Here is a 144,179-nt window from a genome sequence, read left to right on the forward strand (position 1 = left end):
GATGAAGATCGAATCGAAGTATGTTCTTCCTAAAGATGGTTTGGGTCTTGAGAAGTCGATTGGCAGTTTGACACAAACTGAACAAGAAGATTATAAGGCAGAAAAGAAGATGATGAGTATTCTTCAACAGGCGATTAAAGAGGGTATCTTGGTATTGTTGCAGCTCGCTGAAAGTAAAGTTTCAAGGGAGTGTGTCCATGATCAAAAGCAAAAAGGCTTTGATAAAGAAAGAATTTGACATCTTCACTGGTATAAAAGGTGAAACTACAAAACAATTGATTGAAAGATACTACCATCTAGTTGTGGAAATGAAGAGATTGGAAATAACCAAGACTAATGAGGAGTGGATCGATAAATTGGCATATGCATTGTCGTACGATGAATGGGGTACTTATTTGCTGGTGTTGAAGAACAATTCAGATTATGTTGGTTTGAACCTTAGTTCGTTCATTGAGAAGATCGAAGCACATGAGTTAGAGTTAACAAAGATTAAAAAGATGAATTCTGCAAATGTTCAACAGGATGTTTCACTATATTACAAAGGCAGTTCTCCGGCAACAACGAATCTAAGCCCGAAGATTCAAACAGCTTTCAGTGCAGATTCGACATCCGGTGCTTCGTCTAGTACATCAAGTAACAACAAGTCTTCACCGTTTGCAAGTTATGAGCCGAATCCCAAGACTTCAGAACAAATGTCTCCACAAAGCTCATCAAGCTCGAACAATCAGGGTTATGTTTCTGGGATACAGTGTAACATTGCTGTAAACATCAAAAATGGATAAGAGTTTACAGAAGCAGCTGCAAAGCAACACATCGCACTGTTAGCTTCCGTTGGTCATATGAGAGTTTGGTAGCTGGGAGGATCGGTAATCCAGACATGACAAAGGAGGATTACGATCAAATCGATCCAGGGGAGCTAGAGCTGATTGACATTAAATGGGGAATGGCTAGTTTGGTTAGAAGAGCCCAAAGGTGTATGGAAATTACGGGTCGAAACAGTTTGTCAGGACCAGATCAAAAGCTTGGTTTTGACAAGTCCAAAGTGACTTGTTTTAGGTGTAAAGAGAAGGGGCATTTTAAGCGGGAGTGTCCGAATAGAGAGGTCAATAACCATCAGAATCCTTTCACGAACGACTACTATAGACAGGCGATCTATCACAAGACAAATCAACAACCTGTTGTTCAAAGACCTCAGATCGAAAATAAGCCGGAAAAAGCTCTTATTGTCAACTAAGATGATTAGAAGGTAGCTGAAGGGTTCAGTTGGGACAAGTATATCCTGGGCAGTGAGGGTAGAGCAATGATGGCTGAGATTGTAGAAGTGTCGGAGAGTGTTATTGAAACAGAGGTTGTTAGTGAAGATGTGTCTGAAGAAAGTTCGGTTGATCTCGAAGAAATTGTTGCAGAAGTCTACTATTATCAATCCGAAAATGAGGTTTTAGCTAGTTATTTAAAATCTATTATGCCTCCTAATGTGTTTGATTCTTTTGCAGGTTTCTTCACTGAGCCAACAACAGGATTTTGCCCACAGTATGATGTTGTGAAGGCTCCGGTTGAAGAGATTATTGATGTCTCCAAAGAAAAAATGACTGAAGAAACAATGAAGGAGATTGCTGACAACGCCTCAATGGCAAAACTGAAAGAGGTAGAAACAGAATCTGTAAAACCAGAGTCTGTTGATACTGAGTCAGTGGAAAACGAGTCGGTCAAAACAGAGTTAGGTCAAAAGGAGTCTGACGAGAAATCCGATAGTGAGGAGATCAAATCAGAAGGAGTGTCTGAGTCAAAGTCTGAGGGTGTCGGTAAAAAGAATGTTAAAGATGATCAAGAGGAAAAGACTGTCGAAAAGATTGATTCAATTTCTGAAACTTCATGCAAAAACTGTTCAAAACCATGCATGGAATGTCTTGAAAAAGACAAAAAGTTTCAGGAGTTGAAACAATACACTGATGCGGTTAAATTTTATCTAAGTGAAGTAAAAGAAGCTTATGATACGATGGCTAGATCTATAAAAATGATTCAAAACGAGAGTCTTGAAAACGATAAAGTCACAAGATTGTTAATGTGACAACCCGAACTTTCAAGGTCAGTGTCTTTTAGTCACATGATCCTGTTTTCTTATTATTTCTCTTTTACGTCCTTTGCGATGATAAAAATTGTTAAATACTCGTGACCGTAATAAACTTGCTAATAGTAAAACGGATTGGAAATTGGTTAAGTGGGTAGTTGGGCCATCCTTGGTGTCGCACATGTTTGGGCTGCATATCTCGGCCCATTGCACTTGAAACCTTTGCACTTGAAGCTCATATATTTGGGCCGCATACATCACGTGTGTGGTTTAGCATACACTTCACAGGTTGGGTCACACATGTTCACCACGACACTCACACACACCTACAATTGGGCCAGAGACCATATGCGCCCCACTTGAAACCCCCTCATTTAACCCACTTATGCATCCTCTTAATAGTCTAAGAACTGGCCCAGTTTTCCTTATCATTAGCCCAAGGTCAGATCCGGTAGTATTAGGGGCCCTTATATTCGGTTAAAGGGGTGCATGGCCATCATTGATATCACACAATTATCACATAAATTAACCCTAGACACTGATTTCCTTCCCCTTGAGTGTGCGACGGCAGCAAGCTTGATCGAAGATCCTTTCCTTGCTCACTCGTGTCCCTATTGCAGTCGGTATGTGATCGCGACTTATGTGTGTCTAGTTTAACATTATACATGATAATATGTGTTCCATTGGATGTTGTGTTTAGACGTTAGAGTAGGGAATTTTGTAGGATTTATGGTTAGAATTGTGTATATGTTGATTGTTATATTGTTCCTGTGTGAAAATAGTTTTAATGGATAGTAGTAGTGTGATGTTTGCAAATATGAATTCATCTTAAACAACTTACTGAAAGGATTGTGTGTGCTATTGGTTAGATAAAAATTGATAGAATGATGCTTGGATTTAACAGAATAGGGATTGTGTTGATTGTGATAACTATGGAACTTGGGCCGATGATATATGTATATAATCATTTTGGGCTGTTAAAAATGAACTAATAAATTCATGAATTAATGTTGATATCAAATCTTGCTGCCAAAAGTCTCCTTCCATTGGAACCTTAAATGGCAGCTGCTTTCTTCTTTTGATGTTGATGATGTACGTTCATATCCAAATCAAAACCCCTAGACTTTATTGTCCCTCAAGTTGGCCCCACCAAGAAGTCCACATGAATTGGTATATCAATAGTTTATCGGCCCAATTATATTGAAGTGGTGGCCATGTGAGATTTAATCATGCAAAGTAGATATTTTAATAAGTTGTCAGTAGGATAGCATGAGTCATTAATGATGAGATGATGCTTTGTGTGTATGATATTGGTGATATATAGGGATGTTTGTAGTATGCTTGGACCTATGGTTTTTATATATTGTCTAATTAGGTGGGGTAGATTATAATGGCTACACGTGCATTTGGTGAAATTGAACTGATAACACATATAAATCGGATTGGTTAATGAATCGGAAATAAATGGCATGCAATATATTTGGGCCACCCACTTTTCTGTTATGCACAATGTAAAGGGGGCCGAGTAACAAATTGCACAACCACCCCAATCGGTGTAGTATAACATGCATAGTGGGGCCGGATATATTTTACAAAATTGGGCACTCGTTAATGGGCTGCAATTAAATGTGGACCGCACACTCACTATGGGCCCTCGACTGAATGGGCCGTATACTGTTAGATTATTGATTTGAAATTTGTAAATGTGTTATGAACATATGGTTTGAATGTCTAACGTGTGTTATGAAACGATGTGCATGCATGGGTTGACTGTTATGGTATATGATTGTATGCAACTTGCTAGTACATGTGTACTGCTACGAGATTTACTTGTATATGAAGCACATACACTTGCTATGTGACTCTATGATAAACTTTATGGTTCAATGGGTTGTATGATTAACTGTTATGACCTGTATAAGGATATGTGTTTTACTGGTATGCTACTTGTGTAATGTGTACTAAGGATACGTAAATACTAAACTGACTATCTTTGGTAACCATGGTAGGGTATGGTTGACCAACTGGGAACGGGTAACATGACATACCGAGCAACCTAAGGTGAGTTCACTACTTTGAGCATGCGTCCTGGTGGTTGGGACAGTCAGTGGGTATCCCGGGGAGGGATAAGTCTTTTGGGTAAAAACTGGTATATATTGGATAATATTCTCATCCTATCATTCTTAAGTCCCATCTTTTGTTACCAAGGAGGTAACGGGGTATTAGTTGGTAGCGCTACTTAGGTTTGGCACCCTCACGCCGTACCGGGGAGGACAGTTGTGAACTAATTACCAAGTCGGGCCCAGTGCTTTGATAGGAGCACTGGGGAAACGGCAAAACATACATCAGGAGCCGTCTTGTTTATCATCGAGATATTATCAATATTACCTTTGCATTTGTTAATGAACTGGAATAAACACTTGGTAACGAACGTTTTCATAAACTGTGAACTTGCCAGCTTTGTCTGATACACTTGTTGCATGCTCGAAGGTCGTTAGGTAACCTGGATTTGGAAACTTGCTGTCTGGAGGAGCAGGAGTGGTCATGGGTCGACTGATGGGACTCATGTGATTATTTGTTTACTGTTATACATTGATTTTGAACAACTTACTTATGGTTTATTAAATTGCTTCCGCTGAACATGTTGGTTTTCGTATAAACTTGTGATGGGATTTTATTAGTGATTTGAGAACTTTATTCTGAAACTTGTGGGTTCAATGTAATTAGTGGCTCAATGTCGGTACGTCACACGCCTATCACCCTAGGTGGTATTTTGGGGGTGTGACAGTTAAAATCAACAGGTTTTTGATAAACAAAAGGAAATCAACTTTCATTTGGACACGATTGCTTCATTGAAAAAAGAATTAGAGTTAACAAAAATTGAGAATGAAAGAATTGATAAGAAGTTGATGAGTTATGTTGCATCTTCTTATGTGATTGATCAGATTGTCCCGAAACAACCAGATGCAACACCTGTCTTTAACAGTGTTCCACCCCCAATGTGGAATCATTATACTCAGAAGTATCCAGAGGGGGTGGAAGCTACTTTGAACCTCAAACTGAGAACAATTGAGAATGAATTGCCTGAGAGTATTGTTGTTACATTCTCTCCGTCCGACACTGACAATGAGTCACAGGTAATCAAGACCGTTGTTGACCAAGTGTTAGACGAAGAGACTGATAACTCGGAGGTTGAGATTGTGAAAACTCAGTCTGAGAACTCTATTTCTGATTCTGAAGAAGATGGTAACTTCTTAGACAGATTTATACCAAAATCAGACAAAGTCACGAATGATGATTCGATCATTGTGGTTTACACAATGATTGGAACTGACAAACTTTACTCTGATTTTGAGTATCTGCTCCAAAATGCCAGAATTGAGAACGTTGAAAAGGTGTTTAAATTGGTCGAGATTAACATTTCAGAAGTCAACAACAACACATTCTTTTCAAAACCTAAAAAGTCTTTTGTAACTCAACAACCTAACAACTCTGGAATTAAAGGGTCGGTGGGTAATCATGGTCAGAACAAAAGACAGGGTAACAATTTGAAAAAGAATGGTGTTGGTTTTGAAAAGAAGATGGCAAAAAATGAGGGTAAACCAAAGGAAAGGTTGGGAGAAGTGTTTGTCGCTGGTAAGAGTACTGTTGAGGAAAAAGAGTACATTTTCAGTAAAAAAGCCATTGAGGATTTCAATGCAGCGAAGAAGTTGAGAGATGAGTCATACAAATCAACTTTTGTCGAATATGACAAAAGGATTTGTTATCGCTGCAGTGAAATTGGTCACATGGCCAAGCAATGCATGAAAAAGATTGAAAAACCTGTTTTGCAAAAATCCAGACCTAAAACTCCAACTGATAACAAGGGTAAAAAACCAATGATTTCACCAGTTCGTATTTTGAAGAGAGGTGAATCTCTGAAGTCTGAAGAAAAACCAAAATCAACTTTTGAGGTTAGCAAATCTTTAAAAGTCCAAAAGACTTCAAAGATTTATCCAAAGATGAAAGTTTTTGATAATCAATCTTTGGTGGTGAAACCAAAATCATCAGTTGAAGAGAAAAAGATGGAGAATGTTTTGAAAACTGAACCAAAAGATTTTAAAGATGATGTTGATTAACTTGAATTTGAACTTGATAAGCTTCTTGAGGAGTTTCCACCGATTAAAAAGGATGATTTAAAATCAAAAGTCAAACCTGTGGTCCCAAATGGCATTTTTAGTATTCCGAAAGTTGAAGTGGATTGTGATCTTGTGTTTGGAAGTATTCCGCATATAAAGAAATCATGGGCGTCATTGTTTGAATAAATTGTTTTAATGGTTGCAGGGGCTGCCGAAGTCATTTATCTCGAAATGGATCATGGACAGCGGAGCTTCAAGGCACATGACCGGAAAGCTAGCATTGCTCTATGATGTCAAATCTCTCAACGGAGGATATGTGGGGTTTGCTGGGAATCAGGGTGGCAGGATAGTTGGTCAAGGAACTATGACGAATGGACTAATATCGTTTGATAAAGTGAACTACATAATAGAACTTATAAACAATCTGCTGAGTATCTCACAGATTTGTGACAAGTCTTTTACCGTACATTTCACTAAAAATGAATGTCTTGTCTTAAAACCTGGTTTTAAAATTCCTGAGGATATGGTGCTGTTGCGAGCTCCACGAGAAAATGACTTGTATATTCTTGATATGAGTGTCGCAACAACAATAGATCATCAGAAACAATGTTTTGTGTCGAAAACCAAAGCAACTGAAAAAGAGTCGAAATGTGGCATCGAAAGATGGGCCACATTCATGTTAGGAAAATGAACTTTCTTTTTTCACAATGATTTATTCGAAGGTGTAAATCTGGAAAACTCTTATTTAAATGATGATTATGTAGCTTGCAAGAAAGGAAAACAGACAAACAAGTCACACCCGCAGAAGTTGCTGAATTCAATCAGAGTACCGCTCGATTGACTCCACATGGATCTCTTTGGGCCGGTTAATATGAAAAGTATCAGTGGAGACTTATACTGTCTAGCAGTCACTGATGACTTCACTAGATTTTCTTGGGTGGTGTGTATGGAGAGGAAAGACCAAACTTTTGAGTCGTTGATGATCTTATTCAAGAAGATGGAAACACTGTATAAGCTGCCGATCAGGAGAATACGAAGCGATAATGGAACGGAGTTCAAGAATAATAGAATGCTCGAGTTCTGTAATGAAAAAGGGATTCTTCATGAATTCAGTGCACCATACACTCCACAGCAGAACGGTGTAGCTGAAAGAAAGAACCGCACCTTGATTGAAATAGCTCGAACAATGCTTGCCGATTCCAAGTTGCCAATATTCTTCTGGAGTGAAGCAGTTGCGGCAGCATGCTATACATTGAATCGTGTGCTCACTATGAAGAAATTCAAGAAAACGTGTTTTGAACTTCTTCATCGATATAAGCCGAATTTGAAGTTTTTAGAAGCATTTGGATCTCCATGTACCTTTATAGATCCAGATGGCAAGTTTGGTGCTAAATCTAATGAGGGTTTCTTTGTAGGTTACGCGAGCCCGCAGAAGAGAGTGTTCGTACCTTGCTTGGGGAAGGTAATTCAAGTTCAGCATGTGGATTGTCAGAAGCATACTGCTCCACCACAACTTCCCGGACAAATATTTCTGTTCGATTACGATAAACTCTGGGAGTCTTTCCAACTTCCGACTGAGCCAACATCAACAATCGATGTCACAAGAATAGGTGTTAAGACCGTTGGTAGTTTCTCAGCCCAATGTGGATACAAGCAATCCTACAAGTGGCACGAACGATCATGAGGCTGGTCCAAGTGGAACAACTCACGAACCACCAGAGGAACCATCTCCAACGTTTGATAATTCTGACGACTCAGAATCGGAAGACGGTCCAATTTTTGACGAGGAACCAAATGTTGCTACGACAGAAGCAGAGGATCACACCGGTGATCAAGACATAACGAACTTACAATCGGAAGTGTGTGTGCCTGACACTGCAATGCGCAGAACTTTGTCTTATCATCCTTCAGAGCAGATTATTGGTGATCTTCAGAGCGGAGTCAAGACGAGGGATTAGATCAACAGAGCACTTACCTGTTTTTATACTTTTGTTGCTCCTTTACAGGAAGAATTTTCACTTAAATGTTTTATCTCGCAGATTAAACCCAGCACGTATAAGGAAGCTTTGACTAAAGAGAGCTGGGTGAACGCTATGCAAGAAGAGTTGCAACAGTTCGAGAAACTAGGTGTTTGGAGATTAGTAGACCTTCCTAAAAATCAGAAGCTGATAAAGACGAAGTGGGTATTCAAGTGCAAAAGAGATGATAGAGGTGTCGTCGTTCGAAACAAAGCACGATTGGTAGTATATGGATTCAGTCAGCAAGAAGGCGTTGACTATGATGAGGTTTATGCGCCTGTTGCTAGACTTAAGGCTATTAGGATCTTCCTGGCGTTCGCGTCCTGGAAAGGATTCAAATTCTACCAGCTTGATGTGAAATCTTCATTCATGTATGGAAAAATCAAAGAAGAAGTGTATGTGGGACAACCACCGGGGTTTCACTGATCCACTACACAAGAACAAAGTCTATCTTCTGGATAAATTCACCAGGCCCCGAGAGCCTGGTATGAGACGTTTTCCCAACATTTACTGGCCAACGGGTTCACCAGAGGGACAGTTAATAGCACTCTGTTCACAAAGGAAGTTGCAGGTCATCTCTTAATCGTGCAGATCTATGTCGATGATATAATTTTTGGATCAACGAATGACGACTTGTGTAAAGAGTTTGAGAGAGTTATGAAGAAGAAGTTCGAGATGAGTTTGATGGGGGAGATGAAGTTCTTCCTAGGGATGCAGGTGGAGCAAATGCCCGAAGGAATCTTCATTCATCAAACCAAATACGTGAATGATGTCCTGGAGAAGTTCAACATGGCTCAATCCAGTCCAGCATCAACCCCCTTAGCTCAGAATCATGGTATTTGTCCAGACGAGAGCGGAGAGAAGGTGGAGGAGACACTCTATCGGTCGATGATTGGATCCTTGATGTATCTTACTGCTTCCCACCCGGACATCATGTATCTGACGTGTTTATGCGCCCGATATCAGTCAAGCCCACGCCAGTCACACTTAACAATAGTGAAACGGATCCTATGGTATTTGAAAGGCTGCCCAAGCATCGGCTTGTGGTATCCTAAGTCTGGCGATTTCTCACTCAAAGGTTTTGCTGATTCGGACTTTGGTAGTTGCAAGCAAAACGCTAAGTCCACGACTACAGGATGTCAGTTCTTCGGAACTCGACTAGTCACTTGGCAGTGCAAGAAACAAACCTCAGTAGCGCTCTCTACTTGTGAGGCTGAATACGTTTCGGCCTCGAGCTGTTGCTCTCAGATCCTTTGGATCCAACAGCAGATGCGAGACTTTGATTTGCAGTTCTTGGACACGCCTATTTTTGTGGACAAGAAGCAGCAATTAATATAACGAAAAACCCGGTTCATCATTCCACAACAAAGCATATTGAAATCTGACATCATTTCATCCATGATTGTCACGAGAAGAAATTGATTCGGATAGAACATATTCACACCGATGAACAGAAGGCTGATTTTTACACCAAACTGTTTGATAAAAAGAGATTTAATTATCTTTTGAAATTAAATGGGATGAAAAATTTGTTTTCTGGGAGGGTGGTGGAATGTGAAGCCGAGGCAGATGACGATCTGATGTGATCCACGTTGCGTTGTCAAAGTTTTTGTATAGTTTATTTTCTGTATTTGATAACAACAAAAACACAAAAATATGTTTTTATTTTTAGGGAGAGAAAGTTTGCAGAAAAATATAAAAACATGATAAAATTTCAAAATCCAAAAACATTAGAAAATCTAAAAAATCCAAAAACATTGAAAAACTGAAAAAGAGTTTGTGTAAAAAGGGGAAATGATAGTACATCAGCTAGACGAATACAGTACGCTAAAGATTTGTATTGTTAAAAGTGTTAAACAGTCTTGCTGATGATGCCTCGGTAGGTTTTTACAAAACTAGTAGATTTGTTCAGGATATAAACATAAAAATCACAACTTGTTTTTATCTGGGGAACATCTCCAGGATATATAGGTAACCCCTGAAATTTCGTTTGAAAGATCCTATTTCTGACATACTAGGTCTTTGTACGTGATGATATCTGGGGTATTATACCAGGACTTCTGATTTTGCGGGAGTAATAGCCTAGTCCTCGTATAATACTTTGCAAAAGCTTTACTTGTAAAGCATCCCCTCAGCGTAAAAAATGATGAAACATTGCAAAATGCTAATCATGTGATGTTGTATAAAAGATTCCCAAAGGGGACACACCGAAAGTCGAGCCGTCATCTCTCTGCTGAACGGAAGTTCTGACCTGAGCTCTCACGGTCTCACATACACCCAATTACAGATATCATTAGTGTGCATTCACCTGTAAGACTGAATATAGTGATCTGGATATGGGAGTATATTCTGAGATGGGACACGCATAAAAGTCAAAGATCTTAAAACATTAAATCAGTATCCTGAACAGATTGAAAGTTGTGTAAAAACTTAAGAGGATCAGTATATCGACAATCATTGCAAACTGTTTAATGCTGAAAATGTAATCAAAGCTTTACGGTGCTTGTATTTTGTCCACAGCGTGATCCCCTAACACACTCGCAAAAATATTGTGTGTACAGTTTTCTGTTTATCTTAATCAAAAATCCAAAAAGATTTGCATTTCATCTTATTTTTTCGACAACGAACGTTGGAGATCAGATGATCTAAGTCTATTGTGCAGATCATGTCTGGATCATGAGGGTTGGGTAAGCAGAAGTTTGAAAAAGTGATGGGTAATTGCTTAAAAGTTCAAAAGTTCATTAACTTGAACTTAAAATTGTTTCAGAGTATCCTCAAGATCTTCATAATCTGGTTAGTAAGGTCATTAACTTGGCCTTGGCAGGCTAAACAGTTGACCAAGGTCATTAACTTGGACTTGGTTAACTGGGTGTGTCTGTAAAATTTGAAAAAGTTAAAAAATTGAAAAATTGGAATTAATTTCGTTTGAATTGATTAATTCCGTTTGAACTCATAATTCCGTTTGAAATGGAATTCAACTTGAAAGGTAATCCCGTTTGAACACTTAATATCGCTTGAACCGGGTTTTCGTTTGAGAAGTAATTCCGCTTGAAACACCTTTGTGGTTATTCCACGCGGAATTACCCCATCTATAAATAGGGTGTGATTCCGTTTGAACGCATCACTTTCCTGATTCTGTTTCAAGTATCACGTTCAAAGCGATTTCAAACGAAATCACGATTTCATCCATTTACAGCCGTTATACTGCCCGATTTCTGTCTGATTCTTGATTATAGTTGGTTTACTCAACTATTATCATGGGAATGGTAGTCGTTTTTTTATTTAGCACAGATCTAGTCTAATTTCGTTTTGAACAAAGATGAACAGGACAGAACACATAGGTTTAGGGTTTGTTTGTGAATAAAACCAACTGAATAACATACCCTTATACTCGGATTGTGACATAGTTTGTGATTAGGGCTTCAATTTGATTTGTATTACATGTTTTGAGTGTTTGTCGGCGATTCAGGTTGTTTGATCTTAGATCTAGGGCATTTCAGTGGACAAAAATAAATAAAAAACACACCATCATGCTCGGAATTCACTGATTTTCAAACCCAATGAATCAATTTCATCATCAGTTAGTTATTTTGTTTCAACATGTTAATTTCGTTTCAAAATGGTAATTCCACTTGAAATGGATGTTCCGTTTCAACTGTGATTCCATTTTTAAAATGTAATTTCATTTGAAACTGTAATCTCGCATAAATTGTAATTCCGTTTGTATAGTATTTCCGCTTGAAAATTGTTTTGATTGAAAATTTTTCTATGTTTGAAACTGAGTGTATGTTTTGAATTTTCAGGCTTCGAATGTGGTGTTTGATCCATTACACAACACATGTTGTGTCTATGATAAAAATATTCTTAAAATGGCCGGATTCACAGAAATTATGGAGTTTATGGAGAGATTGCCGATCCAAAAAGCCTTGACGAATCAACACTTGGTTTTCAGATCTCACATTAAGCAATTTTGGGAGAAGGCAACATATGATGAGGCAAACAAGACAATTAATTCAGTTGTGAGAATAAATGGCAAAAAAAGCTGATCATTATCACTGAACAGCTGGTTCGAGAAGTGATCAACTTTCCAGATGATGAGGATTCTCTTACGAAGGTAAAGGGGTGTTTGTTGAGAATGGGTTATAATGGTGATCTGAACAAGGCGAACTATTTGAAAGCTCATTTTCCAAGGGTGTACAAGTTTCTTATTCATTCCGTGGTGAGTGCTCTCAGTCACAGGAAGGGAGGTTATGATGCTATACGCGATTATCAAATGAATATGGTGGTTGCTCTTGTGTTGAACAAAAAGTACAACTTTTCACACATTGTATTTCATTACATGGTTGAAAATATCACGTCGAAAAGCAAGACTTAGGTTTATCCCAGATTCGTGCAGATGATCTTAGACCATTCATATCATGAGTTAGAAAGATACGAACAGAATGATTTGTTAGTGCAGTATCATATGGATAATGAATCGTTGAAGCAGTTGAGTAGATATCATCTGAAGCATCCTGAGCCAAAGACAAAAGTTGAATTTTTTGGTTTCGTTAAAGACAAAAACTATCAAGATCTAGATCCAGTTAATCATCAGAACTGGAGGAATGAGGAAGAGATGAAAGAAGCAGGTTATGCTGATGAATTGAAAATTCTTGAAAAGTTCAAAGATTCAAGGAATGAATGGTTTGTGAAAGAGGAGAAAAAGAAGAAAGGTAGAAAATCAACTCCAAAAGTTCAAGCTGGCGAGGGTTCTTCATCACAACCAAGGAAACGTCAAAAGAAGAATGTGGAAACTATGTTGGTCGACGAACCAGATGAAGAAGAACCAGTAACAAATGTTGAAGGAAATGAGGAATCTGATATGGATGAAGTGTTGAAAAACATTGATTATGAGTTGGAAGCAGATAAGTAGCTGATGAAGGTGTTGGTGCTGATGAAGATAAGAGTTCTTCTAGTTCTGAATCTGAAGTTGATGAAACAGAGCGTTTGAAAAGAATTCAAGATGAAATTGAAAAGGAAAGGCATCTGAAAAGAAAGAGGAGTCAGGAGAAGGATGATGATCTGTATATTCCATCTCCTGATCATGTTCCAGATTCTCAAACACCTCCATCTGGTGGTAGAAAGAAAACCAGTGCCAGAAAGAGTGTAATTTCTCCAAGAGCAGCAAGGAAGAAATTGATTGTGAGATTGCCTAAACGAACACCGAAAACAAAGTCTATCACCACCACATATATCACCACCACCTGAACCATCACCACCTAAATCTCCACATCAATCACCTCCAAAACAACCTACACCACCAAGACAACCATACCACCTCAATCACCACATCTTTCACCATTACATCTATCACCACCACATATATCACCACCACACTAAACACCTATCCAAGAACAACCTGTCCTTACTTCACAACAAATTTTTCAAACACCGCCATCTATACAAACACCTGTCCAAACAACTCCTAGATCTTCTGGATTCAGAATTTTTCCAAATGTCCCTAGGAATGTGAATATTGGTCTTGACGATATTGGTGACTTCAATTTTGCAAGTGATGATCAAGTTAAAAGTTTGGAAAAGAAAGTAGAAGAGGTTGTGGTTGAAAACAAGAGGTTGAAAGATCGTGAAAAGATTCTTGAGATGCGTGTCAAGAAGGTTGAATCTGAGAACAAGTCGTTGCTAAAGAAAATTGAAGCAGATCAGACTGATATAGATATAATGAAAGTGAAGATTGCTGAGCTAGAAGAAGAAAAAGCTCGACGTGATAAGCAAAATAAGTATTTTGAGCTGAAAAACAAAGAATTAGAAGCTGCGAAAGTTGTGAAAGAACAATAAACTTACATGATGAACAAAGTACTTGAAAATATGCTTGGTAAGTCTGTGGAGCAAAGATTTGAAGAGATAGAAGTAGAAGAAGTTAGAGCGAAACGCCAAGCTGAAATTGATGCTGAAATGAAATTTAAAGGGAAAGGTGTTGAAGGTTCTGAGACTTCAGAAAGATCAATTGTTCCATCCACTGTAATTGAATCTCCTATTCAGAATCCTCGTCCTATTTCAGCAGTGTCTGCTATTTTTGAGGAAGACGTGTTGTTAGATGATATTATAAATGATGAGGATGATAACGAAGAGGATGATGACGAAGAGGATTATAAGGAAGAAAAGATTGATGATCCAGATGATGTGATATCTGCGAGCAGTCACAGTGATGATGATGACGATGATAATGATAATCAGGGAGGTACTGGTATTAAAGTCACTGAAGCGTCAAATGAACAGAATGTTGATAATTATATGCATGATGATGCACATGAAGATCATGAAAGTGCTGAAGGTGAGGGGAGCATGTTGAAGATCAAAACGTTGATAAAGTTGAAAAGTTAATCTTGCGTTTAGAGCCTGATGTATAGGAAGGTGAGTTCAGGCATACGTATACAATGGTTGATATTAAAGAGATGACGCGTATTGTTGATCCAGATTTCAAGTTTGATTTTGAAGAGGAGTTGAACGCCTTTGATATCAATCAACATCCTGAGTATGAGTACAAGTATGTTGATGAAGCCGATAACTATGATAGGGTTGAGGTTGAAGATTGTACTGATGAAGAAAGTGTGAATGAAGACACATCAGATTTTCCAACTTTGGTTGAATTCTTCAGTCAAGAGAACAGAGATGAGCTGAGAAGAAAGGTTGCTGGATGTTTAAAAGATAAGAATTTTGATGGTTCTACGAAAGATCCGCAGCAAGAAGAACGCAAGAAATGGTTTCGTAAAGACACTGAAAGAAAGTTCAAGCGTCCATTGAAGTTCTACAAGAGAGACAGGGATGTGTCACTTGGTGACATCATTAGATGGGGTTTTCTGCCTCAAGTTAACGCGTATGCTATTCGGAGAGAATATGGTGTGCAATATTTTGAATATCTTTATGATGTTATGTCATTACCATGGTGGGATGTGGAAGAATTGTCGAAAGTGAGAACTTTGGATTATCCAGTTAGAAAGCTTGATGTTCCCATGTGGGGTTTGATTAAATTTGAAGCCTTAAAAGGATTCAAACACTGGAAGCCTCACTACCCGAAGAAAGTGAAGAAGGTAAATCCAGTGACTAGAGTTGAAGAGACAATCTTACATGTGAAGAAACCAAGAGTGATGAAGAATATTCCGGTGCCCAAGATGGAACAAGAGTTCTACAAAGGTTTTGTGTGTTGGGTATACAGTTGCATAATGACTGAAGCTGTGATTACGTACAGAGCAGATAATGAAATTAGAGAAATCTTTGTGTATGATCCGCTATGGCTGGTGAACTGCTCTGCTAAAGACATAGAATGTTTGTTTGTAAACAAAATCTGGTTCAAAGCTGAAGATAGGGATCAAGCGATGTAGTTCCAGAAAGTTGTTTCTATTTGTTTTCAGAAGGGAATTAATGCTGACAACAAATGGAATTCAAAGTGGAGAGAGATAGAGAAAGAAGAGGCTCGAAAAGCTGAAAAGAGAAGGAAAGCTCGTGAAGACAAAGATAATATGTCGAGGCATACTGTTAATCAGAGAATGGCGGCTGAAGAAAAGAAAAGAGTAGATGAGAATGAGAAGCGTAGGAAGATGTTGCTGCGAAAGCCTAAGCAAAGGGAAGAGAAATTCAAGTCGCTGTGATGAAAGTGTTGAAGACCAGACTAAAGACTCCGGCAATGTCAAGGGGGAGTTTGTTGGTGCATGATGTCTATAGCCTACGTCTTAAGTCTAGGTCATAATGTATAGGGGTCTAAAGTGTCAAATATGAAAGTTTAGGGGTTTTATTGTAATTCCGCTTGAAAAGGTATTGTGTAATTCCGCGCGGAATTACATCATGTAATTCTGTTTGAGTTGTGAAGTCTTGTTTCAAGCGGAATTAGCTAGGCCTATATATATGTGTGTTGTCTTCTCATTTGGCACGGAATTAGCTACAGTGTCACGAAGTCCTGCCGAATTCTTGCCGTGTAATCAAGTTTAATTTGAATGAGAAGATAGTTTAAAGTGAAATAACTCTGTTTCTACTCAATTCTTACTTATTCTAAGCTGTTTGTTTCTTTCCGCCACTCAAACAGTTGTGTATTGCCTCTGATTGACTCATTCGATCGTCAAAACGATCCTACACTGACACCCCGCCCAATCAGCATCTGTATAAGCCCGTAGAGAGAGATAGAAGGACATGGGGATAGAGTAAATCCATATTCTGTTGCGTCGCGAACGTAACGAATAATACGTTTCAAGGCTTGCCAGTGCTCGATGCTAGGATTATGCATATGAATACATACTTGTTGAACGGCATAACTGATATCGGGCCTAGTGAACGTGAGATACTGTAGTGCTCCCGCAAGACTGCGATATGAAGTGGGGTCCTCAAACGGGACGCTAGATTGAGCACTAATTTTTGGTTTAGTATCAATAGGGGTGGCAACAGGATTACACGTAGACATACCCGCACAGTTGACAATATCCAAGGCATAAGAGTGTTGTGATAAAAACATGTTATTGCCTGTGCGAGCAACCGTAATGCCCAAAAAATAGCTGAGAGGTCCAATATCTTTCATTGCAAACTCAGCCGTGAGGCTGCCCATGAGCTTGACACGAAGCGAGTCAGTTGAAGTTGTGAGTATAATATCATCCACATATATTAATAAATAAGCGATGTCACCCCCGTGATGATATGTGAAAAGAGAGTTATCACATCGACTCTGTAAGAAACCTATAGAGGTTACAAAGTCGGTAAACCTTTGATACCACGCCCTCGGGGCTTGCTTGAGTCCATAAAGAGACTTGTTGAGACGACAGACATGATCCGGAAAATCTTGATGCTGAAACCTCATTGGTTGATACATATAGACAGTCTCGTTGAGGTTTCCATGAAGAAAAGCGTTGGTTACATCCAACTGATGAATGGACCAAGACTGAGATAATGCTAATGTCAAAACGGTCCGAATAGCCGGTTTAACTACCGGAGTAAAAGTTTCCCAACAATCAATACCCACCTCCTGATTTCTACCATCACACACAAGCTGTGCCTTGTACCTTTCGAGTGTGACATCGGACCTGTATTTGTGGCGAAAAAGCCACATGCTGCGAATAACGTGCATATCAGGGTGTCTCGGGATGAGTTCCCAAGTCTTGTTTTTAATTAAGGCATTAAATTCGGTCTGCATAGCGTTAAACCATTCTGGGTTGGACAATGCATCTTTGAGGTTTTTGGGTGTAGGGGCGATGGTTGATGTGGAAAGGTTGAAAATATGTTTCGGTTTGGATATACCAGACATGGCACGAGTGTGCATAGTTCGAGTGGGGGGGTAAGGGTGGTGGAGGTGGTATGGATTCGGTGGGGTGCTGAAGTGGTGAGTGGGAGGTCATGTCAATAGGTGTAGGGTGGGCCGTGGGTGATTGAGGGTGGGCCGAGGGAGGAGGTGATTGGGTCGAATGGGCTGGCGGAGTGGTGGGGATCAGCTGGTCGGAGTGGGCTGGTGAGAGGGTGAGAGGTGAGGTTGGATTGAGCATGGGCCGAAGGAGGAGGGGATTGGGCCGAGGTGATAGTGGGTTGCGGTGAGGGATGTGTAGGTGAGGTGGGCTCAGGTGGCTGGTGTGGTAAGGAGGGAGGTATGTGATGTAAGTATGGGTGCATAGGATCATCCAAAAAATTGTAGATTTGAGGTGTTTGCTTGTGGGATTTGGAAAAGGGAAAATAGTTTCATCAAAAAGGACATGTCGATTGATGGTAATTTTTCGGGTTTCAAGGTCAAAGCATTTATATCCCCGGTGATTAGAGGGATAACTGAGGAATACACACGGGTAGGAACGGTAAGCAAGTTTGTGAATGGTTGTATGAGGAATAAGAGGATAGCACATGCAGCCGAATACACGGAGGTGATTGTAAGATGGGAGGCAGTGATATAAACGTCGGGTGGGGGTTTGAAAATTATGAGTTTTGGTAGGTATAATATTTAATAGGTAGGTTGCGGTTTCAAGCGCGTGTTGCCAAAAGTTGGTTGGTATAGAAAAGTGGGCCAAGAGGGTACGGATAAGGTTATTTATGGTACGTATTTTCCGTTTGGCTTTGCCATTTTGTGAGGAAGTGTGAGGGCACGAAAAACGGAAGTGCATGCCATGCATATTGCAAAACGTTAGAAATTGATGGTTCGCATACTCTCGGTCGTTGTCGCATTAGAATTGTTTGATTTTAGTGTCAAATTGGGTTTGGATAAAGTTGTTGAATTTTGTGAACATGGTAAATACCTAGATTTATGAGATATAGGGTAGGTCCATAAAAAATTCGTATAATCGTCCAAAAATAGGACATAATAACGATGAGCCCCATTAGAAAGAATGGGAGATGTCCAAACATCACTATGAATAATATCAAATGGTTTTAAGGTACTTGTATTAGATGCAACAAAAGGAAGTCTAGTATGTTTACCAAAAATACAAGCGGTGCAAACGTTTTTATTAAAAGAACCAAAAGAAACGGAACGAGAATTTTTTAAAGTTTGTAAAATAGTTGGGCCTAGGTGACCGAGCCGTTGGTGCCAAATGTATTGAGAGATAGTTGCATAAGTGGAAACGGTGTTGAGGTTCGTGATGTTGGACGGACTGAGAGTGTATAGATCCCCTGAGCTATTGCACCGTAGGATAGGTTTCTTGGTCTGGAGATCCTTCACAGTAAAACCATATGGGTCAAATTCAACAGACAAGTGATTATCAGTTGTAACACGACGCACAGAAATAAGGTTTTTGACTAAGTTGGGTGCATATAAAACATTATTGAGTTTAAATGGTGGGAATGGTGGTGGGAGGGTTATGTTGCCTTGTCCAAGAACCGGAATGGTTGTGCCATTGCCAACTATTATGTTGCAAATAATGCCAAAATTAAAATAGAGTGAAACTTATCAAATTGAAGAGACATTGTTACCTGACGCACCGGTGTCCATGGTCCATGATGAGTCATTGTTGAGAAGAGCCAAGTTGTAAAGAGCTTGGGCAATGTCGGTTAGAGAATAGCCAGTCGCATATGTTTGGGCCGTAGAAGAAGCTGCTGGTTTTGGGCCTAAAAGTCCCTGGGCCGAAGTAGAAGGTTGTGGTGATGGTGCATTAGTTGGGCTTGGGTTGGACGGGTAGGGACATGGTGGTGGGGTCCACTGGGTCCAATAGTTCATGGGCGGCTGAGATGAGTACCATGGTGGTGGTGGCGGCCAATAATTTTGCTGGTGCTGATATCGTCCGCCGCGTCCATAGGAGGAACGACCGCGGCCACGACCTCGACCACGTCCCCGTTCAGAATTGTTGTTGGTTCGGGTGTGAGTGCGGCTGTTAGGAGATGCACAAGCAGGTTCTGTGGTGGCATGAAGAGCAGTGCCGGCCGATTGAGCCGAGAGTTTTGCTTGTGCAGTCTTTCGGTCTTCAACTTGGCATAGACGCGACCGAGTGTTGTAAAAATCTGGAAGAGGTAGTGTTTGCTGTAGGATGAGAGAGATGCTCTCACACTGATCCGTTAAGCCGGTGAGAATCTGAAGAACCAGTTGGTTTTCGGAGACGGTGGACCCGAGACTGATGAGTTGATCATAAAGCAGCTTCATGTGTTGACAGTATTCAGCCATAGTGGAAAATTGTTCAAGGCGCGTGTTGAAAAATTTGTTTTGTATGGTGATGGTATGAGCCGCTTGGTTGTCAAGAAAAAGATTGCGGTGGTGTTGGTAATCATGATGGTGTGCATGAGATCCTGAGATATGGTACCATATATCCACTGAAGAACAATGGAATCTATACGTTCCCATTACTCAAGATAGGTATGTTTGGGGGCAGTTTCCTTGGCTTTGTCTTTGTCTGTTTCGGTGGAGGAGGAGGTACCGGTGTCGCGAGCTTGCAAGTGGTCGAAGACATCATAGGCTTTACAGTGAAGAACGAACAATTCAGCCCATGTGTTGTAGTGTTCGGTTTGACTATCAAGAATCAGCGGGATGAAGTTCTTGATATTATTAACCGTGACAAGAGGATGGATGGTTGAGGAAGACATGATCGGCCGATGTATGAGATTTGCCGATTACGAGAGAGAGGAGGGGGGCGAAAAAAGAAAAGAATTAGGGTTATGAAGAATGATATGGCTCAATTGAATTCTACTTTCATTGATACCTCAATATAAATATAAATACAAGATACAATCCCTTATTTTAGGGAATAATAAATTACAAAGATAATGACAAATTATATCTATATTTACATAACGATATTCTATTAAAAACGATAACATAGAATCAAAATTCATCAGCAGAATCGAATGTATTTGAAAGAAATCCAGAGAATTAAAGCCTACTAAATCGTCTTCTTTTGCTAGCGTATTCTTCTGCTCGTCTTCTTTCGCACGACAATGTAGGGTTAGGCGATGTAGGGGTTCAGCGATGTAGGTTAGTCGTGGGAAGAAGTAACTCGATCGATATGAAGATTGAAGATGGCGTCTGTGATGTAAGGGTAGGCATGGGAAGAGAAACGATCAGATTTGAAGATTTAATATTATGAGAATAAGAGAAAAGGGTAATTAAGTAATTTCTCAAAAAGGGAAATATATAATTGTTTTATTTTGTTTGGGAAAATATATAATAACTCAGCTTAGAAAGAGGAAATATATAAAAAAACGGTAATAATAAAGAAACCATGAGATGAAGTGACTCATCCAAATTATATATATATGGATCCCATTAAGTCTAACCAACTCTTAAATCAATCTCCACCATTGGATTTGGCTGAGATTAAATCTCAGCCACTTAAACTCACAAAAATAACTGCTATGGTGGGGGTTGTGAGCGGTTTCTTGCAGTTTCCATAGCTGGTGGTTATCTCCATCTTTCTCTGCCCACGTCGCCGATAACCTCCATGTACATTTCCTAACTCCTATTTTTTCTCCCCAACCGTAACATGTAACCTTCATATACCCTTCCTTTTGTAGGAGATCTGATATATACACACAGATGAGCTTTCTTCTATCACGATCTCAAACCTTCATTCTAGCATTATTCAATCGCAATCTGGTAAATATTAGATATAAATTAGGGTTTCTTATGATTATAATTTTTGTGTTTGTGTTTGAAATTGGATGAAATGGCCAATCGCTATTGTAATTTCTTCTACTGTGCCACTAGATTTCTCCTCAAATTCCTAGCCCATTTCTCCATTCATCAAATATATGTCTAAGCTCAACACAACCACCACAAATGGTGTTATCCTACAGTGGCTTAACCTTCAAGCTTCCTGTTCTAAAGTGGTCAGGTATGTTCTCTGTTTGTGACCGATTTCCGTTTTAGACGATTTTTGTTTTATTTTTTATTATATAAGTTGTTTTGATTTATGATTAGTTCACGCACATAGATTGTGTATAGAGATGGTGTGATGAGAAAGGGAACACTAACTGTGAAATCTATCTATATGTTAAAAAAATGGCAATAATTTTCCGAACTGTTTAGTCGATATGTGGGCTAACCAAACTGCGTTTTAGAGTTGGCTAATCATTACATGAAAGGCCAATTAGGTGCCGACAAGTTGAGGACCAAGATAAAGTCCAAAATGGTCTGAATAATTCAAAATTCCTATTGCTTCATGGGATTCACATAATTTTCTTGAAATTGGAGTCTCTGATAAATATTACCTTGTGACGGCCCCCTCGGTATGTTTTCTTTCAAAATGTATTGATCGTTGGTTTTATCTCATGTTCATATGATTGAATTTGCATATTTTATGTAGGGATTTTTGTGCAATGTTTAATGATCTTAGAGAGGGCCAGAGACATGACATGTGTTGCCAATTCAGAACATAAAAATGGGAAGATTGCATCTTGCAGTTAGAGTTATTGAAGCTGATGAAAAGGTACTGGAACAACCGTGTGATGGTGATGCACCAAATAGTGAATTTCAGAAAAAAGACAGTTCATGTAAATCTCTTGAAAAATCTAAAGAAATAAAGCAAATTATCTTGAACCGATTAATGTCGAAGGGCAAAGAGAGACTAGCATATGGGTTCACTTCCCGGGTGCTGATGTGGCACAAGTTTGGTTTGGGAGCCTTTTGGTTTCCTAGATTCGGTCTAACCATGTGATGTTAAATTTGTTGTGTTCTTAGATTCTTTTAGCATTTGAACTCTAGACGTATTAAACTGATCCGTAATTATTGGTAATTTTAACACTCTTTTGGTGGATAGCTAATCCCAAACTCATTTGATTTGATGAATTATAAGGATTTTTCCAATGGCTTGTGCTGATTATGATGGTATGCTTTATGTTGCTCTAGGGTGCAGGGAAGATGATGTTAACTTGAACATTACAGCGTCTCGGTGAGCCTATTTTCGTACCAATTCTAAGCCATTAGCTCGTCAACTTGTAAGTTATCTCTGCTTTCTTGACGCTTTCTGTCCTGTACCAGGCTAAGGCTAAAACTGATATATTTTTGGGTATGGGTTGGGTATTGATTATCTAAAATTTAGGATAGTCTATATAAGTAATTAGGATAAAATAATAAAATGTCACTATCTGAAAAATAGATTATTGAGAAATATTATATTTTTCGAAATATATACAGAACCTACATATTCTTACAGTTGCTAGTGCAACCTTATAAAGGGAATGCCACCTACATATTATCCAAAAAAGTTTTGCTTAGCATCAAAAGCACAAGAGCCATCTCTTATGTAGTATGATTATGAGCCTCATCAGTGAGAGTCAAAACAGAACTGGGTCAAAGCGTGTCAAATTTGGTGCAGGTCAAAACCGGTTGTATTGGGTTAGCTTGACTATCATTGCTTATTTCTCATAACAAATCAAATCCATTTTGGGGGTTTCAATCTTTTTTCTTTTTTACTTCTGTTATTACCTTTTTACCCATATCATGGAACAGTCTGATTCTAACTTTTACGATAAAACTAATTTTAGGATGGTTGAGCACAATGATGTGTTAGAAGACATCAAACTAACCAATGATGAGATTGTTAATTGGCAAGCTATGCAACATAGGAGCATATAGTACTTAGAAAGTAAGAAGAAATCTTTAAGAACTGATAAATCTTGTAGCTTGGTTTTTGTGTGACTATTGTCAAACGGTCTCCCTTCACTTCAACAGTAAGTTCAGTAAGTTGCTCAAATTTAATTCATCAACACATTCAATGATTCGCTTTGGGTTACAATTCTTTAGCTTTCTTCTCTTTCCTTTTTTTTTTTTTTTTTTTTTGAATTTCACAGTTCATAAAGCTTGTGGAGCCAAGGGCCATGGATGTTTGAAGTAGTGGGGGTTCTTTGTATGGATGTTTATAAGAAACTATAAAGACAACTTGATCTAATAATTTGAAGTTTCTTGCATGTGAACATGCTCCAGGTGGTGCATGGTGGTAATCTTCTAAAACTCATTTCCTTTAAGCGGATCTTCTAAAATTAGTTACTTAGAGGTGACTAAATGAGTGGGTAACTTGTGTTTAACCTGGTCAAATCCGTTTGCATGGTCTACTTTTCCTTTGTTGAAATATTATATTTTTTTGAATATATACACAGGACCTGTGAATTATTTTAAAAATAATCATTTACAAAAAAAGGTTTCTCAAGGCATACTGAGCTGTATAAAAAAAGTTTTTAGTTTCGCCCGTTAACTAACCCGCGTGACCAACTCAATGTTAATATTTTTATTTGAATCCTATAATTAATTTACAAAAGTTTTTGTTTTTAAGATTTTACTGTTCTTGGAAATGATTCAGTGGGCTAATTACTTTATCATGTTTAAAACATAATATTGTTTTAGCTAATGCCTTTATCATGTTTAAAATGCAATTGCGTTCGATAGGAAGCGAAATCTCAGCCGCGGCTATGACAAATGTGGGCATTTAACTTGGGAGTTGATTTTATTTTCAACTGGCAGATATGGACAATTAACATGGGAGTGGACAAAAGGGATACGTAGCTACTTGCATCCAATTTTATTTGCAATTCTCTATTTCCGTTTTACATCTCGATACTCCATCCTTCATGGTAAGTAGAGGTGGCAAAATGGGTGGATTGGGAGGGTTGGGATGTGTCAAAAGCAAAATCTTTAGTATCGGATGGGTTAGGTTGATCCTCTCAGTTAAGTGTAACTACCTTCGAAATCAAGCTCCACCATCGGATTCGGCTGAGATTTATTCTCAGCCATTTAAACTCCCTAAAATAACCGCTGAAGTGGCAGTTCAAGGCGGTTATTTGCAGTTTTCTGACCTGGTGGTTTGCTCCATATTTTGTGCCCATGATCTCCACTTCTCTGGTGGTTATATCCGGCTTTTTAGAGCCCAAGATCTCCATACCAACTCCTACAAACTTGGGTCAGTTGAGAAGACCTTTTGTTATATATTGTACCAACATTCAAAATTTTCAATCATTAATTTCGAAACCAAATTCTATCCGGCAGTCAACAAAACATGGAGCAAAGTAAAGGTTTCAATAATTTCATCCACCAAGGGTGTTCGAGCAATGAAAACCAAATTCCATCAGCAACTTTATCACACGCTTTAACAAAGGTTAGTAACAATATTTGTTTACCAGTTTGCTACTCTTGAAAAAGGTAATGAATGCTCTGTTTGTTTGGTTGCTTTGAACATATTTAACTGTAATTTTTTAGTTATAAAATGGATGATCTAATCAATAGTTCTTTTATTTGTGTACACACTTGGTTGAAGATATAGGTAGAGCAACTTAATTAGTTGAGCGAAGGACATGCAGCTGCATTTTCTCTCAATGAATTTTATGGTGCTTTTCTCTCAGCGGAATTTTAGTTACTGAAATTGACTCCATCCTTACCTTTTCGGTTTTAGGCATATTATATTTGTCAATGTGAATTCATTTGAGGAGTTAATAATATACATGTAAATTTAAATTAAATTTTTGTTATTACGACACTAAAAAACCCGTCCACCGGACGGGTATTAAACTAGTAAATCCATTAGGTGGGGTAAGTTATCCTAATAAAAAAACACCCGATTTAAATTACATAATTATTTATCATGTGGTGAGTTATCCAATCAGAAATCCACTGCTACTAGCACATCCAAGTTGACATTTTGACCGCGATCTAGCTTTTCCTTTACACGGTTAACTAAGCCCATTGTTATCGTTGTCACATTCTTTCATTCCTAGCCACCTGTCTCTCTCCCTCTGGATAGAACTCAAACATCATGTCTTCTTTTGACAAAAAGATTAATTCCATAAAAATTCCGCTCATAGACATAAAGCCGCTACCAATAATTTTGCTGATGAAAATATCATCAGACAAGGTCGACACAGAAAGATCTACAAGGGCCAACTCTTAAGGTCCGAAAAATTGATTAATATCGTTGCACTGTGTTTTGATTCTAAGTCCTGGAGAGGAAGAAAAGAGTTCATGACAGAGATTGTGATGCTTTGTAGTCTGAAGCATCAAAATCTGGCCTCTATTGTTGGGTTTTGTGAGGAGGATGATGAGAAGATCATCATAAGCAAGTTTGAGGCCAACGGAAGTCTTGATCAATACCTAAGTGACCATGTTACTCTCACATGGACTCAAATATTGCAGATCTGTCTTGGTGTTGCACGTGCACTTAGTTACGTTCACTATGACAAGAAACACAATTTTAGCCTCATACATACTAATGTAAAAAAGCTCAAAGATTTTATTAGACGACAACTGGGAACCAAAACTATCTGGTTTTGAGCTTTCCAAGATGCAACCAGTAGCTCGAAGGCAAGGTATTGTCCTTGATCGACTTGTAAGCGGCACAGGTGCGTATGTTGACCCAGCATTTGTAAATTCTGGTGGTGTTACTCACAAGTCAGATGTGTACTCCCTGGGCGTGGTTTTATTTGAAGTCCTTTGCGGGAGGAAAGCATTTGTCGAAACATCAAAACATGTTGTGCCTGAAGAAATGGTCCATCCGACACTCAGCGGTGTATATGATTACATCATAAGGGAACCTATGACACATATTCAGCAAGACAATCTTTCAATCCTTTTCACCGTTAATATGTTCAGATCTATGCAAGATCTTTGTTCATTCATGTGGAAATCGTCCAGATCTAAGTTGTTCTTGGTGGATTGAAGCCAAAACATGAAGTTCATAAGAACTCCATGATGACATCACCCTAGAACACCTCAAATCCACTGATTTCACGGTTAAAAGTTAAGATTCAAAAGAGAGAATGATGAATAAGTGTGTGCAGATTATAAAAGTACAAGATTTAGGTTGAAACTTACAAGAAACGAGAGAAATCGAGAGAAATGAGAGCTTGAGTGCGGCTGGTTCGAGTGAGGAGCTGTCACATCAAGTGATGTGACAAGTGAGGGTATTTATAGGGTTTCCTAAAAAGGAAAGTCCAAAGGGTCGAGTGGGTCACCGATCGGATCAGATGGCCCTCCGATCGGGTGGAAATCCGATTGGATGGTAATCCGATCGGATGGCCCCGGCGTTTCGTTTCGTGCGTTGGGTTTTGCGATGCGATTCGAGTGAGCCAGGCGATAGATTTACCGATCAGTTACACAAATAATCTACTACTATATCTAACATACAATCACTACAGACAACTTGCGTTTAGCCTTTGCGATTGCGTTTCGATTAATCACCACATACCATAAACATAAATAAACACGCACAAGTAACGCATAATTAGCACACACACGTAAAACAATATCCAAAAAGCATAATTCGAGTTGCGGATGCGATTGCGATGCGATAAGCGATAAAACGATAAAACATGCGATAAATAGCGATTAAACCTCGATTATTAACATGTACTTCACATAATACAACTAATGCTATAAAATAAATAGATTATCTACAAGTCAAAGAAGTCAAAACATGAGTTGAGCAAGGAGTGACAGATCGCAATTAGCAATCTTTTCTTCCTTTGACTTCAATCTTGCCTTTGACTTTGACTTTGACTTTCGAAACACGGGGTGTTACAGGTGGTATGGTGATGACCATACGCGACAAGGTGATGGTTTTGGAGGGAAGAGATTCACAGTTATGCGATTTTAGTTAGGCTACAAATGGGCTGTATCGGTTATTTAGATCTCTATTCGGTCATCTTTCCAAACTGCAGTACACGAATATGTGGTTCCCAATTTGTAACATATCATCACAAAGCCCCTTGTGTTTACATGCAGTGTACAGTGTTCTAATATCACCATATTGTTGTTATCAAGTTCAAGGATGCTTCCACGGTAAACGATAAGCCTGGTATTAGGGGAATTATAACTATACCTTAATGATGGATATGTAAGAACTACTAAAGGGATAATGGATATGGTAACAACTACCAAGGTGATATTGGATATGGTAACAACTACCAACGAGATAATGGATATGGTAACAACTACCAAGGGGGAAACTTCTTCGAGCTAACTGCCGATATCTCATCCTTCTAATCTAAGCTTTTCATCAACGGACTGATTGGTAACGCTACTCTTCTGACACCAAAGAGAATGCAATGGATATTGAAGGTGCCAAACAGAAACTAAAAGAATTATGCAACATTTCCATATTTTATCTATCATATCAGAACATTGTTTAAGAAAGAAGTTGCTATCAAGTTTACAAATGCAGAAGTTGGTTTCAATTTTCTTTTACAACTGGTTAATTGTAAGTATTGCATTTGCGTTAATGAGATGTTAAATGTTTTACTTGCAAATATAAATGTTGTACTTCAAATTTTTAACCTCAGTTTCCAACATAACACGCCTCCTTTCATCTTTTTTACTCTTTTCTTCGATTTCAACAAATCTTTTCAACAATCAAAAAGTATTTGGTTTCAAGTGCAATCTTGGATTAATCATTGACGTAGTAAAATATAAGTTTTTACAACAACCATATCGATATTCTAGTTCTCCCTTTCCTTCAATTTTCAGAACCTTCATTGTGAACTTGAGAACAGGAAGCTCAACAATGGTGGTAATAAGTCTGCTTATGACTTTGTTTATCTACCCATTGATTTCAAAAAAGTTATTAACTAACTCAAACAAAGTTCGTAGTTCTAAATCCTCAACGTTACTGCGTTTTCGTCAATTCCACATATACTAATTAAAAAAGAAAGTTGGTTAATTGTATACGAGTCGTATAACGTTATACAGCCCGTGTACCAAACACAAAACAATGCTCGTATGTTGAGTATACGATCAAATAAAAATTAAAAACATTGCATACTGCCCGTATAACCTTATACGGGCCATATACAGTCATGCAATTTGTCAGCAGTCATTACAGTCTTGCAATTAGTCAGCAGTCATTTTAGATTTTTAGACACTTACTTGAACTGTTAGTCATGGCGACAACCCATATAGAGAATGATATGATTAGACCACGAAAGTAATTGTATACGGGTCGTATAATGTTATACGGCCCGTATACAAGTCATAAAACAGTTCACGTATGTTGAGTATACGATCGAATAAAAAAATATAAAGTTTGTATACGACTCGTATCACATTATACGGGCCGTATATTCCTCCAATTAGTCAGTAGTGACGGTGAAGGTTATTGGTTATGATGATTAAAGGGAGGTGAGATGTTAAATGAGTTCCTCACCGTTCACCACTTTTTTAGATGCTTCTATTATTAAGTTTTCTGTATTGACAACTAGTGACTACCAAATAGGAAAAACGACTTCCAGTACAATTAGCAGCAAACTTGTTACAAACCTTACAACCACCATCTAAAAAATTATACTGAGTAGTTGATATGATGATTAGACCACAAAACTTATTGTGAATAGTTGATATGATTAGACACAACGGTTCTCCAATTCCAGATCAGTGATAATGTTGAATCTATTGTTGCGCCTCTATACATTGATTATGGATTTAACTTGCAACATACATGGATGGGTTGTTCACGTATAAGGCGTGTCAGAATGATGGAAAGCAACAAACTGAAACTAAATGAATTATGCAACACTTCCGCATTTTATCTATCATGTCATCGACCAACTGCTCATCATGGCGTCTAAATCCTTGAATCTCAACGCTTCTCCTTTTATTACTCATCATTTCGTGAATTCGAAATGACTGCTGACTAATTAGTGGAAGAATCTTGTTTCGTATTTTCTCCTTTTGCTAGTTCTCGAAGAATCTCGTTCCGTATTTTCTCCTTTTCTAGTTGTCGAAGAATTTCGTTCCGTATTTTCTCCTTTTGCTAGTTCTCGAAGAATCTCGTTCCGTATTTTCTCCTTTTCTAGTTCTCGAAGAATCTCGTTCCGTATTTTCTCGTTTTCTAGTTCTCGAAGAATCTCATTCCGTATATAGATGTCAATGATAGATGTCAATCAAAGTTACACAAGGCAATTAAACCTTACAAACACCAACAAACCCTAACTTTCACATGGACAGTTGTTAGGAATTATCTGAGAATAATTTGAAGGCTCATAAATTTCAATATCGGATTTGTATTCGACCATCTTTCCAAACTGCAACACACGAATATGTGGTTCCCATCACAAAGCCACTGTGTTTACATGGAGTGTACAGTGTTCTAATATCACCATATTCAAGCATTTTGAAGCCTAGCTACAAACAACCCAACAAATCGTTATCTGTTCCATGTAGTGAATAGTTGATATGATTAGACCACGAAAGTACTCCATCCGGTAGTTAACAGACGATCATCGGGTGAAAAACCAAACAATTGTTTAATAAATTTTAGTAATTCTTTAGATAACGTGGTGGGGTATGAAGTAAATAAATATTGAAAATAAAAGAATGTGTCATAAAGGTAGGGGTTCACCTATGGTAGTGTTTTTCCTTTTCTAATATCACCATAGTTAAGTATTCTGAACCCTAGCTTCGAACAGGCCCACAAATCCTGTCACACCCTCAAAATACCACCTAGGGAGTGTCCCTGATAGGCATGTGACGTACCAATAACGAGCCACCAATTACATTGAACCCATACAAGTTATAATTAAAATCCCCATTATTAATAAAAACATCTTCAATAAGTTTTAAACGAAAACCAATAAGTTCAGCGGAAGCAACTTGTAAACGAAATTAAACTGTTTCAAAACCAAAGTATAGTATCAAGAAATCAATCACATAAATCCTTCCAGTCGACCCATGACCACTCCAGCTATTCCAGACAGCAAGTTCCCCATATCCAAGATACCTAACGACCTGCGAGCATGCAACAAGTGTATCAGACAACGCTGGTGAGTTCATAGTTTTACGAAAACGTTGTTTACCAAGTATGTAGTTAATCCATTGAAGTTATTTCCAGAAGTAATGATGAAAACAATGTTGATAATACCCCAATACAAGACGGCTTCTGATTATTTTGCCCTTTCTCCAATGCTCCTATCAAAGCATTGGTCATGACTAGGTCATTAGTTCAACACCCGTCCTCCCAGGTACGGGGTGAGGTTGCCAAACCTAAGTAGCGCTACTAACTAATACCATGTTACCTCCCAGGTAACCAAACAACACGGAGGGACTTTAAAGGTGATAGGAAGAGTATATTATCCAACATTCCCGTTTTTACCCAAAAGACTTATCCCTCCCCGGGATACCCACTGACTGTCCCAACCACCGGGACGCATGCTCAAGAGAGATGAACTCACCTTAGAGTGCTCGGTAGATTTGATTACTCGTTTAACCAAACAATCAATCAAGTCCTATGATAAATGCACATATAACAATCAGTATGCATGCAAGCTCAGGTCGTGTCATTCCACATTTATTCATCAGTCAGTGCACATAAATACAAGTAGTAACATTTGTCAATCCGTACACCAACTTATTCAGTTAAACACAAAGTATAAGAATTCATTAATCAAGTTCGGCTTGATAAACATTGTTAACACTTGGGCTACTCGGCCCGAGTCCAGCCCAACACATATGCGGTTGAGGCACACCCGCCTACACCTTCGTTTGCACAATTTTAATCCCAATTAACAAGTGCAGCCTGGACTATAGCCGTTTCACTCGGCTAGTACTACCCAGCCCAAGCATCGACATTATTAATCATCAAGCATTCAAGTTCAACACACTGCATAACTATATACATGTTACTAAATATAGAACAGCCCAACATTACAACGAGATACCAGTGTGGCCCAAAATCCATTCGTGTATATTTATGTGTGGGTGTGGCCCATATTATCACTTAAGTCTCACCCCTAATATTAACAGTAAGCATTTAACCAGAATTCATATATCATACTCCTCATTGTCGCAACATATCCTACCAAGCAATTCAAGATTACCGTTCACGAGTCAATTAATTATATATATGTATTTATTCGTACACTAACACACAACACAACTAGAAATCGGTGAACACATGTTTATGTATATATGTATAAATACACCTAAACACAGATTGCCCCAAGTATTATAACATCAAATAACAATAACTTAGTGAACAATCATGTATGAAGACACCTTTGCTAATCACGTACTATGTAAACAATTATATTATCAGATAGCATCACAAAGAACAATCACAATATAATAACTTAGTAAAGGTTCACTAACCACTTAATGTCTCGATGAAAAGAGGGGGGGGTCTCCTGTCGCACGCAATCCAAGTGAGAGGAAGTAGGGTTTGTTGTTCTTTTTTTTTACACCCTAACCTATTGTGCATGTATATAATATAAGGGTTTGGGCGGTTTGGGCGGTTGTTAATAGATAATAAATCGGAGTGGGCTTCCTTGGCGTGCAAGATGTAACCGGCCCAAACTTAACTTCTTAATTAATTCATTCAAAACTCTATATTATAATAGCTCATTTGATAAGCACAAGTTTACAGCAAAGCCAAAGCCGGCAACATTATCACATGCAACCCTTTTTTTATTGTTTAATCAATGCTATAGATCATGGTCGACAATTCAATCAGAGATTAATGCCTCATTGGACCTCCACACAACTGATTTCAATACATGATTTTTTAGTGGGAATGTGTGGTGGTCAACTATGGCCCAAGATATAGATAAAAGAATTGTTGTACTTAATTAATTGCCATGTTTAGAACAAAGAGATGTCAGCTACTAATTGTTGTTTGTTATTACCATTATTGTTATTATTATTATCTAATAAGGTATAAAGTGTAGGTCATAGCAAAAGTATATTATTATAATTATATACCACCATTCGAGCCTTCAAAAGTTTCGAGTTACGCTAGTTATGCCATGGTTCAAACGGTTCAGATCGGTTTAACCACAAACGGATAAGTATACGATTTGATTTATAAAAGTGAAACAAACGGGTTTTTACCTCCAAGTTACGAGTTGTCACATCATCCCCAACTTGAAAGAAATTTCGTCCCGAAATTTGAAAAGTAAGCGCAGAAGATGAGGTTATGAATCAAGATTATTGCGGATTTTTCTCAGGTGTCACATCCTCCCCATGTTACTGAAATTTCGTCCTCGAAATTTAGGCTATATTATACTCTAGGCTCCAATTATAAGTTTGTCGATAATTCACTAAACACGTAGTTAAATACGGTTTCACGAAAGTTCACTAAATAATATATAAGTCATATAGCATATAAAGTCAGATAACATATAATTTCACATAAGTTATATTTCTTTATTTGTTCAGGAATAGTGTTCTAATTGTTCATCAACGTTCGAGTACAACCCATGTGTAATTTCGTAATTCCCCGAATTACCGTTATGTGAGTGTTATGCATGAATGAGTGTTTGAGGTAATAGAGTTTGTGTTAATTGTGTTAAACTAAAAATGTCTTGCTCTTAAGTAGAAACACAAGTTGAGTTAATAGGAGCTTGATAATGAAGAATGTTGTGACAAGTTATGCTAAGCTCAAAAGATGCTCACAAAAGTTGAAATACGAGTGTGTCATACATCTGTATGGCATTGCCTGATGCATTTAACATGTGCGACCGGGGGGGGGGGGGGGTTGTTGCACTAAATATAACTTGGGTGCGCTATACGCCTTCGAATTTGGGGACTTGCAAAAAGGCAGTGTTTAGTTATCATGGATGTTGTATATTAAGTAGCCAACACTTCACGAAGCAAGTGTATCTAATGTATATCTAGAGCTTTACCAGAATTGAGGCGAATGTCGTACATTATAAACGAAGGGTCGACGAAATAAACCGAACCGGAAATGTGTTAAGGTAGTTTGTTACAGGCTAAAATGCTCAACCCTCAAATCACGTGTGTCGGGTGCACCACCAAGATTTTCTCGAAGCAAAATATGTGAATGTGATAAAGTGAGTGTAAGAGATATATGTTTATATATGGTATCGCTACCGGCGATCAGAACTGGTGTAGTCACCCCTATCGAAGATCAAAGGTGATGCCATCATATGTAAGAATTCGAGAAAGAAAATATAATTTCCTGGAACAGGTGATTCAAGCAATTCAATCAATAGATTGTATGAAAACTCAAATTAGGCATTAATCCCTATTTCAGACTGGTATCATCTTGACTGGTTCGTTCAGAGGGAATAGAGATTTTCAGTTGATATTGATCGTGATATTTTGGTCGCAGTTGGTTGTAGCAGATGACCGGCCTTCGATCAAAGAGAGATAAGCATGGAACAAAGAGGTCGATGAGGCTATACATGAGTATGGTGCCTTCACACAAGAAGGAATTTTGACCTTGGCATACCTTACGTAAGTAATAATTTTATTTTATGTTCTTGCACTTGATGATCTTAAGTATGACTCATTCCTCGAGTGACGTTCGTAGAGAGTGATTTAGCCAAGCGAGGATTAGCGTACAACAGGGTTATGCAAGGACTACGGTATCCATTTTACCACAACCAGATAAGACGCGAAACACATACCAAGACGTGACTATCATCAATCTGTTCCACATAATTGTTTTAGAATCACTAGTAGAATAATAAATCCGATCATGGTGGTGTAGTTGGTTGCACACACAAGTGGTATAATTAGAAATAAGGTGACACTGCCGGTCATTGGAAGCGTTACATTGAGGGTGTTGACACAATAAGAATTATGTTGAAGAGTAACGGTTGGTCGTATTCATAGTGATCCGGTTTAATCGGAGCGTTCTCCACAGTCGTCAAGCCTGCCGTATGCGAATAAGAATGGTTCACTAAAATCTATGTACGAAATTGAGTGTGTAATTAGTCGAACACGTATGAAGCCAACTTTGAAGGGTTGAACTAAGGCGTGTGCATTAGGAACATCAAGTACGTCACCAAAAGGTTTCATTACAAGGACACGAAAATATTTTCGAAATGATATGGTCATAAAATAATACACAACCATCCTCAGAGTACAAGAAGTGATCACTACGTATCAAAAGAAGAGTTTATCAGGTTATTTTTAAACTAGAGCACAATGTTATAGGAGTTTATGCGTAGACAATCGAGAATGTAGTGTGACCATGATAATGGGATGATAGGTTTATCTATATCAAGAACAGTAACTAATGATAGGTTTATCGGTACTAAACTGTCACCTTAAACGGTAAGCGTCGGCCAAGGCAAGGGCTAGGGAATAGACTAGCTTAGAGAGGAAATCTGTTATGTAACAGCAATTCTAGCAATACAAGGAGTAAGATTATTGTTTTATGTCATCATGTTTATCCGGGAGTTGATTAACTTATACCTCCGTCCTCCGTTGTCCCTCATGGTTCTATAGAAGGGAACAATCTTAAGGGTCGAAATGAGGTAAAAGTCGAGTATCACATTGAAATCTACAAACTACCAAGTTTTCACACAATAGGGCAGAACCCTTCTCACGCTCATTAAGCCTCACTGGGATTGGCATGCACCTCGTGTTATTATTATGTGTGCACCCATAATAATAAGGCGATTTGCATGCTTATCTCAGTGCCTCTTAACTTGCGCTAAAAGGTTCCCCACATTCAAATAGCAACAAAAGGTTTTACAGGATCAAGAATCACAATAGTCAAAGGGTTGTGTCACACTAACAGTTCAAATAACAGGGGTTGGTAATATAAGGGCTCATGCTGTTGTGCCAAGTGTGCATTCACGTTCAATGTCATACATAAGTGTACACTAGATATACTATGCAATCGTAAATGAGAAACGAACCTTGCAGTCTGGAGCTGAGTGTCATGGTCGATTTCGGTACTGTTCGGTTATAGTCTGGTTTTATGAAAACGTTTTAAAACCAAGTTCACTATAACCAGTGGCTCTGATACCAAACTGTCACACCCTCAAAATACCACCTAGGGAGTGTCCCTGATAGGCATGTGACGTACCAATAACGAGCCACCAATTACATTGAACCCATACAAGTTATAATTAAAATCCCCATTATTAATAAAAACATCTTCAATAAGTTTTAAACGAAAACCAATAAGTTCAGCGGAAGCAACTTGTAAACGAAATTAAACTGTTTCAAAACCAAAGTATAGTATCAAGAAATCAATCACATAAATCCTTCCAGTCGACCCATGACCACTCCAGCTATTCCAGACAGCAAGTTCCCCATATCCAAGATACCTAACGACCTGCGAGCATGCAACAAGTGTATCAGACAACGCTGGTGAGTTCATAGTTTTACGAAAACGTTGTTTACCAAGTATGTAGTTAATCCATTGAAGTTATTTCCAGAAGTAATGATGAAAACAATGTTGATAATACCCCAATACAAGACGGCTTCTGATTATTTTGCCCTTTCTCCAATGCTCCTATCAAAGCATTGGTCATGACTAGGTCATTAGTTCAACACCCGTCCTCCCAGGTACGGGGTGAGGTTGCCAAACCTAAGTAGCGCTACTAACTAATACCATGTTACCTCCCAGGTAACCAAACAACACGGAGGGACTTTAAAGGTGATAGGAAGAGTATATTATCCAACATTCCCGTTTTTACCCAAAAGACTTATCCCTCCCCGGGATACCCACTGACTGTCCCAACCACCGGGACGCATGCTCAAGAGAGATGAACTCACCTTAGAGTGCTCGGTAGATTTGATTACTCGTTTAACCAAACAATCAATCAAGTCCTATGATAAATGCACATATAACAATCAGTATGCATGCAAGCTCAGGTCGTGTCATTCCACATTTATTCATCAGTCAGTGCACATAAATACAAGTAGTAACATTTGTCAATCCGTACACCAACTTATTCAGTTAAACACAAAGTATAAGAATTCATTAATCAAGTTCGGCTTGATAAACATTGTTAACACTTGGGCTACTCGGCCCGAGTCCAGCCCAACACATATGCGGTTGAGGCACACCCGCCTACACCTTCGTTTGCACAATTTTAATCCCAATTAACAAGTGCAGCCTGGACTATAGCCGTTTCACTCGGCTAGTACTACCCAGCCCAAGCATCGACATTATTAATCATCAAGCATTCAAGTTCAACACACTGCATAACTATATACATGTTACTAAATATAGAACAGCCCAACATTACAACGAGATACCAGTGTGGCCCAAAATCCATTCGTGTATATTTATGTGTGGGTGTGGCCCATATTATCACTTAAGTCTCACCCCTAATATTAACAGTAAGCAATTAACCAGAATTCATATATCATACTCCTCATTGTCGCAACATATCCTACCAAGCAATTCAAGATTACCGTTCACGAGTCAATTAATTATATATATGTATTTATTCGTACACTAACACACAACACAACTAGAAATCGGTGAACACATGTTTATGTATATATGTATAAATACACCTAAACACAGATTGCCCCAAGTATTATAACATCAAATAACAATAACTTAGTGAACAATCATGTATGAAGACACCTTTGCTAATCACGTACTATGTAAACAATTATATTATCAGATAGCATCACAAAGAACAATCACAATATAATAACTTAGTAAAGGTTCACTAACCACTTAATGTCTCGATGAAAAGAGGGGGGGGTCTCCTGTCGCACGCAATCCAAGTGAGAGGAAGTAGGGTTTGTTGTTCTTTTTTTTTACACCCTAACCTATTGTGCATGTATATAATATAAGGGTTTGGGCGGTTTGGGCGGTTGTTAATAGATAATAAATCGGAGTGGGCTTCCTTGGCGTGCAAGATGTAACCGGCCCAAACTTAACTTCTTAATTAATTCATTCAAAACTCTATATTATAATAGCTCATTTGATAAGCACAAGTTTACAGCAAAGCCAAAGCCGGCAACATTATCACATGCAACCCTTTTTTTATTGTTTAATCAATGCTATAGATCATGGTCGACAATTCAGTCAGAGATTAATGCCTCATTGGACCTCCACACAACTGATTTCAATACATGATTTTTTAGTGGGAATGTGTGGTGGTCAACTATGGCCCAAGATATAGATAAAAGAATTGTTGTACTTAATTAATTGCCAAGTTTAGAACAAAGAGATGTCAGCTACTAATTGTTGTTTGTTATTACCATTATTGTTATTATTATTATCTAATAAGGTATAAAGTGTAGGTCATAGCAAAAGTATATTATTATAATTATATACCACCATTCGAGCCTTCAAAAGTTTCGAGTTACGCTAGTTATGCCATGGTTCAAACGGTTCAGATCGGTTTAACCACAAACGGATAAGTATACGATTTGATTTATAAAAGTGAAACAAACGGGTTTTTACCTCCAAGTTACGAGTTGTCACAAATCCCATCAACGACTGCGTGTTGTGTGCATTGAGACAACAACAGACAACGAACGAATTGTTCGACTTCTTGTTCCAAATGCAGCTGTAGGATCCGTACTTAAAGGTCTCTTTCTCTTACATAGTTGATATGATTAGACCACAAAAGGACTCAATCTGGTACTTAACAGACGAATACAGTATCATTTAATGAAATTTAACATACATACTGCATTCGAAGATCCTTGCATCACAAAGCCACTGTGTTTACATGAAGTGTACAATGTTCTAAAATCACCATATTCAACCATTCTGAACCCTAGCTACAAACAAACCAACAAACTCTAGATAGTGAAAACGTTATCTAAAGAATTACTAAAATTTGTTAAACGGTTGTTCGGTTTTACACAAAAAAAAAAAGAAAAAAAATATACGGGTCGTATAACCTTATACGGCCCGTATACAGATCTTAAAACCCAAAAACCTGATCAAATCTCTAAAAATAAAAACATTTGGCCGTATAACATTATATTGCTCGTATACACATGTATACGGGCCGTATAAGTTTATACGGTCCGTATACACTAGCGGATGTGAATATAAGATTATAGGTATGTGTAAATTATCACCTAATGAGAAATCCACTACTACTAGCACATCCAAGTTGACATTTTGACTGTGTTCTAGCTTTTCCTTTACACGGTTACCTAAGCCCATTGCTATATCGTTGTCACATTCTTTCATTCCTAGCCACCTCTCTCTCTCTCTCCCTCTGGATAGAACATAAACATCATGTCTTCCTTTGACAATAAGTTTAATCACCTAAAACTTCCCCTCATTGACATACAAACCGCTACCAACAATTTTGCCCATGAAAATTTCATCGGGGAAGGTGGATTCCGGAAATTTGATTGATATTGCTGCACGGAGGTTAGATCACGAGCTTTGGTATGGAATCCCAGAGTTTCAGACAGAGATTATGATGCTTGCTAGTCTAAAGCATCAAAATGTGGTCTCTATTGTTAAGTTTTGTCATGAGGATGAGGAGAACATCATCATATACAATTATGAGGCCAAGGGAAGTCTTGAGCAATACCTAAGTGACCCAGTTACACTCACTTGGACTCAAAGATTGCACATCTGTCTTGGTATCGCTCGTGCCCTGAGTTACATTCATTATGACAAGCAATGCAGTTTTAGTGTCATACATCGTGACGTCAAAAGCTCTATGATTTTATTAAGTGACAAGTGGGAAGCAAAACTATCTGGTTTTGAGCTATCCACGATGCAACCAACAGCTAAAAGGCACATATCTGTCAAGCATATATAAGTTTCGTATAAAACCGTTTCGTTTACAATTATTATTTGCGTTAGTCACCAACGTTCGAAAGTTATCATGTGTGTGTTCCTGTAATTCCCCGAATTACCATTGTATTGCGTTCTGGTAATTTCACGAATTACCAATGTAGACTTATTTAAATAACCCTAGTTAAATGCAGTGCTATGAATGTATGTCCAAGTTAACCGTGGTTAGGTTAAAGTATTAACCTGAAGGTGCGGGTTGTGACAATTTCTTTTTTGTTTGTTTGTTTGTTTGTATTTGTTCCCTTGAGCTTCTTGATTGCTTGTGGGTCTGTTTCAATGAAATGATGCCTTTCAACAAAAATCAAGCAGTCGACCAATTGGCAATAAATAATTATTATACTTACCATAGTTGAATAATAATTGAGAAAAAGAGGAGAGAGAGGTACACGCAGCACCCAAGTGTATTATTATTAATTTGGTTGGTATCCCCTTCCTTCCTTCCTCCCTTCCTCAGATTCATTTCAATCCCCTACTTCTTCTGTCGTTGACTTGTGAAGACAAATCGATAATCATCATGTCTTCCTTTGACAATAAGTTTAATCACCTAAAAATTCCCCTCATAGACATAAAAACCGCTACCAATAATTTTGCTGATGAAAATATCATCAGACAAGGTCGACACAGAAAGATCTACAAGGGCCAACTCTTAAGGTCCGAAAAATTGATTAATATCGTTGCACTATGTTTCGATTCTAAGTCCTGGAGAGGAAGAAAAGAGTTCATGACAGAGATTGTGATGCTTTGTAGTCTGAAGCATCAAAATCTGGCCTCTACTGTTGGGTTTTGTGAGGAGGATGATGAGAAGATCATCATAAGCAAGTTTGAGGCCAACGGAAGTCTTGATCAATACCTAAGTGACCCAGTTACACTCACATGGACTCGAAGATTGCAGTCCAGATCTGTCTTGGTGTTGCACGTGCACTTAGTTACGTTCACTATGACAAGAAACGCAATTTTAGCCTCATACATACTAATGTCAAAAGCTCAAAGATTTTATTGGACGACAACTGGGAACCAAAACTATCTGGTTTTGAGCTTTCCAAGATGCAACCAGTAGCTCGAAGGCAAGGTATTGTCCTTGATCGACTTGTAAGCGGCACAGGTGCGTATGTGGACCCAGCATTTGTAAAGTCTGGTGGTGTTACTCACAAGTCAGATGTGTACTCCCTGGGCGTGGTTTTATTTGAAGTCCTTTGCGGGAGGAAAGCATTTGTCCAAACATCAAAACATGTTGAGCCTGAAGAAACGGTCCCTCCGACATTCAGCGATGTATATGATTACTTCATAAGGGAATCTATGACACATATCCAAGCAAGAAAACATGAATGGGTCCCTGGATCATTCTCAAGGATGGATACAGCATCATTTGCCCAAATGCAACCTCCGTCATTTCCTCCATCGATAGGTGTGATGAAACCTCCATCGATTGGTGCGATGAATCCTCCATCATGGGGTGAAATACAAAATGTTATGCAGCCATTGTCCTTCTTGGCAGTAGCAGAAAAGCCGCCATCAATTGGATATGTAAGAGGATCTTATAACTTCTCAGAGGAGGAGAAATACATGATTACCATGAAAAGCCTTGAGCACTTGCATATGCCAGAGGATGGGTTATTAGCAAAACTGGCCAAATCCCACTATGAAAATAAAACACTCGATGATATCATCCATCCCGATCTACGAAAGCAAATGAATGATCTGTCATTAAACAAATTCACAGAAGCAGCATACTTCTGCTTGAAGGAGAAACGGGCACAACGCCCAAATATTGACCGGGTTATCTATGCACTTAACAAAGCATTGGCACTTCAACTCCATCATGAAAACTCCGTAAGGCCATGTTTCCTTTTCTTTCATCCCCATAATAGCATACATATATCTTTGTTAATTCATTTTCCATTGTTGTAGTTGGTATTGTCAGAACACTCAACAGTTGAGGTTGAAGGTACAACAATCAACCACTGGAAGGTAATTAACTTCTTTTCTCATACATTAATTTTCAAACAATGAGATAGTAAATATAAAAGAGTCGGCACATAGTGTTTGCGGTATAGGCATTTATGTCTCATATTAGCTGTAGGACTGCTTAGCTAGAGAGATCCTAAGTATCATTAGCTGTCTCACTTTGTATGTCACACCTTTGTCCCACATGTGTTATAGCATCATATATTTTTAGGTCACTGGCATCCTTAATAATGTTGCAGGGGGGAAATTTGGAACACTTGAAGATTGAACTTGACGCTATAGAGTCAGCGAAAAAGTGTCTCATTGGGAAAGGCGGGTATGGTTCAGTGTACAAAACAGAAATCGATTCCACCGTGATTCCACTGTACAAAGCAGAACTGCCTAAGAGAAGCATCACAGTAGCTATTAAAGACATCATCTATAGAGAAGACAAACAAGGAGAACAAGGGTTCTTTGCAGAACTTGAAATACTTAGTGGTTGTAGGCATCCGAATATAGTTACTCTTCTTGGCTTCTGTTATGAACCTCCTCGTATGATCCTTGTTTATGAATATGTTTCTAATGGAAGCCTTGAAGATTATTTGGGAAGTGAAGCAAAGATGACTAATCTAACTTGGGTGCAACGTCTGAAAATATGCATTGATATTGCCTGTGGATTGAACTACATTCATTCCACCATAGACAACAAACAAAAGATAATTCACCGAGACATAAAAAGTGCAAATGTACTATTGGGCGAGAACTGGGAGGCGAAGATTGCTGACTTTGGACTCTCCATCTTCCACCCACTCAATCATCTGGAGAGCACTATCCAAGCAACCAAAATTGCAGGCACAAATACATACTTGGATCCAGAATATGAGAGCACAGGCAAGTTGAAAAAGGCATCAGATGTTTACTCTTTTGGGGTAGTTCTATTTGAGATCCTGACCGGGAGATTTGCTTTTGAGTGGGTTACCAAGGACAACGAAAGGGGTCTTGCACCCGTTGTGCAACAACTCTTCAAAAGTAAGGGAACATTAAAGGAGATGGTAGATCCTAAGTTAAGGGAAGAAAGTGATGGAAAAGGTTATACTCTAAGTAGAGGACCAAATAAAGATTCTTTGCATATATTTTCAAAAATTGGGTGTCTATGTTTGTCCGAAAAGCAAGACCAACGTCCAACAATGGAAGTAGTCATCAAGGAACTTAAAAAAGCATTAGAGTTTCAGGTAAGTCTAATTCCTAATAGTCTAAACTGTTTTTTTCCTCTTCCTATTCTCTTATCTCTTACCGCAATTAGTCCATAATACTTTTGGATAATCCTCAAATTGGTTATCTCATGATTAACAGGAATATCACACAGACGGCCTCCGAGTTTCACTGGAAGACATTAAAAGGGCCACACAAGATTTTAAAATACCAATTGGAAAGGGAGGATTTGGGACGGTATACAGAGGAGAAAATTTTCATGGTAAAGAACTTACTGTTGGTGCACTTGTGTCTGTACTTTGTCTGTATTCGGTCTGTATGTAAACGATGTCCTAAATCAGTCTGTAAGTTGACCAAGTCAACTATCCTCCTAGTTTGACTTGGACAACATGATGTTTGTCTGGATCGAAGGATAGCCTCGAAGGATACGCATCATCCTTCGAGGTGCTCGAAAGATATGGTTCGACCATTAGACATCGAAGGATGATCCTTCGATGTCCACGCTGATCGTTCGAGCTCCCTGTCATCGATAGATGATCCTTCGGACCATCTATCGATCCTTCGACCAAGACCTGCTGTGTATGGGTATAAATACCCATGCAGTGTGTTAGTGTTGGAGAGATGCACATTTGGAGAGTTAGTGAAACTCTGCTGAAAAACACACACACACACACTTTAGAGAGTTTGCAAACAAGATTGTAAACATTGTGCTTGTAACCGTAAACCTTCATACGTATTAATACAGTGGTGTTAATCGGTGAACTTTGTGTGTTCTTGTGTTTGTTCTTGCATCATCCCGGTTTGCCCGCTAGCTTGGATTCCGCACTCGCTAGTGGGTTAGTATAACAAGGTTTAGGTTTGTTCTCGATCCTCCGAGAAAAGGGACCTACAAGTGGTATCAGAGCCTCGCTCTTTACCTTGTTTAAAACCGGGTTGTTCGAGTTCTTGGTGTGTTTGAACACTTGGTTTAGCACCCGTTTTTGGAGATTTCCTTGCGTTTTGAAACTGAAAAACGTGTTCTAAACCTATCGGGAGTGTTCGGGGTCGGTTTGGGTAACATAAAAATCGTGTTTGTAAAACTTTGATTTTTCCGGCCATATTCCGATTTGTTTCCGGTGACCAGATCTTGAAGATAAGGTTGCTTATTTTGGCAAAAATTTTTGAAAGTCAAAAGTTGGTGAAAAAGTTGTTGACAGAACCATCCTTTCTGCCGAAAGTTGGCTCACCAACCACATCAACTTTTCACCAACCTGTCGTACTTTGTGTCAGTGTGTCAGAGCTGTCGAAAGATATCCTTCGACATCGAAAGATATCCTTCGACATCTTTCGATCAAAGGCAGCTCGAAAGATAAGCATCCTTCGAGTAGTCTTTCGAAGTCTAAGGGTTATCCTTCGTAGTTGGAATCTTTTCGAAAGTTGGTTGTCCGAAAGATAAGGATACATCTCGAAAGATAAGGATCTTTCATTGTGAATCCTTCGAGATCAGTATTCGAAAGATATAAATCTTTCGAACATTGAATCTTTCGTGATAATCAGTCGAAAGATAAGGATCTTTCATTGAGAATCTTTCGAAGACTATTGCTCGAAACTCAACAGTAATCTTTCGATCACTGTTGATCCTTCGAACAAGTCTTGATCTTTCGATCAGATTGTATCTTTCAATTGTTGTCTGTTTGTTGTTAAAAGTTTGTGGTGTGTAGGTTATTTGTTAATTTTCGATCACAATGAGTTGCACAAGTCCTTGGGATTGGAGTACGGATCCACAACCAGATCTGAAACAGATGTCGATGGCTGAATATATGACGAGTGCCATTCCAAAACAACAACAATCAATAAGTTCATGTCAATGGGCTTTGGTTTCCAATCAAAGTCAAAGTCTTCAGAATCTTCTGATTAGTGAAAGTGAAACGGGCAGTAACAATCGTCCACCAAAGCTGAACCACATGAACGATTTTCCGTCATGGAAAGGCCGCTTTCACACATATGTTCAAGGACAAAGCACCGATCTTTGGATGTGTTTTGTCAATGCATTCAACGAAAGTCTTGAAAGTAGAGCATCCACTTCAGAAGGTTACGCCAACATGCTTGAAAATGACAAGAAGGCTTATGAATTGGAGAAAAAGGCCTATGCCATACTTACTCAAGCACTCAACAAAGACATCTACCATCAGTTTTCATATTGCAAGACCACGAAAGCATTGTGGGATGCCTTAGTTGCTAGAGGAGAAGGCAATGCAGCTGCTCGAAAATCTAGGCATGATTTGTTGAAGAAAGAATTTGAATCCTTTCAGTTCTTGGAAAACGAGACTCTGAATGATATGACCACACGTTTCTATCATTTGATCAGTGAAATGTGTGCTTATGGGGTGGCAGCTACTCAACAAGACATGGTGAATAGGTTTGCTGACGCCCTACCCCCAAAATGGAGTTCGTTTATTGAGTTGTTGAAGCATACTAAAGCTCTAGATGAGATTAACATCTATGAGTTCATTCAGAAGCTGGAACATAAAAATGATGAAGAAATTAGGAAAGCAAGGCGTGCTCCAGCCCCTCAGAATACAGAAATGTATTTGCCTGGTTTTGGTCCTTCAGCTAGTTCTGTTCAGCAACCGAAGCTTCAAACTGCTTTTGTGTCCAATACGAGTTCCTTTCCATTTTCTCAATCAACAGCTGCTCCACCACAACCTCAATTCGATCCGAGGTCCTATATTCCTGTTCCAACACAGCCACAACCACAACCTCAACAACAACAACAGCAAGCTCACTATACAAGCAATCCTCAACCTCAACCTCAAAGTGTAGGTCCCTTTTCTCGGAGGATCGAGAACAAACCTAAACCTTGTTATACTAACCCACTAGCGAGTGCGGAATCCAAGCTAGCGGGCAAACCGGGATGATGCAAGAACAAACACAAGAACACACAAAGTTCACCGATTAACACCACTGTATTAATACGTATGAAGGTTTACGGTTACAAGCACGATGTTTACAATCTTGTTTGCAAACTCTCTAAAGTGTGTGTGTGTGTGTTTTCCAGCAGAGTTTCACTAACTCTCTATGTGTGCATCTACTAACACTAACACACTGCATGGGTATTTATACCCATACATAACAGGTCTTGGTCGAAGGATCGATAGATGGTCCGAAGGATCATCTGTCGATGACAATGTGTCCGAAAGATCAGCATGGACATCGAAGGATCATCCTTCGATGCCTAATGGTCGAACCATATCTTTCGAGCACCTCGAAGGATGATGCGTATCCTTCGAGGCTATCCTTCGATCCAGACAAACATCATGTTGTCCAAGTCAAACTAGGAGGATAGTTGACTTGGTCAACTTACAGACTGATTTAGGACATCGTTTACATACAGACCGAATACAGACAAAGTACAGACACAAGTGCACCAACAAACTCCCCCTTGGCTGTAGCTTTGTCTTTATCTTGTCTTTATCTTCTATAGATGTAGACTTGTCTCGAACTTCGACAGTCTTTGGTCTTCGAGTTTCCAAAACTCTGATGTCCTTTCAAGTCTTCATGGTCGGAGGATCTTCAAAGTCTTCACGTCTTGAAAGCAGAGAGTGTATCAACAAACTACCCGTATCATGTAGGCAGTGTGTTAACAAACTCCCCCTTAACATAAGCTCCCCCTTGAGTTATGCTCGTGAAATACTTTAACTTTATGAAGTGAGATCCTTGTGGTGTTGATGATAGCCAGCGGCAACTCAATCATCTTCATCTTTTGAGTGTCTTCTCGTCGTGTCTTCATTCCAAAGCTTGTCATCGACCATGTTCTCCTAGCCTTTAGAATCTGCACATGCAAGAAATCTAAACGCGTAATGAGAACAACTGCTTGGAACATAGTATAAGCAAATGACACACGAATGACCATGTCACAATCAAGCACCGTCCGACAGTTTGAAAGTTTAATAAATTTTTCAAATTTTAAATTCTAACTTTCAAAACATGCAAATTTCGACCGTTTATGAAGATTTAGTCAGTTTGGTTTTCGTTCAGGTTTCAGGTAACGAAGACTTGAGCTCCAACATCGTACGATCGAAAATAAAGTAGAAATAAAATCTTTTTGGCTTTTATAAAGTTTATATTAAACACAGATTTTAGGTGTGTTTTTGAAATTAAAAGACAACAATTTTAATATCCTTTGAGTGTTATCAAACGACATCACCGCTAATGTCGTGCTGATATGCACCAAACGACGAAACTGTTTAAAAGAAAAATAAAAAATAAAAAAAAAAAAAAAAAAAAAAAAAAAAAAAAGTTAAGCAGTAAATAAATATATACAGACATTCTTTTTGCGAGTTTCGAGGGTAAGAGAATCATATCAGTGTACGGTCATGTCAAAACACTCTTGTTGTTCAGTTAGTTAACATTAAGATAAGCATCCTATAACAATTATCGGTATTGTTATCCACTTAAGCTCAACTTATCAGATGTAATCATGTTTAGAGGATACGTTAATGTATGATTTATACTTACCGACCGGTGTTCATCCACATCACGACACATTCCCGTATCAAGGTATGCACGAGAGTTCATCTTACCAGTGAGTATACCGATTATCATCTGTTTGACCGTATAAAATTGTGAGATACTCACTTATTTTGATTTGAAAACAAGTCCTATGTGATATAATCACTTATTGATGAGGAACTTGATTTTCGTATGTATGAGGGCACAGGTGCAAGTCCGTGAACAGGTCAGTACTTCCGTACAGCAGAGAGACGAACTTGACACCCGGATAAATGTGATATTTTATCACTTATTTGTTTTGGACATGTGATTGTTTATCACTTATTGAGTTCGAATGCAGTATGTAATATGTACACGTATGTATAGTGTCATGGAAGATCTAGACTTGCGTCCCCGTTATTTTTCGGTAAAAGATACAACCATGATACCCAGATGATAAGCAGCATAAAGACCGAATATCTCAGAACCTCGGCAATCTATCAAACGAAATTTCGGTACTAAGACCATATGCCAATGAATGGTTCCCACCTGGTCTTCAGTCGATTAAGATTTATATCACCCTGCACACTTTAAAGTGATTGTGAGCCTACCGATACATCTTATATAGAGCTGCTTATCGTTTTGCATTTAAGGTTTAAAGAGGTTAGGATAGACCACTGATGTACTATCATTTTCTCTTTTGCTCTCCAGGAAACTCATTTTTGATTTTCTATTGTTTTTGTGTTTTTGAAATTTTTCGATGTTTTTGTATTTTCCGATTTTTGGATTTACTCCCCCTAAAATCAACAAACTAAGATAAATTTAAAAACACAAAGATATTTACAAAAATGATTTTCCGATGTTGGTTTACTCTTGCTTGACCTTAATGCCATTTACCAAAAATAAGTTTTATCAGAAAAGATTTAACAAATTTTGGAAAAATGAATTGGCATGTCGGTAAGCGGTGCGGACCATGACAACATTGACGAGTTTCACAAAGAAACAATCACGTGTGAGGTGATATTTGAGATCAACGTGTCAGGCCAAAGAGTGCTGTATGAGATGATAATAATTCATAAAGTAGCTTAAAAATCAACAAGTATAGGAGAGATTTAGAAATTCAAAAACCGTATCCTGCAACCGTTTCATGCATTGCAAGGAATCTAAGTGTTCTTCCAAACTTGATATCCACCCGGTGTGGACTTCAAAGTCGATTTTGTAGCTACTGACTAATCTCTTGACAGCAACAAGGTCGTAAACCTCCGGGTCCGGCTGGTCTTCCATATTGCACCAGCGAAGGTCTGTGACTTTCTCTTTCAGAAATGGTGTGCGGATATTCAATGCACTCCAAGGCATCGACACACATTTCACTTCATTCGTTCCTGCGGACCCGATCAAGAACCAGAATGACCAAATTTTCGGCACGTTCTTCATTTGGTCGAATTTTGCACCATCATTCAATCACATTTTCTTCTTCTTTTCTTTCTCTCCATCAAAGGCAACAATTTCTTCTGTCGCCTATCTTGTGCACGGACATTCCACTATCAATAATCCTATGACTATCGATAGTTCCTCCTGGAACTTCCTGCACACTCACTCAGAGATTAGTTGGAGAGGGGGACCCAAGCCTTCATAGACTTGGGTTGCCCCTGAGAATCAAGAAATGTAATTTCAATTTCCTGATAATTTTCAAGCACAACACCTCCCCCTGAACTTTCACCCGATTTAGGTTTCCAAGTTTGTTTTTGTTTACCAGATTTTTGTTTTTGTTTACCAGATTGTGTATTATGTACAATTTCTGGTTTTAATGGTTGTGACAAACTCGGTTTCCTTTTAATCACCGTTTCCGGTTTTAAAGCCTTTTCGATCACCTTTACATTTTTACGTCGTTGTTTTGTTTCTTGTTCTTTAATAGTGCGTTTATCATGTTTTGGAGAAACAGGACGACGTTGTGAGTGACCTCGTTCAGTGGGGGTTCTTTCAACAAAATTTGGTTTGGGCGAGTTTGTGCAGTCTTTAATGATGTGCCCAAACTTCCCACATTTGAAACAAGTTCTCCTTTCAACAAACTTAGGAGAATTTGTTCGACTGGCAGATGTTGAACCTGTAGAACCTGAGGTACTTGCTCGTTCATCACACCCGTTTGTGTGTTGGGTGTAATTGTTATCGCTGTTACGCTTCAAAATCTTGACTTTTTGTACAAAATCTGTGTTTGATTTGTTTTCAAAAGTCTCAATTTTATCGGTACCCTTTGATGCTACAAATTTAACATCTTTGCTCTTCTTTTGATAACGAGCTCCTTTTGTTTCAACCTTAGCCTTTGGCTTTGGAGCTCGTTGTTGTTGTTTACCCTTAAAAGCAATTGGTTGTGGCTTTGTCGGTGATTTCTGTTTTCCAAATTGTTTTCTGATTTCAGCTTTTGGAATTGAATTACATTGAGTTACAGTAACTCTCGGAATTTTCTTTCCCAAAAACTGGTTTGTAGTATCTTCAAACACTTTGTCAATCAAGGATTGATTGACGTTTTTGATTGGAAAATCTTTGTCTGAATAAATTTTACTATCACCGACCAAGGTGTACAACAAATCATTGCTTTTAACAGCAAACACACTTTCTTTGTCATTCTTGACATCTTTGACAGGATTTATCACTTTCTTGGCAACAGGTTGCACGACAGGAGTAGGAGGATCACAAAGAATATGATTCTCAATTGGAATTTCTACTCCTTTCGCCTCATCAAGTGATTCATCCTGGTCATTCACATCTGATTCATCATCTGAAGAATCACAGTCCTCAATAGTTGGAGGACTTTGATTTGAAGCACATGATGACTTTTCTTTGTTATCAGATGAGCCCTCCGATGAATTGTCCGGTTTGAACCCTAGCCCAGTAGCAAATTCCTCAACGTTAAGAGGCACACTGGGTTCATACCGGGGCATTTCCTCTTCATCGGGCATTTTGGTATAGTTGTTCATCAAAGGGGGCGGACATTTCTTATATCCTATCCCCTTCTGATTTCCTTTCGGTTGTTGAACCTCGATGATGTGATCAAGCACAAATTGGGAGTTAGAATAACTATCCAATTTTTGTTTGATCGCATCATGCTCGCATTGGGCAATGGCTAATTGCTTTTTGGTTTCCTCAACAAGGTTGATATAGTCATTAATACTAACTTGTTTATGATACACAACTTTGTTCAATTCGGAAACACTTTTCTTTAGAGTTTCAATCACAGTTTTAAACTCCTTTTCGTTTTGAGTTAACGCCATGTTTGCCTCTTTGCACTTGGCCAGTTCAATTACCAAACTTTGATTGTGACTATGAACCGTTTCTGATTCACGTCTCAATTCAACACATTCATGCTTCATTTTAGCACATTCACTACATATGCTAGGAGTTTCAACCTTTACCTGACTTGAAGAAGCTGTGACATTAGTCATAGAGACAGGTTGAGAAGAGAAAGATCCATCTTCAGTGAGAATCTTCTCCATTTCTTTCGATGTAGTATCAGCTTTCTCGATCAAGTCAGATTTCTTGTCAGCCTCATTCGACAAATTATCAGCTTCAGAATCAATTCTTTCATTTAGATTAGATTCTTCATCTGAACTGCCACTATATCCTGAACTGTTATCATCTTCCGAAGATTGACCATCATTGACATTCTTGACAATCTCAGCGTAAAATGCAGTTCTTGTTTGGTCACTGTTTCCCAACTGTATATCCGTACCACAATCGACGCTTTGCTCAAATTGAGGTTTTGTTGTGGAAACTTGAGGTTGTGGTTGTGGCTGTGTTGGGACAGGAATGTACGACCTCGGATCGAATTGAGGTTGTGGAGCAGCTATTGACTGAGGAAATGAAAAGGAACTCGTATTGGACACAAAAGCAGTTTGAAGCTTCGGTTGCTGAACAGGACTAGAACTAGCTGAAGGACCAAAACCAGGCAAATACATTTCTGTGTTTTTAGGAACAAGAGCTCGCTGAGCTTTCCGGATTTCTTGGTCATTCTTGTGTTCCAGCTTCTCAATGAATTCATAGATGTTGATTGTATTCAGAGTACCCGTATGCTTCAGCTGCTCAATGAATGAACCCCACTTTGGTGGTAGAGCATCAGCAAACCGTGCCACCATTTCCTGTTGAGATGTAGGAACACCAAAAGCACGCATTTCACACATTAAATGATAATAACGATTCGTTATATCATTTAGTGTTTCATTCTCTAAGAAACGAAATGATTCGAATTTCTTCTTCAACTGATCCTGGCGTATCTTAGTAGTAGCTGCATATCCTTCTCCTCTTTCTGCCACAAAATTCTGCATGTCTTGATTTTGCTTTGACACCAAAGCCCATTGACTTGCACTGATTGAAGGCTGTGGAGTCATACTCTTTGCCCAATCTGCAGCAGTGACTAACTTTTGATTGGTTCGTGAGTCCAAACTCCAATCCCATGGACTTGTACAGCTCATTTTGATCAAATATTAATTGAGATCCTTCACAAACACAAACTGTTAAGTTTAAACAGACAAGAATTGAAAGATAAAAACCTGTTCGAAAGATCAAGACTAGTTCGAAGGATCAACAGTGATCGAAAGATTACTGTTGAGTTTCGAGCAAAGCCTTCGAAAGATTCTCAATGAAAGATCCTTATCTTTCGACTGATTATCACGAAAGATTCACAGTTCGAAAGATCTATATCTTTCGAATACTGATCTCGAAAGATTCACAATGAAAGATCCTTATCTTTCGAGATGTATCCTTATCTTTCGGACAACCAACTTTCGAAAAGATTCCAACTACGAAGGATAACCCTTAGACTTCGAAAGACTACTCGAAGGATGCTTATCTTTCGAGCTGCCTTTGATCGAAAGATGTCGAAGGATATCTTTCGATGTCGAAGGATATCTTTCGACAGCTCTGACACACTGACACAAAGTACGACGGGTTGGTGAAAAAGGTGATGTGTTGATGTACCAACTTTCGGCAGAAAGGATGGTTCTGCAACAACTTTTCACCAAACAATTGACTTTCAAAAATTTTTGCCAAAATAAGCAACCTTATCTTCAAGAACTGGTCACCGGAAACACACCGGAGATATAGCCGGAAAAATCAAGGTTTCACAAAAACGATTTTTATGTTACCCAAACCGACCCCGAACACTCCCGATAGGTTTAGTATGCGTTTTTATGCAGAAAACTACCAAAAACGGGTGCTAAACCAAGTGTCCAAACACACCAAGAACTTGAACAAACCGGTTTTAAACAAGGTAAAGAGCGAGGCTCTGATACCACTTGTAGGTCCCTTTTCTCGGAGGATCGAGAACAAACCTAAACCTTGTTATACTAACCCACTAGCGAGTGCGGAATCCAAGCTAGCGGGCAAACCGGGATGATGCAAGAACAAACACAAGAACACACAAAGTTCACCGATTAACACCACTGTATTAATACGTATGAAGGTTTACGGTTACAAGCACGATGTTTACAATCTTGTTTGCAAACTCTCTAAAGTGTGTGTGTGTGTGTTTTCCAGCAGAGTTTCACTAACTCTCTATGTGTGCATCTACTAACACTAACACACTGCATGGGTATTTATACCCATACATAACAGGTCTTGGTCGAAGGATCGATAGATGGTCCGAAGGATCATCTGTCGATGACAATGTGTCCGAAAGATCAGCATGGACATCGAAGGATCATCCTTCGATGCCTAATGGTCGAACCATATCTTTCGAGCACCTCGAAGGATGATGCGTATCCTTCGAGGCTATCCTTCGATCCAGACAAACATCATGTTGTCCAAGTCAAACTAGGAGGATAGTTGACTTGGTCAACTTACAGACTGATTTAGGACATCGTTTACATACAGACCGAATACAGACAAAGTACAGACACAAGTGCACCAACACAAAGTCATCACACAATCCGAGTCGACAACTCAAATCTTTCACACCTTAGCATTGAAGTTGCTAAGGAACATATGGAAATTATCAACACCATGGTCAGTGCTTACTGTGGTTTGGTAGCTGGTCAGCTTGGAAACATCAACATGACCAATGAAGATTATGATCAGATCGACAAGGAAGAAATGGAGTTGATGGATATTAAATGGGCTTTTGCTAGTGCGGTTAGAAGGGCAAAAGATTTCATGGCGAGAACTGGAAGAACTTCGTTGGAAGGAAAGAAAAACACGAAGTATGGGTTTGATATTAATGCCGTCACGTGCTTTAATTGTGGCGAGAAAGGGCACTTTAAACGTGAGTGCACTCGACCAACAAAACACGGCAATCACAACCCGTTCAGAAACCAGACTAATGCGAATGCCCAACAAGAAAACCGTGAACGGAGGATGGTGGCAGTGAATAACAATCAGGGACAGCCTGGAGCTACCAATCACAATCGGGCTTTGGCTGTTCAAGCTGATGAAGGATGTGACTGGTCAGTGCAGTTTGGTGAAGGTGATCAAGGAAGTGGAACTGCATTGTATGCTAAAGTCATCGAGCAGGTTCAAAAAGAAGAATCTTCTGGGAGCGATGACAGTTCTGGTTATTCGGGCAGTTCGGATGAAGAAGGCTCTGTTTCTGGGGATAATCACTCAGAGCCTGATGTGAATGAAGAAGGAGATGATGATATACAGGAGCTACTGAATGAAGCTGATGAGCTTCAATGTCAGAAATCAATTCTGATTAGGAAGGCTGCTGCTACATCAACGGAAATGGAAAAGCTATTCTCTGAAGATGGAGCTTTTTCTTTTCAAACTGCCTTTATGGCAAATGGTTCAGCCTCTACTAGTCAGGTAACTTCTGAACCTCCTGCTCCTAGTATTTGTAAATCATGTGCAGAGATGAAGCTTGAATCAGAAAAGCTTCATAGTCATAATCAGAATTTGGTTATTGAACTGTCAAAATGCCAAGAGGCAAACATGGCTTTAACCCGGAATGAAAAAGAATTTAAATCTGTAATAGAAACATTAAAGAAAAATGTGTCCGAGGTTAACAAAGTAGTTTACCACAAACAAGTAAGTATAAATGAGTACATTAACCTTGTGGAAGAAACTAAGAAGCAATTAGCCATTGCCCAATGCAAGCATGATGCGATCAAACAGAAATTGGATAGTTATTCTAACTCCCGATTTGTGCTTGATCACATCATAGACGTTCAACAACTGAAAGGTAACGTGAAAGGTGTAGGGTATAAGGCGTGTCCACCCCCTTTGATGGACAACTATACCAAGATGCCTGATGAAGAGGAAATGCCCCGGTATGAACCCAGTGTGCCTTTGAACTTTGAGGAATTTTCTACTGGCCTAGGGTTCAAACCGGAGAATTCTGAAAATACATCCACAGAGCAACAGGAAGCTTCAACATCCATGAAACAAAGTCCTCCAATCATCGAGGACTGTGAGTCATCGGATGATGAATCAGAAGTGGATGTGAGTGAACAGGATAACTCACTTAACAAGATGAAAGGAGTTGTCATTCCCATTGAGAATCACATCCTTTGTGATCCTGATACTCCTGAGGCTTCATCTGTTGAGAAGCAAGTGATTGATCCTGTCAAGGTTGATAAGACAAGTGTGTCTACTGTTAAAAGCAGTAATGTGTTGTATACCTTGGTTGGAGATAATAAAATCTACTCAGATCATGTTTTTCCAATTAAAAATGTAAATAAATCTTTGATTGACAAAGTCTTTGAAGACAATACAAACAAATTTTTGGGAAAAACACTTCCGGGAATTGTGGTAACACAATGTGATCCAATTCCTAAGGCTGAGATTAGGAAACAATTTGGTAATCAAAAATCTCCAACCACTCGACAACCTACTGCTTCTAAGGGTAAACAACCACAACGAGCTCCAAAGCCAAAGGCTAAAGTTGAAACAAAAGGAGCTCGTTACATGAAGAAAGGAAAAGATGTTAAGTTTGTAGCATCAAAAGGTACAGATAAAATTGAGACTTTTGAAAACAAATCAAACACTGATTTTGTACAACAAGTCAAGATTTTGAAACGAAACAGTGATAACAATTACACCCAACACACAAACGGGTGTGATGAAAAAGCAAGTACCTCAGGTTCTACAAGCTCAACATCTGGCAGTCGATCAAGTTCTCCTAAGTCTGTTGAAAGGAGAACTTGTTTCAAATGTGGAGAAATTGGGCACATTATCAGAAATTGCCCAAATGCTCCAAAGAAGAAACTTGTTGAGAAAACTCCACCTGAAACAGTTCACCCTCAACGTCGGTCAGTTTCACCTAAACAAGATAAACGAACTGTAAAAGAACAAGAAACTAAACAACGACGTAAGAACATAAAAACTGTTGAAAAAGCTTTAAAATCTGAAGTTAAAACAGTTCAGAAGGAACCAAGTGTGTCACAACCTGTTAAACCAGAATCTTCAAAAACTGGTAGGCACAGACAAACTTGGTTACCTAAGTCGGGTGACAATTCAGGGGGAGCAGTTGTTCTTGAAAACCATCAAGAGATAGAGCTTACGTATCGTGATGCCAAGGGACGACCCAAGACCACTAAGGCTTGGGTCCCCATTCTCAACTGATGTGTTTATTTGACATGTGCAGGATGTTCTAGGAGGAACTATTAATAGTCATTGGATTGTTGATAGTGGAGCATCCAGGCACATGACTGGCGACTTACGGCTCCTGTATGACGTGAGAAATATCAGAGGAGGGTATGTTGCCTTTGCGGGTGATAAAGGAGGGTACATCACTGGAGAAGGAAGTATCTCCAATGGCATCGTGTGCTTTGATAAGATCAATTATGTGAAGCAAATTGATCACAATCTTCTCAGTGTGTCGCAAATCTGCGATAAAAAGTTCTCAGTGATTTTTGATGATGCTGGCTGTTATGTGCTGAAGCCTGGATTCAAAATTCCACAAGAATGGGTTCTCTTATCGGCTCCGAGAGTTAATGATCTTTATATTCTCGATATGAGCCAAGCGATTACTACATCTGCACAAGTTACTTGTTTTGTCTCAAAAGCCACAGAAAAGGAGTCTATATCTTGGCACAGAAGAATGGGGCACATTCACTTGAGAAAGATGAACCATTTGGTGAAAAATAATCTTGTGAATGGTGTGCCTGTTAGAAGTTTTCATCTACAAGATATCTGTGTCTCTTGCCAAAAGGGGAAGCAAACGAAGAAGTCTCACCCTTTGAAGAAAATCAACACTGTCAGCATGCCTCTCGAACGTCTTCATATGGACCTTTTTGGACCTATGAAGCACAAGACAACGTTTGGTGATGCTTATTGTTTAGTAGTTACTGATGACTACTCTAGATTTTCTTGGGTATCCTTTATGGCACACAAAAGTGAAACTCCTGGCATCCTCAAGGATCTTCTTACAATGTTGGAAAATCTCTATACGTTGAAAGTGAAAAGGATCCGAAGCGACAATGGAACTGAATTCAAGAATCAAGTTATGGATGAGTTTTGTACTTCTAAAGGCATTCTTCATGAGTACAGTTCTCGTTATACTCCACAACAAAATGGTGTCGCTGAGAGGAAGAATCGAACTATTATTGAAACTGCAAGAACAATGTTAGTAGAGTCGGAACTCCCTATTCAATTCTGGGGAGAGGCTGTATCGGCTGCTTGCTACACGTTGAACAGAGTTCTTACAGTTAAGAGACATGGCAAGACTTGCTTCGAACTCCTTCAGAGAAGGAAACCGGATCTTTCTTACCTTGAACCGTTTGGTGCTCCTTGTACTATGATTGAACCGGATGGAAAGTTTGGTGCACGAGCTATCGAGGGTTTCTTCCTTGGATATGCAACTCCGAATTTTCGTGTTTGGAATCTAGCTACCAAAAAGATTGAGCTATGGAGTGAAGTTAGGGTTCAAAGGTACACGAGTCCTGTTAGGGCTCCGGGTGATCCGTGGATGTTCGATTATGATGGGCTATTTGACTCCTTCAATCTGCCAACCTTTGACGAAGAATCAGCAGCGGCTCGAATGTTGTTGGAAAGTGACAACGCTGCTGTCTCGCCATTGGTTAGACCTATTGTTGTTGACCCTCAAGCTTCTACGTCAGTCAACAATATGGTTCAAAATGAGGTTTATGAAGATGCTGCTGATTATAATGACTCTTCTGAAGATGATGAATATCATGATGCAGCCGAAGGATCTTCAGCTCCAGCTGCTCCTGTTCAAGGTGCCTCTGGGGATACACCTCATACGCAGAATATAGATACTGCTGAAGGGAATGCATCCACTTCTAACCACATTCCTGGTGTGGAGTTGGTTGTTGATCTTAATCTGAACAATTTGGGTATCAATGCACGTGTGCCAGATAATCCTGAAATGCGGATTCACGATACCCATCCCCAGCAGAATATCATAGGAGATGTCCATCGCGGGGTGCAGACGCGTAATCAGCTGAGAAACAACCGGAATGCTGGTTTGTATTCAGCTATAAGAGAATCTGGTCAACAAAATGACTGGTCCTTCGCGTGTTATGTGTCACAAGAAGAACCAAAGTCGTGGAAAGAAGCATTGAAAGACAGTGCTTGGGTTGAGGCCATGCAGGAAGAATTACAGCAATTTCACAAGCTGGGTGTTTGGAAGCTTGTTGAAAAGCCTGAGAATTATAAGAAGATTGGCACTCGATGGGTCTTCAAATGCAAGAAAGACGACCGTGGAGTGGTTATTCGGAACAAAGCTCGTTTAGTCGTTCAAGGTTTTCGTCAGATAGAGGGTATCGACTACAACGAAGTCTATGCACCAGTTGCACGTCTGGAAGCTATTCGGATCTTTCTGGCTTATGCCTCATTCAAAGGATTCAAAGTTTACCAGATGGACGTCAAAAGTGCATTTTTACATGGTGTGGTTGAAGAAGAGGTATATGTCGAACAGCCTCCAGGTTTTGAAGATCCTGTTCATCCCGATCGGGTTTGGTTGCTCAACAAAGCTCTATATGGTCTTCATCAAGCGCCACGAGCTTGGTATGCAACCCTATCTACATATCTGTTGGAGAACGGTTTTCGAAGAGGTCTTATCGATTGTACTCTCTTCATCAAAGAACAAGATGGAGATCTTCTTCTGGTACAGGTATATGTTGATGATATTATTTTTGGTTCTACTAATGATGTTTTGTGTAGGAATTTCGAGCGCATCATGCAGGATAAGTTCGAGATGAGTGCTATGGGGGAAATGAATTTCTTTTTGGGCCTACAAGTGCAACAAACGGAGTCTGGGATATTCATCCATCAGACTAAATATGTTGGAGACATCTTGAGCCGGTTCCAGATGTCCGATGCAACGCCCATTGGTACCCCATTGCCAACTAATCACGGAATAACTCCTGACGTAAAGGGGGAACCTGTTAGCCCTTCATACTATCGCGCGATGATCGGATCCCTTATGTACCTCACAGCATCAAGGCCAGATATAATGTACCCAACATGCCTGCTTGCCAGATATCAAGTCAACCCGAAGGCCTCACATCTTGCAGCTGTCAAAAGGATTTTTCGTTATTTGAAGGCTTATCCAGACACCGGTCTGTGGTATCCTAGGGATAATAACTTTGACTTGGTCGCATTCAGTGATTCTGATTTTGGCGGATGTAAAATCGACGGCAAATCCACAACGGCTGGATGTCAGTTTTTAGGAAATCGCCTAGTCACATGGCAGTGCAAGAAGCAGACGTGTGTAGCTACATCAACATGCGAAGCTGAATACATTGCTGCCTCAAGTTGTTGCTCCCAAGTTCTTTGGATCCAACAACAGATGCGGGACTACGGTTTTGAATTCCTAACTACTCCTATTTACGTTGATAATTCTGCTGCTTTAGATATCACTAGAAATCCTGTGCAGCATTCAAAGACCAAACACATCGAAATCAAATATCACTTCATACGTGACTGCTTTGAGAAAAGGCTAATCGATGTTGTTAAGGTCCACACCGATGACCAACGTGCCGACTTATTTACCAAAGCCTTTGACAAATCTAGATTTGACTTCTTATTATTGGTAAACGGCATTAAGGTCAAGCAAGAGTAAACCAACATCGGAAAATCATTTTTGTAAATACCTTTGTGTTTTTAAATTTATCTTAGTTTGTTGATTTTAGGGGGAGTAAATCCAAAAATCGGAAAATACAAAAACATTGAAAAATTTCAAAAACACAAAAACAATAGAAAAACAAAAATGAGTTTCCTGGCGAGCAAAAGAGAAAATGATAGTACATCAGTGGTCTATCCAAACCTCTTTTAAACCTTAAATGCAAAACGATAAGCAGCTCTATATAAGATGTATCGGTAGGCTCACAATCATTTTAAAGTGTGCAGGGTGATATAAATCTTAATCGACTGAAGATCAGGTGGGAACCATTCATTGGCATATGGTCTTAGTACCGAAATTTCGTTTGATAGATTGCCGAGGTTCTGAGATATTCGGTCTTTATGCTGCTTATCATCTGGGTATCATGGTTGTATCTTTTACCGAAAAATAACGGGGACGCAAGTCTAGATCTTCCATGATACTATACATACGTGTACATATTGCATACTGCATTCGACCTCAATAAGTGATAAACAATCACATGTCCAAATCAAATAAGTGATAAAATATCACATTTATCCGGGTGTCAAGTTCGTCTCTCTGCTGTACGGAAGTACTGACCTGTTCACGGACTTGCACCTGTGCCCTCATGCATACGAAAATCAAGTTCCTCATCAATAAGTGATTATATCACATAGGACTTGTTTTCAAATCAAAATAAGTGAGTATCTCACAATTTTATACGGTCAAACAGATGATAATCGGTATACTCACCGGTAAGATGAACTCTCGTGCATACCTTGATACGGGAATGTGTCGTGATGTGGATGAACACCGGTCGGTAAGTATAAATCATACATTAACGTATCCTCTAAACATGATTACATCTGATAAGTTGAGCTTAAGTGGATAACAATACCGATAATTGTTATAGGATGCTTATCTTAATGTTAACTAACTGAACAACAAGAGTGTTTTGGCATGACCGTACACTGATATGATTCTCTTACCCTCGAAACTCGCAAAAAGAATGTCTGTATATATTTATTTACTGCTTAACTTTTATTGTTTTTTCTTTTAAACAGTTTCGTCGTTTGGTGCATATCAACACGACATTAGCGGTGATGTCGTTTGATAACACTCAAAGGATATTAAAATTGTTGTCTTTTAATTTCAAAAACACACCTAAAATCTGTGTTTTAATATAAACTTTATAAAAGCCAAAAAGATTTTCTTTCTACTTTATTTTCGATCGTACGATGTTGGAACTCAAGTCTTCGTTGCCTGAAACCTGAACGAAAACCAAACTGACTAAATCTTCATAAACGGTCGAAATTTGCATGTTTTGAAAGTTAGAATTTAAAATTTGAAAAATTTATTAAACTTTCAAACTGTCGGACGGTGCTTGATTGTGACATGGTCATTCGTGTGTCATTTGCTTATACTATGTTCCAAGCAGTTGTTCTCATTACGCGTTTAGATTTCTTGCATGTGCAGATTCTAAAGGCTAGGAGAACATGGTCGATGACAAGCTTTGGAATGAAGACACGACGAGAAGACACTCAAAAGATGAAGATGATTGAGTTGCCGCTGGCTATCATCAACACCACAAGGATCTCACTTCATAAAGTTAAAGTATTTCACGAGCATAACTCAAGGGGGAGCTTATGTTAAGGGGGAGTTTGTTAACACACTGCCTACATGATACGGGTAGTTTGTTGATACACTCTCTGCTTTCAAGACGTGAAGACTTTGAAGATCCTCCGACCATGAAGACTTGAAAGGACATCAGAGTTTTGGAAACTCGAAGACCAAAGACTGTCGAAGTTCGAGACAAGTCTACATCTATAGAAGATAAAGACAAGATAAAGACAAAGCTACAGCCAAGGGGGAGTTTGTTGGTGCACTTGTGTCTGTACTTTGTCTGTATTCGGTCTGTATGTAAACGATGTCCTAAATCAGTCTGTAAGTTGACCAAGTCAACTATCCTCCTAGTTTGACTTGGACAACATGATGTTTGTCTGGATCGAAGGATAGCCTCGAAGGATACGCATCATCCTTCGAGGTGCTCGAAAGATATGGTTCGACCATTAGACATCGAAGGATGATCCTTCGATGTCCACGCTGATCGTTCGAGCTCCCTGTCATCGATAGATGATCCTTCGGACCATCTATCGATCCTTCGACCAAGACCTGCTGTGTATGGGTATAAATACCCATGCAGTGTGTTAGTGTTGGAGAGATGCACATTTGGAGAGTTAGTGAAACTCTGCTGAAAAACACACACACACACACTTTAGAGAGTTTGCAAACAAGATTGTAAACATTGTGCTTGTAACCGTAAACCTTCATACGTATTAATACAGTGGTGTTAATCGGTGAACTTTGTGTGTTCTTGTGTTTGTTCTTGCATCATCCCGGTTTGCCCGCTAGCTTGGATTCCGCACTCGCTAGTGGGTTAGTATAACAAGGTTTAGGTTTGTTCTCGATCCTCCGAGAAAAGGGACCTACACTTACCCCAATTGTTGCAAAGCGGAATGATATGTATTCAGAACAAGGAGAACAAGAATTTTTAACAGAGCTTGAAATTCTTTCTGAGTATAAGCACAAGAATATTATTTCTCTTTTAGGCTATTGTGATGAAGAAAAAGAAAGAATCTCTGTTTTTGAGTATGCCTCCAATGGAAGTCTGGATAGACATGTGGACAATGCTAGTCTTACGTGGACAGAACGAATTAAGATAGGCATTGATGTTGCGAGGGGGTTGGATTTCCTTCACGTAGGTGGTTCAACACAAGCTTCTGTGATACATAGAGATATAAAATCAGCCAACATTCTACTAACCGGTAATTGGAAGGCAAAAATTTCAGATTTTGGGTTGTCCAAGATAACTGCAATAAACAATGAAATGGACTTTATGATCGATGATGCTTGTGGCACTCCAGGCTACGTTGACCCACAATATGTCGAACAAGGTTTCTTCACGAGAAAATCCGATATCTACTCACTTGGTGTGGTTTTATTTGAGATCATGTGTGGAAGAACCGCCTTTTTACATGGCCAGGAGGATCTTGTCCATTTGGTTAAGCGTCACTATGAAGATGGAAAACTTTTTGAGTTGGTGTTTGTTGGAAATCTGATATTAGGGTTTGAAGAATGCAGAAATCTTATGTTCATATATCGAATGAATTGATAAAATACCAAGTGTGTATTACATATGTATATATACGGACATTAGTGACAGTAACCGTCACATATAACTTAGGTTAGTAACATAAATAAATAAATAAATATAACAGTAATAATGATCTAGCTTATAATCATTATTCTAACACCCTCCCGTAAGCTTGATCATTTCAGATTCATTTGTAGCAGTCCTCTTAATCTTGTGTAGTCCTTTGGCTGTAGAGCTTTTGTCATAATATCTGCTAGCTGATCCTTTGTAGCACAGAATAGTACGGTTACTTCCCTCCTTTTTATTAGATCTCTTATGAAATGATACTTAACTCTTATGTGTTTGCTTTTACCGTGATATACTGGATCTCTGGCCAAACAAATAGTTGACTTGTTATCACAGTAGATTGGTATTGTATAATCTTCTTTTCCTTGTAGATCATCTAAAACCCCTTTAATCCATAAGGCTTGACATCCAGTTAAACATAGAGCCATGTATTCAGCTTCAGTTGATGATAATGCCACTACCTTTTGCTTCTTTGACTGCCAAGATATGGGACCTGATCCTAAATGAAAAATGTAACCTGACGTGCTTTTGCTATCATCTATATTTCCTGCGTAGTCACTATCACTGTACCCCATCAAGTGTTTCTTCCCTCCTTTCGAGTATGTGATTCCTAATTCCTGAGTCCCTTTTATGTATTTAAGTATACGCTTCGCCGCTTCCCAGTGACTTCTCTTTGGACATTCCATAAATCTGCTTACTTTGCTTACAGCAAACATAATGTCTGGCCTGGTATTCGTTAAATACATCAGACTTCCAACCAAACTACGATATATTCTTTCATCTATAAATTCGGCTGGATCTTCTTTTGACAATCTTAATCCATACTCCATGGGAGTTGACACTGTATTGCAGTGTGTCATATTATATTTCTCCAGCAGATTTTTCATATACTTCTTTTGTGATAGGGTAATATTTCCATCCTCATACGTAACTTCCATACCAAGAAAATAATGCAAACGACCCATATCCGTCATTTCAAACTCCCTTTTCATTGAATCTTTGAACTCAGAGATCAAGTTCATCGAGTCACTTGCTATTATCAAATCGTCTACATACAAGCATATCACAATCTTTCCTTCTTTTGTATTCTTGATGTAGAGAGTGTGTTCATAGATACATTTTTTAAACTTATTCTTGATAAAGTATGTATCTATTCGACTGTACCAAGCCCTAGGAGCTTGTTTTAAACCATATAGTGCTCTCTTGAGAAAACATACCTTTTTCTCTTCTCCTTTTTTGATGTAGCCTTGAGGTTGCTCTATATAGACTTGTTCATCCAGATTTCCATTTAGGAAGGCTGTTTTCACGTCCATTTGATGTAGATGCCACTCATGTTGTGCTGCTAGAGCTAATACCAGACGAACAGTCTCAAATCTAATTACCGGAGCGAAAACTTCTTGATAATCTATTCCGTACTTTTGTTTATACCCTTTTACAACTAACCTTGCCTTGTATTTGTCTACATTCCCTTTCTCATCATATTTTGTCTTGTAAATCCACTTAACACCTATCGGTTTTTGTTTTCCTGGTGGATCCACAAGTTCCCATGTTTGATTCTTTTGTATTGATTCTATCTCTCTGTCCATTGCTTCTTGCCATTTTGAATCCTTGCTAGCTTCTTCGAATGTTGTGGGATCAGAACTAGCATATAAAACAAAATTGACTACTTGGTTCTCTTTATACTTTTGCTGAACTTCTGCATCAGTGAGTTTCCTCGACCCTCGATATATATTCCGTATGGTTTTGGTTCGGATAACTTCATTTTCAGAATCTGATGAAGATGAGTTGTTATCCTGTTGATGATTTGATGTCGATGAAGCCGCATTATCTTGCTGTTGACAAACAGATTCTGGTTCATGTAAGGTTTCAACTTGCTGTTCATCACTGATAGTTTGAGATGGTGTTCCTGTTTCTTGCAGTGAGTTTCCATTGTTCACGGGCGAGTCATCTGATGATTGCTCAACTTGTATGTTATCCGGTATATCATTTCTATGAATCTGTGGTTCGTTTGTGTCAGATATTATGAAAGGAATCCCTGCACTTTCTGTATTTGTGACCCATTGCTTATTTTCATCAAACACCACATCTCGACTTATAATCATCTTCTTAGTTAATGGGTTATACAATTTATATCCTTTACTTTGTTCACTGTAACCCACGAATATTGTTCTTTCGGTCTTTTCATCTAACTTACCTCGATATTGTTTAGGAACATGAGCGTAAGCTAAGCTTCCAAACACCTTAAGATGTTCTACGTTTGGTTTTCTACCATTCCATGCTTCATACGGTGTCACATCGGGTCTTGTTTTGGTAACTGTGCGATTTAGAATGTAAGTTGCACATGCTATTGCTTCTGCCCAGTAGTTATTCGGTAGGTGTTTGACATTCATCATACTCCTGCTTAGTTCCATTAACGTCCTATTTTTCCTTTCTGCCACCCCATTCTGTTGGGGTGTGTAACTGTTTGTTAATTGATGGCGTATTCCATATGTCTTTAAGTATTCTTGGAAAGGCTTACTACAGTATTCTCCTCCTCGATCCGTTCTCAGTGTCTTAATTAAATAACCAGATTGTCTTTCATTTAAAGCTTTGAAAGTCTTGAAGAAATTCAATGCTTCTGATTTGTATTTTAGAAAGAACACCCAAGTTTTCCTTGAATAATCGTCGATGAAAGTGATAAAGTACTTACATCCTCCTATTGATTCTGTCCGCATAGGACCACATATGTCGGAGTGAACTAACTCTAAAGGTTTACTAGCTTTCCATGTAACTCTCTTTGAGAATGACTTTCTCGCTTGTTTACCCGAGATGCATCCCTCACATACATTTTCATCCTTGGTTATTTTCGGTAGCCCAAGTACAGACTCTTTATTTTTCATGCTAACTAGTGTGTCCATGTTGACATGAGCATATCTTTTGTGCCATAAACTTGAAGTCTCTTTGGTAGTCATCGTTAATGCAAGGTTCAGATCATTGTCTAACTGCAGCGGAAACATCTTATTGCTAGTCATCTTAACATCTCCGACAACATCATTCTTAATGTCCTTAATGATGCATCGATCTTTCTTGAAGAGTACAGTATAACCTTTTTGAATAAGTTGCCCTATACTCAACAGATTATGTTTTAATCCTTTGACATAAAATACGTTCGGTATTTTTCGTGTATGCTCCTTAATTCTTATTGATACTTCTCCACTTCCAAGCACATCCAAACGTTTATCATCTCCGGTTCTAACTTCTCGATTTACTGATTCATCTAATTTAACAAACAGATCTCGATTGCCTGTCATGTGGTTGCTACAACCACTATCCAAGTACCAACAATCCTGTTTGACCGTTTCTTCCATATTAAATATCATAAACATTGTGTCATCTTGATCTATGACATCTTCATCTTTATGTATTAAAACATTATCCGACTTGTCATTGTCCTCTTTTCTTTGACAAAATTTAGCCGTGTGACCCATCCTTTGACAATTATAACATCTAACCGAACTCCAGTTTCGGCCTCTAAATTTACTTCTTCCCTTTCCTCCTGTTTCGTTTCTTGATTGCCCATATCTATCATTACTTGCGTTTTGTAATTGAAATGCATGCTCGGTTGGAGTATCTTCATATCTCTTCAATCTCAATTCATGAGATTGAAGGATTCCCATTAATTCTTCAGTCGAAATACTATCAAGATCTTTTGTTTCTTCAACAGTGATTACAACCGACTCGAAGTTTCGTGTTAAACTTCGTAGAATTTTTTCTACTATTCGTTGTTCACTGATTGTTTCTTCATTCATCCGTAATTTATTAACAACAATAATTATTCTGTTGAAGTAATCTTCAACAGATTCCCCTTCCTTCATATTTAGTGTATCAAATTCATAACGAAGGGATTGAAGTTTAACAGATTTTACCCGATTTTCGCCTTGATAGGATTTTCGTAAGATACTCCATGCTTCCTTTGATGATTTTGCAAGTGCAATCCTTTCGAAGATAGTGTCCCCTACCGATTGAAACAGAATATGTAGTGCTCGCTTGTCCTTTTTTACTGCATCTTTGTATGCAGTGGTTGCCTCTTCCGTGGGATTAGTACCCAATTCGCGAATTCCTTCTTCAATAACACCCCACAAATCTTGTGATTCGAATAGGACTTTGATTTGAATGTTCCAGTGATAATAATTCTGTCCAGTGAATTTTGGGATTTGAGTTTGTATTCCTTGCATCGGATTCATCATTGATTTGATTTGATTTCTGCAGATTTGATCGATGTGGCTCTGATACCACTATGTTGGAAATCTGATATTAGGGTTTGAAGAATGCAGAAATCTTATGTTCATATATCGAATGAATTGATAAAATACCAAGTGTGTATTACATATGTATATATACGGACATTAGTGACAGTAACCGTCACATATAACTTAGGTTAGTAACATAAATAAATAAATAAATATAACAGTAATAATGATCTAGCTTATAATCATTATTCTAACAGTGTTTAGGGATATAAAGAATACGATCGTGCCAGAATCATTAACTGCTTATGTAAATATTGCGTATGAATGCTTACATAATGAGAGAGAGAAGCGACCGGATGCGAGTATGGTGGTTATAAAACTACGTGAAGCATTGGAATTCCAAGTAAGTTCCCATTGTTTTACATATCAAACTAGAGTAGTCATCAAATTATATGAAGAAACCGATGAGTAACAAATTTTTTTCTTGGAAATTCGTTGGGTCAAATCATGTTTATAGATAATTAGTTGACTATTCTTTATGCGTGTACGTATATAGGTGGATATTGAAGTATGGGAGGCCAAACGCCCTAAAGACTACAAAGAAATAATCCAGTTGTCAAAAACCCCCAAGATCTACTCTGACGTAAGCAACAAAGTTCTCTGCGAAATGTTCTCTAAAGGAATTCTCCTCCAATCGGGAAAAGCGGTAATTAACATTCTCATGTCTCATTTTTAATTTACACTATATACCACTTTTAATCTGAATGAATCTTTTAGTGAAGCAGTCCCAATTTAAATGATCCATAATCAAATGTTGCATCAGTTCCTTTGTTTTGTTTTGTGTGACAGTGCTTGTCAGTAAACGATAACGGAGAAACAAATGAAACGGTGTCAGCAACAATGTTTTCATATGAAAACAACAGGTTACATAAGCGGATATCTATTAAAAAATCAAGGTACACACACCTATCTTTTTCTATATTTTTACAAGTACTAGTTACCAATTAAAGAGAAGCTGATTAATTAGATATCTTTTTCTTTATTTTTACAAGTACAAGTTAGTGAGTTACATATAAATTACATATACATGCATACACACATACATGCATGTGTATATGTATGTGTGCGCACATGTTCAAAAGGGAGTATCCGCGTGTGTATGCATGTCTGTTCTTGCATTTGATTTAAAGGTCTGAATTTGCACCGCTGAACCTGTTTAGCATCGGGTTCTCTAGTGGCACGTTTGCTAGTCGGACCATTATAAATTACTTTATAACACAGATTTACGTGAAAACCGAAATTGGTTGTTACTTTATGTTAAACAGAAAAAAAAATTATTGTGGGTTTGTAGTGTACATATATAAACGTATCAAATCTTGTGTCTTTCCATTGAATAGAGATTAACATATATACACATGATAGAGCTAAAGACTAGGAACCAGTAGCTACAATTGAGGAGTAAAAAGAGTGCAGAATATTGACTAATAAATTACAATTACAACAAGCATTAATTGTGAATATTCATTCCGATTTGGTGGGAGACTCGGTTTTGACCGAGTGTGCTTCAATATGCCCCCGCAAGATGGACCAGCGTGAGAGGAGACCAATCTTGGATGTTAAAAAATTGAACCGTTGACGTAGGAGAGGCTTGGTTAGAGCATCCGCAAGTTGATCATCTCCTGATATGTGTGTGACGCGAATGGTGCCATCTTGAACTTTTTCACGTACGAAGTGAAAGTCTAGTGCAAGGTGCTTCATGCGGGAGTGAAAGACCGGATTTGCTGAGTAGTGTGTTGCACTTAAGTTGTCACAGTAGATGGCAGGTGTGACTGTGGATTTGAGACCCAGTTCAACCAATAAGGAGATTAGCCATTGGACTTCGGTTGTGGTGGAAGCCACAGCGCGAAATTCTGCTTCGGTGGATGATCGAGCAAGTGTTGGCTGACGTTTGGAGCTCCAAGAAATCGGGTTTTGACCGAGATAAACAATGTAGCCGGTAGTGCTTCGGTAAGAGGGTCGGTCACCGGCCCAATCCGCATCAGTGAAAGCGTGAAGCTGCATAGGGGATTTCCGTTTGAGGAAGATGCCATGATGTAGAGTGCCATGTAGGTATCTTAGCAGTCTTTTTAGAGCTTCCCAGTGTACATTTGTTGGCTTGTGCATGAACTGTGAAAGTTTATTAACTGTAAAAGAAATGTCAGGACGTGTTAAAGATAAATATTGTAGTGCACCTACGAAAGCCCGGTATTCGGTTGGGGACGGTAGGGGTTCACCATCTAGGACAGTAATAATAGAGGAAGCCGACATCGGTGTAGGTGCCGGTTTGCAATTACTCATGTTAGCTTTGGTGAGGATATCAAGAATGTATTTGGATTGAGATAGAAAGAGACCATGGTTGTGAGGAATGACCTCGATGCCCAGAAAGTAGGAGAGATTGCCAAGGTCCTTTAAAGAGAATCTGGCAGCAAGAGTTTGAATGAAAGATTGGATGATAGATGGATTGGCTCCGGTGATGATTATGTCATCAACGTAGACAAGAATGAAGATGGGGGAAGAAGTAACTTTGTTGATGAAAAGAGAGGGGTCGGATATAGAAGGTTTAAAGTGAACCGATAGAAGGTAGGTTTTAAGTTCGTCATACCAAGCACGAGAAGCTTGACGAAGGCCATAGATGGCCTTGTTAAGTTTGCAAACGTGGGTGGGATAGGAAGGGTCCACGAAGCCTGGGGGTTGCGACATATAAACCGATTCGGTTAGGGTGCCTTGGAGGAAGGCATTGTTTATGTCAAGTTGGCGTAGAGGCCAATTGTATGAAGTGGCTATAGCAAGAATAAGGCGTAGAGTAGCCGGTTTGACTACGGGACTAAAGGTTTCAACATAGTCTAGACCGGGGCGTTGATGAAAACCTTTAGCAACAAGACGTGCTTTTAGGCGGTCTACCGAGCCATCGGGTTTGAATTTAGTGCGGTAGACCCATTTGCATCCAACAAGGTTAGGGGCGTTGTCGGGAGGAACAAGGGTCCAAGTTTGATTGCGTTTGAGGGCCTCGAACTCGGTTTGCATGGCATCTCGCCATAGTGGTTGTTTGAGAGCTTGGGTAATATTAGTGGGTTCGGGAAGGGTGTGAGTAGTGGAGTGGTATAGGACAAAATCAGAGTTGTGGTATTTCGGGTTGGGTTTACGAGTGGCTCGAGTTTGGTAAGAGGCAGCGGGTTGAGGTGAAGAGGGAGTTGGTTCTGTGGTTTGGGAAATATTAGAGGGAAATGAATCTGAGGGAATATGTATGGGGGATGAAGTGGTGGTTTGGTCCGTGGTGTGGGAGGGCTCGGTGGGCTGTTGTGGGAGTTCGGTGGGGGTGGGTGGAGGTGGTCGTCTTTGGTAGGTGATGATTGGTGGGTTGGAAGAAGAGGGTGCCGAAGTGGTGGCAGCGGGTGTGGAACTTGGAGAAGGAGAAGGAGAGTGGTTAGGAAGGGAAATGGATTGAGTGGTAAGGGGTAACCAAGTGTCGGGTGAGGGTGGAGCGGGGGTAGAGGTTTGAGAGAGAGATTCATAAGGGAAAATATGGTCAATAAAGTGGACATGACGGGATGTGTAGATTCGATTTGTGAGCGGGTCAAGAAGGTGAAAGGCACTTTGGGAGGATGAGTAGCCTATGAATATGCATGGCTTAGACCGAGACTCGAGTTTATGTTTCGAGTATGGGCGTAGCCAAGGGTAGGATAGACAACCGAAACCATGAAGTTTTTCATAGTTGGGAGAAGTGTGAAATAGCCGATAGTAGGGGGAATCATTGTTTAGAGTGGTGGTGGGTAATCTATTTATGAGGTAAGTGGCGGTGGTAAAGGCAAAGGGCCAAAATTTGAGGGGCATTTTGGCATGGGATAGCAATGATAGGCCGGTTTCGACAATATGGCGGTGGCGTCGTTCGGCGTAACCATTGTGCTCGGGTGTGTGAGGAGGTGAGGTGAGATGAGAAATGCCACAAGAAGCAAGATGAGAGGAGAGTTTAATGTATTCTCCACCATTGTCCGAAAATAATTGTTTTATTTTGGTTTTGAAATAATTTTCAACAAGTTTTTGAAAACGAATGAATGTGTTAAGAGAATCCGATTTGTATTTTAATGGGTAAATCCAAATATATTTTGTGAAATGGTCAACAAAAATAATGTAGTATTTGTAGCCATCGAAAGATGTAATGGGAGATGACCATACATCGGAAAACAATAATTCTAGAGGAGAAGTGGAATGCAAAGAAGATGAGTGAAAAGGTAGTTTGTGACTTTTGTTAATGCAACAAGAATTACAAGTTTCATGCTTGCTAGAAATAGAAGGGACAAAGGATGCTAAAAAATGTAAAACTCTTGAATGTGGATGTCCGAGGCAATGATGCCATGAAGACTTCTTGGTGGTTTGCAAGTGAAAAAGTTGTGGAGACTTGGTGGAAGAGAGCTCGTATAGACCATGGCTAGTGGTTCCCCGAAGAATTGTTCGGCGAGTGGGAAAGTCCTTAATAACAAAATAAGAAGAAAAAAATAGGATTAGTATGTTGTTATCAAGACATAATCGAGAGATAGAGATAATGTTTCGAGATATAGAGGGAACACAAAGAACGTTTTTAAGGATGATAGGGGTATTAGAAAAATAAAGAACCATAGTGCCAACATGAGTAATTTTGAGAGACGAACCATCACCGATGATAAGTTCCTCGGTACCGTCATATGGGCTATGCATGGAAAGTGCATTTAGATCATTTGTGATGTGGTGAGAAGCACCACTGTCCTTTAACCATGATAAATCGGAGTCCACTGTGGGGTGAGTAGCCATCAAATGTGCTTGGGGTTTCGGTTGAGTTTGGGTTCGGTTATAGGTTGGGAGGGTTATTTGGGGATGACTTTTCTTAAAAGATGGGCAGGAGGTGAGTGAGTGACCCTTGGTGAAACACCATTGACATTTACCAAGGAATGGACGCTGGGCAGAGGCGGAAGATGGAGTGGGAAGTAAGCCAGGAGCATTGCTAGGTGGTCGTGAAGGCCATTGTTTGGAATAGGGACGGGTATGGGCTACAAAGGCGGATGCCGGTTGGTGAATGGAGGTGGAGTCGGGTGGGTTTTGTGAAAGGGAGAGTTCATGGTTAATAAGTTTTTCGTGAAGTTCATGAAAGGATATGGGATTGTCACGAGCGTGGACTGATTCAATCACGGGTTTGTAGGCTTGGGAATCTAGTCCTTGAAGGATGGTATCAGTAACATCCTCTGGTCCATCGGTTTTCCAAGAATAGCCAATTCATCAACAAGTATTTTGATAGTTTGCATAAAATTTGTGATGGATTGGTCAGGAGTTTTGACGGATTTTTTTAGTCGATGTTGAAGTTGTTTGATGTGGCCACGGGATGGAGAGGCATAGGTGGATGCGAGAATTTTGCAAGCATCAAGGGATGTTTTGGCATTGGTGATGAGGGGCACAATTTCGGCAGAGAGGCTGCCAACGATTGCCCCGAACAGCAGGCGGTCTTGGCGATACCAAGCATGGTAATCGGCATGAGGTTTGGTGGAGCCATCGGTGTTGACAGTGGGTTTTGGAGCAAGGTGAGAACCATCTACAAATTTGTAGAGATCCAAACCTTGAAGGATAGCGTCTAGTTGGGTTTTCCAACTGAGATAATTGGTAGAAGTGAGTTTGAGGGAAGAGGGAAAGTTAACCGTAGTGACAGTGGGGGTGGTGGTAGTGTCGGCGGTTAGGGTGGTGGTGGAGATGATATTATCGGCCATTTGGAGGTGAAAAAAGAAAGTTAGGTTTTGCAAAACCTGGCTGATACCATATAAAAGTATCAAATCTTGTGTCTTTCCATTGAATAGAGATTAACATATATACACATGATAGAGCTAAAGACTAGGAACCAGTAGCTACAATTGAGGAGTAAAAAGAGTGCAGAATATTGACTAATAAATTACAATTACAACAAGCATTAATTGTGAATATTCATTCCGATTTGGTGGGAGACTCGGTTTTGACCGAGTGTGCTTCAATAACATATACAGTTTTATAGACATCTATGTTGTCATGTGTCGGTTAAAAAATTTGAAATTTGTATATGTTATTATGTCGGTTAAAAGGAATTTACAATTATAAACTGGACGTGTTTATGAGGCATGGGAATACTCGTGTCAATAATTTTGACTAAAATTACATGTGTAGATTTCAAAGAGTGGTGAAGATTATGGATATTTCAAATTTAAAGACTCGAATCAAGATAAGAACTCAGTTTTTGTCTCCAAATTTGATTTATGGGGCTCACCTTGTCTTCAAATTTTGTGATCCAAGAAAATTTCCTTGTAACCTAATGTATGTCAACCTTAAGTACCAAATGGGGAATGAAACCCTGCATTCATATTTTGCAACATACGGAGACGATGAATGGATGATGATAGAATTATGTCGATTCATACCTCACAAGAAAGATGTTGTTTTTGAGGTTCTACTTGAGAGATTGTCGCGATACTATTGTGGAAGTGGTGCAATCTACCTTGAAGGCATCCATTTTCGAGTCATCAGTGATGCAATTTTGAAGGTACTGTTTCAAATCATATAATTTAATTAAATAGAAATAAGTTAGCAATCTCATTCACACACATAAAGATGGATATACACACCACCTTTTGTATAATTTAAATCTGTAATGTATACAAGGGAGCAACCCATACGTTAGGTACGAGGAAAGGAAAAACCAGGAGCGGGCAATGATCTAGTGAAGATATTAGCTAATCGATGTGTAGATGAACTCAGCCTGCCATTATTTTTGGTGCATGAAGATACTAATGAGATTATAACGTCATCTTACATTTGTTTTTACATAGGTGAAACCAGAAGGATATGAGAAATTAAAAGGAGTAGAAAGAGACTTGAAATCAAACTCAAATTCAAATTCAGTTCAACAAATGTCAGTTGATTATGATGTAATAACGCAACTAGAAGATGGTGAAAAGGTTATTTACTCTTCAAATTTTTATACGTTTAAAAACGGTTAAACATATCTTATTGTTATGATATAGTTGTTAAACCTTTTGATGAACAGTTGTTCTCCTTGAGCAAAGCGAACGGAAAGAAATGGCACATGCTTTCAGCAAAGATGGTTTTATACGAGTCTTCCGATGTGAAGTGTTACAATTGGAAAGCTCTTGATGAATCTGAATCCAGGTTTGAATTTTGAGCCAACTTAGTTTCAAAAACTACTTAAATTTAGTAAAGCACAAGATGGGGAAAGAACTTTATTTTTTATTAGTTTTTTAACAGACAACTAATCATATATGTAGATTTCAAGAGGTGGCTGAGCTTTTATCGCACCAAGTATTTCGGATCAAATGCAAGATCGAAACCCAAAAGTTGTCGGCAGATACGGATTATGCATGTTATCTCGTATTCAAGCTATCACAAAAATGTCATGGTTTGCAATGTCCGGTGAAGGTGCGAGACGTACTCCTTAGGAAAAACAAAGAGTTTAAATTTCTTTATTTCAGATCTCCAAGAGCAGTAAATTTACACAATATTGAAAGGGTTCCAAAGCCGAGGGAAGATGGATTGATGGAAGTTATTGTGTGGGAGTTCAACTCAGGTAACAATGATCATGTTCCCATGAGTTTGAAATTGGGATGTTACGAAGGAACCATGTCCGGTCTTATGGTATATGGCATTGAATTTCGCCCCCTATGATATGAAGAATTTACAAGATAAAAACTTTGATCATGTTTTGTCCTTAACAAGTTGACGCTAACCCGCACGTTGCAGCGGGACGTCGATTGTAAACGTTTTTATAATAGACGCGAAAATTCTTGATATGTATGTATTTACAAAACGTTTTAGTTTTGACTGATCCAAAATATATCTGATAATCGGTAACGTTTCATTCATTTATAAGTTGTGGATATGTTTTATCAACTACTATCCAGTACCCATTTTACTTTTCTATTATTCAATTCTGCATCTAGTCACACATACATATGCTTAGTCACATATTTATGCAGAATCTAAAATCCTATTAAAGTGGTATAACACCCTAGCAAGAATCTATAGATCAAAGTGTAAAAAAATAAATGTTTAAAAATCTAAAGCAATATCATTATGTGGTAAATTAAATGAAAAAACATACAATTTGAAGTATGTGAGCCCAACCCACTAAAAGATATATCACCAACCAATATGCTAGCCATTTGCAATCCTTTAATAAAAACTCACCGCTGTTCAATAAACCCTCATGTGCCTCTTCTTCATGTAATAAACTTACTGCAATACAATACAATACAAAACCAACCCACCCCACCAATAGGAAAACACAGACATGTCATTGCATGCACCCTCCTCATGCAGTACGTGTCTTTTCTTTCCAACCAAGACAACTCTTTCCTATGTGTCAAAACCGAAGACAACTCTCTAGATACCAAAAGACAATGTTACAAATCGCCGAATGGGCATAATTTCGATTTAAGGTTTACCGTTTACTAAAGTTTTGTTTATATAAGAACAATATTGATAGCAATTCTGGTGTAAATGAGGAGAATTGTGAACGTTTGATAGCAATTCTGGTGTAAATGAGAGAATTGTGAACGTCAATTGTTTGTGTGAAATTTAGATATTTTCGGATGGATGAAGTGAAAGGGAAGCGCTAAAAATATTGTTCAATAATACTTTCATGAACCCTCACAACGGTTCGTAAAGATCAACACCCGTTCGTAGTTTTTTCATTTAATCGACACATCCTTTGCTTTTTTGACACAATATCTTTATTTGTAGTGTGTTTGTTGGTTGGTTTCGGCTTGCTGTTTCCTCCTTGGAAATAGCTTGCCAGTTTTGTGGTTGAATGAAAGTTGATTTTCAAAAAAAAAAAAAATCTTTAGGGAGGCGTGAGGGGTGACGTTTTGTTGGTCTTTGTATGTATAGATAATTTATTAAAGGGGTGTATATATTGGGACATGTTGGTTTGGGTTGGCAGTTAGCATAACATGTGTATAATATATGGTATGTGTTTATTAATGCAAAGGTATCATTTAAGGGTGTGATGTGAAAAGACACAACTATTAAGTTTGCCTAAGGTACCCCAAGTTACTTTTTTGTAGGGTTATATAATATTTAAAGTCTAGTGAATTTTGAGTATATGGTTTATATATAGGTGTATAAAAGTCTTGTAAATTTTAGTTTCCAATTCTTGGATCAAGAGACAGGGCCGGCCCGTTAGTGTATCAAACCTAGGCTACCGCTTTGGGCCTCCAAAATTTTAGGGCCTCCATTTGAAAAATATTATGTTTATATATTATGTATAATAACATTAAGTTTGATTAGTTTGTTGAATCTGATCCCTGTAGTGTGGTGGTAATCATTCCGTGCTTGTCAAAGCCCAGTTTCAGGTTCGATTCCCAGCATCAATTTTTAAACCTTATTTTTTTTCTTTTTAATTTAATGGTTTAGGTTTATTTTGATTTTATTTGTTAAGATTATAGTTATGTTGATTTTATTTGTTAAGATTTTTGGGTTTTATTAGCAAAAGCATCAATTTAATAGTGGTTTTTATCTTTTTGGTTTATTAAAGTTGATTAGTAAATTCTGTTATCCTAATTTGCTTTCAAATAGTCATTGGTCACAACCAAAAATTCAAAATCAGAACTGGTTCCCTTAGAAACAAGAATAAGTTTATCAAGTTTTAACTCTTAGGGTCTGTTTGGTATGTCGTAATGGAATAGATAGGTGAATGGAATGCACGAGGTAATGGAATGGACGATGTAATGGAATGGATCATTACCATTCCATGTCTTGTTTGGTTACCATGTGAGAATGAAATGAATTATCACTTTGTGTTGTTTGGTAGGAAAGAATAGACGAAGGAATAAAATCGGTGATGAGTGATGGTAGTCGGTGGTGGTGGGTGGTGATAGGTGGCAATGGTAGCGATGGTCGGAGGTGGTGGCAGTGGGTGGCGACGGTGGGTGGTGGAGGGGGCAGAGGTAGGTGGTGGTGACGACAATGGTGGTGGGTGACGGCGACGGTGGTGGTCGGTGGTGGAGGTGGGTGGCTGTTGACGGCGGAGGCGGGGGTGGGTGGCAGCTGTGGCGCGTTGGTGGCGGGGGTGGCGGGGGTGGTGGGTGGTGGGTGGTGGCGAGTGACGGCGGGGGCGGAGGTGTGGATGGTGGGTGACGGTTGGTAGCAGCAGAGGTGGGTGACGACTAGGATGGAGGTGGGTGGTGGCGGGAGACAGCTGGGGTGGAGGTGGGTGGAGGTGGGTGGCGGTGGTGGTGGCGGCGGAAGTGGGTGACGGCGGCGACGGTGGTCACGGCGGCAACTATGGCAGTAGTGGTGTCGCCCGTGAGTGAGTTATTAAAACCAATAACAATAATAATAACAATAATAATAACAATAATAATAACAATAATAATAACAATAATAATAACAATAATAATAATAATAATAATAATAATAATATATTTCCATTCCTTGAAGGAATGAAAAAAAAACACCACTTTACCAAGGAATGAAAATTATTATATTTGGAAGGTTTACATTCCTTGTGGAATGCTCCATTCCATTACCACTTAACAACCAAACATGTTTCTTTTCATTCCAATAGAATGATCCATTCCATTCTGCCTTCTATTACTTCATACCAAACGCTACCTTAGATAGTCTCAACAAGTTTGCTATAATTGTTAATATTTTTTTTTGGAAACATGGCAATTAGTATCTTTTGAATTTCTGGAATCTTAATCACTTGGCGTCATTTAACTTTATTTTAACAAATTATGTTTTCCTTCCATTAACAAAGTATAATGGATCGTGTTCGTTAACACGTTATCGACTCATTAAGCGATTAATCTAGTAATATTGGTGAGTTATCAATTATCATTAAGATGGTGAGTAAATTAATATGTATTCAAAAGGGCCCCAATTTTAATATTTGCTTTGGGCCTCCAAAAAGCTTGGACCGGCTCTGTCAAGAGACACAAATGCAAATGAACAATGAACATACACCATTTTATTATTTCGCCAAAAGCCTAAGATAAATTCAGAATGCAAGGAACACAGATAAAAACAGTGATAGATTAACCTGTTATGAGGAACCAAAATTATCAGGAAGATCAATTATAAACGTGTTCTTGTAAAACAGATTTTAGGTGCTGCTTAAATCCGGATTTGTGTTAAGCAAAAAAGGTTCCATTGCCGGGAATCGAACCCGGGTCTCCTGGGTGAAAGCCAGATATCCTAACCGCTGGACGACAATGGATTTGTTGAGAGCTAATACATTGTCTAATCCTTTCTCATATTACTTTTTGTTATTTTTCACGTTACAATTTATCATGTTGTATATAATAGTAGTTTGATAAAATTTAGTTATGTTATAAAATAGAGCTAATAATAGTTACACTTTGAAACTTCTAAATGTTTTTATCCCAAAGTTATCAGATTTTTCGAAAAAATTATTTGTTTACAGGTTGAATCCATATTATTATTATTATTATTATTGTTGTTGGTAAATGCCTAATTTCCCTCTTCCTCTGTTCACCGACAACGTCCATTTCCCATCCTCTTTTGACGACCTTTCTCCGTCCAACAACTTTGAGACTCTAACCGCTTTGACAACCACCACCCGTCTTTTCTGTCTCTTTGAATGAACACAAATAAATACCAAATTGTAGATGGGTTGTTATGTATGGTATGTTCGTTTGTTATTTAAATACGACCTAAAACACATAAGATCCGTGTGACTTTGATTATGATCTAAAACACATTAAATCCTAAATAAAAAGGTGTGACTTTGATTGTATTTCAACATGGACCCAAGTTTATGTTGAAAAGGTGTTCAATTTCCATAATGCTTTAATTTCCAAAAGGGCCGGGGGCGCCCGACCCTCCAAACTTTTCGCTCAGTAGTGTTACATATGTACGTTTCGCATATAACTTTTTAGGTATATACGTTTTCGACCCCCGGTTTTATAAAAATAAAATTTACTTATATATAATTTTTAGGTCCGGTGACTTCCGACCCCCCGGTGGAAATTTTCAAGCTTCGCCACTGGCAATCACAATACACGGATTTACTAAGCACCATTTCCGCTTTTCCATGGCTTGAGCACACCGACCACAACGACTGCAATAATTACATGTAAAATTAAAGACAGCGATGCACATCTTCCTCGAGATCTTTTGTAGACTTTTCACCTTGTGCAAGGCTTTGTACCCATCCTGATTCCTGCACATGGTTTACTACGCTCGACACCTATTTGCATGCCATTGACCAAAGTTATATAACATTTATATTCATGAACAATTAAATTCATGAACAATAAGTCACAGTCTGACTTTTATGGTCAAACAGATCACTTTAAGCTTTAACATTGATATAAAATTTTTAAAATATTTTAACAATTTTGATGAATAGACCAGAGTTGCTGAAACCAAATGTGAAAACAAAGATGATAAATTTGTTGCACGTCTATATGCATTTCAAAACTCAAAAGTCATGGGTTTGACCACCGAAAGTCAACGGTACTCTCTTGGATCCATTTGCATATAACAATTATTATGATCTGTTTATTATAGTAACACGGATTAGTGAGTTATAAAATGGTTACATTTTGTTATTCCTTGGACAACCGAGAACAAAAATAAATTGTAACGGTTAAGTAACAAATTAACAATTTAGGGCAAGTAATCGGCAGTTTTCATTGATACGGACAGTAAAGAATCACTAATCACGTTGACTCCTTTTTTTCGATATTCAGATGTAATATTTATCTATAAAGATTGAATGAAACTCGTTTGACAATAATAGTATTGGTCATCTCCTTAATCAGCAAAAAGAATCTTAAACTTTCGATGAGTCGGTTTTGTTAAGTAAAACAAAGTAAAAAAAGGTTCCATTGCCGGGAATCGAACCCGGGTCTCCTGGGTGAAAGCCAGATATCCTAACCGCTGGACGACAATGGAATTGTTGATGCTTTCCGTAATGAAAATTCTATATTCATATAACTTGTTTTTCTCTCACGTTGTGAAGTTTTTGTCAATCTGATATTTATCATGTTGTTTTATTGTTTTTAATATACAAATATTTTCTAATGTATAATATGACTTATTTTGTAACTACAAAATAGAGTTAGTACGGTTATAATTTTTTTTAGTATTTTTATAATACACAGCTTCAACCTGTTGAACGTGTAAGAAATGCAGATTATTACTAAACTAGTCATTTCACTTTTTCGTTTTTCATCAACATCACTTTCCCGTCCTACTTCGTTGATCTTTATCCATCTTTTTTGGGTAAAGGGTTACCCCGGTTAAAATATGATCTTTATCCATCTGACAACCTTTAAACATCAATGACCTTGGCTACCAAGACGCACCTTTCCTACCTCATCCGCTCATCGGCCGAACACATAAAATACCAAAATGAGTCCATGTGTATGTGATTTAATATGATCTATTGATGTCAAACACATAAAACCCTAAATTAAAGGTGCAACTATTTGGAGTTTGTGACTATATTTCAATTTGGATTCAAGTTTATGTTTGGTTTGGTTTGCTCTAATGTGTTTGTTTTCTATCATGTGTGTTCATTTGTTTTGTCTATATCTTTTAAAATATAGTGTATATAATCTTTTATATTTCTTGATCCATTGCACAATCACACTTTGGATACAAAACCACATTTTCTTTTCTTATCACACTTTAATTACAATATATCATCAAACAAAATAAATAAATATAAAAGTCAAACATGGGGAGAATGTAAGAGCAAGTAGAGTCAATGGCATATAGAGACAATTTGAAGGTCAACAACAACTAAAGGATCTCAATTTACACAAGAATAGGGCATATATTTTGTTTTGTAAAGACCACAAATCGCGTACTCCTGAACAAGACCTCTCACTCAAATACGCGAATGCAACCACAATACACGAATTTACTAAGCACCATTTCCGCTTTTCCATGGCTTGAGCACACCGACCACAACAACTGCAATAATTACAAGTAAAATCAAGATTGCGATACACATCCACTTCCTTGAGTTCTTTTGTAGACTTTTCGCCTTGTGTAAGGCTTTGTTCCCGTCCTGCACGTGGTCTACTGCACTCGTCACCTATGTCAATGCCATTAACCATGGTTATAAGTTATAACGTCTAAATTCAAAAACAATGTCACGATTACTTTCGAGGTCATGCAGATTAACTTTCCGCTATAATATTGAAATGATTTTTAGAAATATTTAACATTTTTAACAAGTAGATGGAAGATGGTAAATAAATTTTCAAATAAATTATTTTTTAATGTAATCCTACATTTCAAAAGTCACGGGTTTGACCAACAAAAGTCAATAGTATTCTCTAAGATACATACGCATAAAGCAACAAGGGTTAACGAGTTATAACAATAGGTTTTAAAATTTTAATTACCTGTGTCTCTATGTTGTCGAGCATTTCCCCTTGAGCATCCACCAATACAGCCATATCCATAAATATCTGCATCAAAAGTAGACGGGAAAATGTCACAGAATAGTAACCACAATTTGAAAAAAAAAAAAAAAGCATCGAATTCTCATTGGTCCCAAAAGAATTGTAAACTTTAAAAAATCATTTAAGATCGTTGAATATAAGTCAAATGCCTAAAATACCCTTTACAAATAACTTTACATCTAGCGGCACCTACGAAAAATCAGAGTCATCGGCACCTCATGGTTATTGAAAAGAAATATTCATAGATATATGTATGTGTATATATATGTGTGTGTGTGCACCTGTTGCAAATCAAGAAGCTTCCTTTCTACTTCTCTTACTGCATCATGACGTTCTTGGATCTCCGCCAGGGTGTCAAGTACCTATACGAGCCCAACATCAAAACCGAATATACAAATTATTCACTAAAAAGTCACACAATTACTTGAAGTTAAAATTTTATAAAAATAAACTTGTTTTATATGAAATTAATTCATTGACAAGACAGTTGTGGAGGTGGACCCCACAAGTAACTAACCTGTCCTCGCCCCTGTTCCCGAATTGCTTTCTGAAAAATCTGTTCACTATCACCTGTCTCTATAAGTCGATCGATTGTCTGTAGAAATAAAAAAAAAACATTAGAAGTCGATCAATTGTCTGCATAAATAAAAAAAAAAAAAAAAAACATTTGAATATGCATTTATGCTATAAATCAATATGGTCTAAGAATATAGAAAATACCACACCTCTTCATCGGCCCTAGTTCCCGTCACTGAAAATAGTCAAATTAAAAAATTATAATAAAAGCAGTAAAAATAATAATATTATAATAATCAGCTTAGATAACAAACGAGATTGTAAAAACCTGTATACACACGCCTCTCCACCACCTCACGATGTTCTTGATGAATGCTTTCTCTTAGAGTCTAGATACATTCATTGCAATTTGTAAGTAAAAAAGTTACGAAAATACATACCGAAGATGAATAAACGAGGATCTAGAAGCATCTTTAATACCTGAAATTCAGTCATCTTGTCTTTAAACTTCTTCTTCAAAGAACTGCAAACGAACAACACCGTTAATTTAAGAGTAAACTGCCATTTTGGTCCCTGTAGTTTGGTCACTTTTGCCACTTTAGTCCAAAACTCAAACTTTTTGCATCTGGGTCCCTGTGGTTTCAGTTTTATTGCCATTTTGGTCCAAAAATGAAACCAGGTCATATTTGTCTTATAAAATCCTGCAATTTTGTCATTTTCCTCAGGGGCAAATCAAGTCATATTTGTTTTATAAAATATGGTATTTATTTATAAAAAAGAAATGATCATTTTGCACATGCGGAAAATGACAAAATAGCAGGATTTTATAAGACAAATATGACCTGATTTCATTTTTGGACCAAAATGGCAATAAAACTGAAACCACAGGGACCCAGATGCAAAAAGTTTGAGTTTTGGACTAAAGTGGCAAAAGTGACCAAACCACAAGGAGCAAAATGGCAGTTTACTTAATTTAATTTAGATCAAGTTAATCAACTTTCAGTAACAAGCATGTTAAGTTACAGTGTAGTTGCAGTTCTTGATCGGTCAATTCCCGTTCCTTTTCCGCACCCGGGCTTCTGTCTGTTCGCCAAATTCTGGTCCACGTCACAAATTAGAAATTATTGACTTAATAATTGCACAAGATACATACGTTCATTGTTAAATGTTAAATAAATTATCTATGATCTTACCTCCTTGTCAAGTTCTTCAATCTTTGATTTAATAAACCGCGCAATCTTTCCAACTTCGTCCACATCTTTCTCCATACGCTGCTTGATTGCTGCAAATTTAATATAACATTTAACTATCAACGATTCAATTCTATATTAATAACTGAAAAGAATTGAATATTACCTTTCATAGCCGCAGCTTTCGTTACAGCCCGTGATTCCTCATGAGCATCCTGAATATTACTTTGTTAACATAATTACTTCACTAATTATTACCCTAAAATAAAAAACTGAACTTTTTTTTGTGGCACGTAAACAAGGTGCATAGTGTGTATGAGCTATGCAGTTAATATCGGTGATGTATCAGTTATCTGTCTCCATGTAAAATATCAGTTAGAATATCGGTACCGATATTATCGGCGATATTGACCGATATTTGACTGATATATCACCGCTTTTCCCGATATCAGTACCTTTCTTCTTAGTTCTACCATTCGTCTTTCTTCTTATTGCTGCTATTAGTGTTTAATTAAGTCTTAACTGTAAATTGTTAGTGTTAAATGTCCTAATGAGTTCCTACTTGCTACAATTGTTGGTGTTTTGCAAGTTTCAAAAGGTTAATTTGTTAATGGTAGGAGAGTATACTGAATTGTTAGTGTTAAATTGCTATATATATAAATTCTGCATGATATTAAAATTACCGATATCCCACCGCGATAACCTATATCTCAAATATCAGTCCTTGACCGATATACTATATTTTACTGCATTAACTGCATAGTGTGTATGAGAGGGAAAGGGGGAGACCTGTAACTTTTTTAGTAGTTTATTTAGCTTCTCGTATTGTTTCTCAATGGCTTGAACCTAGAAAAAGAAAAAATATATTCAATAAGCGTCATGAGTTAAGCCGACGAAATTAGACATTTATAATTGTAGAACATATATTGGAAGTAGATTTGTTTGTCACCTTTTTGAAAAATTCATCCAACCCTGACTCTCCGGAATCCGCATTACGTTGTGTTCCCATTTCAAGATCTCCGTAGCCATGATCTTGACCCCGAGGGTTCTCAAATGATTCCTATGAGAACGTAATTCAATAAATATGTTTCAACACATGAGATTATAATCATGCACAAACCATGCATGTATAAAGTAGGGGTGTAAACAAGCCCAGAGGCTCGAGAGCTACACGGGATCATGCACAAAATTTTAGTTTTTTTTTAAATATTATAAGGACAATGATGATTATAATCCAATCCTAAAAAGCCCAAGTCGGTTTCAACTTAGGCTCATATGTATTAAACTAATAGTATTGGTGAGCCGAGCTTTGGCTCGTTTAAGCGATATCGAAGCGAGCTGGAGCCGAGATTTTAGCTCGTTTGAGATTGTTCTCAAAATAGCTCGAGCAGAGCCCGAGCCTAGTCGGGACCCCTAGTATAAAGTAAATAGTAATACGCGTAGATCTGTCGAGTGAAATAATAAAGATTTCCCTCCAAATAATGGAAACTAATTCCGATTTCAGTTGATTAAAACGAACAACCATCATTCACATATATATCTTATAACAACCGTAATATTGCAAAATATTGGCACCATCTAAGGAACAAATAAACCTATAAAGTCAACATTTTTCGGCTTTCTTCTTGTCGATAATCATATATTCATACCCATTCCCAGCCATTCCGATTCCTACTTCCCATTCAACCCAACTATGAAACTCTATACACTACACATACTTATTCGGTTATCCCTAACTACAAACCAACACAAACCCCAGATAGCCATAATTCATACGCACACCGTCCGACTTTCAAAACTGATAACAATTTAACGCGATACAAACCACTTTAAACTCCAAATTTGATTACATTACCTTTGACTTCTACCCAAGATTCATTAACCACATTAAATAAACACAAGAATCACCATAAAAATATATAAAAAGGCTTAAAATTGACAAGAAAAATATAAAAATTAATCTCAAAAATCCACTTTAACCACTACACCAAAAACAATACCTCAACTCAAAAACTGTTATTTATTTATTTATTTTTTTTTTATTTTTGAAAAAAGGAAAATATCATTCCACACGAAAAAAGGCAATTACAAAGCAATGGCAGGTAGTCGGGCAACAAGTTGCGCCGCCACCCCCTTTTGAATAGAAAAACCAATTCTACTAAATACAAAGTTTGAAACCTTTAGCGACGAAGAATTACTATTAACGACTTATTGAACCCGATTCAAAAGTCGCACTGCGTCAGGAGCGAGACCACCAAAGGTATCAAACGCAAACGGGACAAACACATGTTGATTCTCCAGGCAGGCTTTCTCATGTTTTGCCACTTTGCTCGCCTCCGCCTTGAGCACCGCTTGCCCTACGACAAAGACCTTGTCCTTGAGCCCGACAAGGGGGGAGACTCCAGTTAGGTCTACACAGGCGTGTTTCCCCCTTTCCCATCCAAACACAAGGATGTCCGCCGGGCGTAAAGTGGACCTCCCCTCTAAGGGGTCAGTCAAGAAATTAACTGGAGCCTCCTTTTTATTTATTTATCTTTTTGTTCTTTTCGAAGGTGTTAAATTCAAAGGTTACAATCACTCCAAACTCCAATCAAACAAAATAATCAAATAATCAACACTACTCAACCCACCCTTGACTTTACAAATCCCAGCTGAATACAACCTATAAAGTCAACATTTAACACCAACAAAGATCAAATCCAAACACTAAAATAAAACTACACAACATATAAAATCTATATACTTGTGATCAATGCAGCTTGTCTTGATCAAAAATTCGAATGACCCATTATACAGAAACAAAAAAAGATTGAATTTTTATAAAGAAACTTACAGATAAAAGATCGTTCATGGCGGATTGAGGGTGGATCTTTGTTGTTAAGATTAGGGTTTTCTTTAGCTTTGATTTGTGGGAACTCAAATTGGTTTGGGTTTAGGTCTGGGTTTGGGTTTATTGAGGTGGGGGAGAGAGAGAATGTGTAGATACAGCAGGGATATAGAGAGAGAGATTCGGTGACAGATCGTGTATACAGGGTTTTCTTATTGGTTGGTTCATACTCTTTTTGTTATAATAATTATTTATTATTGTGTTACAGAGTTCCCACATCTACGTTTGGAAATTAAAGAAAAAAGGTTGTACTTTTTGTTTTATCTTTCTTTTTATATTTTCATACTAGTACTAAGCTTCTGCGTTGTAGCGGTTGTTATAAAACTATGTCAAGTAGTATTAATCCTATATCACTGTCAGTGACCACCAACATTGGAAAAGCTCGTAAAAACAAATTAAATAAAAACGAAAAAAATAACGACGAGCGAAAAGCAGGCGTAAAATCTTTGAATCACGAACGCTCGTTGCAGAGAAATTAAACCGAAACGTAAAATATAAAAAAAATAACTAAGTCAATCCAGGACCCGCACATTGGTCGAACTTGTTAAACGGAGAAAAATAGATGTCATGTGACGGGCCAGTCAAACGGGAAAAAATATACGAAAAAAATGTTAAACCCAACATATGCACGTTGCGGTGCATTTGTCACACCCCAACCGATGGCAGAAACATCGGGGGATGGCACTGAGCGAAACAGATTGTCCAAGAGAAACCATAACACTATTAGTGACAATATATTTAACGTTAAAGTCCCATACCAATAACATATAAAGCATAAATAGTTATTACAGACATTGTTCTCAAAGACAAATAAACTGTTCCGACAACTCAGATTTTATTGAATGACGTTTCTAGACCACTTACTTGATTCACCAAGCAAAGCATCCTAATCAACCTGTCACATACGTTAAAATAAAATCAATACACAGAGTGTAAAGGTGAGCACACAAGTTTAATAGTGTCACACCCCAACCGATGGCGGAATCATCGGGGCGCGGCACTAAGCGAATCAGATTGTTCAAGAGAATCCATAACAACTATATTGCGATAATATTTATTACATTCGTTATCCCATACTAACAAATAATACAATCACATAAGTCATCACAGATTTCTTGTCCTCTCGAACAGTTCAAATCCGACAACATAGATTCTTTTTAGGTGAGTTTCTAGACTTCCTAGCTTGATTTGATGTAGACTTCGACTAAACCTGCAACATACGTTAAAATATTGTCAATACAAAAGTATTAGCGAGTATACAGGTTTGATATGTAATAGAATAATAGATTAAAAGTGCTGCGAATTTCCATATGCATAAACGTAATACACGACATATATACTCACAAAACTGATACTACCAGCTAAGTCCTCGATGCTCGACTCTTCGATGGCATAACTAGACCCCGTCGGGCGCAATAGTACTATACTAGTCGTGGTGGGACGTCACGAGTATTAGTCCTAGCATATATGCAACTAGCATCACGTATATCTATGCAAACAGTTATTCGCAAGTGATGGATTGACAATTTGAATCATTCGTTTGATAAGTTCGATTTACAAGGAACGTATGTTACACCCAAAATTCGATAAAAAGGGGTCAAGTATACTCACAGTGCGTATTTGGTTGGATTAACGGAATGATGCCTGAGAATGCCCTGATTTCAGACTGATTACATGAGTATTGGATTACGCGTTAAATGGTGTCGGAATACGCGAAATTGGACGATAGTTAGGTCGAAGTTGGCCCATTCAGATGAATGGCTCGATCGAGTGGGCTGCCCGATCGGCCAGCCCGTCCGATCGGCTAGCCTGGCCGATCGGCTAGCCTGGCCGATCGGCTGGACCGCTCGATCGGCCAGCCTGTTCAGCTGTTCTTTGGCGACTTTCGCGTGTTTTTCGGTGGTTTGGTCGAGACGCTGTTTTGACGTGTTGAACAACTGAAATCCCATCAATTCCGACCTGTTTTAACGGCCGGGAATCACCCCGTTCCATCAGAACTGGCCGTTCTTGGTGGTTTTTTCGTGTTTAACCCGAAATTGGTCGTCTTATCGTTAAGAATCAGATCTTTGACCAACACGACACTAAGAATGAGTAGAAGGTCGGTATAAGCTCTGGTTCTATCGTTTTAAGTATCGATCTGATGTGAAAACCTTGATTATTCTTGCGGAAGTTCTTAGATCTGAGTTGTTCTTGGTGGAATGAGGCCAACACTTGAAGTTCATAAGAACTTCATGATGACATCACTCTAGAACATCTCAAATCTGTAACTTCTTGATTGGAAAACATAGATTTAGACGAGGTTTATGCAAAATCGTATGGAAACCATTCGGATCTGAGTTGTTTTTCATGGAATGACATCACTCTTGAAGAACTCCATGGTGATATCACCCTAAAACACTCCAAATCCGTTGATTTCACGGTTAAAAGTCGAAAATCCAAAGGTAGAAAGATGAAAGAATGCATATCGATCAAGGAAGTACAAGATTTGAGTTGTAAACTTACAAGAATCGCGAGAAATCGAGAGATTAAGCGGCGGGAACGTCCTGGTCGAGTAGCAGCGGCAACAACAAGTGTTTGGAGTGAAAAGACAGGTATTTATAGGCAAGGGAGAAGGAAGAAGAAGGAGAGGTGGCCTGGTTCGGATGGCCCACTCGATCAGCCGGCCCAACCGATCGGCTGGCCTATCCGATCGGCTGGCCTATCCGATCGGCCGGCCCAGCCGATCGGCTGGCCCGTTCGATCAGTCGGCCCAGCCGAATGGCTGGCCTGTCCGATCGGCCGGCCCAGCCGATCGGCTGGCCCGTTTGATCGGCCGGCCTAGCCGTTCGGCTGGTCCGTTCGATTGACTGGCCCAGCCGTTTGGCTGGCCCGTCCGTACGGAAGCCTTTCGATCCTCGTTTTTGGTGCGTTGCGATAGTTTGGGCCATGTTTTCATATATTTCTATTATTATTTATTTATTTATCATAATTAATCACAAAAGGGGTCGCATATACGCATCTATATATCCAATTCTTGGTGTGATGATCGAGTTACGCGTGCCTTCGAGTGCGTTCTTCGATGTGATGAGCCACAATGATTATCGGGGCACTACTTGCTCGTGTTGCCGTCATCGTCGCGATGGCTGGAGACATGGTACTCACCCGATAGTCTTTGTTAGCGTTGCTTGTTTACGTTTTGACACCTCACGGTTATCGAGGAGGGTAGATTAAGTCCTCACTCAACATCATCGTGAGTGTTACAATTTATGAAAATAGGTTTGTAATAGCGATAGAATATGCGTAATTATTCGATTATACTTCGATTTAGCGATATATCTGATATAGTTACATTATGATCCGAATCTCTGGTGCTAGGCGTAACGAGTGTATCGAGTAGTAACAACGCTCGAAGGTGCGGGTTGTTACAGTCTCCCCTGCTTTAGGAAATTTCGTCCCGAAATTAATCCATTAGTAGGGTCGTAAGAGTTGATGCGAATGAGAGTAGCGATTAAAGCGTCTAGATAAGCGAGCGATCGATTAAAGATTCGACGAGTGAGAGCGGTGAGAAGATACGATTCGAATAACCAAAAACGATGACACACACAAAAGCGACTCCATATCGTTTTAAACTTACCGATAATCGATTAATCTTCGAAGATATTTAGGAAAATCCCCTCATGGCGCGGTGCTAACTGCATCGATGTCCACACCAACGCTATGGGGAGGGTTTTTTTTTTTTGTTATTTTGATAACAGATTTTTGAGTTATACATTTTAAAAGAATTCGGCGGCAAAATAAGTTTTAAGAAAATTTTCCTACAACGTGAGTTCGAGCTGAAACTCGATTGTCGAACCATCGTTTTCGGGAAGATTTCTTTTTGTTATTGCAAAAGTTTTTTTTTTAAGGAAAAACTGAACTCATGAAACTTCCTTTGGGCACGGAGCTAAATTGATTCGATGTTTTCTCCATGTTGTAAGGAGATTTCACTTGTCCAACGGTTTTAACAAAATTTTATAAAAAATCGGTTTTCTTTAATAGTACGGAAAAATGATTTACATCGAGCCCCACGTGGCACTTTCCCACGAAAGTTTGTTAATATGATTAAAAAACTTATATATAGGAAGTACCAGCGGCGTATCCACCATGTTTTACCCATATTACCTCTGTTTCGTGAGGCGGTGTCACGCGCGCCGATAAGACACAGATAGAATTTCGATCCCTCGGTCCAAGCGATAGAACGCTAGACCGAGTCTTGAATTGAAGCGACTTGGATGTAGACAAGGCGTTGATAGCGAATGCGAATAGTTCGATCATACGAAACATTGATATGGCACACTGGGTTAGAAGACGGTTGATAAGCGATAGCGAATGACGCGATTTTGATTCGACTAGGTGCGATTTCGATTCGATCCCACATAAAACCTACATGGCATGTTTCCACGAGAGTTGCTAATATAGAAAACACCACGTTTCCCATGTTAGTTTTGTCCCGTGAAGCGATGTCATGTACCCTAATTCTACACAACTGCGATAACTTCCAAGTGATAACCGAATATCGATAGGCAATAGGCCCTGGTAGATGATAAGTGACGATCGTTGCGTTGCGAACGATATGCGATTTGATTGAGTTGAATATGCCACAATAGTAACTATTGCTAGCCCGCATGGCCTCTTTCCACGGAAGTCTGCTAATATGGTCAAAACACCACCATGTTTCGACCCTCTTAGTTTCGTCTCGTGAAGCGAGGTCGTGCCTGCTAAGATAACACAGATAACACGAGTATCGATGAGTGATAGCGACACGCGATGAGAGTATCAAGTCGATGAAACAGGCGCGAAATGCGTTAAGGCGAAAAGCGACGAGTGAGTTTCGATACTCGTCTAGCGATCCACGATAAGCGATCCACACCAGGCGGTAGAAGTTCACACAATAGCCATTAACTAGCGTTAGAGATTGCGAGATAGACATCAGATACGATTGCGATTTCGAGTCGTATATCGAGTGATTTAGATTGCAAGATGGATTCAGCAAAACTGCGATTGAGTTGCGTTCTAGACTTACGATTGCGTTGCTCCAATTGCTCTTCGGGGTGAACTCACCTAAGTCCATCGATGTGGCAATTGCGTTGCGTACGCAGACTTACGAGAAGTCTCGCAGTGATGCGATTTTAGTTTTGTTACGCCTTTGTAACGCCCTAACACGTTTTAACCTAAGATTCGCAGCGGAAACTACATACCTAGAAATTTCCTTCATGATATTCTTTCTTTCATTTAAGTACATTAATCTCCTTTATAATTTAATCCAAAAACTAACATACATGTCTCAATTAAGTGACTACGTACACACCCACATACAATCCGTGTCTTGACTCGATTTTCAACCGCGTACGCTTCTAGATGAAACATCCAAACATGTATAGCCTGCAGTCACCACATTCAAACACATTATTAGCAACCGATGACATAATACAAAAATCTTAACACAAGCATAATAGTGCGTCAACATTTCATGCTTTTTCTTATACTAGCCCCTTCATCCATCCATTCGATTACTCGCATCGGATTGTGGAGTCAACCTTCACATCCTTTGTTATCATGCCTATACTTCACATTAATTCTCAATAGAAAAACGATTAGTACATTAGCTTCCATTTATATGATTATGTCCTCAAATATACATAACTCATCTTATTCATTCAAACATAATTTCATTATGTAAGTTTCTTATTCTTACCCAAACCTAATCGAATCTCTTTCTTAACCACTTCCAACCCATTCCATTAAAACTTAACTTACTACTTGCATCGATCCATATCTTCTTACATTGCATTCAACAATTAACACATATCATAAATACATTACCAAACTAAAGGGTAAGTTCGGAGTTCACTTACCTTTGCGCGTCCGTATTCTCGTTCACTTACTTGATTGAGTCTTCTTAGCCCGTTAGCCTTCAATGCTCCCATCCATCTTGACATGATTCCTATACACTCATGTCATTACATTCACATTCTTATTAGCATATATGCTCATACATATGAACAACCATATCAAATTCACATCTAACATACGACTTACATGAAGCATACTCAACATCATTAATTCATTTAAACAAGCATAAGGTATACTCGACATCATCCCTAGATAATCTTCACATGAACTATATCTATTTACCCATTACTTGCATACAATTTCACTTATTATTGTCTTTTAGACATTTCATCAAACACCTAGCGCGCGTATCGCTTTCTAAGCATATTGTACAAGTGCTTTAAGCATGTTCTTCCTTATTTCATTTTATGAACCATTACTTTCAAGCAAAATCTCACAATCATAAATTTCACATCAAGTTTATCTATCTTAGCCTATCATACAACACCCTATACATCACAAGATCACACTATAACATCTTCAAATTCATCATGATCATCATCTTCACACTCATGCAATGGGTTTTATTCTAAATCACCCAATTACTTGAAATTATTCATAACACAAGTTCTATTTGGTGTTTCTAACACCTCTACATGCTTAATTTCATACAAATTCATGGATTGATCATAACCCACTTCAAACAAGATCATCAAATCTGAGTTTTAAGACTTACCTTATGATCCCCTTGTGAAGGTGATCGTTAATTCATGTTCGGTTGTGAATTTGGACTTCATTCCACCCTTCAATTTGAAGTATCAAGAACAAGGGTTTGAACCCTTGTTCTTCTTCTTCCTGATCGTCCCACGCACACCAAGTGTGTGTGTGTGTGTTTTCCTTTATTTAATAAATCATGTTTCCCTTTTTAACGGTTTTGGTCCCTCAAATTTCGTTTCAATTAATAATGAGACTTACACTCATTATCTTGTTACTCATATACATGTCACCACTCGGTTAAATATTCCTAGTCAACTTTTATTTACGGTTTCGCTTTTACCCCAAACGGTATTTTACCCGATTTCTTAATATTAACCGAGTTTAAATTATCAAACCCATTTTGGGGTGTTACAGCCTTGCGATCGATTTGTATCGTGTTGAAAATAACCAATATGATATAATAGTTCTGATAACGTCCCAACTCCACATGGCACTTTCTTCACGAAGCTTCGGTAGTATGGTAAAGCACACCTTGCGTTACCCCTACTACTTATGCCCCGTGCTTTGGTGTCACGCTTCGTTGACATGGCCAAGACCCTTGATCATGCTTTTAAACGTTATGGCACCATTAGAACTTCACTACGATCTCCGTGCACTGACCAAAATAATCTCGTGTGCACCCGCGATTAGTTGTTCCTTGCACGTACATTGTACCTCATTCTAAGAGTGTTGTAAGGGTAAAATACATTATATAGTACATAGTGCTAGCGTTTAGACGGTGCTAGAGTAAAAGAGAAATAGAGTCCACATGCGACAATAGATGGAATAAGCTCCACACATAGAAGAAAATGATAGCGATAAGTCGTATTATTTTACAACAACATTAGAAGCATAATAACGTTGCTGTGAGGGACACTTGCGGAGACTGCGGCTGTTGCGGACCTCCTTCAGAGTTACGGTCCTGCGCGGCAGTGCTGTGTATGATGACCATACCAGTTGCAATTTGCGCAATAGCGACAATTTGCTTCTGGCGGGTGATGATACGTGCACGTGAAACACAGGGGATGGGGCCCATTGTAAGCACGTTTCGGTTGAACTGGGACTGATTGGAGAGGTTCGGGTTGCGGCAGTCGGGTTGTTGAAGAGTCTGGGCTCACGGTCTTTCGTTTGCGGCTAGGTTGCGCTTCCTGAGATGATGCAGTGTCGTCGTCGGATTCGTCTGATGATTTGACAGAGACATTGTCGGAGCGATCCTTAGAGGAACCTTCAGGGGAGTAGTCGGATGATCCCTCGTCCGATTCGCCAGAGGAATCGTCGGATGAGTTGATGATGATTGCTTGATGAGCTTGTCTGACAGGCTTCTTGGAGAAGAACCCGTCCAAGACTCGTTTACTGTTGATCTTTGCGGCTAAACGGTAGGCTTCTTCGATGGTAGTAGGTCTTGCAGCTTCTACAAAATCACCCACACTTTCAGGTAAGCCGTGGAGGTACTTCGCGATGGCTTTTCTTGGAGTGTCAACTTGACTTGGGCAGATTGCACTAAGCTGCTTGAACCTTGCTGTATAGCCAGCATTGTCACCTTCGGTTTGCTTGATCTCCCAAAATTCGTTTTCTAGCTTTTGGACTTCATGAGGGGGACAATATTCTTCCTTCATGAGTTCCTTCAGCTCGTCCCAAGAGAGGGCGTAAGCTGCGGAGATCCCACGTTTGTTGCGTTCGGCGGTCCACCAGTCGAGTGCTCGTGATTGAAATACCCCGGTAGCACAAGTAGTACGGAAACTATCGGGACACCCACTTTGTCAAAGGGTGACTTCGATAGAATCGAACCACTGGAGCAGTTGGGTCGCACCTCCTTCACCTGTGAATTCCATCGGGTCACAGGCTTTGAAGTGTTTGTAGAGGAAAGTGGATTGCGGCTCTTCCGTCTTAGAGTCCTTCGCGGCTCGAGCGTTGCTGAGAGAGTGCACTTGAGCGACAATCTGAGGAATGAGCTTGACCACTTCCTTGGTCACAAGTGAGGCAATCCTCTTATCGGCGCTTCGTTTGGCTCTTCTCCTAGCTATTCGTTTCGAGATAGAGTTGTTGGAAGGCATCTAGACAGAGAGAGATTTGGAATGAGATTCGATCATACTGATTTCGAGTTTACGATGCGATTGAGCGCGGTCGAAACTTGTAACGTGCAATATAAATAGACTTCACATAGGAGCCACATAGGAGACACGAACTTCCTAGATTTTCACACAATGTCTTGATTGTACTTAGATATAGATAGTTGTAGTTCATACTTACACACACATATACTACGGTTTAGAATGCGCGAGGACGCGTTAAGGGAGGGATTGCGAGGGAAATCGGACAATTGGACATTAGTTTTTGTTGCGATCATTCGGTCTTTGTTTTGGATTGCGATGGCAGTGCGAGTTGTGCGCTTTGTAAAACAGGGAGCGAAAATTGATAATCGCAATAAAACACATAAAACGTAACTGAGTTCATCAAATCGTAAAATCCGATGAGTTGTAGGCTTAGTAAGATACTCGGAGTGCCTCGGGTGTTTAGGCGTCGACTACCCAAGGTAACTCAATCACACCCAACAAGTTCGTGCACACGCGTTGACTCTGGAGGTTTATGCTTCCACTAGGATGCAGTTCATGGCATTCATCCTCCAAGTCATCGCGTGGCTCGAGTCATTGTGATGGTCGAGTCCCTGGTGAGAGCTTTTTGAAAAATATTTTAGGGAGTGGAACGGTTCATTAAGGTACGGGTTTCACCCCTGACTTGACAATTTCGTTCCCAATTTGTGGTTACGCTCATCGAATGAATCCGAGGGCTCCACTAGAATTTCGAAATGGAGGCCTTCGTCGAGGTATGGATGTCACTCCTAACTCGACGAAAGATTCTCGTGCTAGAAAAATGCGCTGAGTGAGCAATCCTATCGAGAGTTACTGGTTTTCACACCTGGTCTTGACTGGATCGCTCGGTTGTGAGATGCGAGTATTTTCGAAAACATGTGTATTATGTCTGCCTTAGGAAAGGCTAGTAGTATTCCAGCCTTAGGAAAGGCTTCTTCGTGTGAAGTTGTAGTATGCGGGGTTCACACAAAGTCATAGTTTTTGCAATTTCGATCAGAAGCATCAGGTAGGCGCAATACAAACCCTACTGGGTTCGTACGAGGCAGCCTGTGGGTGCTTAGACTATAGACTAGGTCATTCTCTAAGGCGTCGACCCGGACTAGGTCGAGTCTCGCCTAATTCCCTATAGTTATGGCTCTGATACCAATCTGTCACACCCCAACCGATGGCGGAATCATCGGGGCGCGGCACTAAGCGAATCAGATTGTTCAAGAGAATCCATAACAACTATATTGCGATAATATTTATTACATTCGTTATCCCATACTAACAAATAATACAATCACATAAGTCATCACAGATTTCTTGTCCTCTCGAACAGTTCAAATCCGACAACATAGATTTTTTTTAAGTGAGTTTCTAGACTTCCTAGCTTGATTTGATGTAGACTTCGACTAAACCTGCAACATACGTTAAAATATTGTCAATACAAAAGTATTGGCGAGTATACAGGTTTGATATGTAATAGAATAATAGATTAAAAGTGCTGCGAATTTCCATATGCATAAACGTAATACACGACATATATATGCACAAAACTGATATTACCAGCTAAGTCCTTGATGCTCGACTCTTCGATGGCATAACTAGACCCCGTCGGGCGCAATAGTACTATAGTAGTCATGGTGGGACGTCACGAGTATTAGTCCTAGCATACATGCAACTAGCATCACGTATATCTATGCAAACAGTTATTCGCAAGTGATAGATTGACAATTTGAATCATTTGTTTGATAAGTTCGATTTATAAGGAACGTATGTTACACCCAAAATTCGATAAAAAGGGGTCAAGTATACTCACAGTGCGTATTTGGTTGGATTGACGGGATGATGCCTGAGAATGCCCTGATTTCAGACTGATTACATGAGTAATGGATTACGCGTTAAATGGTGTCGGAATACGCGAAGTTGGACGATAGTTAGGTCGAAGTTGGCCCATTCGGATGAATGGCTCGATCGAGTGGGCTGCCCGATCGGCCAGCCCGTCCGATCGGCTAGCCTGGCCGATCGGCTGGACCGCTCGATCGGCTAGCCTGGCCGATCGGCTGGACCGCTCGATCGGCTAGCCTGGCCGATCGGCTGGACCGCTCGATCGGCCAGCCTGTTCAGCTGTTCTTTGGCGACTTTCGCGTGTTTTTCGGTGGTTTGGTCGAGAAGCTGTTGTGACGTGTTGAACAACTGAAATCCCATCAATTCCGACCTGTTTTAACGGCCGGGAATCACCCCGTTCCATCAGAACTGGCCGTTCTTGGTGGTTTTTCCGTGTTTAACCCGAAATTGGTCGTCTTATCGTTAAGAATCAGATCTTTGACCAACACGACACTAAGAATGAGTAGAAGGTCGGTATAAGCTCTGGTTCTATCGTTTTAAGTATCGATCTGATGTGAAAACCTTGATTATTCTTGCGGAAGTTCTTAGATCTGAGTTGTTCTTGGTGGAATGAGGCCAACACTTGAAGTTCTTAAGAACTTCATGATGAAATCACTCTAGAACATCTCAAATCTGTAACTTCTTGATTGGAAAACATAGATTTAGACGAGGTTTATGCAAAATCGTATGGAAACCATTCGGATCTGAGTTGTTTTTCATGGGATGACATCACTCTTGAAGAACTCCATGGTGATATCACCCTAAAACACTCCAAATCCGTTGATTTCACGGTTAAAAGTCGAAAATCCAAAGGTAGAAAGATGAAAGAATGCATATCGATCAAGGAAGTACAAGATTTGAGTTGAAAACTTACAAGAATCGCGAGAAATCGAGAGATTAAGGGGCGGGAACGTCCTGGTCGAGTAGCAGCAGCAACAACAAGTGATTGGAGTGAAAAGACAGGTATTTATAGGCAAGGGAGGAGGAAGAAGGAGGAGAGGTGGCCTGGTTCGGCCGGCCCAACCGATCGGCTGGCCTATCCGATCGGCCGGCCCAGCCGATCGGCTGGCCCGTTCGATCAGCCAGCCCAGCCGAATGGCTGGCCTGTCCGATCGGCCGGCCCAGCCGATCGGCTGGCCCGTTCGATCGGCCGGCCCAGCCGTTCGGCTGGTCCGTTCGATTGACTGGCCCAGCCGTTTGGCTGGCCCGTCCGTACGGAAGCCTTTCGATCCTCGTTTTTGGTGCGTTGCGATAGTTTGGGCCATGTTTTCATATATTTATATTATTATTTATTTATTTATCATAATTAATCACAAAAAGGGGTCGTAAATACGCATCTATATATCCAATTCTCGGTGTGATGATCGAGTTACGCGTGCCTTCGAGTGCGTTCTTCGATGTGATGAGCCACAATGATTATCGGGGCACTACTTGCTCGTGTTGCCGTCATCGTCACGATGGCTGGAGACATGGTACTCACCCGAAAGTCTTTGTTAGCATTGCTTGTTTACGTTTTGACACCTCACGGTTATCGAGGAGGGTAGATTAAGTCCTCACTCAACATCATCGTGAGTGTTACAATTTATGAAATTAGGTTTGTAATAGCGATAGAACATGCGTAATTATTCGATTATACTTCGATTTAGCGATATATCTGATATAGTTACATTATGATCCGAATCTCTGGTGCTAGGCGTAACGAGTGTATCGAGTAGTAACAACGCTCGAAGGTGCGGGTTGTTACAAATAGCATATAGTATAGCGAAAGCGTTAGGCATAACCAACATGTAACACGTAGAAATGTGAATGCAAGTAAGCTATCGACAATGACATATGCAACCGACATGACTGCGAGTGTAGAATGCGCAACACATTATCACCACTGTGAACATGTGAAGTAAAACCCTTAAGAACCCCTGTCCACGACAGGTGCTGAGTCCAAACTATAGTACTATCGTTGCTAAGGTGTCAGGCAACAATCACTGTGTAAACATAACATACAAGCATTCATCGAAACACGTATAACATGCGAGAGCGGTTAGCGTATAAAAGTGTTTGCGTTGTGCGTTGATGTGATTTGATATAGGTAACGTATGTAACACCCAAAAGTGCGTTAAGCGAAAAAGGGTTCGAGTATACTCACAGTGCGTGTTTAGCTAGTAAACACAATACTTGGATTGAAGGGAGCGCGTGGGGATTAGCCTGAGCATAGAGCGATATCGTAAGCGTTGAACAGCATGTAAACGGTGTCAGATGAGCGATCGGATGATGAGTCGATCGGATGACCACGGATGGTCATCCGGACAAATGACCATTCGATCGGTTGGTCATTCAATTGGGGAAGTCTGTTTGTAAATCGTTTGAACTTTTGAAGTTTTCGTTGTAGTATAATTCAAGTCATTCGACCGGATGGTCATCCGGACGGATGGCCATTCGGTCGGATGGCTAATCGATTGAAAGTGTGATATTCTTTAAAGTTTTGTCAAATTGTTTAAGTGTTGAACTTATTGAAAAAGGGTGAGTCACCTGTCGAATAGTCATTCGACCGGATGGTCATCCGATCGAATGGCTATTCGATCGGCGATCTGATGTTTTGAAAATTTGAGAAATTTTCTAAGTTAAAAGTTTTGAGATGTGACAGAGACGGTATGACGACGTGTCAAACAACAAAAACCACTCCAGGTTCAGCTCAGCCGATTCGATGGGAATCACCCCATTCGATCAGACTTAACTCTTCTTGACGGAGTTTCATGTTCAACCCGTGAATAGGTCGTCTCTTCGGTAGAAATCCGTTCTCAGACCGGTTCTTCGCTAAAGAATGAGTAGAGAGTCTGAACGAGTCCAGATTCTAACGGTCTGACTAAAAATTGAAGAATGTTGAAGAAAAGTTTGAAAACAGTTGAAAACGTTTAGATCTTGTTGAGATTTATGTAAAACAGTGTTGAAATCCTTTAGATCTGGACGAACTTTGATGAGATGAGGTCTCACAATAGTTTCCATCGGAAACCGGGATGACGTCACCTTCAAAGAGCCCAAATCAGGTGATTTCATGGTGAAAAAGTATGATTTCAGTGGAGAAGATGATGAAGAAGTTTGTAATGAAGATGGAAGTACAAGATTTAGGAAGAAAACTTACGAGAATTGCTTGGAATCAAGAGAAAAGTGCTTGGAACGGGCTGGGAGCGTGTTGGTTGGATAGGGTTGTCACATCAGTGAACAGTTGATGTGACAGGCGAGTATTTATAGGTGAGAGAGAGATAAGGCGGTGCAGTAGTGGGTTGGATGGCCAGTCGATCGGATGGCCATCCGGTCGGATGATCATTCGACCGAAAGGTCATTCGATCGGACAGCGTGTGCGAGTTAGTTTTCCAACTTTCGTTTTGTGCTTTAAGCGTTGCGTTTAGGCGAGTTGCGAGTAAGCGATGCGATAGCATTAACAAGTAGTTACACAAATAACATAACACATAAAAAACATAAAATTAAATATGCGTTTTGTGTTTGCGATGAGATTGCGTTGCGATAGAGTTGCGATTGCGTTTGCGAATAACATCCCAAAACATATACAAAGCACACACAAGTAAGCACATAATAACACACTTATAGAACAATACCAGTAGCTACGTTTCGAGTTTGCGATGCGATGTGATAGCGTTTAGTATAAACATGCGACGTAATATGCGATAGAATGCGTTTACATAGTATGCGTTGTAATAGCGTTTAAATGCGACAACTGCGTTTTGAATAAGCGTTGTGAAACATAGTTTAAGATATCATTTAAAATCGTTAACCAATATATCGTTCATCGAATCTCGAGAATATAAAGCAATAACTAAGCAAGAAATGATAGATCTGAATAACGATTTGACTTTGACTTGTACTTTGACTTTACTTGGAAAATCGGGTTGTTACAGCATTAACTCACAAAATTTAGAACGAAACGAAAAACTTGGAAAAGATGATAAGTATGGTGGACCAAAATTGAAAATAAAACAGAATTGGGATTAAATTGTAAAAGATGAAAAACTTTGGGTTAAAAGTAAAAAAACAAAGGGTCTAAATTGCAAAATTGAAGTTATTTATTAATCTTAGATAAAGATAAGGATAAAAATAAATGATATATATATATATATATATATATGTTATTAATATAATATTAATATTAAAAGAAATTTATTAAATAATTATAAATAAAATTTATGAGGTTGAATGAGAGAATGCCATGTGACTTTATTTGGAGTCTTTTATTATAAGTTAGATTAGATTTAGTTTTTAATAATTGAGTAAATTACGATTTTGGCTCATATGGTTATATCAGTTTTACCCTATTATCCTATTATCCCAAAAAGTAATCTTTTAACATATGTGCCCACAACGTTATTTTTTCTAACTGGTTGGTCCTTATCACTAACACCATCCAATTACCTCCAATTACCTGGTTAAAAATTAGTGATGTGCCCCTCACATGATGTCTATTTAAGTCATTTCACATACCCATTTAACACTAGGGATGGCAAAAAAGCCCAAGCCCGACGGGTATACCCGAAACCCGAAACATACGGGCCGGGTATACCCGAAGCCCAATGGGTATGGGCCGGGTACGGGCTTAAAAATAGAAAAATTCGGGTATGGGTACGGGTATGAGATTTAGTGATACCCGCCCGATACTCGGCCCATTTACCCGAATAATACCCGAAAGTATCGTATTATAGATTTCCATATATATAAACTTAGTACATGTATTTATTACCTTCTCTATAGTCATATGTGGGTATGTGTTTGGCAAGTGTTTAGTGAACATATAACTTATTTTTGAACATGTATATTGGATATGAAAGCTATTATCTTTTATTATGTGGATGTTTTATGCAATTAGGTGGTCCTCATACAATTACTTAATTAAGTAATCGTTTTAATTTAGTTTAGTATTTGTGATCTGAATATGATATGTAAGTTATTAATCATATTTTCATTTGTTATAGTCATTAAAATAGTAAATCATATAAACATCAAAGTAAAAATTGCACATTTGTCCCAACGGGTATTTTTAAGAAATTAACGGGTATACCCGATACCCGCGGGTATGCCCGATACCCAACGGGTAATTACCCGAAAAATACCCGACGGGTAACGGGCCGGGTATGGGACAAAGAATTACAACCGGGTACGGGCCTGGGATTACCAATACCCGGCCCATTTCCATTCCTATTTAACACCCCCTTAAATAAAAAAAAACTTCTACATTGAATTCACTTACACTGTGTTCCCGAGTTAAGTTAAAGTGAGAAAAGAAAGGATTTTTTTATTTTCTTTTTTCTCCGGTTCTTTTCAAATTGGAAAGATTAATTTTAGACAAAAAATCTCTCATTTTCTCTTTTTTTCTTCCCTTTAATGAAAACACAACTAAAAATTATTTCTCTCCAAATCTTTTCTTTTCTTTCATTTAATGAAACTCGGAAACATAGTGTTAATCTCCTTTTGACTTAAAACCCTCAAAACCCTAATTTTATCATGGTTGTCTGCAAATGTGGGCCAATCATATGATGGATCCGAGGGATTCTGACGATGGCGATTGGCCGTCGCCATGCTCCGACAGAGGCGATAAGTGGCGCTTAATGATGTCGAGTTCAACTAAAGCTCCATGGCAGTGACGATGGCTAAGGCCGTTCACGACGTTCAGATCTGATGGCGGTTACGGTTTATCAGCAATGTCCGGCCAGCATTATGGTCCCGATAGCAACGATATGTGACATTAACTATTACAGAGAACCAAGGTTTCATGGGCCTCCGGAGGCTAGGCGAGTTTTCCGACAATCAACGGTGAAATATATCACACTTTCGGTATGTTTTTCCCATCATATAACCTGAATCAGATGTTGAGGCTTGACTTTGCAGGAGAGTTCATATTACTTGGTCTTAGAATTCAGATGAAATGAGTTTGGGGTTGGGTTGGAGAAGACGATCAGGATTTCTAATCCAAGGGTTTGGGGGTGGGATAAGGCTTATGACCATTAGGTCATGGGTTCGATTCTCACAAAGGGGGTTTTCCCAGATTTATTGGGTTTCCTCCTGAATTGGTGTATAGGCATTATTGCCTAGTGGAGATGGATATGATCGGGTGGTTCTGCTGGTGCCACGATGATACTCCAGTGGTCCGTCAGTGATTCAAATTTGCCGTTCAAAAAAAAAAAAAAATCCAAGGGTTTGGGGTTAAATGTGAAATTAATTGGGTTTTAAAATGGGTAGATATTTTGATGCGGGTGAAAAGACATAAATGCCCCTCATATGAGGGGCATATGACCAACATTTAACCAACTAATTAGATGGTGTTAGTGATGAGGGCTAATGGTTAGAAAAAATAACGTTGGAGGCATAGATGTTAAAAGAATCCTTTTTAGGCTAATAGGGTAAAAGTGATATAACCACATGAGCCCAAATCGTAATTTACTCTTAATAATATTTAACTAGGAGAGGGCTAGCGCTCTGCTATTGGGTAGTATGATAATAGGTTAAAGAAGCGGTTTTAGTGCGCTCGTCAGGGGTGTACCCACCCTAAGCCAAGGGTGGACGGGCGCACCCCATGAAAAAATATTTTTAAGTGTAATTTTTCGCCGGAAATCCCGACCGCACCCCTTGGAATTTTTCACCCGCACCCCTTGAAAATTTTCAAACGCCCCACTTAGAAAAAACTAATTATTAACCACTCTATTTAATTCAATCAAAGCCCAATCTGCAATCCATTTTTATTAACACAAGCCCAAACCCAACCTAAAGAAATTTGAACTAAATAAAATAACTCAAACCCATCCACCCATTCCATTTCCAAATCCCGCCCCCAAAAAAACTCTCAGCGACTTGACGCCACCGCTCACGACCTGGTGGTTTTTTTTACCGGAAAAACCAAAATTCCGGTTGGACCGACCCATATTACGCCAGAATTCCAATATAGAACTTGTATGGTTTATTTATTTATTTATTTTGTTTTATGTGATGATTAGGAGAAAATATAGATGTGTAAGGGTTTAATCTTTTTATATTTTTTTGATTTTTTTGTTGTTCTAGAGTTGTAGTTAAATGATTTTGTTGTTTTATTTATAGCTTTGTTTGTTTAAATGATTAGTTACAAGTAATCAACATTTAATATTAGGGCCTTAATGTTTAAAAATATAATTGAAAGTTATGGGCTATAGTTGAACATGATTGTTTATTTTGTTTAAGTGTTTAGTGTTGTTTTATGAACTTATGGAGCAAATTATATATGTGTTAGGAACAATGAGTAAGAATCTAATGAACTTATGGCATGTTTAGATGATATTTTGGATATATTTCAAAAAAAAAAAAAAAACCTGTAGGGCACAATTTTAAATATGTTTGTAATTTGTAATGACGTTTAACGTGTTTTTGATGATTTATAAATTTTAGTTTGATGTTTTTTTGTCTTACATGATCCGACCCGACCCGTTATGAACTGATATTTTTATACAGCTAGGGGCCTAAAATCTTTGAAAATATTCCGCACACCCAGAAAAAAATTCCTGAGTCCGCCACTGGCGCTCGTTACAACAAACAGAAAAACACCCAAATAATATGAGGTGTTTGGTTCATTGTTTAGTTAAATTTAAGTTGGAAATAATATATTCAATAAAAAAAAAGCTTAAAAACATAAAAAAGTGATAACAGAGATCAAAAAAGAAAATTCATAAAGGAAAAAAAGAAAGAGGGGATGGGAGGGGTGAAAGGCCTTAAAAAATATGAATGAGGGTTGGGCTAAGAAAAGGTAGAACTCACAACCTCTAAGGAGAAGCACGATGTTGGCTTAAGTTTACTTCGTGAAGATAATGTATATGTCCTAATCTACAAATCTTATAGATTAAAAGTTAAAAAATAAATAAATAAATAAATAAGGCGGTCCATAGCCCACTAACATGGATAGAACTATTCAAGTGCATTCTTTTTTAATATATGTATAATATTTATTCCAAAGTAGGTTGTATATAATGTAAATTGTCCTCGAAAATATCTTGATTTGAGTCTCACACGATATATATTCTCATCGGTAACGTTATGTACTACATTTTACAAAAATAACATTTGCAATTGTTATGTACCAATTGTAATTGTGATAACTTGAACTAGAAATGGAGGTTGAATTTTTATAGGAACTGACATAGGTGTAGAAGGTGAGATTAAGGGCAGTGGGCTCGAGACAAAAGCAAGAGAAGAAAGGGCTGATGTCGGTAAAGTCACAAGAGCCGGTGGTGGTTCGGGGGCGGAAACCGATGGTGGCGCAGGAGAGGGAACTGGTGGTGGTGTTGTAGTTGTTGGTGCGGTGGCGGAAACGGGTGGTGGAAATGTAGGTACGGGAGCGGAAGTTGGTGGTGGTGATGCGGCAGCGGGTGACGTTAGCCGTGTAGAAAAAAATGGGTGAAGTTGCCCATCTCCGGGACTCGTTTTTTAGAAGATCGATCATCTCAGCAATCGTTGATATGATTCGATCCAACGACTCGTTCCATTCGTGAGCATCCATGAGGGGATCAAGACCGCTTTGATACCAATTGATACGAACCAATCGGTTGATTAGATAATCCGTTGAGTGGATCAAGCTCAAAAGAAATTAGCAAGATGCAAAACTTGAGATAATTCTCTATAATTTTCATTCATAATATCTAAAAGACTAATTCATCCCCTTTTAAAGAGGTACAAACCAACAACTAAACCACTACTACCCTAAAAATTGGAAAACATGGAAACATGTAGAATTGGTCATCTCCACGATCTCCATTCTAGCATCCTACACTATTACTAAAAAATAGAAAACAAGTAATTAATAAAAAGATTGATTATTGAACACGTGACCATTCCCCTTCTTGACACCTGCATGGGCTTACGAGTTCATGCAAGCCACGATTTCCATTATAGTCATGTTTTGTTTGTTTACTTTTGCAAGTGTCTAAGTAATAGGGTTAGTGGGGTTTAACCATTTAGTCCATGTTTTATTAATTCAGTATGTAATTAAGCCTATAAAAAGGCATATGTGTTAGTGTTTGATTATGAATGAAAAATGAATTAAAATGTTCTCAGCTTCTCTCTTATATGTTCTCTCTCTTATATGTTCTTGTTCTGGTCTCCTTCAACCTCCTTTTCTAGTTCAAGTTATCACAATTCCTATTGATACATAACAATTGGTATCAGAGCGGTCTTGATCCCCTCATGGACGCTCACGAATGGAACGAATCGTTGGATCGAATCATATCAATGATTGCTGAGATGATCGATCTTCTCAAAAACGAGTCCCGAAGATGGGCAACTTCACCCATTTTTTCTAAACTTCCACCACCCGTTTCCGCCACCACACCAAATGTCCCATCACCCGCTTCCGCCGCAACACCACCACCTGCCTCACTACAACCACGACCAAGCCTAAATATCCCACCACCCGAAACTTCTGCTCTACCAACATCAGCCCCAACGCATGGACATGCCACCAAAAAGTTCATCCTTCCTTCTCCTGTTAATGCTTAGAAACCATCATTCTTTACCAGACAAAATTACCCATCCCAAAACACTACCAAAACCAACCCACCGTATTCTGTTATTGCTCTAAAACCAACTCCCACACAAGTACCATCACTTGCACTAATGTTGGAGATGCCCACTCAAACTACTCAAACTGGGAATCCTTTAAAGAGAGACAAAGGCTCTTATGAATGGCGGCCACCGTGGCATTATGTTATGACCTGTTCGTATGTCGCAAAGAACTGAGTGGAGACCGCCGTGGTGTCTCGCGGGTCACCTTCCGATTCTATCCTTAAGGACAAGAATTGTTTTGAGTGGAAGGGAATGTTATGTGCCTCTACCCGTAAGCCCATGCAGGTGTCAAGAAGGAGAATGGTCACATGTTCAATAATCAATCTTTTTATTAATTACTTGTTTTCTATTTTTTAGTAATAGTGTAGGATGCTAGAATGGAGATTGTGGAGATGACCAGTTCTACGTGTTTCCATGTTTTCCAACTTTTAGGGTGGTAGTGGTTTAGTTGTTGGTTTGTACCTCTTTAAAAGGGGATGAGTTAGTCTTTTAGATATTATGAATGAAAATTATAGAGAATTATCTCAAGTTTTGCATCTTGCTAATTTCTTTTGAGCTTGATCCACTCAACGGATTATCTATCAACCGATTGGTTCGTCCGCCTACCTACTCGTATTCGTAGCTCGATCGGAGGTCAAGACTGTATCATTATGTTGTAAGTTCTCTTAAGAATGAACAAATAGAGGTAAAATTAATTGTTATTAACTGTACCACTTTTAGGTCTATCAATTATACTTCGAGAATGAATAGATATTTTTTTGAAAGGCAAACTTCATTCAACCAACAAACAAGACGGACATCTCCAAGCTAGAGATGACCCGCCAAAAGAAAAGTTACATCACAGGAAAAGAAAATTTACACCAATCCTTCAAATCTACGTTACCCTTCCTACTTCTACTCCTATACCAAAGAAAACCCAAAGATTTTACATCCGAAACAATTTGAACCACTTCCGTATTAGTACCTCAGAAAGCCTTCTTAATCTTATTTCTAGCTTTCTAAATTTGTCAACAAGCTAAGATAAGAACACCATATAGCGTCTCTTTCATTGAAGGATATGATGTAAAGTGGAGGGCGTTTTATTGCTTTCATCATCGTCATTAGAAGATCACATTTAATAATTTTGTTATTTCAATGTAGTCATCAATAATAGAAAAATATCTAAAAAATTACGCTAGAAAAAGTATAAATTACATATTCGGATTGGAAGGAAAATATTTTTCGATTTAGAGACTAAAGGGCTGTTTGTTTACCTTTTAATGAGGCTCTTAATAGTTCAGACCTCTTAGTGGTTCATCACTTAATTGTTCAGACTGTTTGTTTCACGAGCAGATATCTGAATGGTTCAGATAATTGCCTCTGAATTGTTAAGATTTATACAGAGTCTGAATGGTTAAGACCTCTAATCTGAATTGGTCAGACATTTGCATCTGAACGGTTAAGCATTATACAAGCTCTTAATGGTTCAGACATCTTACTGGTTTAGCACTTAATAGTTCAGACTTTTTATTGGTTCAGCACTTAACTATTCAGATGTTGCCAAACACTAATGTATGTAATACAAATAATAAATAACGAATAGTCGAATACAACTAAAGGACTATTCACACCATTGAAAAGTGTAATTCATGAACGCGATATCCATGGCATCCATTCATTAAAAGATCCCGTGGTGACCCACCTCCACAAACTAAAGAATCTCGTTAAGATAATGTTCGTTAAAGATTATAATAATTGACTTATAAATATAATATAAAGTTATGTAGTTATAAAGTTATTGGACGGTAGGTATTATTTCGGTACAGTAAGTAATAGATTATTGAAAATTATCAAAATCAATCCGTATTAAAACCAAAAACCATAAAAATGAATACCGTTAACTATATCGATGTTGTTGTCAAAAACCATAAAAATAAATATTGTTAACTATATCCACGTTGATTGGATGTCATTAGTTGGGTAAAAAGTAAGTTGCATCACAAAATTGAAAAGTTTATTTCAATGGATTAACTACATCAAAGTTCTCTCATAAAACCCAAAAATAAATACCGAGGTCATTATATTAAAACTCTTCAATGTTCATCTAAAAGTAATTCATTGTTGCACCTTAAGGAGTTTTCAAGATCTTTTTAGCTAAACAAACACTTAATACATGATCATACTATATAAATCATCCTAATAAAAGTGTTCACGATGGCGGTATGTTCTCCACCCAAAACATACTTTCTTTATTTTAATATATTATTATTTTTTTAATAAAATAAAGAAAACTAAAACCAACTAATCACACGATTTCATATTATTAAGGGCTTTTCAATGAATTTTCATCCCAGTATTTTTGGTGGTTATATTTTTAAGATCAGTTGCATTTTAAAGAATGATTAAAACCATTAATATATTTGTATCCTTCATGTATATGAGTTATTTTTAGTGGTGCACAAAAAACCTGAACCTATACCCGAAAATAAAACCCGGAACCGGGTATTATAAAACTCGGGTTTTTTATACCCGAACCCGAACCAGACCCTACCCATAGGGTAAGGGTTGGGTATGCATTTCTGTTATAAAACCCGAATCCGAAAACGGGTTTTTTATACCCGTTTTCAACCCGGGTTTTACGAGTACCCGGTTTCAACCCGAACCCGGAACCGGGTTTTTTCAATACCCCGGTCCGGGTTTCCCAAGGCCCTGTTCATGTTTTTTCATTTTTTTGTGTTTTTTTTCGATTTTTGTACCTTGGTAACTGCTATATAGCCGTTAGAAAATGTATTATGATCATTTGTTTGGTTTACATTGTATCTCTATACCCTATAAAATGGGTCTTATTTGACGAACAATAAACGAAGAGGATCAAGTTATTCGAAGCTATCTATATTCATCATCTTATTCGATCCGGTTCAATGATTATTTAGATGTCATGTATTTCTATGTTTTATGAAATAAAAAGGTTTTGCATCATCTTATCTCTGCCAAAAAGGAGGCTCCAGTAAATTTCCTGACTAACTCCTTAGAGGGGAGGTTCACTTTACGCCCGGCGGACATCCTTGTGTTTGGTTGGGAAGGGGGGAAACACGCCTGTGTAGTTTTAACTGGAGTCTCCCCCCTTGTCGGGCTCAAGGACAAGGGCTTTGTCGTAGGGCAAGCGGTGCTCAAGGCAGAGGCGAGCAAAGTGGCAAAACATGAGAAAGCCTGCCTGGAGAATCAACATGTGTTTGTCCCGTTTGCGTTTGATACCTTTGGTGGTCTCGCTCCTGACGCTGTGCAACTTTTGAATCGGGTTCAAAAAGTCGTTAATAGTAATTCTTCGTCGCTAAAGGTTTCAAACTTTGTATTTAGTAGAATTGGTTTTTCTATTCAAAAGGGGGTGGCGGCGCAACTTGTTGCCCGACTACCTGCCATTGCTTTGTAATTGCCCTTTTTCGTGTGGAATGATAATGCATATTTTATGTCAAAAAAAAAAAAATTCTATGGTTTATCCAAAAAAAATTAATACCCGAGACATACCAGAACCCAACCCGATCCATACCTAACCCTACTCGCACCCGAAAATAGGGTATTATAATACCCGGGTATTAGAAAACCCTACCCGAACCCGGGTATATAGGGTATACATTTTTTATATAAAACTCGGACCCAGACCCGACCCGGGTATTGTCAATACCCGATTTTGTAGAATCCGATCGTACCCGAACCCGGTTCCATACCCGGAACCGGGTATTCAGAAAACCCGATATGTGCACCACTTGTTTGATCGATTGATTTAATATTCAATAATACGTTACAATATATAGAGCATGAAACGTAAATCCTGGATACCTAGTGGGCCCGTGGGCTCATAACAATATTCCTAATATCCAATAATAAGTGGTTTGAAGATTTACCAAGTGTTTTTATGTTCTTGAAGATGTTTAACAAATAAGGAGTTCACGAACTCATATAAAATTATTGATTTGTGTAATTCAAGCAAGTCTTTTTTTTAAACAACAATCCTAGATTTTCGGAACAAACCACTTTACCACAAGGATGTTACTGACAATCGAAAAACAAAATTGATTTATTTAGCATGTGTGTTTTTTTCCATCACTCAACCGGGTCATGTGTACTACTCTCTTTGTAGCTCAAACATGACATCCAAAAATGAGAGGATGATGATCAGCAAATGATGATGATATTAGCCCAAATTAATCACTCACACGGAAAACTCTATTTAAGTGAGATTTGCACAATAAGCTTAAGGTCGCGGGTTCGATTCCGATCCTAAGCGCCAATCGCCTTGCCGCTGAGTTAGGCTGATTTACCTCTCATACGTTAGGCCTGGGGTGACCTGGTGTGGGCCGGTTAGCGTGTCCATACACGTTTTTGCACAATTCTAAAGAAAACAAGGGTAGTTGCACGGTACCCCTGACCGTGGAAGGGATCTCCCTTCCCAGTTCACCACCCGACAAGGATCCCTGGCGGCAAATACCCATAGCCATCAAAGAGGGGTAAGAAACATGTTTCGAACCCGAGACCTCGAGTGTCCTCGGTCCGGCTTTAAAGCGGGTGTCGGTGGCCACCAAAGTGGCACTAACGGGAATTTCCAAGAAATTGACTTAAACTTTGATCTTTTTATCATGGCTTGAAAAGAATTTTCTTTTTTCTCTTCTACTGTCGTTTGTATCCCACCCGTTTTCCTTTCAAGATTTTATCATTTCTAACTTTCCATAGACTCCACCCAGTTTGCAGAGTTACTGCATGTTTCTCCCCTTTTATTGCGACTCAATTGTATCTCATTTACATCCTGTAACAATTGTTTTAGAGAACCCGCCGTGATGCTCGTTGAGATGTCGACCCACCCGAAGACCTCTTCCCAAACTTTCTTTGCAAAACTGCACTGAAGTAGAACATGGTCTGCTGTTTCCTCTGCCGCACCACACATCTTACAATTGACATCTTGAAGTGACATATCTCTATTCCTTAAGGATACCACTATCTGAATCTTATCGTCTACAACGCGCCACATAAACATATTACCTTTACTTATCGCCCATTTGTTCCAGACGAACTCATGAGCTGGTACATTTAGATCCAACTGTTGTGCTAAGGTACTTCTTACCCCCTTTACCGTGAAATCCTCCTGCTCGTTAGTTTTCCAGATCCATACATCCTCCCTTAGCGAAACTGGATATTGCTGAAGAACAACTTTTAATTCTTCCATCTCTTGTCTCTCCATCGCTCTACCTGGTGCTCTCGTCCAAACCCAATCCTATATTTCCCTCGTTATGAAACTGGCAATAATCCTTTACAAAGCTCTTTTATCCGCTGCTAATCGATACAACTCAGGGAACTGACCCATCCTCAACGACTCATTACCTAGCCACGTATCGATCCAAAACATAGTTTTGTCACCCAACCCTACTTTACTACGTCCTCGTTATTTTTTATAAATTCCTTCCCTATCTCACCAATGTTTTTTCACACTCCCTAAAGCGTTCTTTTAACCGGTATAGACTCTATCTTCTTTCTACTAAGATGGATAACATTTATCACTTTTGCCCATAATTGATTAGGTTCCATCTTTAGCCGCCGCCACCATTTTAACAGGAGTGCCAGATTTAAATCTCTAATATTTCCAATACCGAGTCCACCAAATGTTTTGGATGCAACCACTCTTTCCTACTTGACCCATCTGGTTTTATTATTAATGTTGCAACCCCCCATAGGAATTTCCTTCTAATTCCTTCCAACACTTTCAACACAACCATTGGAAACTAATTGACACCGACAATCATCCATTCATATCCCCCCTCTCCAAGATAATGTTATGGCTAGTTTTAGTTTTTAAAAGGTAAAAACACATAGAGAGCAACTTTAGAATACAACGTTAGAAATACTGTAATTCCATTTTTCATTTATAATGACATTTGACATACATTTATTACGCATATGAAATTTAGTTTTATTTATCTTTTTTAATATGATCAAATTACACTTTAGATTTTATATCAATAAAAGCAAGAAGCTCTTTGTCCTGTTGAAGGATCAACATTTCTTCTTCTGGAAGGCGTATTGTTGCTTCAATACCAACTTTATCCGGAGTGTCCATTAAGACAAGATTCACCTCCGGAATTACATATTTCACTTGTACTGGTCTACCCCATCCAAAATCCACTTCATAAAGAGGGAACCAACAAAAGCTTGTAGTCCAATATACTTGTACACTAGGATCACCTATCAACATTGGCACCATGCTTGCATATTTTTCACCTATCTCTTGCACATCTCTAATTTCTCTAGCTTCCATTTTCCCTCTCCTTAACTTAGCAACCACCTCGTTTAGCGTGATTTTGCGTGAATCATCCATCTTTACGACCACCGATGAAAGTATGTTGCCTGCTGCCTTTTCAGGATCATTCTTAAAGATTTTGTTTCGCATGTTGATCGGATGAACCAAGATTGATGGCTTAAAAAGCCCTGACTTGGTTGTGGCCGCATCAACCGAGCATTTGAATAATAAAGATGTCAATACCTCAACTCGGGATAGTGTGATGCCCATGGAGTTCATAACCTTCTCCTTGAGCACATTTATTTTTGAATTAGGAAATACAAAACTCTTTGTTACATGCTTAGCTTCATGTGAAATAGTGACTTTAGGTAGTTCAACATTATTATAACTTGTAGGTGGTGTAAGGAAATATGGTTTGAATGATGATCCACCGCGTGTAACCTTGGCCCATTGATTAATGAAGGTGGCCATTGTGAAACCATCAACGAGCTTGTGCGATATGGACACAGCTACTGCGGCTCCACCACCAGTGAAATGGTTCAATTGGACCGCGACCATGTTAGTTATGCTAACATTAGGATGTAGTTCGCGTAGGCTTTCGTGATTTGCTTCCTTGCGAATGTAGTCATCAAGCCGACTATCATGGGAAGCTTCCAAGAACTCAACCCCTTCATCGTTACAATCGATGTGACCCGCGAAAGGACTTAAGATCCTACCTGCGAATGGGTAGTATTGTGTCAAACACCTTGATAGTGACTTCTTGAGGATGTTGATGTCACCATTGTTGTAATTTTTGTAGAAGAAAATAAATGGCACCGGTGCATGTGGCATATAGTTATCGAGCAATGAGAGGACATGAGTTTTGAGGTCAGAAGGTGTTGGGGAGGATGGTTTAATGGTTTGTTGAGATATGATCTTCATTATTTACAAAAAGATTCAAGTTGTCATAATGTCATATGAATATGGGATATTTATACACCCGGATATCATCCTTCGCTTTCTAATATTAGTTATTTTGGTCTTAAAAAATTTATCTATTATTTAATACAAGTTTGTTCAAGTGGTTAATGACTTAAAATTTATTTAAGTAATTAACCTTCATGTACACCAGTTGATTATTATTTATTATTATTATTTCGCTAAATGATGAAATTTGTTTCCTAGCTTGGATGCCAAATTTTGTTTCACTGGGTTTCTTTAAAATTTTGATTACAAATAATTGGTTCATCTAGTTAAATTCATTAATCTAGTGTTCTTTCAGGTATTAAACACTTTCTAAGTCTTTAATGGATTGTATTCGAGTTACATTGACCAATAATTTATCTTTATCTACAATTAATTTAGATAGTATGGTGTTACTTTAATATACTAGCTAGTTCATTTCAATAAGAGGTTCATGGCATATACATGTTTCTTTTACGTTTTGAGAATATAACCAAACAAAAAGGTTAAGGCCGGGAGGAGGGGACATTATTCAGGTATCCCTTCCGGATACTTAACTGATGAGGGAAAATGGCCGCCACCCATTTGGGTAGGGTGTGCGGCTTGTGATCAAGCGTATTGGTCACCGCATTGGTTTGTTGAATAGGTTTTTACATTATCCAAGGGTTCCACTTTATAGTTCTGTTTAACAATTCAAGGATGTCCAGTTCATGAACTATTACATCATTTCTACTTCTTATTCATAATTCTTCTGCGGTTTTGATTTGGTGATGATCGGAATGCGAAGAACATGAAGAAGATCCTCTCAGTTTTCTAGTGCTTTTAAGATCAGACGGAAAGAAGTCGTTAATTTACATATATGTACAATGCTTCTAGTTCAAAATTAGACATTGTTTCTTCTTGAACGTATCCAACGACAAATAACAATAATTCCATTTAACTTTACCGTATCATTTAGGATAAATGTGGCTTGTACTGTAACCATCCCATATTGCAAAAACATCGTTAAATAAACCAAAACCTCTAACTGGTAATTTCGATTTTGATAACATTCCAAATGGGTGATGTAGTGTATTGTTTCATGTATCTAGCCTCTTGCTAGATGTATTTTAAATGATAATTTGCCGTCTTTAAAAAAACGAAATCCATCTAGACTCGTGAATTTATTAGCGTATATCTCGAGTGTGGTCCTAACCAACTAGGTAGGCTCATCTAATTAGACCAAAATGAAATCTAGTGTAGTTATCTTTCGACCGGGTTTATTTGTTTCTAATTTCATATAAAAGTACTTTGATTGGAACCAACAAATACAACTGCTGCTGCATCACACACTTTTTATTAAACCTAAAGGTATAACAAAGTCAATATGTGGTGATTCTTGTTTCGTTTAGACATATAGTATCGATAATGTATGTGGTAATTCTTGTTTCGTTTAGATATTCAGTTTCGATAATGTTCAGCCTAACGATAAGTACCCGTCGGGTATTGTGTATACCCACGGGTTTCAGGTAAACCCATTAGTTTATTAAAAATCCATGTTTGGTTACCGACCTAAAACCCTTCGATTATCTATCAATAAGAACGGGTCATACATATTTGATATATGTAGTATAATTAATTACATTTCACAAGTTGTGTATTAGAAAAAAAAATCATTCAAATTTGAAAATAATCCTTGATTTCAATCAAAGTTTAATAAGAGCGGGTCATACATCTTTGTCTTTTCGAGGTTACTAATTTTGAAAGGGAAATGATCAAATAGGAAGTTTATTTTGGCTAGGAAGTGTACGAAGCAATAGGATTATGACATGTGGCAAAATTTAAAATAAAGAGTAAGGGTATTTTAGTCAATCATATCCTTTCTTCTTCCTTTTTATCTCCAGTAATTTCAAAACCCACCATTTTCAACCATTTCTTCACTTTCTATCTTAATAATCTCTACATTATAGTGCGATTTTCATCACCAATCAATGATTCAAACACCGATCAACGTGTTCCTCAGTTTTTTTTTAAGAAAACCCAGTTTAATTTAATTCAAAATCTCGCTTTTTCCTGTGATTTTGAAGATAATCACTCGATTCGTTCGATTCGATCGCTGATAATTGTTTCTATCATTCAAATTTCATCAATCATTGAAGAAACCGATTTCGATCCATGTAAGAAAATTCTTTAATTTCATTTTTACGATCTGGGTTTTGATTTAGTCATTATGTTTGACGATCTTGGCGGGGGTCCGGGGGCGGCAGCCTCTTGCGGGGTCCAAGGGGCAGAGCCCCTGGCTGGGGTTGAGCTGCTTTAATAAAAATGCATCAGAAAATTTAATTTTCTGTAAATTGCCTCTGCAAAACTGCATTCGTAGTTCAGACAATTCACAGACAAATTTTCTGGAAAACTGCCTTTGGAAAACTATAAATTTTCTGTAAGTTTTATGCCATTGCGTTTTAGAACTGCATTCCTGGTTCAGACAATTCACAGACAAAACTATTGTCCTGGTTCAATGCATTTTAGAGAGAACACTTTCTTTGGTGTTTTTATGCCATTGCGTTTTAGAACTAAGACATTTTATGCGTTTTCTGGTCATTGCGTTTTAGAAAAACACATTTTTGAAGTGTTTTTATTCATTGCGTTTTAGGTAAAACACATTTTTAGGTGTTTTCAGTCCATTACGTTTTACAGAAAACACTTTCTTTTGTTTTTTTAGGCAATTGCGTTTTAGAAAGGAGACATTTTTAAGTGTTTTCTGGCCATTGCGTTTTATAAATAAGACATTTCTTTGTATTTTTGGTGCATTGCGTTTTAGGTAAAAACACATTTTTATGTGTTTTCAGTCCATTGCGTTTTAGAAAACAGACATTTTAAGTGTTTTCTGTCCATTGCGTTTTAGAAATAAGACATGTGTTTGTGTTTTTTGTGCATTTCGTTTTAGGTAAAACACATTTTTATGTGTTTTCAGTCCATTGCGGTTTAGAAACTACACTTTCTTTTGAGTTTTTAGGCTATTGCGTTTTAGAATTAAGACATTTCTTTTGTTTTCTGGCCATTGCGTTTTACAAATAAGACAATTCTTTGTGTTTTTGGTGCATTGCGTTTTAGAAAAATGTCATTTTTTTAGGTTTTTTTCCATTACGTTTTACGCAACTGGGTTTTCAAAATTTTTTTTGAAAATATAGCAATAGTATACTCGTTTTAAAGATAAAAAACGTTCGTTTTTTTGGTGCAATTTTTATAAAAAAAAATAATGTCGTATGAAAGACTTATTAACGCTTAAAAAATAGGGGGGGGGGAATTGGAGGAGAGAGAAACTATTGCCTTGGATTGACTAGAATACCCCTAAACAAACTCACGCGCCTCTTTTCTTCCTTTCAATTTTCGTGATTTAATCTTAGCCCTTGATTAACTAAATGGATGGTCAAGATCACTTCCTAGCCTTCTTAGCCAAATAAACTTCCTATCATATCTCCACCCATGAGTTAAATGTAGGAACTAGGTTCACTTTTTATAAAATTTAATTACAAAATATATAATAATGAGACTCTTGTTCTTCGTAGGAAATATCATAGTACAATATTAGTTGCAATAACTAAATAAAAAGAATATAAAATATAATTTTATATACCAATCTTGATTCAAGCCGCATCTCTGGTGGGTCCTTCACACGCATTTGTTAGCATCCTATACTCGAGTATTAATCATCTTGAGTCTTGAAAAGTACTCCTTGACTGCAACAAAGAGCACACTAAAACGTTGACGATTTTGGTTGAGGCATATGTTCAACACGCTTCCATTAAAACAGATTTCGCGCCTCTACTAAAGACGACGAGATTGTTTCCCATGGTACAACAGCCGAAGCAGTATGTACTACCGAAGATGGCTCACGCGCCCAAGGTTACATGGGGCAATTGTAGTGTTTGAACTTATGGAACAAATAAGGATGTGATGGTGGTAGAAAATAAGTAGAGAGTACTCCTCTCTCTCGTTGGTCTTCAAGTGTTGATCCTCCTTCTAGTATTCTCATGTATCAAGCAATACAATATTCTTCTTATAACAAAAAGAAGTACATAGCCTACTAATTGTACAAGGGTTAAGGATTAGTGAAAGGTTTCACTTAATAAGAGACTTAAAAACTCTAATAAAACTAATTAAATGCCATCAAGAAGCTCTACTCAAGAGTTTCTCTTTTATTGACAACATGAAGACTCTAATTAATATTTATAATTTCATTAAATTATAAATAAATAAAATATCCATTCACCAAATTTCCAACAATCACCCACATGAATGGAGATCGTTCAAAACACATAAAATTTCCAATGGAACCTCGACAGTTGAGTTTTGCATATGATAGGTAGGTGTTACCGTTTGAACCTTCGCTCATGAAATGCACTTAGTCCACTAGCTCTGAGTAGACATCGATGTCTTTGAACTCGTTTGCCGTTTGTGTAGACGACAATACACTTCACACAAGATTCCCCTTAGTCGTGTCCAATAATTATTTGATTTAAATTGGTTTATAAAAAATGAACTCAAAATGTTTTATTCAAAACAAACTCACGGCGTAAAACTTTGTAGTGCTGCGGACTATGTCATGGTTGTCTTGAGAGTATACGAGTGTTTGTCCGCGTGTCTCTAGTTATCTTCGTTCATTAGGTTGGTTTGAACGACTCGACGGTTTGGGTGTCATACGGTACGGTCGGTTGATCCATAGGTGGACAGTTGGTTGGAGCTCATGGATTTGTAAAATCATGGAACTTAGGGAAAATCCCATGATTCAAGAATACAAATCACATGAAAATATTATGAAGTATCAAAGGGTAGCAAAAGTTTACCCTTTGACAAGGTACAAAAAGATAAGGTGATTTATTTAAAAAAATCATTGGAATCTCGCGAATATTATGGATTTATTCTGGTGATTCATATACAAAACGATATAATAACAACATAGCACATGATATAATAATAAAACTTATGATAAAATAATATTTAATCATAAAATATTGAATTTAATAGGTTTGCCACATCATAGGGTTTAGTACGACTTCCATGCGTCACTTTCGTAGTTACGTGTGCACCCGCAAGTACCGAGCTTTCGCATAGTCCTTATATGTTTACCCATTGACATACAACTTAACCCGAAGAAAATCATGAATTAATAAATGACTCGAGTTTTAATAAATGACTCTAGTTTTGGGGTGTTGTAAAACGATGTTTGGGATAGTATCCATGAATTAACATGGACACGTTTGACGTATCAAAGTGTTGTTAGTTCTCGTGACGTTTGGTGTGACATGCTTTGACCTAATAGGTATAGGTACTCTCATCGTTAGTCCCTAGGTAGGCAAACTGGTCCCTTAGCTAGATTTATATGAATGCCAACCTAGACAGGATGTCCCGACTACAGGTACTTAACCCTTCCAGTTACTACATGTCCGTCATAAGAACTTACTTTGACGGGATTGAAAAATTTAAATGAAATTTGAAATCTTAAAAATGAAATATAAATAGCATCCAAATATAATTGACATGCATTGAAATTGGTTTGACTTAGACTTTGTATGAATGAGGGTATGAATGGAATAATTAGAAATGGTAATATTTATATTGTATAGTGTATGCAAGTGTAGCATTAAAAATAATAAACTATAGAATATAAATAAATCACGTATTATCATGCAAGGCACATAACATTTAGCATATAACATCTAAAAGTGCTCACAGGCATAAGTTAAAACATATGAAATTTAATAACATAAGCTAAGACAACAATTTAGCACATAAAATCCTATTAGGCTATAGTCTAGGTCTAACGGTCTAATAACCTATCCTAATTCTCTATAGCCATTGGCTCTGATACCACATCTGTCACACCCCGACCCGCAACGGAATGGTACGAGGCATGATGATTGTCCAAAGCTTATGGCATTATTAAAATTTATAATTCAACATGTCACGATTAAATGTCACACTTTTCATATAAGTTCAGATATTCAAATAAATACATCAAACTTTTTTTAAATTACTAACGCAAAGCTCCCACGTGATCCTGATAAAAAATAATATTTTTGGGTCAGCTACAGGAGCTGGTGAGTAAACCTTGGTTAAGTAAAATAGGTTTACCATTTTAAATTTAAGAAATAGAAGTAATATATTACCATTTAAATTCCAAATATTATAGTGTAAATATTAAACATGCAATTAATCAAGTGGAGTAACACAACAAGTAGTATGAACATAGAATGGTGAGTGCACACTGACTAAGACCAAAACCGACACCAAAACCAGAACCAAAATAACCTGCTCACGTCCCACGCCCAAAAAGGGTGTGACTGTGGCGATACCAACATCCCATAGTTGGGGGGAAAGGTCAGCCCAAGACCAATGGGGCGATACCAACAACTCCAGGTCATGAGAAAAGGTCAACCGTGTATCTACTAAATGAATAACTATTGACTATAGCGACCCAACAACAATAATCCAACAAACACCACCAGCAACATATAATGCATATACGACACACTAGAATTTGCATGCTCGATTTTTGATAAAAAAATTGATCAAAACACATTGATACACCCGAAAACGTTAATGATAAAAAGGGGAGAGAGTTTGCTCACATGTTGCGAAGAAAGCCAAAATACAACTTAACACTAGTTGTAGCGTTTGGAAATAAACTCCAAAAGTTATCCTAACAACGTATTATATATGAACCTGTATAAATGAAATGAAATGAATAAAATAAATAAAACAAATACGATGGAGTAGGGATTTCTTGGTTCGTACCATTTAGGGGATTTTTAGTTTAACTTAATAGAAATGATTAAAGTGTCGAAAGTATAAAAATATAAATATCATTAATTCGTATGTAACTATAACAATGCAAAAATATAGTTGTACGATTTTGACTAAAGGATATAATATTTATTTATCCCAAAAATATATATCCAAGTTCGATTAAATATAATATACTACATTTATAAGTGTATATATAGGCTGACTAGGAATACATGTAATGGGTTGAGATGCTGTACAAACAGTGCTAACTGTAAGAACCGTAAGAACAGATCTGAACCATTGATAGTTTAAATCAAGGGTTATGGTTCATTATAAATAAAAACCCTTATAATTAGTACTAACAAGTTAGGGGTAATTAAAAAAACTATAAATTAGCAACCTTTTTGTGCATCTATGTCTTGTACCCAACGCTTTGGGTGTTTTTCAAAAAAAATTTGATATTTTCACTTTTCACCCAAAGGTATTTTCTAAATTACTTTTAACCCAAAACTATTTGTTTTCTTTACTTTTAACCCAAAACTTTTTATCTTTTACTATCTATCCTCACAATTTTTTTTTACTTTCAACTTTAGTCTTTTATAGTTTTCATTTTTCGCAAATTTTTCGCTTTATGCTTCGTTCTAAATTTTGTGGGTTAACACATCGTAATGTGTGTGCGTGGTGTACCGTTTTTACGTTTCGTTCTAAACTTTGTGAGTTAACACCACGCAACGTGCGTGTGTGAGTGAACGTTTTTACATCGTCTGTTGTTTTTCCCGTTTCACAGGTTCAACATAACGTGTGGGTCCTAAATCGACTTAGTTATAACTAAAGAATCCCCGCCGCAATTGCGGCGGGTCGTGATTCTAGTTATATAAAAATTGCTAGTCATTTGACCATTTTCAATTAAATACAAATTCCACCAAGGTTTTTTAAACTAAAATAACTTTTATATACTTCATTATTTAAAAAAAAAATATACCATAAAATCAAGTATTTTTTATCTTTAATATGAGTACCATATTACTATACTTTTTTTTTATTTATAAAAGTAACTTTTAAAAAAGTTACCAAAAGTTGTTTTATAATTGTGCTGATAATGTGCTGATTATGTGTTAATTACAATATAATTTCCCATCGAGATATTTCATAAAATTTATTAAATATTCTTCCCATAAGATTTTATCCTGCTTGAAGGTGATTTGAATCAGCACATTGAAAACTAACCAACACGTGTATTAACAACAAATTAAAAACATACCAGCACATATGCTAACAACACTTTAAAACATATGAGCACATGTGCTAACAGAACTTTAGAAACATACCAACACATATGTAAATAACACATTAAAAACATACTAAAAAATAAGTAGCACATGTTTTAGCAGCACTTGAAAAACAAGCACAACAGGGAATTAAATTTGTTTTTTGCTGCACTTGAAAAACAATCACAACAGGAAACTAAATTTATGTAAATACATATGCTAACTACGTAATGGAAATTAATTTCAAGTTTTTATTTTAGTTTATCTGTTTATTTCTTTATTTGAATTCTTGGTACTTATCTTTATTCACTTTTATCTTAGTTTAAAACAATCATATAGTTGTAATAATTTGTTACAAAGTGCTGATTAACAAATTGCCTGTTGTTGGCGGAGATTGTGCTGATTAACAAAGTGCCTATTGTTGCGATTTGTGAAGATTGTGCTGATCTACAAAGTGCGTGTTGTTGAAAATTTTCAAATTTTGATTTGAAATAGTGCATGAATATAAAATATAAAAAACTAGACAAGGGTATTTTAGAGCATTCACATCCATCCCACTATATTTTCACCCTAAATTACACTAAAAAACACTACATTTTCTCTCTCCTTTTAAATTAAATAATATTTTTTATACCTTTATCATTACATTTTCTCTCTCCTCCACTCACAACCAATTTCAAAATATATTAAAAATTATAGGGGGGGGGGAACAGTGTCCCCCCAAATATACAGATGAACAGTAACATTTTCTCTCTCCTCCACTCACAACCATTTTTTATACTCTTCATATTTTAAAAACACCACACACATAATATGATTCCTTGGATGTGAATGCTCTAAAATACCCTTGTCTAGTTTTTTTAATGAAAGACACATGTCTAATAGTAATTGGTTCTTATAGTTCTTACACATATTAAGGTTTGTATTTGATCCCATCTCTACATGTAATAGCAATTTAGTCCAAACTCATGTCTAAAATATGAAGCAAGTCTAAAATAATTATAATATGTAAATTTATGGATTCATAAAAATAGGTTCTGTTACCAGTATGATCAATACAAGATACGATATTTTTAAAGGCTAAATAGTATAGTTTATATATTGTGACAAAAGTACTTATTTAATTCATAAGTCTTTCTAAGTAATGCATAGGAGTAAATATGGTGTAAAAATATATAATAGTGTTTGTAAAATCTAATAGTATAAATTTACCTAAAGGCATAACTGTGTGTATATATATAATATTTCCAATTTGTCCAAAATCACTCATTTCTAAATGAGTTTACCTTTATAAATTAGTCAAATAACTTATAAAATATTATTAATTAATTAAGCCTAAGATTAAATATACTGTATCTAATTCATCCAAAATCAAAAGGCCGTTTATATAATTATAATATTCCATAATTCATAGTATCATATATATATATTTAATATGGTGTAGACTATAATTAAATTAGAAAATTTTACAGTATATATTTCTCAACAATAATCTAAAAAAGTTAACAATAATATTACTAACTTAAAAGTTATTATTATGAATTTCATAGCATATATATAATAACGTATAATGATAAGTCTCTAGATATGAATATAGGAAACTATATAAACGAGATTAACAATATAACTTGTGTAATTCCATCAAATATCAAGTCTAAGATTAATATGAAATAGGTTAATTTGTAAAAATATAAAAATCCCCAAATGACTAAGAATCACCAACTTATAGATTTTCTTTATCAAACTACAATTGTCATCTATCAATAGAAATTGATAGAGAGCTTTTGTAGAGACTAAAAAAATAAAATGATTATCTCAAATCGGATTAGAATCATGGATGATTTGGTTTAAGTGAGTTCTAAGCCCTTAGAGATCTTTGTTGCTTGAAAACTTAAGATTGTTGATATGCAGCTGTGTGCTCACTTACGTTGTGATTGTTCATCGACTGTTTCCAAGAAAAGAGAAGAAAGAAAGAAAAAAACAGAATTGTGTTGGAACAAGAATATGGAGAGAGAGATGTATAGATAAAATAATCAACGGTGAAAGTGTATGAAAGTGTTGGGTGTTATCATCTCAAATGCTATATGATTTTAAGTAAAAAAGTCTCAACATTTATTTCCTTTACATTCATTAGCATTCATCATCGATTAAAACTTATTAAATATGTATGACCATTTTTAACCATTTAAATTTGTAGTACTAATTTTTTTGAAACAGTATTTTACATAAATAACAATTTAACAATATTTAATATCAACCTATAAAGTCTAAGCTTACATAAAACTTATTAAATATGTATGACCATTTTTAACCATTTGAATTTGTAGTACTATTTTTTTAAACAGTATTTTACATAAATAACAATTTAACAATATTTAATATCAACCTATGAAGTCTAAGCTTACATATGGCTTTCATGAAGTTCTAAGAATTTGATACATGTTATAAAGTTTTCTACCATGATTGTTAATATTATTTATAACACCCCATTAGGGTGCTCAAAACTATCCGTATCTCAAAATCCGATCCGAAATATCCGATATCCGAATCCGAAATATCCGAAAAATCGGACATCTCCGAATTTTTTGGATTCGGATAGTGATTTTCAAAATTTTTGGATATTTCAGATATCCGAAAATTTAATTTCATTTTATTTCGGATATCCGAAAATATCCGAATATCCGAAGTATCCGAAAATATCCAATATATCCGAAATATCCGAAAAATATCCGAAATATCCGAAAAATTATATTCGGATATCCGAAACTATCTAAAACATCCGTTTCCGAATATGAAAAAAATAATAAAAATAAAAATTAAATAAAAAAGTTGGATTTTCGGATATCCGATTCACTATCCGAATCCGTATCCGAAATTTCGGATAAGGATTCGGATAGTGGAATTTGGTATCCGAAAATTTCGAATATCTGAATTTTTAGATATCCGGTTTTGAACACCCCTACACCTCATAACGTATACAATAAAACATTTTGTTGATTTCGATAACATATAAAATTTATTCCTTTAATGCCAATAATTGGTTTTGCCATATTTTGTTATGTAAGAAACTATAAAACATATGAGTTAACAATTAATATTTATTTAAATATCATTTCTATTTAATAGCTTAAAATATGTTGTATTAATTCTTTTCTTTTTTTTTTTAATTCCAAAGTGTTTTATAGATCAAGGTAAGGGTACAAGTACAATGGAAAAAGAATGAAAAATTTATAGGTGAAATTTCGTGGATGTTACATAAAAAACTAGTTATGATGTGATTAAGTATGGAAATCAAAAGGTTTATTGATTTTTCGTACATAAATTTCGACTTAATTAGCTAATAAATATTAAAATTTATAAAAAAAAATATTTAAAATTCTTATTTTCATTGAACTTAAAAGAGTTCGGTTTTACAAAGAAAATCCGGGTCGGATTTTTGGAGGTCCATTTTTTATGGATGTTACAATCTCTCCAACTTTTGGGAATTTCATCCCGAAATTAAGAGGAAACGAATCGTATAGGCGGAGGTGTAGTGTCTTCTATAGACGTAAACAATATCGGTTCGATTATGTAGTTGCATTAGAAACTTAAATCCTAAAATTGGATTGTTCTTTAGGAATGTCAGGTGACATGTGTTAGACACAAGTCCCAACGTTGCTGAGAACACCCTCGACCTGAGGTATATCAATAAGTGTAGACTTATTGAGGCGGTAATGTTCTTGATAAGGGTTGCAAACCCAATTAGGGAATCGCTTTCAAATGCCAATGGTATAGAAATGAAGAGCATTAACTGTTATGTACAAGGTAGTCGTTCATAGTGTAACACTTTGCATATTTGAACTTTCTCAATTTAGAAAGTATTGTTGTAATTCTATTTTTGGAAACTTGTACTCGTGTTGTATTCTATTTCATTTCAACTTTGTAATCTAGGACTATTGATCATAATGAAAGTTCAAGTATATTACTCACAAATATGTCATACATTTTAGACTTGTTGCATGTTCATACTCAAAATCAATGTTTTAAACACCATTAAACATGTTTCACATTATTACAATACATATTTATACTTGGTACGCGCAAAATTGATTAAAACGCTCAACGTAATCAAACTTGGATCTTCGAGAGGAACGGAACAACCTCTTGCATGAAAGGCCCACTTTCGTGCGAAAGGGCCTGTCGCCTGAAAGACCCTCTTGTCCCAACTCACCTCCCAACCTATAAATAGGCGCACTACTTCACTCATTTCGCTTGCTCAGTCATCCCAGACACTCTCAAAACGCTCTAAAAACCTTCTCTGCGATCATAAGCATTTCCATATGATTTTCCTTCATCCTTTTCATTTCTTTAATATTATTCTTGCACTTTAATTCCATTTCTTTAACTTTTTACAAAACTCTTGGTTTGAATATATATGTTGAAACCTCACCACATATGAGATTCAAATCAAGATTTACAAACTTTGATGTTTTTTCAACTTGTTCATACATTTCACTTTAAATTCTGTACAAACTTGGTGGAATCTGGTACCCATCAGTCCCTCAACTCAGTTCATAGTTAAGGGTTTGCATTAGAGTTAATTTCCCCCAATAAATGATCTGTTTTGAATAGATCAAACAAGCATTTTCGACACAAACGGTCACCTTTCGCATGAAAGGAGACCCTGTCGCACGGAAGGGTATCCCTTTCGCACGATTTTCCATGTGTTTCATTTTCGATTTCATTTCTCTTTGATGTTAGTTTATCATGGATGAACACCAAACAGTTTTCTAGCCAAAAAGTAAGTTAACCCCGTCCAGCCTCCAAAATTTGGTTCACTCTTTCTATGTTACATTAGCACACCTGGGTTGTCCTTACTTGACTGTTTGGCTATTTTAACTTCTGTTTTTATTTTGTACTAGTGGGGAACCCGCGCGTTGCAGCGGAGTCGACAATACGGTGTGAGAACATAACTCAACCCTTAAAATGTTAGAAAATTCATATACAAGTTTACATTATGATCTAGTGTTCCATCAAATTTCTTGTCCAATATCATATGTGATAGTTTCTTCTGCACATGATCTACTGGAAGTTCAATCAGCCCAGCAATGTGCGCAATCTTGACCTGTGAACACGCTTCAATCAACCTGTACAAGTAAGTTTTTTTACTATGTCATCTTCAAAGAATGGGTTGGTTAGGGCGAAAATAAAATGTATATGGGTTAATCTGGTCACCTAAGTTTAGTCAACGACGGGTCAATTTTTGGTCATCTCAAATTAGCCCGAATTAATTTAGGTCACCTCAGGTTAGTCAATGGGTCAAAACGAACATCTTAAATTTTAACATGACCATTTGAAGACACAAAGGTGCTTGGTGGTGGAACCTTATTAGAAATAGTAGATGATGATTTTTGCCCTTGAAGAGACTGCACATATGAAGTACTCAATATTGCAAAACACCATAGGTGTTAACAAGAAATTACCTCAGCTCTGCCTTCATTATCTTCTTTGATATTGCGTTTATGAGTTGTTTAGTTTCCTTTAAGTTGCCAAAATAAAACAAAACAAATTAATACACAAAATGACAAAATCTTCAAGATCTAACAAATTTTCGAATTTCCATAACTAAATTGATAGTTATTTTAAGATGACCTTGCTTAACCCAAACTCATTTTACTCCACTCGGTTGTTTTCACCCGTGACCCAAAACAATAAAAGTCATCATCCTACAACCTGACTATTGCAAACTTATACCTAACAAACCCTCTTTACTTGTATAAACTTTCAGTTCAAACACTGCAGCTATCTATAATCCAAAATGATACTACATAATTTTCTCTAAAACAATGGCAAGAAGATTGCCGGTCATTTTCCAATATAGTATTAACAACTTCCATACGATAAACCAATACTATAATAGTGGGAAACCCGCGCGTTGCCGTGGAAATCGATAATACGGGGCGAGAACATAATACAAACCTTTTAAAAATAAAAATAAACTTATAGAAGTTTCATATTTATATAAAAGCACCGGCGTTTTGCAGTGGGGTACTTAAATATGATACACATATATAATAAGTACATATATTTATAATACTCGATAAGCATAATATATGAACCTACCGTCCAAAAAAATATAATTAGCATTTATAAGTTTGTAACTATCCAATTAACATCTGATGACCAAAACTTTTAAACCATCTCATTAAAAAAATCTAATATATCAAGTTGTATAATAATAATAATAATAATAATAATAATAATAATAATAATAATAATAATAATAATAATAATAATAATAATAATAATAATACATTAATTTAACCAAGTTAAACAAGCCCAAACCAAGAAACGATAAGTCGAAAATTGTCCGAAAAAGGACTCTGTGATGGCCGTAGCTGGGTTGGATGGTGTTTGATAAGTAGGAGGATGTATAAGAGTCGATGATTGTTGAAACAAATTACATTTATAATTACATGTTTACCTTCATAATTAGGCTCATCGGTTCCATGACCAAAAAGCCCATTGAAATAAAGTCTTCATTAAGTTTTTTATCATTATAATGACTTTAAAAGTTCTTAGAATACAAACTGCCGATTTATCTAAGGGCGAATGGCAACAGTACAGGCACAATACACATACAAGAGAAGCTAAGCATGTTTGAATCACTGATCACATAACCAGATGCCTAAGTAGTATAAATAAAACGTACAGTGTAAACAATTATTAGGGATAGGGAAGGATATATATATAAAAGATCAAAGTTAGCATTTTTAGTTTATTTTTATATACTAAAAATGTCAAATTATATATTTTTATTCATCTGATTACCTATTTGGGCCCTATTTAAAACTATAATGCCCAACCCCTATTCGAACCAGCTTAACTGATCAGGTTGGGTCAGAATTTGTATCCACTGGATCGAGCATAATCAGAAAGACAGAGAATGTTGGAGTATGGGCATGGGTGGCATGTTGAACAAGATGATCCATGCTTGTCAAGACCCAGGAATGACTAAAAAGGTTTACAGTAGAGGCCAGAATTTAATCCATTTAATGTAAATATTTTCATGTACTTACTTCAGTTGTAATGTAAGAAAGATAAGCCATGAGTATCATGAGAGCTACTTCACGGTCAGTTGAATACCAGAAAATTGACAAAACATTCATTAGAACATTCATAAATAAATACTACTGAATACAACCTACACGTTTAGTGATACATAGTAACTGCGTACCTTCCAAAATATAATGTTCTAATGATGAGCAGCCCAGCCTACAAGTGATATGAAAAACCGTCACATAAATGGCTACAGTAATTTCAAGACCTTGTATTTAAAAAAAATGAAATATTGTAAATGAGCAATATTATAGGTTAATAAAGATAGAAAAACTACATCAATATCAATCCATCAAATCGTAATGTTTATTGTTATCATTAGTAAAAATTGGATTTTAAATGACATGTTTTGATGAAAAGATGTTAATCTACCTGTAGGTCGTTTATTTCCTCGTCTGTAAGAGAACGCTCCATGGAGCGATATGTGATCCTGTAACAATGGCTAGTCATTCTTTTCTTGGTAGTGAAGTTGTCAATCAGTACTACCTGAATATGTTATAGATCAGTGTTAATTCATACTAAAATAAATAAATAAACAATCAGAGAAAGAACCAAAGACAGTTTTATACCTCCTCCGCAAGATCACCAGCAACACCTCTGACAATTTTGCAAAGGTTGTTTTCTGTGAATGAGTCATTGATCCAGAAACTCGTGTCTTTTAAACAAGGCGGATACTGCATATAATATTATATATCAGAATAAGATATTATAATAAAATGCAAATTAATGAAGTTTCATGGAATTTCTGAGGAACTCACAACAAAAGAACCAAGTTAACCTTTGGCAAACAGTACACATACCTTTGAAAATGTATCAGACATGATTCTTGATGTGTTTGACTATCATATCAATAACATAGTTAGGATACTGTCCATTTACCTAGAAAACCCATGATATAAAACACAATTTACCTAAGCAACCCATTGAAGGTTTATTTTCAAATACAACATCAATAAACGTGTTGGTGCAACTTACATTATAAAAAAATAAGCAGTCATTGTCCAGAAAAATGCTGCCATAATTTTGACGTACATGGTAGAAATGGCAAGAACGATCCCACCTAACATCAACACCATCATAAACAAGAATTGTAATGGAAATGAGAATGGGAATGGAAAAAATGACAGCAAAATACATACGTACTAACATACATACCTCGATATGATTGAAGCGTTGTAGAAAACATCGTCACCAGGGCACGTCCATGGGCTTCCTTCTTCATGAAACTTACTCGAGTCACAGATGTATTTCACAAGCCACCAGGATGTTTTAAAGTAGATGGATGATGCAAAGATTGTCCCAACCAACTACATGAAGCACCAAAATGATTCAATTAAGTCATAGTATAATTATATATTCAACTCATCCCACTAAACTTTTCACAAATTTGTTCATATATATTGCTAAAAGAAACCCAGATTTCTCCTTACCTACTATCCAACATAGTAAAACAATACTCCATAGTTTGTGATGAAGATCATTAAGCATAGATTAACAGAGTTGACGAATGTTGAAGAAAACTGAATGATCATGAAATTAAGCATACAAATGTTGAAGAAATTTACCTGGAGAGAAAGCTCTGATCATGTAAACCGACGACGACGAGAATCAAAGCCCTAATCGGCGACACCAAATCTGCAATCCTTCCACCTTCTTCATCACCTTCTGTAACAACAATCTTTATATTCACAGTTTTAACTTTCAATTATACAACTGAGAGAATGAAAGGTCGTTCCCTATTAATGAATTGGAGGTCTGGAATCAGTTTCCTTCTTCAATTTGATGCAAGCATTCAATCAGCGGTTTCCATAGATGAAACGACCGCGACATAAATTCAGGGTTTCCTAAAACTCGGTGGATGAAATCCTTGTTTTAACCCTATCGCGTCTTAAAATTATGTGGACTTTCTTTATATATTCCTTTAAAATGGCTTGCACTCCCTTGTAAATGTTGCTTAATAACTTGTATTTGTAGTAAAATTACAAATTTGTACATGGGAAATGCTTATATATAGTATATAGATAACTACCACAGTTACTGTGTTATGTTAAAACAGTTTACAACTTAATTTTACGCACAAATCCGCGTTTAAAACATACCAGTCACACGAAAGGCTCCCTTTTGTACGAAGGGTATGTTACTTGAATTGTTTTGTACTTTTTTCGAATTTTAAAGGCTCCCTTTCGCACGAAGGGTCTGTTACTTGAATTGTTTTGTACTTTTTTCGTATTTTAAAGTCTTATCTGAACCTTTTCACATCAAAATACTCACACCTTCGTTTACCCATTTCAGGGTGACTCTGGTGTACTAGCTCTCATTTAATCCACTCTCGGTACAAATATACGAAACACACAACACTATTAAGCATGTTTACAAGTCACACTCTATCTACTATCAAACGTGAGACTAGTTATACTTGTTAATCTCATATGCTATGTTTACATGTGTCTGTATGCTCATTAACTTTGCAAGCCTACCTTAACAATTATAGTACTATAAGAATAACGCCCCGCCCGTATTCTTGTGGTATTGTTAAGTAAACACCATTACACCCTCTTCGTTTCGACGATGTTCGGTAATCACCATTGCATTAAACTCATGTTTGACATATAGCTTACACTAGTACAGCATGTTAGTAACATTGTGTACAATTTATCATGTTGGATATGAGCACCATTAAAATTTTTTCATTATTATGCTACGTATTCAAACTTGTATACTCGCCAACAATTTTGTTGTTCATATTTTAATACATGTTGCATGTTGATAGTAGAAACAAATTTAGGGTGGACTTAGAAACACGCTTAATCAATAAACTATGTTTTGTTTCATGCTACAATTTTGATGTATTTGCTTTGTTGAACGATGTATTTATCTTAGCATTTATGACGTTTTGATTAATTAAATATTGTCGCAATTAGTGTTATGATGTTATGAACAATCATGTTTTTGTCTCACTCCGATGTTTCTACCATCGGTTGGGGTGTGACAGATTGGTATCAGAGCCATAACTATAGGGAATTAGGAAAAGGGGGATGGTTCAAATGAAAACCACTTTTATTGTGAAAACTCGAAAACTAACTAAAAAAAGCCTAAAAAACACACAAAATTTTTTTTTTCAATTTTTTTTTTATAAAAATCGCTAGTTTTACACATACATATGTGCAGTATTACACATGTGCACTACACAAAAAAAAATTTTTTTTTTTTGAATTTTTTTTTATATTAAAAAACCTGCGAAATTTTGATTGCAAAAAAAAATTAAAAAAAATTTTTTTTTGTATGTTTTTTTGGCTTTTTTTAATTAGTTTTCGAGTTTTCACAATAACTAGTGGTTTTTATTTGAACCTTCCCCTTAGGAAAAGTTGCTATGCATTTTACCTAGTCTATAGTTTAGGAACATTTTCTTGTTTGTGCTTTTAAAACTACTTGCATTCTATCCTACTTGTTTCTTATATATTCTCTTTGGTCTTTAAAATACATGTCTTTCCTAAGGCAACCACAATACATACTCGAAGACTTGAGGAAGACACTCGTATTCCACAATCGAAACGACTCACCAAGATAGTGGTGATTCCCACAATTGGTGACGACTTTCAATCCACTTACTTGTTATTTTGCATGAAAAGTTAGGAGATATCTTGATGGGGATTTCCATTTCATATTCTAGTGGACCCTTATCGTTCGATAAGTACCAACCACACTGGGGTACGATGTTACCAAGCTAGGGGTGAAACCCGCATCTTGATAACTAGTCCCACTCTTCGATTTTCAATCTCGCCAAAGTTTCGATTTTCCAATCGACTAAGCACGTGTAGTAACTAGAAGGGCAAATACCGTTAACCGTTTCTCGATGAGAGTATTTGCCTATTAGGCCAAAGCACGTTTCCCTAACTCGCAAGGAAATCGATTTACTTTGGAATAGTCTTAGTTACGTTCCGTGACAATCCAATTTTTACGTTAACTCTCTTTTATGTCCTAACAATTTTAATATGTTTTACATTTGTACGTTACTTCATTTCTACGTTGGAGACACGAATCACACTTTCCTCTCAATCTAAAACATTAATAATCTCTCGTGAACAAATTAAATTTACAATTCTTTTTTCATGATGCTAGGTGAATTCTTGTTATGCTATGTGAACAACTTGAAACATTTATGTGCTATGTGATGCATTTCATGATATAAATTTATTTAAACAAAACATTATGATCAAGTCTCATCCATTCCTCTATTTTCTTTTGAATCTCTAGATGTCTTCCAGTCGTCTTTCCAACTCCACCAAGAAGTCGAAGACCGGCTCCAAGAAGAAAATGCTCGCTTTCATGGCTACTCAAATGGCTCGTGTGATCCCTGAGATCGTAAGCAAGGTTACCGCATCCTTTACCCCTAACTCCTCAGTCGACACCAAGGTTGACCAACCCAAGCCTGTTTCCTTCAACTTCAAGAACTTTTCAGCTTGTAACCCTAAGCCATTCACTGGTAACGATGGTTGTCACACCCCGATTTCCACGTGTATCACCGGTGGGCCCGGTGGGGGATTACCGTGACGTGGTTGGCAATAATATAGTCAAACCACACAATTATATAAATGCACAGCGGAAGCTTTAAAGATAAATATATACTTCAACCTCTGGTTGTAATATCAAATGTATTACAGAAGTCGAATGTATCCACAGCGGATCAAAATAAATAAATATTGTTCATTCAGATACGACATCGAGTTTGCGAGACTATTCGTGATGCTTAGGAAGCTAATACCAGCCAATTTCGTATAGTACCTGCACTTAATCTTTTTGGGGAAAATACGTCAGTTTACACTGGTAAATACATTCAACTGACACATTTGAAAAATGTTTATTAAAATTGATTTGAATGCACAAGGCACAAACTCTTTTATAACTTGGGAAAATTATTAAAATCTTGTGAACGTATTACATGTTCTTTTATGCGTTCAGTAGCCCGGATCGTGCCGGGTTAAAGATTAATAGACACACCACATTGCGTAAAACCGTAGTATAGAAACCAACGGCTACGTCTTTTAATTAAGTGTCGACAATATATACCGGGTGTACGCCTACACCGGGATGTCGATGGTCGTGGCCATTTCGTAAAATGATGCCAAGGATATCCGGGACAACGGTCATTAACCCCCCAAAGGCTTTTATGAAACAAAACTGTTTAAATGAGCCGATCATAATATTTAATTAACCACCTAAGCGATGGAAGATATGATGCTCAATCAAGCGGTAAATATTATACAGTATCCCAAGCCCATATAAGGGAAATAAGTTAAAAGTATTTACCTTTGCAAGTATATTCCTTAATTTGATTAAATCACCGATAGCTTTTACTGGGGCTCATCTGGAACGAAGGTTTTAATTAACCTCTTAGAATCCTAACGGGTCTTTATATTGGCCGTAGCCTAGACCGGTTGGTTCCGGAATATAAATATGGTTTAATCGCGCGAAAAGGCGAAAACCGAGAATGGAGTGTGATTATGCCCCAACAAGTTCAGAGACTTGTTTTGTATAGGTTTAAGGTTCACACTCTGGATTTTGGGGTCAAAATAATATAGTTTGACCCGTATCGGCTAATTTATGAAAACTAGTTCCATAAGCCGAACCGTGCGCGCAATAGGCGAAACGGTTAACCATGAGAGTCTTACGCTTATTTCCTAAGTCAATATGCCTTAAAGAGGTTGTGGTATCAGTAGGATACCTTCCGTGATGCCCATAACGAGTTTAAGTTAATATTACGCCCCGTAGGGGCTTTTCGGTCATTTTAAAGACTTTTAATGAGCTTTTCGAGTTCTACAAGAAATCTGAGTTTCCCGAACAGTTTATAGAGTCTAAAATACTTTATTTAATATTTAAAATCAGTAGTAACTGGAATCGGGTCAAAAGACCTCGTAGAACTCAAGTTTTGGCCGAAAAGGGCATATTCGGTATTTACCGAACCGTAGCCATAACCGCAGGTTATGAGCAAGGTAAAAATTATTAAAAATCTTTAAAATTCCAAAAATATTATTTTACTACAGTGGGTAAAATTTTTGGAGACGAAATCTTGGTTTAGATGGGTGTTATGCTAATTGCGCCGTTTATTACAAAAGTTTCTTATAATTGCGCTATTTAGCATAACTCTCATTCTAGACCTCGGATTGACGTGAAACTTTAAGGACATGCTTATAATTTAATAAGCAAGGTTATGGTCCGTTCACGTGTCCAAAATACTCGTTTTATTTTATAAAGGCCGTTACGGTCAACTTTTAGGCGATTAGCGGAAATGCGTAAAAGACTCGGACAATTCATGAACCGGTCACAGAGGCTTATACCACCATGTAACCTGGTCCTAAGAGAGTCCTAAGGCATATCTATACCTCAATAAACGGGTCAGAACTGAAGTCAAAGCAAAAGTCAAACTTTTGCGACATTCGGCTCCGAACCGGGTCAATATAGCAAATGGTCGATTCAAACGAGCGTAAACAAGTTTATATACTTAATATCATGTTTTATGAGTGCCAAAACAGGTTTCATAGCATATACATTACAGATTATGTATAAAACGGCAAAAATAGCTTTCTGTTGACTTTTTAACCGTTCGTTTGACTCGACATTTGAGCTAGTTAGAGTGGTGATCAGAGGGAACCCTTTTAGAGGTTTATTACCCACATTAATACCAACTCATAACTACCTTTGATTCGTCATAAGACTGATCCATCTCGGATTTATTTTAAAGTCAAACCGTATTTACGACGGTTTGGTTTCTAGTGATTTTCTAAGCATAAATTGAACTACAAAGGATCTAATGAACTTACAGATCTGCTATGAGACTCAGTGTATTGACGATCAAGAGCTGCCTGAACAGCATTATCAATCAGAGCCTTTAGCTGTGCTCCGGTCAGATGCACCTGCGCATTATCGTAATCATCTTCGCTTGTATGGCTGTTTACTCCGTTGGGATCCGCCATTTGTAACTTGAACCTGTTACAGAAGATAACAAAATTTTATTTAGAAGCTGATTATGGAATTGTCTTTTATGACAATCCGTTAACCATGGTAACAGAGACCATATTTGGTTAACTTATTACTCACTTAGTTTTAGGATTTGAATACATCCTATTTTTAGCTATAACAATAATATTGGCGGCATAAAGGCTAATCACGAGGATGTTTTATACTATTAGCCGAGATTTCAGAGAATCAAAGGCATAGAGATTTGAACCGTAGTTCTTTTATCTCTTTCTGACAGGGAGTCATAGACCACCACTGCCTTTTGTCTTTATAAGACAATTACTACGGCCCATAGGCACTACACCTCTAATGGATGTTTTAATATGGTTGGCCCGTAGGCACTACATCACTTAATGGATGATTTAATAAGATTTGGCCCGTAGGCACTACATCACTAATGGATGTTTTAATAAGATTGGCCCGTAGGCACTACATCACTAATGGATGTTTTAAATAAGGTTGGCCCGTAGGCACTACATCACTTAATGGATGTTTTAAATAAGGTTGGCCCGTAGGCACTACATCACTTAATGGATGTTTTAATAAGATTTGGCCCGTAGGCACTACATCACTAATGGATGTTTTGAATAAGTGATCATCTCTATTGATGATTTAACCCATGATTTATAAATCATTTAGTTGGGTCTTTTTTAAAATCCTTTAAAGGATTATTGTATAAGAATGACGTGTGTGATTTTAACGAATCACATCTGCCATGAATGTCAACATGCTTGCAGAGGTTAACAGGGGATCTGAATCTTTTAATTGAGTCCTACCATCTTGGCCGGATCTTAAAATACACCAGGCTAGGTTTCACTCGTAAGATTCTTTATTTAGGCAGATCAATTCAAAAAAAGAATGGTTTTGATTTATTTCATACATATTAAAACAAAACATACATTCCATAATCTCAAATACAATCACATATTGCCCTAAACGGGTCTTTCAAATAGTACATACCTCCATAGAGGTTTAAAATAAGTGCCAAGTCCACGCAGGGACTAATACAAGATAAGTGTCCATGTAAGGACTAAAAGATAAGTCCACGTAGGGACTGAAATACGATAAATGTCCACGCAGGGACTTCTTTCAAAGTAGAAATTACATTAGTATAACTATTAAGGGCTAGTGGTCGCGTTTCTTCTTTTTGCCCTTTAGTAGGTTTGCCAAGCCTTTGAGAAATCCTCGGTGGCTCTTTTTCTCTTCCTCGAACTCTCTCTCCACACGATCTAATCGATGGAGTATCTCTTCCTGTTCAGGAGGAGAGAAACGTGGTTGTGGCGCTTGTTGCGGAACTGGAGGTCTGGGAGGTATTGGATACCCATGAGCTGAGTAGTCCGGTGCTCCCATGTTCCCATGAGCTCCGTCAGGATAGCGTGCATTATATCTAGCCGACACCACATATGGGTCGCGCTCGTAATTGTAGTTGTAATGTGCCTGCGATGGTTCGAACGGGTTGTAAGCCGTTGGACCCGTGTAAGCAGGTATGGGTTGGTCATACCCAAATGGTGGCGAATTTGGTGCAGCTGGTGCGGAGTTCGCCTCCTGTATAGGACTTGAAGGTCCTTCTTCTTATAGTGGCGGATAGTGGCTACTACTAGAGTGTCGAGGGGTGCTGAAGTGGATACCCCCTCCTCCTCGTGTGGACATACGAGCATTTGTCCTCCTACGCCTTGGCGGATCAGGCATTACTGGTTGCGCCGGTGGCGGAGGTGGTGGCGTAACTGCCACAAAGCGTGAATCCTCAGAGGGATCCTGCGGATGTCGCGGTTGCTGTGATGTCTGTTGAGGTGGTGTGTAGTACCACTCATGTCGGTCGAACAACGCTTGGAAACTATCTGGTCCCTGATAGGGTGTGCCATGGAAGGATGACCCATCAGAGACTTCTATCGGATGCGTGGGCGTACCACGAGCAGGTTCTGTTGGATCAGTATCTTCATCCATATGGTCTTCGGAGAAGTGATCTTGTGGCCCTAATGGAACAAAGCCTGAAGGTTCCTGGATATAGTCAGCTGGATTAAACTGACCTATGAAGTATGGAGTAGGGTCGTCGTAATTTCGGTGCGATACCGAACGTTGTAGAGGTATGAAGGAAGGTTGCGGGTTGTTGGGGTCATTCTCTGAATTTGGCCCGAATGAGTGCCGGTATGACGGCGTCGAGCTGTGCGAGGTGGAATGCCTCGCAGGTTCGTAAAGATCTCTTCGTCGTTGGGGTTCTTCGCTCCTTGTCATTGAAGGAGGTCTTGTACCTGACGGTCCAGCTTCGTGATCGTGATGTGTCACGATATCTCCTCTGCCTCTTCTTCCCCTTCCTCTTCCTCGAAATATAACAGGTGGCATTTTTTCCTGCTTTATAAAACTTTAAATACCAATAATAAAAGAACAAGACAAAATTGGAATAACAATTCGAATTTGTCCTAATTTTTTTTTTTGTCTAGATTCAAGTATGGGCAATTGTGTCATTGAGATTAAACACAATAGGATAGTGTTTAATTCACTCAATGTTGGCTCTGATACCAACCTGTCACACCCCGATTTCCACGTGTATCACCGGTGGGCCCGGGGGGGGGGGGGGATTACCGTGACGTGGTTGGCAATAATATAGTCAAACCACACAATTATATAAATGCACAGCGGAAGCTTTAAAGATAAATATATACTTCAACCTCTGGTTGTAATATCAAATGTATTACAGAAGTCGAATGTATCCATAGCGGATCAAAATAAATAAATATTGTTCATTCAGATACGGCATCGAGTTTGCGAGACTATTCGTGATGCTTAGGAAGCTAATACCAGCCAATTTCGTATAGTACCTGCACTTAATCGTTTTGGGGAAAATACGTCAGTTTACACTGGTAAATACATTCAACTGACACATTTGAAAAATGTTTATTAAAATTGATTTGAATGCACAAGGCACAAACTCTTTTATAACTTGGGAAAATTATTAAAATCTTGTGAACGTATTACATGTTCTTTTATGCGTTCAGTAGCCCGGATCGTGCCGGGTTAAAGATTAATAGACACACCACATTGCGTAAAACCGTAGTATAGAAACCAACGGCTACGTCTTTTAATTAAGTGTCGACAATATATACCGGGTGTACGCCTACACCGGGATGTCGATGGTCGTGGCCATTTCGTAAAATGATGCCAAGGATATCCGGGACAACGGTCATTAACCCCCCAAAGGCTTTTATGAAACAAAACTGTTTAAATGAGCCGATCATAATATTTAATTAACCACCTAAGCGATGGAAGATATGATGCTCAATCAAGCGGTAAATATTATACACTATCCCAAGCCCATATAAGGGAAATAAGTTAAAAGTATTTACCTTTGCAAGTATATTCCTTAATTTGATTAAATCACCGATAGCTTTTACTGGGGCTCATCTGGAACGAAGGTTTTAATTAACCTCTTAGAATCCTAACGGGTCTTTATATTGGCCGTAGCCTAGACCGGTTGGTTCCGGAATATAAATATGGTTTAATCGCGCGAAAAGGCGAAAACCGAGAATGGAGTGTGATTATGCCCCAACAAGTTCAGAGACTTGTTTTATATAGGTTTAAGGTTCACACTCTGGATTTTGGGGTCAAAATAACATAGTTTGACCCGTATCGGCTAATTTATGAAAACTAGTTCCATAAGCCGAACCGTGCGCGCAATAGGCGAAACGGTTAACCATGAGAGTCTTACGCTTATTTCCTAAGTCAATATGCCTTAAAGAGGTTGTGGTATCAGTAGGATACCTTCCGTGATGCCCGTAACGAGTTTAAGTTAATATTACGCCCCGTAGGGGCTTTTCGGTCATTTTAAAGACTTTTAATGAGCTTTTCGAGTTCTACAGGAAATCTGAGTTTCCTGAACAGTTTATAGAGTCTAAAATACTTTATTTAATATTTAAAATCAGTAGTAACTGGAATCGGGTCAAAAGACCTCGTAGAACTCAAGTTTTGGCCGAAAAGGGCATATTCGGTATTTACCGAACCGTAGCCATAACCGCAGGTTATGAGCAAGGTAAAAATTATTAAAAATATTTAAAATTCCAAAAATATTATTTTACTACAGTGGGTAAAAGTTTTGGAGACGAAATCTTGGTTTAGATGGGTGTTATGCTAATTGCGCTGTTTATTACAAAAGTTTCTTATAATTGCGCTATTTAGCATAACTCTCATTCTAGACCTCGGATTGACGTGAAACTTTAAGGACATGCTTATAATTTAATAAGCAAGGTTATGGTCCGTTCACGTGTCCGAAATACTCGTTTTATTTTATAAAGGCCGTTACGGTCAACTTTTAGGCGATTAACGGAAATGCGTAAAAGACTCGGACAATTCATGAACCGGTCACAGAGGCTTATACCACCATGTAACCTGGTCCTAAGAGAGTCCTAAGGCATATCTATACCTCACTAAAACGGGTCAGAACTGAAGTCAAAGCAAAAGTCAAACTTTTGCGACATTCGGCTCCGAACCGGGTCAATATAGCAAATGGTCGATTCAAACGAGCGTAAACAAGTTTATATACTTAATATCATGTTTTATGAGTGCCAAAACAGGTTTCATAGCATATACATTACAGATTATGTATAAAACGGCAAAAATAGCTTTCTGTTGACTTTTTAACCGTTCGTTTGACTCGACATTTGAGCTAGTTAGAGTGGTGATCAGAGGGAACCCTTTTAGAGGTTTATTACCCACATTAATACCAACTCATAACTACCTTTGATTCGTCATAAGACTGATCCATCTCGGATTTATTTTAAAGTCAAACCGTATTTACGACGGTTTGGTTTCTAGTGATTTTCTAAGCATAAATTGAACTACAAAGGATCTAATGAACTTACAGAAGTTAAGACTTGCTTAGAGAGAAATGAAGAACACTTGAGAGCCTTTAGAATGACCAGAGAAGTGTTGTTGTGTTGTGATGAAAGTTATGAACACAAGTATGCTATTTATAGCCAAAGTCAAGGTCCAAGATCATCACACAACACCCTACAACTGATCATGGATGGTTGGCATGTGTCCTAGAGGGTTATGGGTCGAGTAGGGGGCGCCCATGCCTCTTTTATTGGCGTTTTGATCGTTCACAAGCTCAAAAGGCAAGAAAATACAAACTTTCTGCATCTGGGCGTCCAATGCGGCCCGCATGGAAGTTTTCCATGCATTTGAACGCGGGTCGCCTGAGATTCAAACTTCAGGCGCGTAAAGGAGGTGGCTCGCGGCCCGCCTCCACTTAACCCAAAACACAACGCGGGTCGCGAGAGGCTTGATTTTCAGGTTTTTAAAATCTTTTATAATCATTACGAAATCCTGGTAATTAATAACGAAATCTTTCGTAATTATTAACCTGACCTTTCGGGTTTGAAGGGGTAACTTTGCGGTTTGGCCCTTGGTTAATTACAACTAAGGACCTCGTGTTATTTACCCGCTTAGTTAAGTCCCTGGTTAGTTTATTAATTATTCTGAAAGCCTTAACTTTCATTGTTGACGCTTTTAACCCTTCTCATACGAATTCGATCATAACTTTCTCATTTTTAAAACGGAACTTTGCGGAATTTATACAGTATGTTCTAGTGAGCGTATAATACTGTTACAAAGCCTCGGGAGCGTTAAAGGGTCACTCAGAGGTATAATTAAACTTGTTGACACAGTTAACCCCTGTAGCTTGTAATCTCTCACTTTCTTCCGCGTTTCGCTTCCGTACGATCCATGATTCATTCGTTTGAAGGTACAAGCACCATTTAGGGTTACCATACAGTATATTTACCCTTGTTTGACATCTATAACCCTCGAATTTACATACATTCAAGGTTTGTCAAAATTAGTCCTTTATTTAATATCAATGCCACGTATAATCAAATGACACGTGTTAACACATCATTGGACACAAAAATTCGAGGTGTTACAATGGTGTTACTGCAATGCTTGAATGGTTCGATAGCATTGAAGTGACATTCATCAACAGCGAGTGTCCTGAGAACCTTAAGACCCGCAGTGCTACTAGTGTCTTCCATGCAAGAGCCCTAGTCTGTTGGACTAGTGAACACAATATTGGTACCAATGAGGAAGGTTATGCCTTTCCTTGGTCTGAAGTCAAGGAGATGATGATGACTGAGTTATGCCCTCCCTATGAGCAGAAGAAGCTCGAGGAAGAAGTTTGGAACCTCAAGTAGATTGGTGATGACAATATTTGCTATACCACTCATTTTAAACAGCTGATCTTTATTGTGCCACATCTCGTGTCGACTCCTAAGTGTACTATCCGGAAGTACCTTCAAGGTTTACCCTCTGCCATGCGTGACACCATGGAGGCCTCCCAACCTGAAACCATTGAGCTTGTTTATCTCCTTGCAGCCAGTCTTAATAACAATCATATCAGAGACAAACAAACCACAACCCCCACTTCTACCAAGTCAGCAAACCAAGCCACCACTAAGACTAAAGCCCAGTCGAGCGGCAACAAAGGCAAGAAACATAAGTTTCAAAGCCAAAGTTGCAACGCGATTACCCCTGCTGCAACCCCAAATCCTACCACACAAGAATCCACAAGAAATCCTTACACTAGGACTCATCCCAAGTGTAATATCTGTCACTAACATCACCTTGCGAACACCCGATGCTGCCATTGCACCACATGCAATCGATTTGGGCATACAACTACCGTATGCCACAATGGTCCTACCCCATAAGGCAACCAATTTCAAAAATTCCCCAAAACCCAAAACCTGCCAACAATGTGAGAGCATGCTACAAGTGTGGAGACACCACTCATCTTCGCCCTCAATGTCCTTAGCTTAACCAGGAGCAACAGCAGCAACAAGAACCTCGTGGATGTGCTTTCAACATTAATGCAAATCAAGCTCTGAACGACAATGAAGTCGTGAACGGTACGTTTCTTGTTAATGACATATATGCTTCTATACTATTTGATACTAATGCGGACAGAAGCTTTGTGTCCTTTGAATTTGAATCGATGTTAAATTATACGCGCTCTAAACTCTCCAAGTCATTCACAATCGAAGTTTCCAATGGCAAATCCATCACCGTTGACTCTGTTCTTCGTGATTTTTTCTCACTCTCAACGATCTTATTTTCCCTATCGACCTCATATCCATGCAATTGGGTAGCTTTGATATCATAGTAGGCATGGATTGGCTTCATAAGAACCATGCTGAAATCGGTTGTCACTAGAAATACGTCCGTTTTCCTCTTCCTTCTGGCGATACTTTGCACGTTTATGGAGACAAACCTTCAAAAGGACTTTAGCTTATGTCATGCACACAAGCGAACAAGTACTTACGTAAACAGTACTTTGCCTTTTTAGCCCACGTTGTGGAAGAAAAGGGCAAGGGCAAGAGCATAAGTGATGTTCCAGTGCTGCGTGATTTCCCTGATGTCTTTCCTGAAGACTTGCCTAGCCCTCCTCCATCTTGTTCTGTTGATTTACGCGTTGATCTCATCCCTGGTTCTACTCTCGTGGCGAAAGCTCCCTATTGTCTTGCAGCCTCCGAAATGCAAGAGTTGTCAATTCAACTTCAAGAGTTGTTTGATAAAGGTTTCATACGCCCAAGTACTTCTCCTTGGGGTGCTCCTGTGCTTTTTGTCAAGAAGAAGGATGGTTCGTTTTGAATGTGTTTCGATTATCGTGAGCTTAACAAACTCACTGTCCAAAATCATTACCCTTTCCCTCACATCGACGACCTATTTGATCAACTCCAAGGCGCACCGTGATTTTCCAAGATCGATCTTCATTCAGGCTATCACCAACTTTGTGTTCTCGAAGAGGACATCCCTAAAACAGTGTCTTGTACTCAATATGGTCACTACGAGTTCGTGGTCATGCCTTTTGGTTTGACCAATGCACCTACGGTCTTTATGGACCTAATGAATCATGTGTATAAACCTTATTTGGACCGTTTTGTGATCGTGTTCATTGACGACATCCTTATTTACTCGAAAACTTAAGCTGAACATAAACGTCATTTGCACCTCATTCTTGAACTCCTACGTGGCGATCGCCTATACGCAAATTTTTCTAAGTGTGAGTTTTGGATCAAAGAAGTTCAATTCCTTAGACACGTCGTGAGTGAAAAAGGTATCCATGTTGATCCCTCCAAGATCGAAGCTGTGAAGAATTGAATTGCACCAAAATCTCTGTCTAAGATTCGTTTTTTACTAGGATGGTGGGCTACTACCATTGATTCATCTCGAATATTTAGAAAATCACCATTCCCCTCACGTTGTTGACTCAGAAAGAGAAACCTTTTGTTTGGGGTCCTGAACAAGAGGAGTCTCTTCAAACGCTTAAGGACTTGCTTTGCAATGCTCCTATTCTTACTCTTCCCAATGGAAACGATGACTTTGTAGTATATTCCGATGCATCAAACCGAGGTCTTGGTTATGTTCTCATGCAATGAGACAAGGTTATCGAATATGCTTCGAGACAGCTGAAAATACATGAGAAGAACTACACTACTCACAACCTCGAGCTTGGCGCAAATATTTTTGCGTTAAAGATTTTGCGACACTACCTATATGGTACCAAGTGTGTGGTCTTCACCGACCATAAGAGCCTACACCATATCTTTAACCAAAAGAGCTAAACATGCGTCAACGTCGTTGGGTAGAATTGCGTAACAACTACGACTGCAAAATTCGCCACCACCCTGGCAAAGAGAATGTTATGGCCGACACTCTCAGTCGCAAGACTCATGTTAAAAACATTCTTTGTTCTCAAGTCGTTAGGGATCTTCAAAATCGTATTCGTGAAGCTCAGTATGCGTCCTTCAATGAAGCGAATATATACAACGGGATAAAGTGTGGTACCGAAAACCAACTCATGACAAAATCCGATGGAATCTAATACTACCTCGATCATTTTGGGTGCTTAATCATGATGAACTTCGTGAACTCATAATGAAGGAGGCACACAAATCATGATATTCTAGTCACCCTAGTGCGGATAAGATGTATCATGATCTTTATACCTCCTTTTGGTGGCCTGGGATGAAGAAGGATATCGCCACCTTTGTTTCAAAATGTCTCACATGTTCGAAGGTCAAAGCTGAGCATCAACATCCTTCTGGTTTACTCAAACAACCAGAAATCCCAATTTAGAAGTGGGATAGCATTTCTATGGACTTCATAACCAAACTTCCTCGCACTCCCTCTGGTTATGATAGCATTTGGGTGATCATTGACCGTTTAACCAAATTAGCTCACTTCCTCCTCATTCGTGAAGATTTCAAAGTTGAGGAATTAGCTTGAATCTACATGGATGAAGTCATTTGTCGTCATGGTATACCCGTTGACATCATTTCTGACCTTGATGGCCGTTTCACTTCGCGCCTTTGGCAAACATT

General features: G+C 38.0%; 8 protein-coding genes, 1 long non-coding RNA gene and 2 other non-coding genes across 20 annotated transcripts; 5 read left to right on the forward strand and 6 right to left on the reverse strand.

Annotated features, from left to right (window-relative positions):
• The first annotated feature begins 14,045 nt into the window (after positions 1-14,045).
• On the forward strand, positions 14,046-14,585 carry LOC110888796 (eisosome protein SEG2-like). The gene has a single exon (XM_022136303.1). The coding sequence runs from the start codon at positions 14,046-14,048 to the stop codon at positions 14,583-14,585; it is 540 nt and encodes a 179-aa protein (XP_021991995.1).
• Positions 14,586-19,107: 4,522 nt separating this feature from the next.
• On the reverse strand, positions 19,108-19,815 carry LOC110888797. Its single transcript, XM_022136304.1, has one exon. It carries the CDS (start codon positions 19,813-19,815, stop codon positions 19,108-19,110), a length of 708 nt encoding a protein of 235 aa, XP_021991996.1.
• A 2,119-nt stretch (positions 19,816-21,934) lies between these two features.
• Positions 21,935-27,834, forward strand: LOC110891105. Of its 10 annotated transcripts, none has more exons than XR_004872984.1 (4): positions 21,935-22,072; positions 22,492-22,960; positions 23,130-23,324; positions 23,436-25,094. XR_004872984.1 is itself a non-coding variant. In XM_035980101.1 (3 exons), exons 1-3 carry the CDS (start codon positions 24,210-24,212, stop codon positions 24,896-24,898), a joined length of 444 nt encoding a protein of 147 aa, XP_035835994.1. In that variant the 5' UTR covers positions 23,335-24,209; the 3' UTR covers positions 24,899-25,094. The 10 variants fall into 10 exon arrangements, 1 of the variants encoding a protein (XP_035835994.1); XR_004872983.1 differs by having other exon boundaries at positions 21,936-22,072; positions 22,492-23,034; XR_004872981.1 differs by having other exon boundaries at positions 21,940-22,072; positions 22,492-22,980.
• Positions 27,835-38,618: 10,784 nt separating this feature from the next.
• On the forward strand, positions 38,619-39,077 carry LOC110888798 (receptor-like protein kinase FERONIA). Its single transcript, XM_022136305.1, has one exon. The coding sequence runs from the start codon at positions 38,619-38,621 to the stop codon at positions 39,075-39,077; it is 459 nt and encodes a 152-aa protein (XP_021991997.1).
• Positions 39,078-42,412: 3,335 nt separating this feature from the next.
• Positions 42,413-74,051, forward strand: LOC110891106. Its single transcript, XM_022138764.2, has 9 exons — positions 42,413-42,539; positions 61,265-61,872; positions 66,478-66,624; positions 66,778-66,927; positions 67,071-67,177; positions 72,417-72,789; positions 73,076-73,204; positions 73,294-73,415; positions 73,532-74,051. The coding sequence occupies exons 2-9, from the start codon at positions 61,294-61,296 to the stop codon at positions 73,926-73,928; spliced, it is 2,004 nt and encodes a 667-aa protein (XP_021994456.2). The 5' UTR covers positions 42,413-42,539; positions 61,265-61,293; the 3' UTR covers positions 73,929-74,051.
• A 2,178-nt stretch (positions 74,052-76,229) lies between these two features.
• LOC110888799 (glycine-rich RNA-binding protein-like) lies at positions 76,230-76,576 on the forward strand. The gene is made up of 2 exons (XM_022136306.1): positions 76,230-76,392; positions 76,434-76,576. The coding sequence occupies exons 1-2, from the start codon at positions 76,230-76,232 to the stop codon at positions 76,574-76,576; spliced, it is 306 nt and encodes a 101-aa protein (XP_021991998.1).
• Positions 76,577-77,412: 836 nt separating this feature from the next.
• TRNAE-UUC lies at positions 77,413-77,484 on the reverse strand. Its single transcript has one exon. It is a non-coding gene; the product is annotated as a tRNA-Glu (tRNA).
• A 1,631-nt stretch (positions 77,485-79,115) lies between these two features.
• On the reverse strand, positions 79,116-79,187 carry TRNAE-UUC. Its single transcript has one exon. It is a non-coding gene; the product is annotated as a tRNA-Glu (tRNA).
• Positions 79,188-79,984: 797 nt separating this feature from the next.
• LOC110891107 (syntaxin-132) lies at positions 79,985-85,459 on the reverse strand. The gene is made up of 13 exons (XM_022138765.2): positions 85,250-85,459; positions 83,366-83,476; positions 83,206-83,262; positions 82,583-82,631; positions 82,420-82,508; positions 82,250-82,323; positions 81,707-81,749; positions 81,555-81,615; positions 81,436-81,461; positions 81,228-81,305; positions 80,992-81,072; positions 80,651-80,716; positions 79,985-80,337 (listed from the first exon to the last, which is right to left on the reverse strand). The coding sequence occupies exons 1-13, from the start codon at positions 85,265-85,267 to the stop codon at positions 80,164-80,166; spliced, it is 927 nt and encodes a 308-aa protein (XP_021994457.1). The 5' UTR covers positions 85,268-85,459; the 3' UTR covers positions 79,985-80,163.
• A 25,929-nt stretch (positions 85,460-111,388) lies between these two features.
• On the reverse strand, positions 111,389-112,686 carry LOC110887334 (tabersonine-19-hydroxy-O-acetyltransferase). Its single transcript, XM_022135038.2, has one exon. The coding sequence runs from the start codon at positions 112,637-112,639 to the stop codon at positions 111,419-111,421; it is 1,221 nt and encodes a 406-aa protein (XP_021990730.1). The 5' UTR covers positions 112,640-112,686; the 3' UTR covers positions 111,389-111,418.
• A 15,480-nt stretch (positions 112,687-128,166) lies between these two features.
• On the reverse strand, positions 128,167-129,101 carry LOC110887335. Its single transcript, XR_004872990.1, has 5 exons — positions 128,950-129,101; positions 128,770-128,854; positions 128,595-128,673; positions 128,364-128,468; positions 128,167-128,280 (listed from the first exon to the last, which is right to left on the reverse strand). It is a non-coding gene; the product is annotated as an uncharacterized LOC110887335 (long non-coding RNA).
• Between the last annotated feature and the right edge of the window lie 15,078 nt (positions 129,102-144,179).

The sequence above is a fragment of the Helianthus annuus genome, chromosome 11 (assembly GCF_002127325.2).
Source record: "Helianthus annuus cultivar XRQ/B chromosome 11, HanXRQr2.0-SUNRISE, whole genome shotgun sequence".
NCBI classification, from domain to species: Eukaryota; Viridiplantae; Streptophyta; class Magnoliopsida; order Asterales; family Asteraceae; genus Helianthus; species Helianthus annuus.

Bases quoted from the DNA above. Each gene is read 5' to 3' on its own strand.
- LOC110888796 (XM_022136303.1), top strand. From the start codon at position 14,046: ATGATGAACAAAGTACTTGAAAATATGCTTGGTAAGTCTGTGGAGCAA.
- LOC110888797 (XM_022136304.1), bottom strand. From the start codon at position 19,815: ATGGCTGAATACTGTCAACACATGAAGCTGCTTTATGATCAACTCATC.
- LOC110891105 (XM_035980101.1), top strand. From the start codon at position 24,210: ATGGTAAGTAGAGGTGGCAAAATGGGTGGATTGGGAGGGTTGGGATGT. The intron at 24,539-24,624 runs GTCAGTTGAGAA...TCTATCCGGCAG, and splicing joins ACCAACTCCTACAAACTTGG to TCAACAAAACATGGAGCAAA.
- LOC110888798 (XM_022136305.1), top strand. From the start codon at position 38,619: ATGAAAATTTCATCGGGGAAGGTGGATTCCGGAAATTTGATTGATATT.
- LOC110891106 (XM_022138764.2), top strand. From the start codon at position 61,294: ATGTATTCAGAACAAGGAGAACAAGAATTTTTAACAGAGCTTGAAATT. The intron at 61,873-66,477 runs GTGTTTGTTGGA...ATTATTCTAACA, and splicing joins ATGGAAAACTTTTTGAGTTG to GTGTTTAGGGATATAAAGAA. The intron at 66,928-67,070 runs GTAATTAACATT...TTTGTGTGACAG, and splicing joins TCCTCCAATCGGGAAAAGCG to TGCTTGTCAGTAAACGATAA.
- LOC110888799 (XM_022136306.1), top strand. From the start codon at position 76,230: ATGGTGGTGGGTGACGGCGACGGTGGTGGTCGGTGGTGGAGGTGGGTG. The intron at 76,393-76,433 runs GTGGGTGACGGT...GGTGACGACTAG, and splicing joins CGGGGGCGGAGGTGTGGATG to GATGGAGGTGGGTGGTGGCG.
- LOC110891107 (XM_022138765.2), bottom strand. The intron at 83,263-83,365 runs GTGACAAACAAA...TTCTTTTTCTAG, and splicing joins TGGATGAATTTTTCAAAAAG to GTTCAAGCCATTGAGAAACA. The intron at 81,073-81,227 runs GTTAGTTACTTG...GGGCTCGTATAG, and splicing joins GGGAACAGGGGCGAGGACAG to GTACTTGACACCCTGGCGGA.
- LOC110887334 (XM_022135038.2), bottom strand. From the start codon at position 112,639: ATGAAGATCATATCTCAACAAACCATTAAACCATCCTCCCCAACACCT.